A 144,179-nucleotide genomic window follows, 5' to 3' on the forward strand; every position below is an offset into this window, starting at 1 on the left:
CCAACACACATCTTGACATATCTCCCACATTGATCGCAGTGTCTCCAGGAACGGCATTCAGCGAGCCAGGAACTTTTCTCCCTACACTGTCCCTTGAGTTGTCCTCAAAACCAATATACATCGTGCTATATCTCCCACATGGAAAATGCCAGGAGGGAAAAGTGGGGATTAGCTTAGACTTTCTCGGAACTGCTTCAAATCAACTAGATATCTTTGTGCTGTAAATCTCCCAATAGCCAAACGCAAAAGCAGCGAACATCTCGCTGTATGTCCCACATTGAAAGTGCCAAGAGAGTAATATAGAGCTTGCTCTCCCTGTCTTTGAGTACTGTTTTCACTGTCCCGCTTACCTCTTTGCTAACATTCTCTTCAGAGCTGCAGTGAAACCAGGAACCACGTGGAGAAGGCACCCACACTGAAAGTGCCTGCAGGCAACATTGGGGCTTCTTCTCAGTGTCTCTGACATAGGGTTTCACTGTCCCGGGAAAGTCTCTGCTAACACTCTGCAGAGCGCTGTGCCCAATATACAGAAACGTCTTGCGGTATCTCCTACAGGGAAAGTGCCAGGAGGGAATTGTCGATCTTGTTCTCAGTGTCTCTGAGAATTGCTCTGATTCTCCGTGTGACCTCTTTGCTAAGACTCTCCAGAGAGCCGTCCTCAAAACCAACACACATCTTGACATATCTCCCACATTGATCGCAGGGTCTCCAGGAACGGCATTCAGCGAGCCAGGAGCTTTTCTCCCTACACTGTCCATTGAGTTGTCCTCAAAACCAATATACATCGTGCTATATCTCCCACATGGAAAATGCCAGGAGGGAAAAGTGGGGATTAGCTTAGACTTTCTCGGAACTGCTTCAAATCAACTAGATATCTTTGTGCTGTAAATCTCCCAATAGCCAAACGCAAAAGCAGCAAACATCTCGCTGTATGTCCCACATTGAAAGTGCCAAGAGAGTAATATAGAGCTTGCTCTCCCTGTCTTTGAGTACCGTTTTCACTGTCCCGGTTACCTCTTTGCTAACATTCTCTTCAGAGCTGCAGTGAAACCAGGAACCACGTGGAGAAGGCACCCACACTGAAAGTGCCTGCAGGCAACATTGGGGCTTCTTCTCAGTGTCTCTGACATAGGGTTTCACTGTCCCGGGAAAGTCTCTGCTAACACCCTGCAGAGCGCTGTGCCCAATATACAGAAACGTCTTGCGGTATCTCCTACAGGGAAAGTGCCAGGAGGGAATTGTCGATCTTGTTCTCAGTGTCTCTGAGAATTGCTCTGATTCTCCGTGTGACCTCTTTGCTAAGACTCTCCAGAGAGCCGTCCTCAAAACCAACACACATCTTGACATATCTCCCACATTGATCGCAGTGTCTCCAGGAACCGCATTCAGCGAGCCAGGAGCTTTTCTCCCTACACTGTCCATAGAGTTGTCCTCAAAACCAATATACATCGTGCTATATCTCCCACATGGAAAGTGCCAGGAGGGAAAAGTGGGGATTAGCTTAGACTTTCTCGGAACTGCTTCAAATCAACTAGATATCTTTGTGCTGTAAATCTCTCAATAGCCAAACGCAAAAGCAGCAAACATCTCGCTGTATGTCCCACATTGAAAGTGCCAAGAGAGTAATATAGAGCTTGCTCTCCCTGTCTTTGAGTACTGTTTTCACTGTCCCGCTTACCTCTTTGCTAACATTCTCTTCAGAGCTGCAGTGAAACCAGGAACCACGTGGAGAAGGCACCCACACTGAAAGTGCCTGCAGGCAACATTGGGGCTTCTTCTCAGTGTCTCTGACATAGGGTTTCACTGTCCCGGGAAAGTCTCTGCTAACAGCCTGCAGAGCGCTGTGCCCAATATACAGAAACGTCTTGCGGTATCTCCTACAGGGAAAGTGCCAGGAGGGAATTGTCGATCTTGTTCTCAGTGTCTCTGAGAATTGCTCTGATTCTCTGTGTGACCTCTTTGCTAAGACTCTCCAGAGAGCCGTCCTCAAAACCAACACACATCTTGACATATCTCCCACATTGATCGCAGTGTCTCCAGGAACCGCATTCAGCGAGCCAGGAGCTTTTCTCCCTACACTGTCCATTGAGTTGTCCTCAAAACCAATATACATCGTGCTATATCTCCCACATGGAAAGTGCCAGGAGGGAAAAGTGGGGATTAGCTTAGACTTTCTCGGAACTGCTTCAAATCAACTAGATATCTTTGTGCTGTAAATCTCTCAATAGCCAAACGCAAAAGCAGCAAACATCTCGCTGTATGTCCCACATTGAAAGTGCCAAGAGAGTAATATAGAGCTTGCTCTCCCTGTCTTTGAGTACTGTTTTCACTGTCCTGGTTACCTCTTTGCTAACATTCTCTTCAGAGCTGCAGTGAAACCAGGAACCACGTGGAGAAGGCACCCACACTGAAAGTGCCTGCAGGCAACATTGGGGCTTCTTCTCAGTGTCTCTGACATAGGGTTTCACTGTCCCGGGAAAGTCTCTGCTAACAGCCTGCAGAGCGCTGTGCCCAATATACAGAAACGTCTTGCGGTATCTCCTACAGGGAAAGTGCCAGGAGGGAATTGTCGATCTTGTTCTCAGTGTCTCTGAGAATTGCTCTGATTCTCCGTGTGACCTCTTTGCTAAGACTCTCCAGAGAGCCGTCCTCAAAACCAACACACATCTTGACATATCTCCCACATTGATCGCAGTGTCTCCAGGAACCGCATTCAGCGAGCCAGGAGCTTTTCTCCCTACACTGTCCATTGAGTTGTCCTCAAAACCAATATACATCGTGCTATATCTCCCACATGGAAAATGCCAGGAGGGAAAAGTGGGGATTAGGTTAGACTTTCTTGGAACTGCTTCAAATCAACTAGATATCTTTGTGCTGTAAATCTCCCAATAGCCAAACGCAAAAGCAGCGAACATCTCGCTGTATGTCCCACATTGAAAGTGCCAAGAGAGTAATATAGAGCTTGCTCTCCCTGTCTTTGAGTACTGTTTTCACTGTCCCGCTTACCTCTTTGCTAACATTCTCTTCAGAGCTGCAGTGAAACCAGGAACCACGTGGAGAAGGCACCCACACTGAAAGTGCCTGCAGGCAACATTGGGGCTTCTTCTCAGTGTCTCTGACATAGGGTTTCACTGTCCCGGGAAAGTCTCTGCTAACAGCCTGCAGAGCGCTGTGCCCAATATACAGAAACGTCTTGCGGTATCTCCTACAGGGAAAGTGCCAGGAGGGAATTGTCGATCTTGTTCTCAGTGTCTCTGAGAATTGCTCTGATTCTCCGTGTGACCTCTTTGCTAAGACTCTCCAGAGAGCCGTCCTCAAAACCAACACACATCTTGACATATCTCCCACATTGATCGCAGTGTCTCCAGGAACGGCATTCAGCGAGCCAGGAGCTTTTCTCCCTACACTGTCCCTTGAGTTGTCCTCAAAACCAATATACATCGTGCTATATCTCCCACATGGAAAATGCCAGGAGGGAAAAGTGGGGATTAGCTTAGACTTTCTCGGAACTGCTTCAAATCAACTAGATATCTTTGTGCTGTAAATCTCCCAATAGCCAAACGCAAAAGCAGCGAACATCTCGCTGTATGTCCCACATTGAAAGTGCCAAGAGAGTAATATAGAGCTTGCTCTCCCTGTCTTTGAGTACTGTTTTCACTGTCCCGGTTACCTCTTTGCTAACATTCTCTTCAGAGCTGCAGTGAAACCAGGAACCACGTGGAGAAGGCACCCACACTGAAAGTGCCTGCAGGCAACATTGGGGCTTCTTCTCAGTGTCTCTGACATAGGGTTTCACTGTCCCGGGAAAGTCTCTGCTAACACCCTGCAGAGCGCTGTGCCCAATATACAGAAACGTCTTGCGGTATCTCCTACAGGGAAAGTGCCAGGAGGGAATTGTCGATCTTGTTCTCAGTGTCTCTGAGAATTGCTCTGATTCTCCGTGTGACCTCTTTGCTAAGACTCTCCAGAGAGCCGTCCTCAAAACCAACACACATCTTGACTTATCTCCCACATTGATCGCAGTGTCTCCAGGAACCGCATTCAGCGAGCCAGGAGCTTTTCTCCCTACACTGTCCATAGAGTTGTCCTCAAAACCAATATACATCGTGCTATATCTCCCACATGGAAAGTGCCAGGAGGGAAAAGTGGGGATTAGCTTAGACTTTCTCGGAACTGCTTCAAATCAACTAGATATCTTTGTGCTGTAAATCTCTCAATAGCCAAACGCAAAAGCAGCAAACATCTCGCTGTATGTCCCACATTGAAAGTGCCAAGAGAGTAATATAGAGCTTGCTCTCCCTGTCTTTGAGTACTGTTTTCACTGTCCCGGTTACCTCTTTGCTAACATTCTCTTCAGAGCTGCAGTGAAACCAGGAACCACGTGGAGAAGGCACCCACACTGAAAGTGCCTGCAGGCAACATTGGGGCTTCTTCTCAGTGTCTCTGACATAGGGTTTCACTGTCCCGGGAAAGTCTCTGCTAACAGCCTGCAGAGCGCTGTGCCCAATATACAGAAACATCTTGCGGTATCTCCTACAGGGAAAGTGCCAGGAGGGAATTGTCGATCTTGTTCTCAGTGTCTCTGAGAATTGCTCTGATTCTCCGTGTGACCTCTTTGCTAAGACTCTCCAGAGAGCCGTCCTCAAAACCAACACACATCTTGACATATCTCCCACATTGATCGCAGTGTCTCCAGGAACCGCATTCAGCGAGCCAGGAGCTTTTCTCCCTACACTGTCCCTTGAGTTGTCCTCAAAACCAATATACATCGTGCTATATCTCCCACATGGAAAGTGCCAGGAGGGAAAAGTGGGGATTAGCTTAGACTTTCTCGGAACTGCTTCAAATCAACTAGATATCTTTGTGCTGTAAATCTCCCAATAGCCAAACGCAAAAGCAGCAAACATCTCGCTCTATGTCCCACATTGAAAGTGCCAAGAGAGTAATATAGAGCTTGCTCTCCCTGTCTTTGAGTACCGTTTTCACTGTCCCGGTTACCTCTTTGCTAACATTCTCTTCAGAGCTGCAGTGAAACCAGGAACCACGTGGAGAAGGCACCCACACTGAAAGTGCCTGCAGGCAACATTGGGGCTTCTTCTCAGTGTCTCTGACATAGGGTTTCACTGTCCCGGGAAAGTCTCTGCTAACAGCCTGCAGAGCGCTGTGCCCAATATACAGAAACGTCTTGCGGTATCTCCTACAGGGAAAGTGCCAGGAGGGAATTGTCGATCTTGTTCTCAGTGTCTCTGAGAATTGCTCTGATTCTCCGTGTGACCTCTTTGCTAAGACTCTCCAGAGAGCCGTCCTCAAAACCAACACACATCTTGACATATCTCCCACATTGATCGCAGTGTCTCCAGGAACCGCATTCAGCGAGCCAGGAGCTTTTCTCCCTACACTGTCCATTGAGTTGTCCTCAAAACCAATATACATCGTGCTATATCTCCCACATGGAAAGTGCCAGGAGGGAAAAGTGGGGATTAGCTTAGACTTTCTCGGAACTGCTTCAAATCAACTAGATATCTTTGTGCTGTAAATCTCCCAATAGCCAAACGCAAAAGCAGCGAACATCTCGCTCTATGTCCCACATTGAAAGTGCCAAGAGAGTAATATAGAGCTTGCTCTCCCTGTCTTTGAGTACTGTTTTCACTGTCCCGGTTACCTCTTTGCTAACATTCTCTTCAGAGCTGCAGTGAAACCAGGAACCACGTGGAGAAGGCACCCACACTGAAAGTGCCTGCAGGCAACATTGGGGCTTCTTCTCAGTGTCTCTGACATAGGGTTTCACTGTCCCGGGAAAGTCTCTGCTAACAGCCTGCAGAGCGCTGTGCCCAATATACAGAAACGTCTTGCGGTATCTCCTACAGGGAAAGTGCCAGGAGGCAATTGTCGATCTTGTTCTCAGTGTCTCTGAGAATTGCTCTGATTCTCCGTGTGACCTCTTTGCTAAGACTCTCCAGAGAGCCGTCCTCAAAACCAACACACATCTTGACATATCTCCCACATTGATCGCAGTGTCTCCAGGAACCGCATTCAGCGAGCCAGGAGCTTTTCTCCCTACACTGTCCCTTGAGTTGTCCTCAAAACCAATATACATCGTGCTATATCTCCCACATGGAAAGTGCCAGGAGGGAAAAGTGGGGATTAGCTTAGACTTTCTCGGAACTGCTTCAAATCAACTAGATATCTTTGTGCTGTAAATCTCCCAATAGCCAAACGCAAAAGCAGCAAACATCTCGCTCTATGTCCCACATTGAAAGTGCCAAGAGAGTAATATAGAGCTTGCTCTCCCTGTCTTTGAGTACTGTTTTCACTGTCCCGGTTACCTCTTTGCTAACATTCTCTTCAGAGCTGCAGTGAAACCAGGAACCACGTGGAGAAGGCACCCACACTGAAAGTGCCTGCAGGCAACATTGGGGCTTCTTCTCAGTGTCTCTGACATAGGGTTTCACTGTCCCGGGAAAGTCTCTGCTAACACCCTGCAGAGCGCTGTGCCCAATATACAGAAACGTCTTGCGGTATCTCCTACAGGGAAAGTGCCAGGAGGCAATTGTCGATCTTGTTCTCAGTGTCTCTGAGAATTGCTCTGATTCTCCGTGTGACCTCTTTGCTAAGACTCTCCAGAGAGCCGTCCTCAAAACCAACACACATCTTGACATATCTCCCACATTGATCGCAGTGTCTCCAGGAACCGCATTCAGCGAGCCAGGAGCTTTTCTCCCTACACTGTCCCTTGAGTTGTCCTCAAAACCAATATACATCGTGCTATATCTCCCACATGGAAAGTGCCAGGAGGGAAAAGTGGGGATTAGCTTAGACTTTCTCGGAACTGCTTCAAATCAACTAGATATCTTTGTGCTGTAAATCTCCCAATAGCCAAACGCAAAAGCAGCAAACATCTCGCTGTATGTCCCACATTGAAAGTGCCAAGAGAGTAATATAGAGCCTGCTCTCCCTGTCTTTGAGTACTGTTTTCACTGTCCCGGTTACCTCTTTGCTAACATTCTCTTCAGAGCTGCAGTGAAACCAGGAACCACGTGGAGAAGGCACCCACACTGAAAGTGCCTGCAGGCAACATTGGGGCTTCTTCTCAGTGTCTCTGACATAGGGTTTCACTGTGCCGGGAAAGTCTCTGCTAACAGCCTGCAGAGCGCTGTGCCCAATATACAGAAACGTCTTGCGGTATCTCCTACAGGGAAAGTGCCAGGAGGGAATTGTCGATCTTGTTCTCAGTGTCTCTGAGAATTGCTCTGATTCTCCGTGTGACCTCTTTGCTAAGACTCTCCAGAGAGCCGTCCTCAAAACCAACACACATCTTGACATATCTCCCACATTGATCGCAGTGTCTCCAGGAACGGCGTTCAGTGAGCCAGGAGCTTTTCTCCATACACTGCCCATTGAGTTGTCCTCAAAACCAATATACATCGTGCTATATCTCCCACATGGAAAATGCCAGGAGGGAAAAGTGGGGATTAGCTTAGACTTTCTCGGAACTGCTTCAAATCAACTAGATATCTTTGTGCTGTAAATCTCCCAATAGCCAAACGCAAAAGCAGCGAACATCTCGCTGTATGTCCCACATTGAAAGTGCCAAGAGAGTAATATAGAGCTTGCTCTCCCTGTCTTTGAGTACTGTTTTCACTGTCCCGGTTACCTCTTTGCTAACATTCTCTTCAGAGCTGCAGTGAAACCAGGAACCACGTGGAGAAGGCACCCACACTGAAAGTGCCTGCAGGCAACATTGGGGCTTCTTCTCAGTGTCTCTGACATAGGGTTTCACTGTCCCGGGAAAGTCTCTGCTAACACCCTGCAGAGCGCTGTGCCCAATATACAGAAACGTCTTGCGGTATCTCCTACAGGGAAAGTGCCAGGAGGGAATTGTCGATCTTGTTCTCAGTGTCTCTGAGAATTGCTCTGATTCTCCGTGTGACCTCTTTGCTAAGACTCTCCAGAGAGCCGTCCTCAAAACCAACACACATCTTGACATATCTCCTACATTGATCGCAGTGTCTCCAGGAACCGCATTCAGCGAGCCAGGAACTTTTCTCCCTACACTGTCCCTTGAGTTGTCCTCAAAACCAATATACATCGTGCTATATCTCCCACATGGAAAATGCCAGGAGGGAAAAGTGGGGATTAGCTTAGACTTTCTCGGAACTGCTTCAAATCAACTAGATATCTTTGTGCTGTAAATCTCCCAATAGCCAAACGCAAAAGCAGAGAACATCTCGCTGTATGTCCCACATTGAAAGTGCCAAGAGAGCAATATAGAGCTTGCTCTCCCTGTCTTTGAGTACTGTTTTCACTGTCCTGGTTACCTCTTTGCTAACATTCTCTTCAGAGCTGCAGTGAAACCAGGAACCATGTGGAGAAGGCACCCACACTGAAAGTGCCTGCAGGCAACATTGGGGCTTCTTCTCAGTGTCTCTGACATAGGGTTTCACTGTCCCGGGAAAGTCTCTGCTAACAGCCTGCAGAGCGCTGTGCCCAATATACAGAAACGTCTTGCGGTATCTCCTACAGGGAAAGTGCCAGGAGGGAATTGTCGATCTTGTTCTCAGTGTCTCTGAGAATTGCTCTGATTCTCCGTGTGACCTCTTTGCTAAGACTCTCCAGAGAGCCGTCCTCAAAACCAACACACATCTTGACATATCTCCCACATTGATCGCAGTGTCTCCAGGAACCGCATTCAGCGAGCCAGGAGCTTTTCTCCCTACACTGTCCATTGAGTTGTCCTCAAAACCAATATACATCGTGCTATATCTCCCACATGGAAAGTGCCAGGAGGGAAAAGTGGGGATTAGCTTAGACTTTCTCGGAACTGCTTCAAATCAACTAGATATCTTTGTGCTGTAAATCTCCCAATAGCCAAACGCAAAAGCAGCAAACATCTCGCTGTATGTCCCACATTGAAAGTGCCAAGAGAGTAATATAGAGCTTGCTCTCCCTGTCTTTGAGTACTGTTTTCACTGTCCCGGTTACCTCTTTGCTAACATTCTCTTCAGAGCTGCAGTGAAACCAGGAACCACGTGGAGAAGGCACCCACACTGAAAGTGCCTGCAGGCAACATTGGGGCTTCTTCTCAGTGTCTCTGACATAGGGTTTCACTGTCCCGGGAAAGTCTCTGCTAACACCCTGCAGAGCGCTGTGCCCAATATACAGAAACGTCTTGCGGTATCTCCTACAGGGAAAGTGCCAGGAGGGAATTGTCGATCTTGTTCTCAGTGTCTCTGAGAATTGCTCTGATTCTCCGTGTGACCTCTTTGCTAAGACTCTCCAGAGAGCCGTCCTCAAAACCAACACACATCTTGACATATCTCCCACATTGATCGCAGGGTCTCCAGGAACGGCGTTCAGTGAGCCAGGAGCTTTTCTCCATACACTGCCCATTGAGTTGTCCTCAAAACCAATATACATCGTGCTATATCTCCCACATGGAAAATGCCAGGAGGGAAAAGTGGGGATTAGCTTAGACTTTCTCGGAACTGCTTCAAATCAACTAGATATCTTTGTGCTGTAAATCTCCCAATAGCCAAACGCAAAAGCAGCAAACATCTCGCTGTATGTCCCACATTGAAAGTGCCAAGAGAGTAATATAGAGCTTGCTCTCCCTGTCTTTGAGTACTGTTTTCACTGTCCCGGTTACCTCTTTGCTAACATTCTCTTCAGAGCTGCAGTGAAACCAGGAACCACGTGGAGAAGGCACCCACACTGAAAGTGCCTGCAGGCAACATTGGGGCTTCTTCTCAGTGTCTCTGACATAGGGTTTCACTGTCCCGGGAAAGTCTCTGCTAACACCCTGCAGAGCGCTGTGCCCAATATACAGAAACGTCTTGCGGTATCTCCTACAGGGAAAGTGCCAGGAGGGAATTGTCGATCTTGTTCTCAGTGTCTCTGAGAATTGCTCTGATTCTCCGTGTGACCTCTTTGCTAAGACTCTCCAGAGAGCCGTCCTCAAAACCAACACACATCTTGACATATCTCCCACATTGATCGCAGGGTCTCCAGGAACGGCGTTCAGTGAGCCAGGAGCTTTTCTCCATACACTGTCCATTGAGTTGTCCTCAAAACCAATATACATCGTGCTATATCTCCCACATGGAAAATGCCAGGAGGGAAAAGTGGGGATTAGCTTAGACTTTCTCGGAACTGCTTCAAATCAACTAGATATCTTTGTGCTGTAAATCTCCCAATAGCCAAACGCAAAAGCAGCGAACATCTCGCTGTATGTCCCACATTGAAAGTGCCAAGAGAGTAATATAGAGCTTGCTCTCCCTGTCTTTGAGTACTGTTTTCACTGTCCCGGTTACCTCTTTGCTAACATTCTCTTCAGAGCTGCAGTGAAACCAGGAACCACGTGGAGAAGGCACCCACACTGAAAGTGCCTGCAGGCAACATTGGGGCTTCTTCTCAGTGTCTCTGACATAGGGTTTCACTGTCCCGGGAAAGTCTCTGCTAACAGCCTGCAGAGCGCTGTGCCCAATATACAGAAACGTCTTGCGGTATCTCCTACAGGGAAAGTGCCAGGAGGGAATTGTCGATCTTGTTCTCAGTGTCTCTGAGAATTGCTCTGATTCTCCGTGTGACCTCTTTGCTAAGACTCTCCAGAGAGCCGTCCTCAAAACCAACACACATCTTGACATATCTCCCACATTGATCGCAGTGTCTCCAGGAACGGCGTTCAGTGAGCCAGGAGCTTTTCTCCATACACTGCCCATTGAGTTGTCCTCAAAACCAATATACATCGTGCTATATCTCCCACATGGAAAATGCCAGGAGGGAAAAGTGGGGATTAGCTTAGACTTTCTCGGAACTGCTTCAAATCAACTAGATATCTTTGTGCTGTAAATCTCCCAATAGCCAAACGCAAAAGCAGCGAACATCTCGCTGTATGTCCCACATTGAAAGTGCCAAGAGAGTAATATAGAGCTTGCTCTCCCTGTCTTTGAGTACTGTTTTCACTGTCCCGGTTACCTCTTTGCTAACATTCTCTTCAGAGCTGCAGTGAAACCAGGAACCACGTGGAGAAGGCACCCACACTGAAAGTGCCTGCAGGCAACATTGGGGCTTCTTCTCAGTGTCTCTGACATAGGGTTTCACTGTCCCGGGAAAGTCTCTGCTAACACCCTGCAGAGCGCTGTGCCCAATATACAGAAACGTCTTGCGGTATCTCCTACAGGGAAAGTGCCAGGAGGGAATTGTCGATCTTGTTCTCAGTGTCTCTGAGAATTGCTCTGATTCTCCGTGTGACCTCTTTGCTAAGACTCTCCAGAGAGCCGTCCTCAAAACCAACACACATCTTGACATATCTCCCACATTGATCGCAGGGTCTCCAGGAACGGCGTTCAGTGAGCCAGGAGCTTTTCTCCATACACTGCCCATTGAGTTGTCCTCAAAACCAATATACATCGTGCTATATCTCCCACATGGAAAATGCCAGGAGGGAAAAGTGGGGATTAGCTTAGACTTTCTCGGAACTGCTTCAAATCAACTAGATATCTTTGTGCTGTAAATCTCCCAATAGCCAAACGCAAAAGCAGCGAACATCTCGCTGTATGTCCCACATTGAAAGTGCCAAGAGAGTAATATAGAGCTTGCTCTCCCTGTCTTTGAGTACTGTTTTCACTGTCCCGGTTACCTCTTTGCTAACATTCTCTTCAGAGCTGCAGTGAAACCAGGAACCACGTGGAGAAGGCACCCACACTGAAAGTGCCTGCAGGCAACATTGGGGCTTCTTCTCAGTGTCTCTGACATAGGGTTTCACTGTCCCGGGAAAGTCTCTGCTAACACCCTGCAGAGCGCTGTGCCCAATATACAGAAACGTCTTGCGGTATCTCCTACAGGGAAAGTGCCAGGAGGGAATTGTCGATCTTGTTCTCAGTGTCTCTGAGAATTGCTCTGATTCTCCGTGTGACCTCTTTGCTAAGACTCTCCAGAGAGCCGTCCTCAAAACCAACACACATCTTGACATATCTCCCACATTGATCGCAGTGTCTCCAGGAACCGCATTCAGCGAGCCAGGAACTTTTCTCCCTACACTGTCCCTTGAGTTGTCCTCAAAACCAATATACATCGTGCTATATCTCCCACATGGAAAATGCCAGGAGGGAAAAGTGGGGATTAGCTTAGACTTTCTCGGAACTGCTTCAAATCAACTAGATATCTTTGTGCTGTAAATCTCCCAATAGCCAAACGCAAAAGCAGCGAACATCTCGCTGTATGTCCCACATTGAAAGTGCCAAGAGAGTAATATAGAGCTTGCTCTCCCTGTCTTTGAGTCCTGTTTTCACTGTCCCGGTTACCTCTTTGCTAACATTCTCTTCAGAGCTGCAGTGAAACCAGGAACCACGTGGAGAAGGCACCCACACTGAAAGTGCCTGCAGGCAACATTGGGGCTTCTTCTCAGTGTCTCTGACATAGGGTTTCACTGTCCCGGGAAAGTCTCTGCTAACAGCCTGCAGAGCGCTGTGCCCAATATACAGAAACGTCTTGCGGTATCTCCTACAGGGAAAGTGCCAGGAGGGAATTGTCGATCTTGTTCTCAGTGTCTCTGAGAATTGCTCTGATTCTCCGTGTGACCTCTTTGCTAAGACTCTCCAGAGAGCCGTCATCAAAACCAACACACATCTTGACATATCTCCCACATTGATCGCAGTGTCTCCAGGAACCGCATTCAGCGAGCCAGGAACTTTTCTCCCTACACTGTCCATTGAGTTGTCCTCAAAACCAATATACATCGTGCTATATCTCCCACATGGAAAATGCCAGGAGGGAAAAGTGGGGATTAGCTTAGACTTTCTCGGAACTGCTTCAAATCAACTAGATATCTTTGTGCTGTAAATCTCCCAATAGCCAAACGCAAAAGCAGCAAACATCTCGCTGTATGTCCCACATTGAAAGTGCCAAGAGAGTAATATAGAGCTTGCTCTCCCTGTCTTTGAGTACTGTTTTCACTGTCCCGGTTACCTCTTTGCTAACATTCTCTTCAGAGCTGCAGTGAAACCAGGAACCACGTGGAGAAGGCACCCACACTGAAAGTGCCTGCAGGCAACATTGGGGCTTCTTCTCAGTGTCTCTGACATAGGGTTTCACTGTCCCGGGAAAGTCTCTGCTAACACCCTGCAGAGCGCTGTGCCCAATATACAGAAACGTCTTGCGGTATCTCCTACAGGGAAAGTGCCAGGAGGGAATTGTCGATCTTGTTCTCAGTGTCTCTGAGAATTGCTCTGATTCTCCGTGTGACCTCTTTGCTAAGACTCTCCAGAGAGCCGTCCTCAAAACCAACACACATCTTGACATATCTCCCACATTGATCGCAGGGTCTCCAGGAACGGCGTTCAGTGAGCCAGGAGCTTTTCTCCATACACTGCCCATTGAGTTGTCCTCAAAACCAATATACATCGTGCTATATCTCCCACATGGAAAATGCCAGGAGGGAAAAGTGGGGATTAGCTTAGACTTTCTCGGAACTGCTTCAAATCAACTAGATATCTTTGTGCTGTAAATCTCCCAATAGCCAAACGCAAAAGCAGCGAACATCTCGCTGTATGTCCCACATTGAAAGTGCCAAGAGAGTAATATAGAGCTTGCTCTCCCTGTCTTTGAGTACTGTTTTCACTGTCCTGGTTACCTCTTTGCTAACATTCTCTTCAGAGCTGCAGTGAAACCAGGAACCATGTGGAGAAGGCACCCACACTGAAAGTGCCTGCAGGCAACATTGGGGCTTCTTCTCAGTGTCTCTGACATAGGGTTTCACTGTCCCGGGAAAGTCTCTGCTAACAGCCTGCAGAGCGCTGTGCCCAATATACAGAAACGTCTTGCGGTATCTCCTACAGGGAAAGTGCCAGGAGGGAATTGTCGATCTTGTTCTCAGTGTCTCTGAGAATTGCTCTGATTCTCCGTGTGACCTCTTTGCTAAGACTCTCCAGAGAGCCGTCCTCAAAACCAACACACATCTTGACATATCTCCCACATTGATCGCAGTGTCTCCAGGAACCGCATTCAGCGAGCCAGGAGCTTTTCTCCCTACACTGTCCCTTGAGTTGTCCTCAAAACCAATATACATCGTGCTATATCTCCCACATGGAAAGTGCCAGGAGGGAAAAGTGGGGATTAGCTTAGACTTTCTCGGAACTGCTTCAAATCAACTAGATATCTTTGTGCTGTAAATCTCCCAATAGCCAAACGCAAAAGCAGCAAACATCTCGCTGTATGTCCCACATTGAAAGTGCCAAGAGAGTAATATAGAGCTTGCTCTCCCTGTCTTTGAGTACTGTTTTCACTGTCCCGGTTACCTCTTTGCTAACATTCTCTTCAGAGCTGCAGTGAAACCAGGAACCACGTGGAGAAGGCACCCACACTGAAAGTGCCTGCAGGCAACATTGGGGCTTCTTCTCAGTGTCTCTGACATAGGGTTTCACTGTCCCGGGAAAGTCTCTGCTAACAGCCTGCAGAGCGCTGTGCCCAATATACAGAAACGTCTTGCGGTATCTCCTACAGGGAAAGTGCCAGGAGGGAATTGTCGATCTTGTTCTCAGTGTCTCTGAGAATTGCTCTGATTCTCCGTGTGACCTCTTTGCTAAGACTCTCCAGAGAGCCGTCCTCAAAACCAACACACATCTTGACATATCTCCCACATTGATCGCAGTGTCTCCAGGAACCGCATTCAGCGAGCCAGGAACTTTTCTCCCTACACTGTCCATTGAGTTGTCCTCAAAACCAATATACATCGTGCTATATCTCCCACATGGAAAATGCCAGGAGGGAAAAGTGGGGATTAGCTTAGACTTTCTCGGAACTGCTTCAAATCAACTAGATATCTTTGTGCTGTAAATCTCCCAATAGCCAAACGCAAAAGCAGCGAACATCTCGCTGTATGTCCCACATTGAAAGTGCCAAGAGAGTAATATAGAGCTTGCTCTCCCTGTCTTTGAGTACTGTTTTCACTGTCCCGGTTACCTCTTTGCTAACATTCTCTTCAGAGCTGCAGTGAAACCAGGAACCACGTGGAGAAGGCACCCACACTGAAAGTGCCTGCAGGCAACATTGGGGCTTCTTCTCAGTGTCTCTGACATAGGGTTTCACTGTCCCGGGAAAGTCTCTGCTAACAGCCTGCAGAGCGCTGTGCCCAATATACAGAAACGTCTTGCGGTATCTCCTACAGGGAAAGTGCCAGGAGGGAATTGTCGATCTTGTTCTCAGTGTCTCTGAGAATTGCTCTGATTCTCCGTGTGACCTCTTTGCTAAGACTCTCCAGAGAGCCGTCCTCAAAACCAACACACATCTTGACATATCTCCCACATTGATCGCAGTGTCTCCAGGAACCGCATTCAGCGAGCCAGGAACTTTTCTCCCTACACTGTCCATTGAGTTGTCCTCAAAACCAATATACATCGTGCTATATCTCCCACATGGAAAATGCCAGGAGGGAAAAGTGGGGATTAGCTTAGACTTTCTCGGAACTGCTTCAAATCAACTAGATATCTTTGTGCTGTAAATCTCCCAATAGCCAAACGCAAAAGCAGCGAACATCTCGCTGTATGTCCCACATTGAAAGTGCCAAGAGAGTAATATAGAGCTTGCTCTCCCTGTCTTTGAGTACTGTTTTCACTGTCCCGGTTACCTCTTTGCTAACATTCTCTTCAGAGCTGCAGTGAAACCAGGAACCATGTGGAGAAGGCACCCACACTGAAAATGCCTGGAGGGAACATTGGGCCTTCTTCTCAGTGTCTCTGACATAGGGTTTCACTGTCCCGGGAAAGTCTCTGCTAACAGCCTGCAGAGCGCTGTGCCCAATATACAGAAACGTCTTGCGGTATCTCCTACAGGGAAAGTGCCAGGAGGGAATTGTCGATCTTGTTCTCAGTGTCTCTGAGAATTGCTCTGATTCTCCGTGTGACCTCTTTGCTAAGACTCTCCAGAGAGCCGTCCTCAAAACCAACACACATCTTGACATATCTCCCACATTGATCGCAGTGTCTCCAGGAACGGCATTCAGCGAGCCAGGAGCTTTTCTCCCTACACTGTCCCTTGAGTTGTCCTCAAAACCAATATACATCGTGCTATATCTCCCACATGGAAAGTGCCAGGAGGGAAAAGTGGGGATTAGCTTAGACTTTCTCGGAACTGCTTCAAATCAACTAGATATCTTTGTGCTGTAAATCTCCCAATAGCCAAACGCAAAAGCAGCAAACATCTCGCTGTATGTCCCACATTGAAAGTGCCAAGAGAGTAATATAGAGCTTGCTCTCCCTGTCTTTGAGTCCTGTTTTCACTGTCCCGGTTACCTCTTTGCTAACATTCTCTTCAGAGCTGCAGTGAAACCAGGAACCACGTGGAGAAGGCACCCACACTGAAAGTGCCTGCAGGCAACATTGGGGCTTCTTCTCAGTGTCTCTGACATAGGGTTTCACTGTCCCGGGAAAGTCTCTGCTAACAGCCTGCAGAGCGCTGTGCCCAATATACAGAAACGTCTTGCGGTATCTCCTACAGGGAAAGTGCCAGGAGGGAATTGTCGATCTTGTTCTCAGTGTCTCTGAGAATTGCTCTGATTCTCCGTGTGACCTCTTTGCTAAGACTCTCCAGAGAGCCATCCTCAAAACCAACACACATCTTGACATATCTCCCACATTGATCGCAGGGTCTCCAGGAACGGCGTTCAGTGAGCCAGGAGCTTTTCTCCATACACTGCCCATTGAGTTGTCCTCAAAACCAATATACATCGTGCTATATCTCCCACATGGAAAGTGCCAGGAGGGAAAAGTGGGGATTAGCTTAGACTTTCTCGGAACTGCTTCAAATCAACTAGATATCTTTGTGCTGTAAATCTCCCAATAGCCAAACGCAAAAGCAGCAAACATCTCGCTGTATGTCCCACATTGAAAGTGCCAAGAGAGTAATATAGAGCTTGCTCTCCCTGTCTTTGAGTACTGTTTTCACTGTCCCGCTTACCTCTTTGCTAACATTCTCTTCAGAGCTGCAGTGAAACCAGGAACCACGTGGAGAAGGCACCCACACTGAAAATGCCTGGAGGGAACATTGGGCCTTCTTCTCAGTGTCTCTGACATAGGGTTTCACTGTCCCGGGAAAGTCTCTGCTAACACCCTGCAGAGCGCTGTGCCCAATATACAGAAACGTCTTGCGGTATCTCCTACAGGGAAAGTGTCAGGAGGGAATTGTCGATCTTGTTCTCAGTGTCTCTGAGAATTGCTCTGATTCTCCGTGTGACCTCTTTGCTAAGACTCTCCAGAGAGCCGTCCTCAAAACCAACACACATCTTGACATATCTCCCACATTGATCGCAGTGTCTCCAGGAACCGCATTCAGCGAGCCAGGAGCTTTTCTCCCTACACTGTCCATTGAGTTGTCCTCAAAACCAATATACATCGTGCTATATCTCCCACATGGAAAATGCCAGGAGGGAAAAGTGGGGATTAGCTTAGACTTTCTCGGAACTGCTTCAAATCAACTAGATATCTTTGTGCTGTAAATCTCCCAATAGCCAAACGCAAAAGCAGCAAACATCTCGCTGTATGTCCCACATTGAAAGTGCCAAGAGAGTAATATAGAGCTTGCTCTCCCTGTCTTTGAGTACTGTTTTCACTGTCCCGCTTACCTCTTTGCTAACATTCTCTTCAGAGCTGCAGTGAAACCAGGAACCACGTGGAGAAGGCACCCACACTGAAAGTGCCTGCAGGCAACATTGGGGCTTCTTCTCAGTGTCTCTGACATAGGGTTTCACTGTCCCGGGAAAGTCTCTGCTAACACCCTGCAGAGCGCTGTGCCCAATATACAGAAACGTCTTGCGGTATCTCCTACAGGGAAAGTGCCAGGAGGGAATTGTCGATCTTGTTCTCAGTGTCTCTGAGAATTGCTCTGATTCTCCGTGTGACCTCTTTGCTAAGACTCTCCAGAGAGCCGTCCTCAAAACCAACACACATCTTGACATATCTCCCACATTGATCGCAGGGTCTCCAGGAACGGCGTTCAGTGAGCCAGGAACTTTTCTCCCTACACTGTCCATTGAGTTGTCCTCAAAACCAATATACATCGTGCTATATCTCCCACATGGAAAGTGCCAGGAGGGAAAAGTGGGGATTAGCTTAGACTTTCTCGGAACTGCTTCAAATCAACTAGATATCTTTGTGCTGTAAATCTCCCAATAGCCAAACGCAAAAGCAGCAAACATCTCGCTGTATGTCCCACATTGAAAGTGCCAAGAGAGTAATATAGAGCTTGCTCTCCCTGTCTTTGAGTACTGTTTTCACTGTCCCGGTTACCTCTTTGCTAACATTCTCTTCAGAGCTGCAGTGAAACCAGGAACCACGTGGAGAAGGCACCCACACTGAAAATGCCTGGAGGGAACATTGGGCCTTCTTCTCAGTGTCTCTGACATAGGGTTTCACTGTCCCGGGAAAGTCTCTGCTAACACCCTGCAGAGCGCTGTGCCCAATATACAGAAACGTCTTGCGGTATCTCCTACAGGGAAAGTGTCAGGAGGGAATTGTCGATCTTGTTCTCAGTGTCTCTGAGAATTGCTCTGATTCTCCGTGTGACCTCTTTGCTAAGACTCTCCAGAGAGCCGTCCTCAAAACCAACACACATCTTGACATATCTCCCACATTGATCGCAGTGTCTCCAGGAACCGCATTCAGCGAGCCAGGAACTTTTCTCCCTACACTGTCCATTGAGTTGTCCTCAAAACCAATATACATCGTGCTATATCTCCCACATGGAAAATGCCAGGAGGGAAAAGTGGGGATTAGCTTAGACTTTCTCGGAACTGCTTCAAATCAACTAGATATCTTTGTGCTGTAAATCTCCCAATAGCCAAACGCAAAAGCAGCAAACATCTCGCTGTATGTCCCACATTGAAAGTGCCAAGAGAGTAATATAGAGCTTGCTCTCCCTGTCTTTGAGTACTGTTTTCACTGTCCCGCTTACCTCTTTGCTAACATTCTCTTCAGAGCTGCAGTGAAACCAGGAACCACGTGGAGAAGGCACCCACACTGAAAGTGCCTGCAGGCAACATTGGGGCTTCTTCTCAGTGTCTCTGACATAGGGTTTCACTGTCCCGGGAAAGTCTCTGCTAACACCCTGCAGAGCGCTGTGCCCAATATACAGAAACGTCTTGCGGTATCTCCTACAGGGAAAGTGCCAGGAGGGAATTGTCGATCTTGTTCTCAGTGTCTCTGAGAATTGCTCTGATTCTCCGTGTGACCTCTTTGCTAAGACTCTCCAGAGAGCCGTCCTCAAAACCAACACACATCTTGACATATCTCCCACATTGATCGCAGGGTCTCCAGGAACGGCGTTCAGTGAGCCAGGAACTTTTCTCCCTACACTGTCCATTGAGTTGTCCTCAAAACCAATATACATCGTGCTATATCTCCCACATGGAAAGTGCCAGGAGGGAAAAGTGGGGATTAGCTTAGACTTTCTCGGAACTGCTTCAAATCAACTAGATATCTTTGTGCTGTAAATCTCCCAATAGCCAAACGCAAAAGCAGCAAACATCTCGCTGTATGTCCCACATTGAAAGTGCCAAGAGAGTAATATAGAGCTTGCTCTCCCTGTCTTTGAGTACTGTTTTCACTGTCCCGGTTACCTCTTTGCTAACATTCTCTTCAGAGCTGCAGTGAAACCAGGAACCACGTGGAGAAGGCACCCACACTGAAAATGCCTGGAGGGAACATTGGGGCTTCTTCTCAGTGTCTCTGACATAGGGTTTCACTGTCCCGGGAAAGTCTCTGCTAACACCCTGCAGAGCGCTGTGCCCAATATACAGAAACGTCTTGCGGTATCTCCTACAGGGAAAGTGCCAGGAGGGAATTGTCGATCTTGTTCTCAGTGTCTCTGAGAATTGCTCTGATTCTCCGTGTGACCTCTTTGCTAAGACTCTCCAGAGAGCCGTCATCAAAACCAACACACATCTTGACATATCTCCCACATTGATCGCAGTGTCTCCAGGAACCGCATTCAGCGAGCCAGGAACTTTTCTCCCTACACTGTCCATTGAGTTGTCCTCAAAACCAATATACATCGTGCTATATCTCCCACATGGAAAATGCCAGGAGGGAAAAGTGGGGATTAGCTTAGACTTTCTCGGAACTGCTTCAAATCAACTAGATATCTTTGTGCTGTAAATCTCCCAATAGCCAAACGCAAAAGCAGCAAACATCTCGCTGTATGTCCCACATTGAAAGTGCCAAGAGAGTAATATAGAGCTTGCTCTCCCTGTCTTTGAGTACTGTTTTCACTGTCCTGGTTACCTCTTTGCTAACATTCTCTTCAGAGCTGCAGTGAAACCAGGAACCATGTGGAGAAGGCACCCACACTGAAAGTGCCTGCAGGCAACATTGGGGCTTCTTCTCAGTGTCTCTGACATAGGGTTTCACTGTCCCGGGAAAGTCTCTGCTAACAGCCTGCAGAGCGCTGTGCCCAATATACAGAAACGTCTTGCGGTATCTCCTACAGGGAAAGTGCCAGGAGGGAATTGTCGATCTTGTTCTCAGTGTCTCTGAGAATTGCTCTGATTCTCCGTGTGACCTCTTTGCTAAGACTCTCCAGAGAGCCGTCCTCAAAACCAACACACATCTTGACATATCTCCCACATTGATCGCAGTGTCTCCAGGAACCGCATTCAGCGAGCCAGGAACTTTTCTCCCTACACTGTCCATTGAGTTGTCCTCAAAACCAATATACATCGTGCTATATCTCCCACATGGAAAATGCCAGGAGGGAAAAGTGGGGATTAGCTTAGACTTTCTCGGAACTGCTTCAAATCAACTAGATATCTTTGTGCTGTAAATCTCCCAATAGCCAAACGCAAAAGCAGCGAACATCTCGCTGTATGTCCCACATTGAAAGTGCCAAGAGAGTAATATAGAGCTTGCTCTCCCTGTCTTTGAGTACTGTTTTCACTGTCCCGGTTACCTCTTTGCTAACATTCTCTTCAGAGCTGCAGTGAAACCAGGAACCATGTGGAGAAGGCACCCACACTGAAAATGCCTGGAGGGAACATTGGGCCTTCTTCTCAGTGTCTCTGACATAGGGTTTCACTGTCCCGGGAAAGTCTCTGCTAACACCCTGCAGAGCGCTGTGCCCAATATACAGAAACGTCTTGCGGTATCTCCTACAGGGAAAGTGCCAGGAGGGAATTGTCGATCTTGTTCTCAGTGTCTCTGAGAATTGCTCTGATTCTCCGTGTGACCTCTTTGCTAAGACTCTCCAGAGAGCCGTCCTCAAAACCAACACACATCTTGACATATCTCCCACATTGATCGCAGGGTCTCCAGGAACGGCATTCAGCGAGCCAGGAGCTTTTCTCCCTACACTGTCCCTTGAGTTGTCCTCAAAACCAATATACATCGTGCTATATCTCCCACATGGAAAGTGCCAGGAGGGAAAAGTGGGGATTAGCTTAGACTTTCTCGGAACTGCTTCAAATCAACTAGATATCTTTGTGCTGTAAATCTCCCAATAGCCAAACGCAAAAGCAGCAAACATCTCGCTGTATGTCCCACATTGAAAGTGCCAAGAGAGTAATATAGAGCTTGCTCTCCCTGTCTTTGAGTACTGTTTTCACTGTCCTGGTTACCTCTTTGCTAACATTCTCTTCAGAGCTGCAGTGAAACCAGGAACCATGTGGAGAAGGCACCCACACTGAAAGTGCCTGCAGGCAACATTGGGGCTTCTTCTCAGTGTCTCTGACATAGGGTTTCACTGTCCCGGGAAAGTCTCTGCTAACAGCCTGCAGAGCGCTGTGCCCAATATACAGAAACGTCTTGCGGTATCTCCTACAGGGAAAGTGCCAGGAGGGAATTGTCGATCTTGTTCTCAGTGTCTCTGAGAATTGCTCTGATTCTCCGTGTGACCTCTTTGCTAAGACTCTCCAGAGAGCCGTCCTCAAAACCAACACACATCTTGACATATCTCCCACATTGATCGCAGTGTCTCCAGGAACCGCATTCAGCGAGCCAGGAGCTTTTCTCCCTACACTGTCCCTTGAGTTGTCCTCAAAACCAATATACATCGTGCTATATCTCCCACATGGAAAGTGCCAGGAGGGAAAAGTGGGGATTAGCTTAGACTTTCTCGGAACTGCTTCAAATCAACTAGATATCTTTGTGCTGTAAATCTCCCAATAGCCAAACGCAAAAGCAGCAAACATCTCGCTGTATGTCCCACATTGAAAGTGCCAAGAGAGTAATATAGAGCTTGCTCTCCCTGTCTTTGAGTACTGTTTTCACTGTCCCGGTTACCTCTTTGCTAACATTCTCTTCAGAGCTGCAGTGAAACCAGGAACCACGTGGAGAAGGCACCCACACTGAAAGTGCCTGCAGGCAACATTGGGGCTTCTTCTCAGTGTCTCTGACATAGGGTTTCACTGTCCCGGGAAAGTCTCTGCTAACAGCCTGCAGAGCGCTGTGCACAATATACAGAAACGTCTTGCGGTATCTCCTACAGGGAAAGTGCCAGGAGGGAATTGTCGATCTTGTTCTCAGTGTCTCTGAGAATTGCTCTGATTCTCCGTGTGACCTCTTTGCTAAGACTCTCCAGAGAGCCGTCCTCAAAACCAACACACATCTTGACATATCTCCCACATTGATCGCAGTGTCTCCAGGAACCGCATTCAGCGAGCCAGGAACTTTTCTCCCTACACTGTCCATTGAGTTGTCCTCAAAACCAATATACATCGTGCTATATCTCCCACATGGAAAATGCCAGGAGGGAAAAGTGGGGATTAGCTTAGACTTTCTCGGAACTGCTTCAAATCAACTAGATATCTTTGTGCTGTAAATCTCCCAATAGCCAAACGCAAAAGCAGCAAACATCTCGCTGTATGTCCCACATTGAAAGTGCCAAGAGAGTAATATAGAGCTTGCTCTCCCTGTCTTTGAGTACTGTTTTCACTGTCCCGGTTACCTCTTTGCTAACATTCTCTTCAGAGCTGCAGTGAAACCAGGAACCATGTGGAGAAGGCACCCACACTGAAAATGCCTGGAGGGAACATTGGGCCTTCTTCTCAGTGTCTCTGACATAGGGTTTCACTGTCCCGGGAAAGTCTCTGCTAACACCCTGCAGAGCGCTGTGCCCAATATACAGAAACGTCTTGCGGTATCTCCTACAGGGAAAGTGCCAGGAGGGAATTGTCGACCTTGTTCTCAGTGTCTCTGAGAATTGCTCTGATTCTCCGTGTGACCTCTTTGCTAAGACTCTCCAGAGAGCCGTCCTCAAAACCAACACACATCTTGACATATCTCCCACATTGATCGCAGTGTCTCCAGGAACGGCATTCAGCGAGCCAGGAGCTTTTCTCCCTACACTGTCCCTTGAGTTGTCCTCAAAACCAATATACATCGTGCTATATCTCCCACATGGAAAGTGCCAGGAGGGAAAAGTGGGGATTAGCTTAGACTTTCTCGGAACTGCTTCAAATCAACTAGATATCTTTGTGCTGTAAATCTCCCAATAGCCAAACGCAAAAGCAGCAAACATCTCGCTGTATGTCCCACATTGAAAGTGCCAAGAGAGTAATATAGAGCTTGCTCTCCCTGTCTTTGAGTACTGTTTTCACTGTCCCGCTTACCTCTTTGCTAACATTCTCTTCAGAGCTGCAGTGAAACCAGGAACCACGTGGAGAAGGCACCCACACTGAAAATGCCTGGAGGGAACATTGGGCCTTCTTCTCAGTGTCTCTGACATAGGGTTTCACTGTCCCGGGAAAGTCTCTGCTAACACCCTGCAGAGCGCTGTGCCCAATATACAGAAACGTCTTGCGGTATCTCCTACAGGGAAAGTGTCAGGAGGGAATTGTCGACCTTGTTCTCAGTGTCTCTGAGAATTGCTCTGATTCTCCGTGTGACCTCTTTGCTAAGACTCTCCAGAGAGCCGTCCTCAAAACCAACACACATCTTGACATATCTCCCACATTGATCGCAGTGTCTCCAGGAACCGCATTCAGCGAGCCAGGAACTTTTCTCCCTACACTGTCCCTTGAGTTGTCCTCAAAACCAATATACATCGTGCTATATCTCCCACATGGAAAATGCCAGGAGGGAAAAGTGGGGATTAGCTTAGACTTTCTCGGAACTGCTTCAAATCAACTAGATATCTTTGTGCTGTAAATCTCCCAATAGCCAAACGCAAAAGCAGCAAACATCTCGCTGTATGTCCCACATTGAAAGTGCCAAGAGAGTAATATAGAGCTTGCTCTCCCTGTCTTTGAGTACTGTTTTCACTGTCGCGGTTACCTCTTTGCTAACATTCTCTTCAGAGCTGCAGTGAAACCAGGAACCACGTGGAGAAGGCACCCACACTGAAAATGCCTGGAGGGAACATTGGGGGTTCTTCTCAGTGTCTCTGACATAGGGTTTCACTGTCCCGGGAAAGTCTCTGCTAACACCCTGCAGAGCGCTGTGCCCAATATACAGAAACGTCTTGCGGTATCTCCTACAGGGAAAGTGCCAGGAGGGAATTGTCGATCTTGTTCTCAGTGTCTCTGAGAATTGCTCTGATTCTCCGTGTGACCTCTTTGCTAAGACTCTCCAGAGAGCCGTCCTCAAAACCAACACACATCTTGACATATCTCCCACATTGATCGCAGTGTCTCCAGGAACCGCATTCAGCGAGCCAGGAGCTTTTCTCCCTACACTGTCCCTTGAGTTGTCCTCAAAACCAATATACATCGTGCTATATCTCCCACATGGAAAATGCCAGGAGGGAAAAGTGGGGATTAGCTTAGACTTTCTCGGAACTGCTTCAAATCAACTAGATATCTTTGTGCTGTAAATCTCCCAATAGCCAAACGCAAAAGCAGCGAACATCTCGCTGTAGGTCCCACATTGAAAGTGCCAAGAGAATAATATAGAGCTTGCTCTCCCTGTCTTTGAGTACTGTTTCCACTGTCCCGCTTACCTCTTTGCTAACATTCTCTTCAGAGCTGCAGTGAAACCAGGAACCACGTGGAGAAGGCACCCACACTGAAAGTGCCTGCAGGCAACATTGGGGCTTCTTCTCAGTGTCTCTGACATAGGGTTTCACTGTCCCGGGAAAGTCTCTGCTAACAGCCTGCAGAGCGCTGTGCCCAATATACAGAAACGTCTTGCGGTATCTCCTACAGGGAAAGTGCCAGGAGGGAATTGTCGATCTTGTTCTCAGTGTCTCTGAGAATTGCTCTGATTCTCCGTGTGACCTCTTTGCTAAGACTCTCCAGAGAGCCGTCCTCAAAACCAACACACATCTTGACATATCTCCCACATTGATCGCAGTGTCTCCAGGAACGGCATTCAGCGAGCCAGGAGCTTTTCTCCCTACACTGTCCATTGAGTTGTCCTCAAAACCAATATACATCGTGCTATATCTCCCACATGGAAAATGCCAGGAGGGAAAAGTGGGGATTAGCTTAGACTTTCTCGGAACTGCTTCAAATCAACTAGATATCTTTGTGCTGTAAATCTCCCAATAGCCAAACGCAAAAGCAGCAAACATCTCGCTGTATGTCCCACATTGAAAGTGCCAAGAGAGTAATATAGAGCTTGCTCTCCCTGTCTTTGAGTACTGTTTTCACTGTCCCGGTTACCTCTTTGCTAACATTCTCTTCAGAGCTGCAGTGAAACCAGGAACCATGTGGAGAAGGCACCCACACTGAAAATGCCTGGAGGGAACATTGGGCCTTCTTCTCAGTGTCTCTGACATAGGGTTTCACTGTCCCGGGAAAGTCTCTGCTAACACCCTGCAGAGCGCTGTGCCCAATATACAGAAACGTCTTGCGGTATCTCCTACAGGGAAAGTGCCAGGAGGGAATTGTCGACCTTGTTCTCAGTGTCTCTGAGAATTGCTCTGATTCTCCGTGTGACCTCTTTGCTAAGACTCTCCAGAGAGCCGTCCTCAAAACCAACACACATCTTGACATATCTCCCACATTGATCGCAGTGTCTCCAGGAACGGCATTCAGCGAGCCAGGAGCTTTTCTCCCTACACTGTCCCTTGAGTTGTCCTCAAAACCAATATACATCGTGCTATATCTCCCACATGGAAAGTGCCAGGAGGGAAAAGTGGGGATTAGCTTAGACTTTCTCGGAACTGCTTCAAATCAACTAGATATCTTTGTGCTGTAAATCTCCCAATAGCCAAACGCAAAAGCAGCAAACATCTCGCTGTATGTCCCACATTGAAAGTGCCAAGAGAGTAATATAGAGCTTGCTCTCCCTGTCTTTGAGTACTGTTTTCACTGTCCCGCTTACCTCTTTGCTAACATTCTCTTCAGAGCTGCAGTGAAACCAGGAACCACGTGGAGAAGGCACCCACACTGAAAATGCCTGGAGGGAACATTGGGCCTTCTTCTCAGTGTCTCTGACATAGGGTTTCACTGTCCCGGGAAAGTCTCTGCTAACACCCTGCAGAGCGCTGTGCCCAATATACAGAAACGTCTTGCGGTATCTCCTACAGGGAAAGTGTCAGGAGGGAATTGTCGACCTTGTTCTCAGTGTCTCTGAGAATTGCTCTGATTCTCCGTGTGACCTCTTTGCTAAGACTCTCCAGAGAGCCGTCCTCAAAACCAACACACATCTTGACATATCTCCCACATTGATCGCAGTGTCTCCAGGAACCGCATTCAGCGAGCCAGGAACTTTTCTCCCTACACTGTCCCTTGAGTTGTCCTCAAAACCAATATACATCGTGCTATATCTCCCACATGGAAAATGCCAGGAGGGAAAAGTGGGGATTAGCTTAGACTTTCTCGGAACTGCTTCAAATCAACTAGATATCTTTGTGCTGTAAATCTCCCAATAGCCAAACGCAAAAGCAGCAAACATCTCGCTGTATGTCCCACATTGAAAGTGCCAAGAGAGTAATATAGAGCTTGCTCTCCCTGTCTTTGAGTACTGTTTTCACTGTCGCGGTTACCTCTTTGCTAACATTCTCTTCAGAGCTGCAGTGAAACCAGGAACCACGTGGAGAAGGCACCCACACTGAAAATGCCTGGAGGGAACATTGGGGGTTCTTCTCAGTGTCTCTGACATAGGGTTTCACTGTCCCGGGAAAGTCTCTGCTAACACCCTGCAGAGCGCTGTGCCCAATATACAGAAACGTCTTGCGGTATCTCCTACAGGGAAAGTGCCAGGAGGGAATTGTCGATCTTGTTCTCAGTGTCTCTGAGAATTGCTCTGATTCTCCGTGTGACCTCTTTGCTAAGACTCTCCAGAGAGCCGTCCTCAAAACCAACACACATCTTGACATATCTCCCACATTGATCGCAGTGTCTCCAGGAACCGCATTCAGCGAGCCAGGAGCTTTTCTCCCTACACTGTCCCTTGAGTTGTCCTCAAAACCAATATACATCGTGCTATATCTCCCACATGGAAAATGCCAGGAGGGAAAAGTGGGGATTAGCTTAGACTTTCTCGGAACTGCTTCAAATCAACTAGATATCTTTGTGCTGTAAATCTCCCAATAGCCAAACGCAAAAGCAGCGAACATCTCGCTGTAGGTCCCACATTGAAAGTGCCAAGAGAATAATATAGAGCTTGCTCTCCCTGTCTTTGAGTACTGTTTCCACTGTCCCGCTTACCTCTTTGCTAACATTCTCTTCAGAGCTGCAGTGAAACCAGGAACCACGTGGAGAAGGCACCCACACTGAAAGTGCCTGCAGGCAACATTGGGGCTTCTTCTCAGTGTCTCTGACATAGGGTTTCACTGTCCCGGGAAAGTCTCTGCTAACAGCCTGCAGAGCGCTGTGCCCAATATACAGAAACGTCTTGCGGTATCTCCTACAGGGAAAGTGCCAGGAGGGAATTGTCGATCTTGTTCTCAGTGTCTCTGAGAATTGCTCTGATTCTCCGTGTGACCTCTTTGCTAAGACTCTCCAGAGAGCCGTCCTCAAAACCAACACACATCTTGACATATCTCCCACATTGATCGCAGTGTCTCCAGGAACGGCATTCAGTGAGCCAGGAATTTTTCTCCCTACACTGTCCATTGAGTTGTCCTCAAAACCAATATACATCGTGCTATATCTCCCACATGGAAAATGCCAGGAGGGAAAAGTGGGGATTAGCTTAGACTTTCTCGGAACTGCTTCAAATCAACTAGATATCTTTGTGCTGTAAATCTCCCAATAGCCAAACGCAAAAGCAGCGAACATCTCGCTCTATGTCCCACATTGAAAGTGCCAAGAGAGTAATATAGAGCTTGCTCTCCCTGTCTTTGAGTACTGTTTTCACTGTCCCGGTTACCTCTTTGCTAACATTCTCTTCAGAGCTGCAGTGAAACCAGGAACCATGTGGAGAAGGCACCCACACTGAAAGTGCCTGCAGGCAACATTGGGGCTTCTTCTCAGTGTCTCTGACATAGGGTTTCACTGTCCCGGGAAAGTCTCTGCTAACAGCCTGCAGAGCGCTGTGCCCAATATACAGAAACATCTTGCGGTATCTCCTACAGGGAAAGTGCCAGGAGGGAATTGTCGATCTTGTTCTCAGTGTCTCTGAGAATTGCTCTGATTCTCCGTGTGACCTCTTTGCTAAGACTCTCCAGAGAGCCGTCCTCAAAACCAACACACATCTTGACATATCTCCCACATTGATCGCAGTGTCTCCAGGAACGGCATTCAGTGAGCCAGGAATTTTTCTCCCTACACTGTCCATTGAGTTGTCCTCAAAACCAATATACATCGTGCTATATCTCCCACATGGAAAATGCCAGGAGGGAAAAGTGGGGATTAGCTTAGACTTTCTCGGAACTGCTTCAAATCAACTAGATATCTTTGTGCTGTAAATCTCCCAATAGCCAAACGCAAAAGCAGCGAACATCTCGCTCTATGTCCCACATTGAAAGTGCCAAGAGAGTAATATAGAGCTTGCTCTCCCTGTCTTTGAGTACTGTTTTCACTGTCCCGCTTACCTCTTTGCTAACATTCTCTTCAGAGCTGCAGTGAAACCAGGAACCACGTGGAGAAGGCACCCACACTGAAAATGCCTGCAGGCAACATTGGGCCTTCTTCTCAGTGTCTCTGACATAGGGTTTCACTGTCCCGGGAAAGTCTCTGCTAACACCCTGCAGAGCGCTGTGCCCAATATACAGAAACGTCTTGCGGTATCTCCTACAGGGAAAGTGCCAGGAGGGAATTGTCGATCTTGTTCTCAGTGTCTCTGAGAATTGCTCTGATTCTCCGTGTGACCTCTTTGCTAAGACTCTCCAGAGAGCCGTCCTCAAAACCAACACACATCTTGACATATCTCCCACATTGATCGCAGTGTCTCCAGGAACCGCATTCAGCGAGCCAGGAGCTTTTCTCCCTACACTGTCCATTGAGTTGTCCTCAAAACCAATATACATCGTGCTATATCTCCCACATGGAAAGTGCCAGGAGGGAAAAGTGGGGATTAGCTTAGACTTTCTCGGAACTGCTTCAAATCAACTAGATATCTTTGTGCTGTAAATCTCCCAATAGCCAAACGCAAAAGCAGCGAACATCTCGCTCTATGTCCCACATTGAAAGTGCCAAGAGAGTAATATAGAGCTTGCTCTCCCTGTCTTTGAGTACTGTTTTCACTGTCGCGGTTACCTCTTTGCTAACATTCTCTTCAGAGCTGCAGTGAAACCAGGAACCACGTGGAGAAGGCACCCACACTGAAAATGCCTGGAGGGAACATTGGGGGTTCTTCTCAGTGTCTCTGACATAGGGTTTCACTGTCCCGGGAAAGTCTCTGCTAACACCCTGCAGAGCGCTGTGCCCAATATACAGAAACGTCTTGCGGTATCTCCTACAGGGAAAGTGCCAGGAGGGAATTGTCGATCTTGTTCTCAGTGTCTCTGAGAATTGCTCTGATTCTCCGTGTGACCTCTTTGCTAAGACTCTCCAGAGAGCCGTCCTCAAAACCAACACACATCTTGACATATCTCCCACATTGATCGCAGTGTCTCCAGGAACCGCATTCAGCGAGCCAGGAGCTTTTCTCCCTACACTGTCCCTTGAGTTGTCCTCAAAACCAATATACATCGTGCTATATCTCCCACATGGAAAATGCCAGGAGGGAAAAGTGGGGATTAGCTTAGACTTTCTCGGAACTGCTTCAAATCAACTAGATATCTTTGTGCTGTAAATCTCCCAATAGCCAAACGCAAAAGCAGCGAACATCTCGCTGTAGGTCCCACATTGAAAGTGCCAAGAGAGTAATATAGAGCTTGCTCTCCCTGTCTTTGAGTACTGTTTCCACTGTCCCGCTTACCTCTTTGCTAACATTCTCTTCAGAGCTGCAGTGAAACCAGGAACCACGTGGAGAAGGCACCCACACTGAAAGTGCCTGCAGGCAACATTGGGGCTTCTTCTCAGTGTCTCTGACATAGGGTTTCACTGTCCCGGGAAAGTCTCTGCTAACAGCCTGCAGAGCGCTGTGCCCAATATACAGAAACGTCTTGCGGTATCTCCTACAGGGAAAGTGCCAGGAGGGAATTGTCGATCTTGTTCTCAGTGTCTCTGAGAATTGCTCTGATTCTCCGTGTGACCTCTTTGCTAAGACTCTCCAGAGAGCCGTCCTCAAAACCAACACACATCTTGACATATCTCCCACATTGATCGCAGTGTCTCCAGGAACGGCATTCAGTGAGCCAGGAATTTTTCTCCCTACACTGTCCATTGAGTTGTCCTCAAAACCAATATACATCGTGCTATATCTCCCACATGGAAAATGCCAGGAGGGAAAAGTGGGGATTAGCTTAGACTTTCTCGGAACTGCTTCAAATCAACTAGATATCTTTGTGCTGTAAATCTCCCAATAGCCAAACGCAAAAGCAGCGAACATCTCGCTCTATGTCCCACATTGAAAGTGCCAAGAGAGTAATATAGAGCTTGCTCTCCCTGTCTTTGAGTACTGTTTTCACTGTCCCGGTTACCTCTTTGCTAACATTCTCTTCAGAGCTGCAGTGAAACCAGGAACCATGTGGAGAAGGCACCCACACTGAAAGTGCCTGCAGGCAACATTGGGGCTTCTTCTCAGTGTCTCTGACATAGGGTTTCACTGTCCCGGGAAAGTCTCTGCTAACAGCCTGCAGAGCGCTGTGCCCAATATACAGAAACATCTTGCGGTATCTCCTACAGGGAAAGTGCCAGGAGGGAATTGTCGATCTTGTTCTCAGTGTCTCTGAGAATTGCTCTGATTCTCCGTGTGACCTCTTTGCTAAGACTCTCCAGAGAGCCGTCCTCAAAACCAACACACATCTTGACATATCTCCCACATTGATCGCAGTGTCTCCAGGAACGGCATTCAGTGAGCCAGGAATTTTTCTCCCTACACTGTCCATTGAGTTGTCCTCAAAACCAATATACATCGTGCTATATCTCCCACATGGAAAATGCCAGGAGGGAAAAGTGGGGATTAGCTTAGACTTTCTCGGAACTGCTTCAAATCAACTAGATATCTTTGTGCTGTAAATCTCCCAATAGCCAAACGCAAAAGCAGCGAACATCTCGCTCTATGTCCCACATTGAAAGTGCCAAGAGAGTAATATAGAGCTTGCTCTCCCTGTCTTTGAGTACTGTTTTCACTGTCCCGGTTACCTCTTTGCTAACATTCTCTTCAGAGCTGCAGTGAAACCAGGAACCATGTGGAGAAGGCACCCACACTGAAAGTGCCTGCAGGCAACATTGGGGCTTCTTCTCAGTGTCTCTGACATAGGGTTTCACTGTCCCGGGAAAGTCTCTGCTAACAGCCTGCAGAGCGCTGTGCCCAATATACAGAAACATCTTGCGGTATCTCCTACAGGGAAAGTGCCAGGAGGGAATTGTCGATCTTGTTCTCAGTGTCTCTGAGAATTGCTCTGATTCTCCGTGTGACCTCTTTGCTAAGACTCTCCAGAGAGCCGTCCTCAAAACCAACACACATCTTGACATATCTCCCACATTGATCGCAGTGTCTCCAGGAACGGCATTCAGTGAGCCAGGAATTTTTCTCCCTACACTGTCCCTTGAGTTGTCCTCAAAACCAATATACATCGTGCTATATCTCCCACATGGAAAATGCCAGGAGGGAAAAGTGGGGATTAGCTTAGACTTTCTCGGAACTGCTTCAAATCAACTAGATATCTTTGTGCTGTAAATCTCCCAATAGCCAAACGCAAAAGCAGCGAACATCTCGCTGTAGGTCCCACATTGAAAGTGCCAAGAGAGTAATATAGAGCTTGCTCTCCCTGTCTTTGAGTACTGTTTCCACTGTCCCGCTTACCTCTTTGCTAACATTCTCTTCAGAGCTGCAGTGAAACCAGGAACCACGTGGAGAAGGCACCCACACTGAAAGTGCCTGCAGGCAACATTGGGGCTTCTTCTCAGTGTCTCTGACATAGGGTTTCACTGTCCCGGGAAAGTCTCTGCTAACAGCCTGCAGAGCGCTGTGCCCAATATACAGAAACGTCTTGCGGTATCTCCTACAGGGAAAGTGCCAGGAGGGAATTGTCGATCTTGTTCTCAGTGTCTCTGAGAATTGCTCTGATTCTCCGTGTGACCTCTTTGCTAAGACTCTCCAGAGAGCCGTCCTCAAAACCAACACACATCTTGACATATCTCCCACATTGATCGCAGTGTCTCCAGGAACGGCATTCAGTGAGCCAGGAATTTTTCTCCCTACACTGTCCATTGAGTTGTCCTCAAAACCAATATACATCGTGCTATATCTCCCACATGGAAAATGCCAGGAGGGAAAAGTGGGGATTAGCTTAGACTTTCTCGGAACTGCTTCAAATCAACTAGATATCTTTGTGCTGTAAATCTCCCAATAGCCAAACGCAAAAGCAGCGAACATCTCGCTCTATGTCCCACATTGAAAGTGCCAAGAGAGTAATATAGAGCTTGCTCTCCCTGTCTTTGAGTACTGTTTTCACTGTCCCGGTTACCTCTTTGCTAACATTCTCTTCAGAGCTGCAGTGAAACCAGGAACCATGTGGAGAAGGCACCCACACTGAAAGTGCCTGCAGGCAACATTGGGGCTTCTTCTCAGTGTCTCTGACATAGGGTTTCACTGTCCCGGGAAAGTCTCTGCTAACAGCCTGCAGAGCGCTGTGCCCAATATACAGAAACATCTTGCGGTATCTCCTACAGGGAAAGTGCCAGGAGGGAATTGTCGATCTTGTTCTCAGTGTCTCTGAGAATTGCTCTGATTCTCCGTGTGACCTCTTTGCTAAGACTCTCCAGAGAGCCGTCCTCAAAACCAACACACATCTTGACATATCTCCCACATTGATCGCAGTGTCTCCAGGAACGGCATTCAGTGAGCCAGGAATTTTTCTCCCTACACTGTCCCTTGAGTTGTCCTCAAAACCAATATACATCGTGCTATATCTCCCACATGGAAAATGCCAGGAGGGAAAAGTGGGGATTAGCTTAGACTTTCTCGGAACTGCTTCAAATCAACTAGATATCTTTGTGCTGTAAATCTCCCAATAGCCAAACGCAAAAGCAGCGAACATCTCGCTGTATGTCCCACATTGAAAGTGCCAAGAGAGTAATATAGAGCTTGCTCTCCCTGTCTTTGAGTACTGTTTTCACTGTCCCGGTTACCTCTTTGCTAACATTCTCTTCAGAGCTGCAGTGAAACCAGGAACCACGTGGAGAAGGCACCCACACTGAAAATGCCTGGAGGGAACATTGGGCCTTCTTCTCAGTGTCTCTGACATAGGGTTTCACTGTCCCGAGAAAGTCTCTGCTAACACCCTGCAGAGCGCTGTGCCCAATATACAGAAACGTCTTGCGGTATCTCCTACAGGGAAAGTGCCAGGAGGGAATTGTCGATCTTGTTCTCAGTGTCTCTGAGAATTGCTCTGATTCTCCGTGTGACCTCTTTGCTAAGACTCTCCAGAGAGCCGTCCTCAAAACCAACACACATCTTGACATATCTCCCACATTGATCGCAGTGTCTCCAGGAACGGCATTCAGTGAGCCAGGAATTTTTCTCCCTACACTGTCCATTGAGTTGTCCTCAAAACCAATATACATCGTGCTATATCTCCCACATGGAAAATGCCAGGAGGGAAAAGTGGGGATTAGCTTAGACTTTCTCGGAACTGCTTCAAATCAACTAGATATCTTTGTGCTGTAAATCTCCCAATAGCCAAACGCAAAAGCAGCGAACATCTCGCTCTATGTCCCACATTGAAAGTGCCAAGAGAGTAATATAGAGCTTGCTCTCCCTGTCTTTGAGTACTGTTTTCACTGTCCCAGTTACCTCTTTGCTAACATTCTCTTCAGAGCTGCAGTGAAACCAGGAACCATGTGGAGAAGGCACCCACACTGAAAGTGCCTGCAGGCAACATTGGGGCTTCTTCTCAGTGTCTCTGACATAGGGTTTCACTGTCCCGGGAAAGTCTCTGCTAACAGCCTGCAGAGCGCTGTGCCCAATATACAGAAACATCTTGCGGTATCTCCTACAGGGAAAGTGCCAGGAGGGAATTGTCGATCTTGTTCTCAGTGTCTCTGAGAATTGCTCTGATTCTCCGTGTGACCTCTTTGCTAAGACTCTCCAGAGAGCCGTCCTCAAAACCAACACACATCTTGACATATCTCCCACATTGATCGCAGGGTCTCCAGGAACGGCATTCAGTGAGCCAGGAATTTTTCTCCCTACACTGTCCATTGAGTTGTCCTCAAAACCAATATACATCGTGCTATATCTCCCACATGGAAAATGCCAGGAGGGAAAAGTGGGGATTAGCTTAGACTTTCTCGGAACTGCTTCAAATCAACTAGATATCTTTGTGCTGTAAATCTCCCAATAGCCAAACGCAAAAGCAGCGAACATCTCGCTGTATGTCCCACATTGAAAGTGCCAAGAGAGTAATATAGAGCTTGCTCTCCCTGTCTTTGAGTACTGTTTTCACTGTCCCGGTTACCTCTTTGCTAACATTCTCTTCAGAGCTGCAGTGAAACCAGGAACCACGTGGAGAAGGCACCCACACTGAAAATGCCTGGAGGGAACATTGGGCCTTCTTCTCAGTGTCTCTGACATAGGGTTTCACTGTCCCGAGAAAGTCTCTGCTAACACCCTGCAGAGCGCTGTGCCCAATATACAGAAACGTCTTGCGGTATCTCCTACAGGGAAAGTGCCAGGAGGGAATTGTCGATCTTGTTCTCAGTGTCTCTGAGAATTGCTCTGATTCTCCGTGTGACCTCTTTGCTAAGACTCTCCAGAGAGCCGTCCTCAAAACCAACACACATCTTGACATATCTCCCACATTGATCGCAGTGTCTCCAGGAACCGCATTCAGCGAGCCAGGAACTTTTCTCCCTACACTGTCCCTTGAGTTGTCCTCAAAACCAATATACATCGTGCTATATCTCCCACATGGAAAGTGCCAGGAGGGAAAAGTGGGGATTAGCTTAGACTTTCTCGGAACTGCTTCAAATCAACTAGATATCTTTGTGCTGTAAATCTCCCAATAGCCAAACGCAAAAGCAGCGAACATCTCGCTGTATGTCCCACATTGAAAGTGCCAAGAGAGTAATATAGAGCTTGCTCTCCCTGTCTTTGAGTACTGTTTTCACTGTCCCGCTTACCTCTTTGCTAACATTCTCTTCAGAGCTGCAGTGAAACCAGGAACCATGTGGAGAAGGCACCCACACTGAAAGTGCCTGCAGGCAACATTGGGGCTTCTTCTCAGTGTCTCTGACATAGGGTTTCACTGTCCCGGGAAAGTCTCTGCTAACACCCTGCAGAGCGCTGTGCCCAATATACAGAAACATCTTGCGGTATCTCCTACAGGGAAAGTGCCAGGAGGGAATTGTTGATCTTGTTCTCAGTGTCTCTGAGAATTGCTCTGATTCTCCGTGTGACCTCTTTGCTAAGACTCTCCAGAGAGCCGTCCTCAAAACCAACACACATCTTGACATATCTCCCACATTGATCGCAGTGTCTCCAGGAACCGCATTCAGCGAGCCAGGAGCTTTTCTCCCTACACTGTCCCTTGAGTTGTCCTCAAAACCAATATACATCGTGCTATATCTCCCACATGGAAAATGCCAGGAGGGAAAAGTGGGGATTAGCTTAGACTTTCTCGGAACTGCTTCAAATCAACTAGATATCTTTGTGCTGTAAATCTCCCAATAGCCAAACGCAAAAGCAGCAAACATCTCGCTCTATGTCCCACATTGAAAGTGCCAAGAGAGTAATATAGAGCTTGCTCTCCCTGTCTTTGAGTACTGTTTTCACTGTCCCGGTTACCTCTTTGCTAACATTCTCTTCAGAGCTGCAGTGAAACCAGGAACCATGTGGAGAAGGCACCCACACTGAAAGTGCCTGCAGGCAACATTGGGGCTTCTTCTCAGTGTCTCTGACATAGGGTTTCACTGTCCCGGGAAAGTCTCTGCTAACAGCCTGCAGAGCGCTGTGCCCAATATACAGAAACGTCTTGCGGTATCTCCTACAGGGAAAGTGCCAGGAGGGAATTGTCGATCTTGTTCTCAGTGTCTCTGAGAATTGCTCTGATTCTCCGTGTGACCTCTTTGCTAAGACTCTCCAGAGAGCCGTCCTCAAAACCAACACACATCTTGACATATCTCCCACATTGATCGCAGTGTCTCCAGGAACGGCATTCAGCGAGCCAGGAGCTTTTCTCCCTACACTGTCCCTTGAGTTGTCCTCAAAACCAATATACATCGTGCAATATCTCCCACATGGAAAGTGCCAGGAGGGAAAAGTGGGGATTAGCTTAGACTTTCTCGGAACTGCTTCAAATCAACTAGATATCTTTGTGCTGTAAATCTCCCAATAGCCAAACGCAAAAGCAGCGAACATCTCGCTGTATGTCCCACATTGAAAGTGCCAAGAGAGTAATATAGAGCTTGCTCTCCCTGTCTTTGAGTACTGTTTTCACTGTCCCGGTTACCTCTTTGCTAACATTCTCTTCAGAGCTGCAGTGAAACCAGGAACCACGTGGAGAAGGCACCCACACTGAAAGTGCCTGCAGGCAACATTGGGGCTTCTTCTCAGTGTCTCTGACATAGGGTTTCACTGTCCCGGGAAAGTCTCTGCTAACACCCTGCAGAGCGCTGTGCCCAATATATAGAAACGTCTTGCGGTATCTCCTACAGGGAAAGTGCCAGGAGGGAATTGTCGATCTTGTTCTCAGTGTCTCTGAGAATTGCTCTGATTCTCCGTGTGACCTCTTTGCTAAGACTCTCCAGAGAGCCGTCCTCAAAACCAACACACATCTTGACATATCTCCCACATTGATCGCAGTGTCTCCAGGAACGGCATTCAGCGAGCCAGGAACTTTTCTCCCTACACTGTCCATTGAGTTGTCCTCAAAACCAATATACATCGTGCTATATCTCCCACATGGAAAATGCCAGGAGGGAAAAGTGGGGATTAGCTTAGACTTTCTCGGAACTGCTTCAAATCAACTAGATATCTTTGTGCTGTAAATCTCCCAATAGCCAAACGCAAAAGCAGCAAACATCTCGCTGTATGTCCCACATTGAAAGTGCCAAGAGAGTAATATAGAGCTTGCTCTCCCTGTCTTTGAGTACTGTTTTCACTGTCCCGGTTACCTCTTTGCTAACATTCTCTTCAGAGCTGCAGTGAAACCAGGAACCACGTGGAGAAGGCACCCACACTGAAAGTGCCTGCAGGCAACATTGGGCCTTCTTCTCAGTGTCTCTGACATAGGGTTTCACTGTCCCGGGAAAGTCTCTGCTAACAGCCTGCAGAGCGCTGTGCCCAATATACAGAAACGTCTTGCGGTATCTCCTACAGGGAAAGTGCCAGGAGGGAATTGTCGATCTTGTTCTCAGTGTCTCTGAGAATTGCTCTGATTCTCCGTGTGACCTCTTTGCTAAGACTCTCCAGAGAGCCGTCCTCAAAACCAACACACATCTTGACATATCTCCCACATTGATCGCAGTGTCTCCAGGAACGGCATTCAGCGAGCCAGGAGCTTTTCTCCCTACACTGTCCCTTGAGTTGTCCTCAAAACCAATATACATCGTGCTATATCTCCCACATGGAAAATGCCAGGAGGGAAAAGTGGGGATTAGTTTAGACTTTCTCGGAACTGCTTCTAATCAACTAGATATCTTTGTGCTGTAAATCTCCCAATAGCCAAACGCAAAAGCAGCAAACATCTCGCTGTATGTCCCACATTGAAAGTGCCAAGAGAGTAATATAGAGCTTGCTCTCCCTGTCTTTGAGTACCGTTTTCACTGTCCCGGTTACCTCTTTGCTAACATTCTCTTCAGAGCTGCAGTGAAACCAGGAACCACGTGGAGAAGGCACCCACACTGAAAGTGCCTGCAGGCAACATTGGGGCTTCTTCTCAGTGTCTCTGACATAGGGTTTCACTGTCCCGGGAAAGTCTCTGCTAACAGCCTGCAGAGCGCTGTGCCCAATATACAGAAACATCTTGCGGTATCTCCTACAGGGAAAGTGCCAGGAGGGAATTGTCGATCTTGTTCTCAGTGTCTCTGAGAATTGCTCTGATTCTCCGTGTGACCTCTTTGCTAAGACTCTCCAGAGAGCCGTCCTCAAAACCAACACACATCTTGACATATCTCCCACATTGATCGCAGTGTCTCCAGGAACGGCATTCAGTGAGCCAGGAATTTTTCTCCCTACACTGTCCCTTGAGTTGTCCTCAAAACCAATATACATCGTGCTATATCTCCCACATGGAAAATGCCAGGAGGGAAAAGTGGGGATTAGCTTAGACTTTCTCGGAACTGCTTCAAATCAACTAGATATCTTTGTGCTGTAAATCTCCCAATAGCCAAACGCAAAAGCAGCGAACATCTCGCTGTATGTCCCACATTGAAAGTGCCAAGAGAGTAATATAGAGCTTGCTCTCCCTGTCTTTGAGTACTGTTTTCACTGTCCCGGTTACCTCTTTGCTAACATTCTCTTCAGAGCTGCAGTGAAACCAGGAACCACGTGGAGAAGGCACCCACACTGAAAATGCCTGGAGGGAACATTGGGCCTTCTTCTCAGTGTCTCTGACATAGGGTTTCACTGTCCCGAGAAAGTCTCTGCTAACACCCTGCAGAGCGCTGTGCCCAATATACAGAAACGTCTTGCGGTATCTCCTACAGGGAAAGTGCCAGGAGGGAATTGTCGATCTTGTTCTCAGTGTCTCTGAGAATTGCTCTGATTCTCCGTGTGACCTCTTTGCTAAGACTCTCCAGAGAGCCGTCCTCAAAACCAACACACATCTTGACATATCTCCCACATTGATCGCAGTGTCTCCAGGAACGGCATTCAGTGAGCCAGGAATTTTTCTCCCTACACTGTCCATTGAGTTGTCCTCAAAACCAATATACATCGTGCTATATCTCCCACATGGAAAATGCCAGGAGGGAAAAGTGGGGATTAGCTTAGACTTTCTCGGAACTGCTTCAAATCAACTAGATATCTTTGTGCTGTAAATCTCCCAATAGCCAAACGCAAAAGCAGCGAACATCTCGCTGTATGTCCCACATTGAAAGTGCCAAGAGAGTAATATAGAGCTTGCTCTCCCTGTCTTTGAGTACTGTTTTCACTGTCCCGGTTACCTCTTTGCTAACATTCTCTTCAGAGCTGCAGTGAAACCAGGAACCACGTGGAGAAGGCACCCACACTGAAAATGCCTGGAGGGAACATTGGGCCTTCTTCTCAGTGTCTCTGACATAGGGTTTCACTGTCCCGAGAAAGTCTCTGCTAACACCCTGCAGAGCGCTGTGCCCAATATACAGAAACGTCTTGCGGTATCTCCTACAGGGAAAGTGCCAGGAGGGAATTGTCGATCTTGTTCTCAGTGTCTCTGAGAATTGCTCTGATTCTCCGTGTGACCTCTTTGCTAAGACTCTCCAGAGAGCCGTCCTCAAAACCAACACACATCTTGACATATCTCCCACATTGATCGCAGTGTCTCCAGGAACCGCATTCAGCGAGCCAGGAACTTTTCTCCCTACACTGTCCCTTGAGTTGTCCTCAAAACCAATATACATCGTGCTATATCTCCCACATGGAAAGTGCCAGGAGGGAAAAGTGGGGATTAGCTTAGACTTTCTCGGAACTGCTTCAAATCAACTAGATATCTTTGTGCTGTAAATCTCCCAATAGCCAAACGCAAAAGCAGCGAACATCTCGCTGTATGTCCCACATTGAAAGTGCCAAGAGAGTAATATAGAGCTTGCTCTCCCTGTCTTTGAGTACTGTTTTCACTGTCCCGCTTACCTCTTTGCTAACATTCTCTTCAGAGCTGCAGTGAAACCAGGAACCATGTGGAGAAGGCACCCACACTGAAAGTGCCTGCAGGCAACATTGGGGCTTCTTCTCAGTGTCTCTGACATAGGGTTTCACTGTCCCGGGAAAGTCTCTGCTAACACCCTGCAGAGCGCTGTGCCCAATATACAGAAACATCTTGCGGTATCTCCTACAGGGAAAGTGCCAGGAGGGAATTGTTGATCTTGTTCTCAGTGTCTCTGAGAATTGCTCTGATTCTCCGTGTGACCTCTTTGCTAAGACTCTCCAGAGAGCCGTCCTCAAAACCAACACACATCTTGACATATCTCCCACATTGATCGCAGTGTCTCCAGGAACCGCATTCAGCGAGCCAGGAGCTTTTCTCCCTACACTGTCCCTTGAGTTGTCCTCAAAACCAATATACATCGTGCTATATCTCCCACATGGAAAATGCCAGGAGGGAAAAGTGGGGATTAGCTTAGACTTTCTCGGAACTGCTTCAAATCAACTAGATATCTTTGTGCTGTAAATCTCCCAATAGCCAAACGCAAAAGCAGCAAACATCTCGCTCTATGTCCCACATTGAAAGTGCCAAGAGAGTAATATAGAGCTTGCTCTCCCTGTCTTTGAGTACTGTTTTCACTGTCCCGGTTACCTCTTTGCTAACATTCTCTTCAGAGCTGCAGTGAAACCAGGAACCATGTGGAGAAGGCACCCACACTGAAAGTGCCTGCAGGCAACATTGGGGCTTCTTCTCAGTGTCTCTGACATAGGGTTTCACTGTCCCGGGAAAGTCTCTGCTAACAGCCTGCAGAGCGCTGTGCCCAATATACAGAAACGTCTTGCGGTATCTCCTACAGGGAAAGTGCCAGGAGGGAATTGTCGATCTTGTTCTCAGTGTCTCTGAGAATTGCTCTGATTCTCCGTGTGACCTCTTTGCTAAGACTCTCCAGAGAGCCGTCCTCAAAACCAACACACATCTTGACATATCTCCCACATTGATCGCAGTGTCTCCAGGAACGGCATTCAGCGAGCCAGGAGCTTTTCTCCCTACACTGTCCCTTGAGTTGTCCTCAAAACCAATATACATCGTGCAATATCTCCCACATGGAAAGTGCCAGGAGGGAAAAGTGGGGATTAGCTTAGACTTTCTCGGAACTGCTTCAAATCAACTAGATATCTTTGTGCTGTAAATCTCCCAATAGCCAAACGCAAAAGCAGCGAACATCTCGCTGTATGTCCCACATTGAAAGTGCCAAGAGAGTAATATAGAGCTTGCTCTCCCTGTCTTTGAGTACTGTTTTCACTGTCCCGGTTACCTCTTTGCTAACATTCTCTTCAGAGCTGCAGTGAAACCAGGAACCACGTGGAGAAGGCACCCACACTGAAAGTGCCTGCAGGCAACATTGGGGCTTCTTCTCAGTGTCTCTGACATAGGGTTTCACTGTCCCGGGAAAGTCTCTGCTAACACCCTGCAGAGCGCTGTGCCCAATATACAGAAACGTCTTGCGGTATCTCCTACAGGGAAAGTGCCAGGAGGGAATTGTCGATCTTGTTCTCAGTGTCTCTGAGAATTGCTCTGATTCTCCGTGTGACCTCTTTGCTAAGACTCTCCAGAGAGCCGTCCTCAAAACCAACACACATCTTGACATATCTCCCACATTGATCGCAGTGTCTCCAGGAACGGCATTCAGCGAGCCAGGAACTTTTCTCCCTACACTGTCCATTGAGTTGTCCTCAAAACCAATATACATCGTGCTATATCTCCCACATGGAAAATGCCAGGAGGGAAAAGTGGGGATTAGCTTAGACTTTCTCGGAACTGCTTCAAATCAACTAGATATCTTTGTGCTGTAAATCTCCCAATAGCCAAACGCAAAAGCAGCAAACATCTCGCTGTATGTCCCACATTGAAAGTGCCAAGAGAGTAATATAGAGCTTGCTCTCCCTGTCTTTGAGTACTGTTTTCACTGTCCCGGTTACCTCTTTGCTAACATTCTCTTCAGAGCTGCAGTGAAACCAGGAACCACGTGGAGAAGGCACCCACACTGAAAGTGCCTGCAGGCAACATTGGGCCTTCTTCTCAGTGTCTCTGACATAGGGTTTCACTGTCCCGGGAAAGTCTCTGCTAACAGCCTGCAGAGCGCTGTGCCCAATATACAGAAACGTCTTGCGGTATCTCCTACAGGGAAAGTGCCAGGAGGGAATTGTCGATCTTGTTCTCAGTGTCTCTGAGAATTGCTCTGATTCTCCGTGTGACCTCTTTGCTAAGACTCTCCAGAGAGCCGTCCTCAAAACCAACACACATCTTGACATATCTCCCACATTGATCGCAGTGTCTCCAGGAACGGCATTCAGCGAGCCAGGAGCTTTTCTCCCTACACTGTCCCTTGAGTTGTCCTCAAAACCAATATACATCGTGCTATATCTCCCACATGGAAAATGCCAGGAGGGAAAAGTGGGGATTAGTTTAGACTTTCTCGGAACTGCTTCTAATCAACTAGATATCTTTGTGCTGTAAATCTCCCAATAGCCAAACGCAAAAGCAGCAAACATCTCGCTGTATGTCCCACATTGAAAGTGCCAAGAGAGTAATATAGAGCTTGCTCTCCCTGTCTTTGAGTACCGTTTTCACTGTCCCGGTTACCTCTTTGCTAACATTCTCTTCAGAGCTGCAGTGAAACCAGGAACCACGTGGAGAAGGCACCCACACTGAAAGTGCCTGCAGGCAACATTGGGGCTTCTTCTCAGTGTCTCTGACATAGGGTTTCACTGTGCCGGGAAAGTCTCTGCTAACAGCCTGCAGAGCGCTGTGCCCAATATACAGAAACGTCTTGCGGTATCTCCTACAGGGAAAGTGCCAGGAGGGAATTGTCGATCTTGTTCTCAGTGTCTCTGAGAATTGCTCTGATTCTCCGTGTGACCTCTTTGCTAAGACTCTCCAGAGAGCCGTCCTCAAAACCAACACACATCTTGACATATCTCCCACATTGATCGCAGTGTCTCCAGGAACGGCATTCAGCGAGCCAGGAACTTTTCTCCCTACACTGTCCATTGAGTTGTCCTCAAAACCAATATACATCGTGCTATATCTCCCACATGGAAAGTGCCAGGAGGGAAAAGTGGGGATTAGCTTAGACTTTCTCGGAACTGCTTCAAATCAACTAGATATCTTTGTGCTGTAAATCTCCCAATAGCCAAACGCAAAAGCAGCAAACATCTCGCTGTATGTCCCACATTGAAAGTGCCAAGAGAGTAATATAGAGCTTGCTCTCCCTGTCTTTGAGTACTGTTTTCACTGTCCCGGTTACCTCTTTGCTAACATTCTCTTCAGAGCTGCAGTGAAACCAGGAACCACGTGGAGAAGGCACCCACACTGAAAGTGCCTGCAGGCAACATTGGGGCTTCTTCTCAGTGTCTCTGACATAGGGTTTCACTGTCCCGGGAAAGTCTCTGCTAACAGCCTGCAGAGCGCTGTGCCCAATATACAGAAACGTCTTGCGGTATCTCCTACAGGGAAAGTGCCAGGAGGGAATTGTCGATCTTGTTCTCAGTGTCTCTGAGAATTGCTCTGATTCTCCGTGTGACCTCTTTGCTAAGACTCTCCAGAGAGCCGTCCTCAAAACCAACACACATCTTGACATATCTCCCACATTGATCGCAGGGTCTCCAGGAACGGCATTCAGTGAGCCAGGAATTTTTCTCCCTACACTGTCCCTTGAGTTGTCCTCAAAACCAATATACATCGTGCTATATCTCCCACATGGAAAATGCCAGGAGGGAAAAGTGGGGATTAGCTTAGACTTTCTCGGAACTGCTTCAAATCAACTAGATATCTTTGTGCTGTAAATCTCCCAATAGCCAAACGCAAAAGCAGCGAACATCTCGCTGTATGTCCCACATTGAAAGTGCCAAGAGAGTAATATAGAGCTTGCTCTCCCTGTCTTTGAGTACTGTTTTCACTGTCCCGGTTACCTCTTTGCTAACATTCTCTTCAGAGCTGCAGTGAAACCAGGAACCATGTGGAGAAGGCACCCACACTGAAAGTGCCTGCAGGCAACATTGGGGCTTCTTCTCAGTGTCTCTGACATAGGGTTTCACTGTCCCGGGAAAGTCTCTGCTAACACCCTGCAGAGCGCTGTGCCCAATATACAGAAACGTCTTGCAGTATCTCCTACAGGGAAAGTGCCAGGAGGGAATTGTCGATCTTGTTCTCAGTGTCTCTGAGAATTGCTCTGATTCTCCGTGTGACCTCTTTGCTAAGACTCTCCAGAGAGCCGTCCTCAAAACCAACACACATCTTGACATATCTCCCACATTGATCGCAGTGTCTCCAGGAACCGCATTCAGCGAGCCAGGAGCTTTTCTCCCTACACTGTCCCTTGAGTTGTCCTCAAAACCAATATACATCGTGCAATATCTCCCACATGGAAAGTGCCAGGAGGGAAAAGTGGGGATTAGCTTAGACTTTCTCGGAACTGCTTCAAATCAACTAGATATCTTTGTGCTGTAAATCTCCCAATAGCCAAACGCAAAAGCAGCGAACATCTCGCTGTATGTCCCACATTGAAAGTGCCAAGAGAGTAATATAGAGCTTGCTCTCCCTGTCTTTGAGTACTGTTTTCACTGTCCCGGTTACCTCTTTGCTAACATTCTCTTCAGAGCTGCAGTGAAACCAGGAACCATGTGGAGAAGGCACCCACACTGAAAGTGCCTGCAGGCAACATTGGGGCTTCTTCTCAGTGTCTCTGACATAGGGTTTCACTGTCCCGGGAAAGTCTCTGCTAACACCCTGCAGAGCGCTGTGCCCAATATACAGAAACGTCTTGCGGTATCTCCTACAGGGAAAGTGCCAGGAGGGAATTGTCGATCTTGTTCTCAGTGTCTCTGAGAATTGCTCTGATTCTCCGTGTGACCTCTTTGCTAAGACTCTCCAGAGAGCCGTCCTCAAAACCAACACACATCTTGACATATCTCCCACATTGATCGCAGTGTCTCCAGGAACCGCATTCAGCGAGCCAGGAGCTTTTCTCCCTACACTGTCCCTTGAGTTGTCCTCAAAACCAATATACATCGTGCAATATCTCCCACATGGAAAGTGCCAGGAGGGAAAAGTGGGGATTAGCTTAGACTTTCTCGGAACTGCTTCAAATCAACTAGATATCTTTGTGCTGTAAATCTCCCAATAGCCAAACGCAAAAGCAGCAAACATCTCGCTGTATGTCCCACATTGAAAGTGCCAAGAGAGTAACATAGAGCTTGCACTCCCTGTCTTTGAGTACCGTTTTCACTGTCCCGCTTACCTCTTTGCTAACATTCTCTTCAGAGCTGCAGTGAAACCAGGAACCACGTGGAGAAGGCACCCACACTGAAAGTGCCTGCAGGCAACATTGGGGCTTCTTCTCAGTGTCTCTGACATAGGGTTTCACTGTCCCGGGAAAGTCTCTGCTAACAGCCTGCAGAGCGCTGTGCCCAATATACAGAAACGTCTTGCGGTATCTCCTACAGGGAAAGTGCCAGGAGGGAATTGTCGATCTTGTTCTCAGTGTCTCTGAGAATTGCTCTGATTCTCCGTGTGACCTCTTTGCTAAGACTCTCCAGAGAGCCGTCCTCAAAACCAACACACATCTTGACATATCTCCCACATTGATCGCAGTGTCTCCAGGAACGGCATTCAGCGAGCCAGGAACTTTTCTCCCTACACTGTCCATTGAGTTGTCCTCAAAACCAATATACATCGTGCTATATCTCCCACATGGAAAATGCCAGGAGGGAAAAGTGGGGATTAGCTTAGACTTTCTCGGAACTGCTTCAAATCAACTAGATATCTTTGTGCTGTAAATCTCCCAATAGCCAAACGCAAAAGCAGCGAACATCTCGCTGTATGTCCCACATTGAAAGTGCCAAGAGAGTAATATAGAGCTTGCTCTCCCTGTCTTTGAGTACTGTTTTCACTGTCCCGCTTACCTCTTTGCTAACATTCTCTTCAGAGCTGCAGTGAAACCAGGAACCACGTGGAGAAGGCACCCACACTGAAAGTGCCTGCAGGCAACATTGGGCCTTCTTCTCAGTGTCTCTGACATAGGGTTTCACTGTCCCGGGAAAGTCTCTGCTAACACCCTGCAGAGCGCTGTGCCCAATATACAGAAACGTCTTGCGGTATCTCCTACAGGGAAAGTGCCAGGAGGGAATTGTCGATCTTGTTCTCAGTGTCTCTGAGAATTGCTCTGATTCTCCGTGTGACCTCTTTGCTAAGACTCTCCAGAGAGCCGTCCTCAAAACCAACACACATCTTGACATATCTCCCACATTGATCGCAGTGTCTCCAGGAACCGCATTCAGCGAGCCAGGAGCTTTTCTCCCTACACTGTCCCTTGAGTTGTCCTCAAAACCAATATACATCGTGCAATATCTCCCACATGGAAAGTGCCAGGAGGGAAAAGTGGGGATTAGCTTAGACTTTCTCGGAACTGCTTCAAATCAACTAGATATCTTTGTGCTGTAAATCTCCCAATAGCCAAACGCAAAAGCAGCAAACATCTCGCTGTATGTCCCACATTGAAAGTGCCAAGAGAGTAATATAGAGCTTGCTCTCCCTGTCTTTGAGTACTGTTTTCACTGTCCCGGTTACCTCTTTGCTAACATTCTCTTCAGAGCTGCAGTGAAACCAGGAACCACGTGGAGAAGGCACCCACACTGAAAGTGCCTGCAGGCAACATTGGGGCTTCTTCTCAGTGTCTCTGACATAGGGTTTCACTGTCCCGGGAAAGTCTCTGCTAACACCCTGCAGAGCGCTGTGCCCAATATACAGAAACGTCTTGCGGTATCTCCTACAGGGAAAGTGCCAGGAGGGAATTGTCGATCTTGTTCTCAGTGTCTCTGAGAATTGCTCTGATTCTCCGTGTGACCTCTTTGCTAAGACTCTCCAGAGAGCCGTCCTCAAAACCAACACACATCTTGACATATCTCCCACATTGATCGCAGTGTCTCCAGGAACGGCATTCAGCGAGCCAGGAACTTTTCTCCCTACACTGTCCATTGAGTTGTCCTCAAAACCAATATACATCGTGCTATATCTCCCACATGGAAAATGCCAGGAGGGAAAAGTGGGGATTAGCTTAGACTTTCTCGGAACTGCTTCAAATCAACTAGATATCTTTGTGCTGTAAATCTCCCAATAGCCAAACGCAAAAGCAGCAAACATCTCGCTGTATGTCCCACATTGAAAGTGCCAAGAGAGTAATATAGAGCTTGCTCTCCCTGTCTTTGAGTACCGTTTTCACTGTCCCGGTTACCTCTTTGCTAACATTCTCTTCAGAGCTGCAGTGAAACCAGGAACCACGTGGAGAAGGCACCCACACTGAAAATGCCTGGAGGGAACATTGGGCCTTCTTCTCAGTGTCTCTGACATAGGGTTTCACTGTCCCGGGAAAGTCTCTGCTAACACCCTGCAGAGCGCTGTGCCCAATATACAGAAACGTCTTGCGGTATCTCCTACAGGGAAAGTGCCAGGAGGGAATTGTCGATCTTGTTCTCAGTGTCTCTGAGAATTGCTCTGATTCTCCGTGTGACCTCTTTGCTAAGACTCTCCAGAGAGCCGTCCTCAAAACCAACACACATCTTGACATATCTCCCACATTGATCGCAGTGTCTCCAGGAACGGCATTCAGCGAGCCAGGAGCTTTTCTCCCTACACTGTCCATTGAGTTGTCCTCAAAACCAATATACATCGTGCTATATCTCCCACATGGAAAGTGCCAGGAGGGAAAAGTGGGGATTAGTTTAGACTTTCTCGGAACTGCTTCTAATCAACTAGATATCTTTGTGCTGTAAATCTCCCAATAGCCAAACGCAAAAGCAGCAAACATCTCGCTGTATGTCCCACATTGAAAGTGCCAAGAGAGTAATATAGAGCTTGCTCTCCCTGTCTTTGAGTACCGTTTTCACTGTCCCGGTTACCTCTTTGCTAACATTCTCTTCAGAGCTGCAGTGAAACCAGGAACCACGTGGAGAAGGCACCCACACTGAAAGTGCCTGCAGGCAACATTGGGCCTTCTTCTCAGTGTCTCTGACATAGGGTTTCACTGTCCCGGGAAAGTCTCTGCTAACAGCCTGCAGAGCGCTGTGCCCAATATACAGAAACGTCTTGCGGTATCTCCTACAGGGAAAGTGCCAGGAGGGAATTGTCGATCTTGTTCTCAGTGTCTCTGAGAATTGCTCTGATTCTCCGTGTGACCTCTTTGCTAAGACTCTCCAGAGAGCCGTCCTCAAAACCAACACACATCTTGACATATCTCCCACATTGATCGCAGTGTCTCCAGGAACGGCATTCAGCGAGCCAGGAGCTTTTCTCCCTACACTGTCCATTGAGTTGTCCTCAAAACCAATATACATCGTGCTATATCTCCCACATGGAAAGTGCCAGGAGGGAAAAGTGGGGATTAGTTTAGACTTTCTCGGAACTGCTTCTAATCAACTAGATATCTTTGTGCTGTAAATCTCCCAATAGCCAAACGCAAAAGCAGCAAACATCTCGCTGTATGTCCCACATTGAAAGTGCCAAGAGAGTAATATAGAGCTTGCTCTCCCTGTCTTTGAGTACCGTTTTCACTGTCCCGGTTACCTCTTTGCTAACATTCTCTTCAGAGCTGCAGTGAAACCAGGAACCACGTGGAGAAGGCACCCACACTGAAAGTGCCTGCAGGCAACATTGGGGCTTCTTCTCAGTGTCTCTGACATAGGGTTTCACTGTCCCGGGAAAGTCTCTGCTAACAGCCTGCAGAGCGCTGTGCCCAATATACAGAAACGTCTTGCGGTATCTCCTACAGGGAAAGTGCCAGGAGGGAATTGTCGATCTTGTTCTCAGTGTCTCTGAGAATTGCTCTGATTCTCCGTGTGACCTCTTTGCTAAGACTCTCCAGAGAGCCGTCCTCAAAACCAACACACATCTTGACATATCTCCCACATTGATCGCAGTGTCTCCAGGAACGGCATTCAGCGAGCCAGGAGCTTTTCTCCCTACACTGTCCATTGAGTTGTCCTCAAAACCAATATACATCGTGCTATATCTCCCACATGGAAAATGCCAGGAGGGAAAAGTGGGGATTAGTTTAGACTTTCTCGGAACTGCTTCTAATCAACTAGATATCTTTGTGCTGTAAATCTCCCAATAGCCAAACGCAAAAGCAGCAAACATCTCGCTGTATGTCCCACATTGAAAGTGCCAAGAGAGTAATATAGAGCTTGCTCTCCCTGTCTTTGAGTCCTGTTTTCACTGTCCCGGTTACCTCTTTGCTAACATTCTCTTCAGAGCTGCAGTGAAACCAGGAACCACGTGGAGAAGGCACCCACACTGAAAATGCCTGGAGGGAACATTGGGCCTTCTTCTCAGTGTCTCTGACATAGGGTTTCACTGTCCCGGGAAAGTCTCTGCTAACACCCTGCAGAGCGCTGTGCCCAATATACAGAAACGTCTTGCGGTATCTCCTACAGGGAAAGTGCCAGGAGGGAATTGTCGATCTTGTTCTCAGTGTCTCTGAGAATTGCTCTGATTCTCCGTGTGACCTCTTTGCTAAGACTCTCCAGAGAGCCGTCCTCAAAACCAACACACATCTTGACATATCTCCCACATTGATCGCAGTGTCTCCAGGAACGGCATTCAGCGAGCCAGGAGCTTTTCTCCCTACACTGTCCATTGAGTTGTCCTCAAAACCAATATACATCGTGCTATATCTCCCACATGGAAAATGCCAGGAGGGAAAAGTGGGGATTAGTTTAGACTTTCTCGGAACTGCTTCAAATCAACTAGATATCTTTGTGCTGTAAATCTCCCAATAGCCAAACGCAAAAGCAGCAAACATCTCGCTGTATGTCCCACATTGAAAGTGCCAAGAGAGTAATATAGAGCTTGCTCTCCCTGTCTTTGAGTACCGTTTTCACTGTCCCGGTTACCTCTTTGCTAACATTCTCTTCAGAGCTGCAGTGAAACCAGGAACCACGTGGAGAAGGCACCCACACTGAAAGTGCCTGCAGGCAACATTGGGCCTTCTTCTCAGTGTCTCTGACATAGGGTTTCACTGTCCCGGGAAAGTCTCTGCTAACAGCCTGCAGAGCGCTGTGCCCAATATACAGAAACGTCTTGCGGTATCTCCTACAGGGAAAGTGCCAGGAGGGAATTGTCGATCTTGTTCTCAGTGTCTCTGAGAATTGCTCTGATTCTCCGTGTGACCTCTTTGCTAAGACTCTCCAGAGAGCCGTCCTCAAAACCAACACACATCTTGACATATCTCCCACATTGATCGCAGTGTCTCCAGGAACGGCATTCAGCGAGCCAGGAGCTTTTCTCCCTACACTGTCCATTGAGTTGTCCTCAAAACCAATATACATCGTGCTATATCTCCCACATGGAAAGTGCCAGGAGGGAAAAGTGGGGATTAGTTTAGACTTTCTCGGAACTGCTTCTAATCAACTAGATATCTTTGTGCTGTAAATCTCCCAATAGCCAAACGCAAAAGCAGCAAACATCTCGCTGTATGTCCCACATTGAAAGTGCCAAGAGAGTAATATAGAGCTTGCTCTCCCTGTCTTTGAGTACCGTTTTCACTGTCCCGGTTACCTCTTTGCTAACATTCTCTTCAGAGCTGCAGTGAAACCAGGAACCACGTGGAGAAGGCACCCACACTGAAAGTGCCTGCAGGCAACATTGGGGCTTCTTCTCAGTGTCTCTGACATAGGGTTTCACTGTCCCGGGAAAGTCTCTGCTAACAGCCTGCAGAGCGCTGTGCCCAATATACAGAAACGTCTTGCGGTATCTCCTACAGGGAAAGTGCCAGGAGGGAATTGTCGATCTTGTTCTCAGTGTCTCTGAGAATTGCTCTGATTCTCCGTGTGACCTCTTTGCTAAGACTCTCCAGAGAGCCGTCCTCAAAACCAACACACATCTTGACATATCTCCCACATTGATCGCAGTGTCTCCAGGAACGGCATTCAGCGAGCCAGGAGCTTTTCTCCCTACACTGTCCATTGAGTTGTCCTCAAAACCAATATACATCGTGCTATATCTCCCACATGGAAAATGCCAGGAGGGAAAAGTGGGGATTAGTTTAGACTTTCTCGGAACTGCTTCTAATCAACTAGATATCTTTGTGCTGTAAATCTCCCAATAGCCAAACGCAAAAGCAGCAAACATCTCGCTGTATGTCCCACATTGAAAGTGCCAAGAGAGTAATATAGAGCTTGCTCTCCCTGTCTTTGAGTCCTGTTTTCACTGTCCCGGTTACCTCTTTGCTAACATTCTCTTCAGAGCTGCAGTGAAACCAGGAACCACGTGGAGAAGGCACCCACACTGAAAATGCCTGGAGGGAACATTGGGCCTTCTTCTCAGTGTCTCTGACATAGGGTTTCACTGTCCCGGGAAAGTCTCTGCTAACACCCTGCAGAGCGCTGTGCCCAATATACAGAAACGTCTTGCGGTATCTCCTACAGGGAAAGTGCCAGGAGGGAATTGTCGATCTTGTTCTCAGTGTCTCTGAGAATTGCTCTGATTCTCCGTGTGACCTCTTTGCTAAGACTCTCCAGAGAGCCGTCCTCAAAACCAACACACATCTTGACATATCTCCCACATTGATCGCAGTGTCTCCAGGAACGGCATTCAGCGAGCCAGGAGCTTTTCTCCCTACACTGTCCATTGAGTTGTCCTCAAAACCAATATACATCGTGCTATATCTCCCACATGGAAAGTGCCAGGAGGGAAAAGTGGGGATTAGTTTAGACTTTCTCGGAACTGCTTCTAATCAACTAGATATCTTTGTGCTGTAAATCTCCCAATAGCCAAACGCAAAAGCAGCAAACATCTCGCTGTATGTCCCACATTGAAAGTGCCAAGAGAGTAATATAGAGCTTGCTCTCCCTGTCTTTGAGTACCGTTTTCACTGTCCCGGTTACCTCTTTGCTAACATTCTCTTCAGAGCTGCAGTGAAACCAGGAACCACGTGGAGAAGGCACCCACACTGAAAGTGCCTGCAGGCAACATTGGGGCTTCTTCTCAGTGTCTCTGACATAGGGTTTCACTGTCCCGGGAAAGTCTCTGCTAACAGCCTGCAGAGCGCTGTGCCCAATATACAGAAACGTCTTGCGGTATCTCCTACAGGGAAAGTGCCAGGAGGGAATTGTCGATCTTGTTCTCAGTGTCTCTGAGAATTGCTCTGATTCTCCGTGTGACCTCTTTGCTAAGACTCTCCAGAGAGCCGTCCTCAAAACCAACACACATCTTGACATATCTCCCACATTGATCGCAGTGTCTCCAGGAACGGCATTCAGCGAGCCAGGAACTTTTCTCCCTACACTGTCCATTGAGTTGTCCTCAAAACCAATATACATCGTGCTATATCTCCCACATGGAAAATGCCAGGAGGGAAAAGTGGGGATTAGCTTAGACTTTCTCGGAACTGCTTCAAATCAACTAGATATCTTTGTGCTGTAAATCTCCCAATAGCCAAACGCAAAAGCAGCAAACATCTCGCTGTATGTCCCACATTGAAAGTGCCAAGAGAGTAATATAGAGCTTGCTCTCCCTGTCTTTGAGTACTGTTTTCACTGTCCCGGTTACCTCTTTGCTAACATTCTCTTCAGAGCTGCAGTGAAACCAGGAACCACGTGGAGAAGGCACCCACACTGAAAGTGCCTGCAGGCAACATTGGGGCTTCTTCTCAGTGTCTCTGACATAGGGTTTCACTGTCCCGGGAAAGTCTCTGCTAACAGCCTGCAGAGCGCTGTGCCCAATATACAGAAACGTCTTGCGGTATCTCCTACAGGGAAAGTGCCAGGAGGGAATTGTCGATCTTGTTCTCAGTGTCTCTGAGAATTGCTCTGATTCTCCGTGTGACCTCTTTGCTAAGACTCTCCAGAGAGCCGTCCTCAAAACCAACACACATCTTGACATATCTCCCACATTGATCGCAGTGTCTCCAGGAACGGCATTCAGCGAGCCAGGAGCTTTTCTCCCTACACTGTCCATTGAGTTGTCCTCAAAACCAATATACATCGTGCTATATCTCCCACATGGAAAATGCCAGGAGGGAAAAGTGGGGATTAGTTTAGACTTTCTCGGAACTGCTTCTAATCAACTAGATATCTTTGTGCTGTAAATCTCCCAATAGCCAAACGCAAAAGCAGCAAACATCTCGCTGTATGTCCCACATTGAAAGTGCCAAGAGAGTAATATAGAGCTTGCTCTCCCTGTCTTTGAGTACCGTTTTCACTGTCCCGGTTACCTCTTTGCTAACATTCTCTTCAGAGCTGCAGTGAAACCAGGAACCACGTGGAGAAGGCACCCACACTGAAAATGCCTGGAGGGAACATTGGGCCTTCTTCTCAGTGTCTCTGACATAGGGTTTCACTGTCCCGGGAAAGTCTCTGCTAACACCCTGCAGAGCGCTGTGCCCAATATACAGAAACGTCTTGCGGTATCTCCTACAGGGAAAGTGCCAGGAGGGAATTGTCGATCTTGTTCTCAGTGTCTCTGAGAATTGCTCTGATTCTCCGTGTGACCTCTTTGCTAAGACTCTCCAGAGAGCCGTCCTCAAAACCAACACACATCTTGACATATCTCCCACATTGATCGCAGTGTCTCCAGGAACCGCATTCAGCGAGCCAGGAGCTTTTCTCCCTACACTGTCCCTTGAGTTGTCCTCAAAACCAATATACATCGTGCTATATCTCCCACATGGAAAATGCCATGAGGGAAAAGTGGGGATTAGCTTAGACTTTCTCGGAACTGCTTCAAATCAACTAGATATCTTTGTGCTGTAAATCTCCCAATAGCCAAACGCAAAAGCAGCAAACATCTCGCTGTATGTCCCACATTGAAAGTGCCAAGAGAGTAATATAGAGCTTGCTCTCCCTGTCTTTGAGTACCGTTTTCACTGTCCCGCTTACCTCTTTGCTAACATTCTCTTCAGAGCTGCAGTGAAACCAGGAACCACGTGGAGAAGGCACCCACACTGAAAATGCCTGGAGGGAACATTGGGCCTTCTTCTCAGTGTCTCTGACATAGGGTTTCACTGTCCCGAGAAAGTCTCTGCTAACACCCTGCAGAGCGCTGTGCCCAATATACAGAAACGTCTTGCGGTATCTCCTACAGGGAAAGTGCCAGGAGGGAATTGTCGATCTTGTTCTCAGTGTCTCTGAGAATTGCTCTGATTCTCCGTGTGACCTCTTTGCTAAGACTCTCCAGAGAGCCGTCCTCAAAACCAACACACATCTTGACATATCTCCCACATTGATCGCAGTGTCTCCAGGAACCGCATTCAGCGAGCCAGGAACTTTTCTCCCTACACTGTCCCTTGAGTTGTCCTCAAAACCAATATACATCGTGCTATATCTCCCACATGGAAAATGCCAGGAGGGAAAAGTGGGGATTAGCTTAGACTTTCTCGGAACTGCTTCAAATCAACTAGATATCTTTGTGCTGTAAATCTCCCAATAGCCAAACGCAAAAGCAGCAAACATCTCGCTCTATGTCCCACATTGAAAGTGCCAAGAGAGTAATATAGAGCTTGCTCTCCCTGTCTTTGAGTACTGTTTTCACTGTCCCGGTTACCTCTTTGCTAACATTCTCTTCAGAGCTGCAGTGAAACCAGGAACCATGTGGAGAAGGCACCCACACTGAAAGTGCCTGCAGGCAACATTGGGGCTTCTTCTCAGTGTCTCTGACATAGGGTTTCACTGTTCCGGGAAAGTCTCTGCTAACAGCCTGCAGAGCGCTGTGCCCAATATACAGAAACGTCTTGCGGTATCTCCTACAGGGAAAGTGCCAGGAGGGAATTGTCGATCTTGTTCTCAGTGTCTCTGAGAATTGCTCTGATTCTCCGTGTGACCTCTTTGCTAAGACTCTCCAGAGAGCCGTCCTCAAAACCAACACACATCTTGACATATCTCCCACATTGATCGCAGTGTCTCCAGGAACGGCATTCAGCGAGCCAGGAGCTTTTCTCCCTACACTGTCCCTTGAGTTGTCCTCAAAACCAATATACATCGTGCAATATCTCCCACATGGAAAGTGCCAGGAGGGAAAAGTGGGGATTAGCTTAGACTTTCTCGGAACTGCTTCAAATCAACTAGATATCTTTGTGCTGTAAATCTCCCAATAGCCAAACGCAAAAGCAGCGAACATCTCGCTGTATGTCCCACATTGAAAGTGCCAAGAGAGTAATATAGAGCTTGCTCTCCCTGTCTTTGAGTACCGTTTTCACTGTCCCGGTTACCTCTTTGCTAACATTCTCTTCAGAGCTGCAGTGAAACCAGGAACCACGTGGAGAAGGCACCCACACTGAAAGTGCCTGCAGGCAACATTGGGGCTTCTTCTCAGTGTCTCTGACATAGGGTTTCACTGTCCCGGGAAAGTCTCTGCTAACACCCTGCAGAGCGCTGTGCCCAATATATAGAAACGTCTTGCGGTATCTCCTACAGGGAAAGTGCCAGGAGGGAATTGTCGATCTTGTTCTCAGTGTCTCTGAGAATTGCTCTGATTCTCCGTGTGACCTCTTTGCTAAGACTCTCCAGAGAGCCGTCCTCAAAACCAACACACATCTTGACATATCTCCCACATTGATCGCAGTGTCTCCAGGAACGGCATTCAGCGAGCCAGGAGCTTTTCTCCCTACACTGTCCATTGAGTTGTCCTCAAAACCAATATACATCGTGCTATATCTCCCACATGGAAAGTGCCAGGAGGGAAAAGTGGGGATTAGTTTAGACTTTCTCGGAACTGCTTCTAATCAACTAGATATCTTTGTGCTGTAAATCTCCCAATAGCCAAACGCAAAAGCAGCAAACATCTCGCTGTATGTCCCACATTGAAAGTGCCAAGAGAGTAATATAGAGCTTGCTCTCCCTGTCTTTGAGTACCGTTTTCACTGTCCCGGTTACCTCTTTGCTAACATTCTCTTCAGAGCTGCAGTGAAACCAGGAACCACGTGGAGAAGGCACCCACACTGAAAGTGCCTGCAGGCAACATTGGGGCTTCTTCTCAGTGTCTCTGACATAGGGTTTCACTGTCCCGGGAAAGTCTCTGCTAACAGCCTGCAGAGCGCTGTGCCCAATATACAGAAACGTCTTGCGGTATCTCCTACAGGGAAAGTGCCAGGAGGGAATTGTCGATCTTGTTCTCAGTGTCTCTGAGAATTGCTCTGATTCTCCGTGTGACCTCTTTGCTAAGACTCTCCAGAGAGCCGTCCTCAAAACCAACACACATCTTGACATATCTCCCACATTGATCGCAGTGTCTCCAGGAACGGCATTCAGCGAGCCAGGAGCTTTTCTCCCTACACTGTCCATTGAGTTGTCCTCAAAACCAATATACATCGTGCTATATCTCCCACATGGAAAATGCCAGGAGGGAAAAGTGGGGATTAGTTTAGACTTTCTCGGAACTGCTTCTAATCAACTAGATATCTTTGTGCTGTAAATCTCCCAATAGCCAAACGCAAAAGCAGCGAACATCTCGCTGTATGTCCCACATTGAAAGCGCCAAGAGAGTAATATAGAGCTTGCTCTCCCTGTCTTTGAGTACCGTTTTCACTGTCCCGGTTACCTCTTTGCTAACATTCTCTTCAGAGCTGCAGTGAAACCAGGAACCACGTGGAGAAGGCACCCACACTGAAAATGCCTGGAGGGAACATTGGGCCTTCTTCTCAGTGTCTCTGACATAGGGTTTCACTGTCCCGGGAAAGTCTCTGCTAACACCCTGCAGAGCGCTGTGCCCAATATACAGAAACGTCTTGCGGTATCTCCTACAGGGAAAGTGCCAGGAGGGAATTGTCGATCTTGTTCTCAGTGTCTCTGAGAATTGCTCTGATTCTCCGTGTGACCTCTTTGCTAAGACTCTCCAGAGAGCCGTCCTCAAAACCAACACACATCTTGACATATCTCCCACATTGATCGCAGGGTCTCCAGGAACCGCATTCAGCGAGCCAGGAGCTTTTCTCCCTACACTGTCCCTTGAGTTGTCCTCAAAACCAATATACATCGTGCTATATCTCCCACATGGAAAATGCCATGAGGGAAAAGTGGGGATTAGCTTAGACTTTCTCGGAACTGCTTCAAATCAACTAGATATCTTTGTGCTGTAAATCTCCCAATAGCCAAACGCAAAAGCAGCAAACATCTCGCTGTATGTCCCACATTGAAAGTGCCAAGAGAGTAATATAGAGCTTGCTCTCCCTGTCTTTGAGTACCGTTTTCACTGTCCCGCTTACCTCTTTGCTAACATTCTCTTCAGAGCTGCAGTGAAACCAGGAACCACGTGGAGAAGGCACCCACACTGAAAATGCCTGGAGGGAACATTGGGCCTTCTTCTCAGTGTCTCTGACATAGGGTTTCACTGTCCCGAGAAAGTCTCTGCTAACACCCTGCAGAGCGCTGTGCCCAATATACAGAAACGTCTTGCGGTATCTCCTACAGGGAAAGTGCCAGGAGGGAATTGTCGATCTTGTTCTCAGTGTCTCTGAGAATTGCTCTGATTCTCCGTGTGACCTCTTTGCTAAGACTCTCCAGAGAGCCGTCCTCAAAACCAACACACATCTTGACATATCTCCCACATTGATCGCAGTGTCTCCAGGAACCGCATTCAGCGAGCCAGGAACTTTTCTCCCTACACTGTCCCTTGAGTTGTCCTCAAAACCAATATACATCGTGCTATATCTCCCACATGGAAAGTGCCAGGAGGGAAAAGTGGGGATTAGCTTAGACTTTCTCGGAACTGCTTCAAATCAACTAGATATCTTTGTGCTGTAAATCTCCCAATAGCCAAACGCAAAAGCAGCGAACATCTCGCTGTATGTCCCACATTGAAAGTGCCAAGAGAGTAATATAGAGCTTGCTCTCCCTGTCTTTGAGTACTGTTTTCACTGTCCCGCTTACCTCTTTGCTAACATTCTCTTCAGAGCTGCAGTGAAACCAGGAACCATGTGGAGAAGGCACCCACACTGAAAGTGCCTGCAGGCAACATTGGGGCTTCTTCTCAGTGTCTCTGACATAGGGTTTCACTGTCCCGGGAAAGTCTCTGCTAACACCCTGCAGAGCGCTGTGCCCAATATACAGAAACATCTTGCGGTATCTCCTACAGGGAAAGTGCCAGGAGGGAATTGTTGATCTTGTTCTCAGTGTCTCTGAGAATTGCTCTGATTCTCCGTGTGACCTCTTTGCTAAGACTCTCCAGAGAGCCGTCCTCAAAACCAACACACATCTTGACATATCTCCCACATTGATCGCAGTGTCTCCAGGAACCGCATTCAGCGAGCCAGGAGCTTTTCTCCCTACACTGTCCCTTGAGTTGTCCTCAAAACCAATATACATCGTGCTATATCTCCCACATGGAAAATGCCAGGAGGGAAAAGTGGGGATTAGCTTAGACTTTCTCGGAACTGCTTCAAATCAACTAGATATCTTTGTGCTGTAAATCTCCCAATAGCCAAACGCAAAAGCAGCAAACATCTCGCTCTATGTCCCACATTGAAAGTGCCAAGAGAGTAATATAGAGCTTGCTCTCCCTGTCTTTGAGTACTGTTTTCACTGTCCCGGTTACCTCTTTGCTAACATTCTCTTCAGAGCTGCAGTGAAACCAGGAACCATGTGGAGAAGGCACCCACACTGAAAGTGCCTGCAGGCAACATTGGGGCTTCTTCTCAGTGTCTCTGACATAGGGTTTCACTGTCCCGGGAAAGTCTCTGCTAACAGCCTGCAGAGCGCTGTGCCCAATATACAGAAACGTCTTGCGGTATCTCCTACAGGGAAAGTGCCAGGAGGGAATTGTCGATCTTGTTCTCAGTGTCTCTGAGAATTGCTCTGATTCTCCGTGTGACCTCTTTGCTAAGACTCTCCAGAGAGCCGTCCTCAAAACCAACACACATCTTGACATATCTCCCACATTGATCGCAGTGTCTCCAGGAACGGCATTCAGCGAGCCAGGAGCTTTTCTCCCTACACTGTCCCTTGAGTTGTCCTCAAAACCAATATACATCGTGCAATATCTCCCACATGGAAAGTGCCAGGAGGGAAAAGTGGGGATTAGCTTAGACTTTCTCGGAACTGCTTCAAATCAACTAGATATCTTTGTGCTGTAAATCTCCCAATAGCCAAACGCAAAAGCAGCGAACATCTCGCTGTATGTCCCACATTGAAAGTGCCAAGAGAGTAATATAGAGCTTGCTCTCCCTGTCTTTGAGTACCGTTTTCACTGTCCCGGTTACCTCTTTGCTAACATTCTCTTCAGAGCTGCAGTGAAACCAGGAACCACGTGGAGAAGGCACCCACACTGAAAGTGCCTGCAGGCAACATTGGGGCTTCTTCTCAGTGTCTCTGACATAGGGTTTCACTGTCCCGGGAAAGTCTCTGCTAACAGCCTGCAGAGCGCTGTGCCCAATATACAGAAACGTCTTGCGGTATCTCCTACAGGGAAAGTGCCAGGAGGGAATTGTCGATCTTGTTCTCAGTGTCTCTGAGAATTGCTCTGATTCTCCGTGTGACCTCTTTGCTAAGACTCTCCAGAGAGCCGTCCTCAAAACCAACACACATCTTGACATATCTCCCACATTGATCGCAGTGTCTCCAGGAACGGCATTCAGCGAGCCAGGAGCTTTTCTCCCTACACTGTCCCTTGAGTTGTCCTCAAAACCAATATACATCGTGCTATATCTCCCACATGGAAAATGCCAGGAGGGAAAAGTGGGGATTAGTTTAGACTTTCTCGGAACTGCTTCAAATCAACTAGATATCTTTGTGCTGTAAATCTCCCAATAGCCAAACGCAAAAGCAGCAAACATCTCGCTGTATGTCCCACATTGAAAGTGCCAAGAGAGTAATATAGAGCTTGCTCTCCCTGTCTTTGAGTACTGTTTTCACTGTCCCGGTTACCTCTTTGCTAACATTCTCTTCAGAGCTGCAGTGAAACCAGGAACCACGTGGAGAAGGCACCCACACTGAAAGTGCCTGCAGGCAACATTGGGGCTTCTTCTCAGTGTCTCTGACATAGGGTTTCACTGTCCCGGGAAAGTCTCTGCTAACAGCCTGCAGAGCGCTGTGCCCAATATACAGAAACGTCTTGCGGTATCTCCTACAGGGAAAGTGCCAGGAGGGAATTGTCGATCTTGTTCTCAGTGTCTCTGAGAATTGCTCTGATTCTCCGTGTGACCTCTTTGCTAAGACTCTCCAGAGAGCCGTCCTCAAAACCAACACACATCTTGACATATCTCCCACATTGATCGCAGGGTCTCCAGGAACGGCATTCAGCGAGCCAGGAGCTTTTCTCCCTACACTGTCCCTTGAGTTGTCCTCAAAACCAATATACATCGTGCTATATCTCCCACATGGAAAGTGCCAGGAGGGAAAAGTGGGGATTAGTTTAGACTTTCTCGGAACTGCTTCAAATCAACTAGATATCTTTGTGCTGTAAATCTCCCAATAGCCAAACGCAAAAGCAGCAAACATCTCGCTGTATGTCCCACATTGAAAGTGCCAAGAGAGTAATATAGAGCTTGCTCTCCCTGTCTTTGAGTACTGTTTTCACTGTCCCGGTTACCTCTTTGCTAACATTCTCTTCAGAGCTGCAGTGAAACCAGGAACCACGTGGAGAAGGCACCCACACTGAAAGTGCCTGCAGGCAACATTGGGGCTTCTTCTCAGTGTCTCTGACATAGGGTTTCACTGTCCCGGGAAAGTCTCTGCTAACACCCTGCAGAGCGCTGTGCCCAATATACAGAAACGTCTTGCGGTATCTCCTACAGGGAAAGTGCCAGGAGGGAATTGTCGATCTTGTTCTCAGTGTCTCTGAGAATTGCTCTGATTCTCCGTGTGACCTCTTTGCTAAGACTCTCCAGAGAGCCGTCCTCAAAACCAACACACATCTTGACATATCTCCCACATTGATCGCAGGGTCTCCAGGAACGGCATTCAGTGAGCCAGGAATTTTTCTCCCTACACTGTCCCTTGAGTTGTCCTCAAAACCAATATACATCGTGCTATATCTCCCACATGGAAAGTGCCAGGAGGGAAAAGTGGGGATTAGCTTAGACTTTCTCGGAACTGCTTCAAATCAACTAGATATCTTTGTGCTGTAAATCTCCCAATAGCCAAACGCAAAAGCAGCGAACATCTCGCTGTATGTCCCACATTGAAAGTGCCAAGAGAGTAATATAGAGCTTGCTCTCCCTGTCTTTGAGTACTGTTTTCACTGTCCCGGTTACCTCTTTGCTAACATTCTCTTCAGAGCTGCAGTGAAACCAGGAACCATGTGGAGAAGGCACCCACACTGAAAGTGCCTGCAGGCAACATTGGGGCTTCTTCTCAGTGTCTCTGACATAGGGTTTCACTGTCCCGGGAAAGTCTCTGCTAACACCCTGCAGAGCGCTGTGCCCAATATACAGAAACGTCTTGCGGTATCTCCTACAGGGAAAGTGCCAGGAGGGAATTGTCGATCTTGTTCTCAGTGTCTCTGAGAATTGCTCTGATTCTCCGTGTGACCTCTTTGCTAAGACTCTCCAGAGAGCCGTCCTCAAAACCAACACACATCTTGACATATCTCCCACATTGATCGCAGGGTCTCCAGGAACGGCATTCAGTGAGCCAGGAATTTTTCTCCCTACACTGTCCCTTGAGTTGTCCTCAAAACCAATATACATCGTGCTATATCTCCCACATGGAAAATGCCAGGAGGGAAAAGTGGGGATTAGCTTAGACTTTCTCGGAACTGCTTCAAATCAACTAGATATCTTTGTGCTGTAAATCTCCCAATAGCCAAACGCAAAAGCAGCGAACATCTCGCTGTATGTCCCACATTGAAAGTGCCAAGAGAGTAATATAGAGCTTGCTCTCCCTGTCTTTGAGTACTGTTTTCACTGTCCCGGTTACCTCTTTGCTAACATTCTCTTCAGAGCTGCAGTGAAACCAGGAACCATGTGGAGAAGGCACCCACACTGAAAGTGCCTGCAGGCAACATTGGGGCTTCTTCTCAGTGTCTCTGACATAGGGTTTCACTGTCCCGGGAAAGTCTCTGCTAACACCCTGCAGAGCGCTGTGCCCAATATACAGAAACGTCTTGCGGTATCTCCTACAGGGAAAGTGCCAGGAGGGAATTGTCGATCTTGTTCTCAGTGTCTCTGAGAATTGCTCTGATTCTCCGTGTGACCTCTTTGCTAAGACTCTCCAGAGAGCCGTCCTCAAAACCAACACACATCTTGACATATCTCCCACATTGATCGCAGTGTCTCCAGGAACCGCATTCAGCGAGCCAGGAGCTTTTCTCCCTACACTGTCCCTTGAGTTGTCCTCAAAACCAATATACATCGTGCAATATCTCCCACATGGAAAGTGCCAGGAGGGAAAAGTGGGGATTAGCTTAGACTTTCTCGGAACTGCTTCAAATCAACTAGATATCTTTGTGCTGTAAATCTCCCAATAGCCAAACGCAAAAGCAGCAAACATCTCGCTGTATGTCCCACATTGAAAGTGCCAAGAGAGTAATATAGAGCTTGCTCTCCCTGTCTTTGAGTACTGTTTTCACTGTCCCGGTTACCTCTTTGCTAACATTCTCTTCAGAGCTGCAGTGAAACCAGGAACCATGTGGAGAAGGCACCCACACTGAAAGTGCCTGCAGGCAACATTGGGGCTTCTTCTCAGTGTCTCTGACATAGGGTTTCACTGTCCCGGGAAAGTCTCTGCTAACACCCTGCAGAGCGCTGTGCCCAATATACAGAAACGTCTTGCGGTATCTCCTACAGGGAAAGTGCCAGGAGGGAATTGTCGATCTTGTTCTCAGTGTCTCTGAGAATTGCTCTGATTCTCCGTGTGACCTCTTTGCTAAGACTCTCCAGAGAGCCGTCCTCAAAACCAACACACATCTTGACATATCTCCCACATTGATCGCAGTGTCTCCAGGAACGGCATTCAGCGAGCCAGGAACTTTTCTCCCTACACTGTCCATTGAGTTGTCCTCAAAACCAATATACATCGTGCTATATCTCCCACATGGAAAATGCCAGGAGGGAAAAGTGGGGATTAGCTTAGACTTTCTCGGAACTGCTTCAAATCAACTAGATATCTTTGTGCTGTAAATCTCCCAATAGCCAAACGCAAAAGCAGCGAACATCTCGCTGTATGTCCCACATTGAAAGTGCCAAGAGAGTAATATAGAGCTTGCTCTCCCTGTCTTTGAGTACTGTTTTCACTGTCCCGGTTACCTCTTTGCTAACATTCTCTTCAGAGCTGCAGTGAAACCAGGAACCACGTGGAGAAGGCACCCACACTGAAAGTGCCTGCAGGCAACATTGGGGCTTCTTCTCAGTGTCTCTGACATAGGGTTTCACTGTCCCGGGAAAGTCTCTGCTAACAGCCTGCAGAGCGCTGTGCCCAATATACAGAAACGTCTTGCGGTATCTCCTACAGGGAAAGTGCCAGGAGGGAATTGTCGATCTTGTTCTCAGTGTCTCTGAGAATTGCTCTGATTCTCCGTGTGACCTCTTTGCTAAGACTCTCCAGAGAGCCGTCCTCAAAACCAACACACATCTTGACATATCTCCCACATTGATCGCAGTGTCTCCAGGAACGGCATTCAGCGAGCCAGGAGCTTTTCTCCCTACACTGTCCATTGAGTTGTCCTCAAAACCAATATACATCGTGCAATATCTCCCACATGGAAAATGCCAGAAGGGAAAAGTGGGGATTAGCTTAGACTTTCTCGGAACTGCTTCAAATCAACTAGATATCTTTGTGCTGTAAATCTCCCAATAGCCAAACGCAAAAGCAGCAAACATCTCGCTGTATGTCCCACATTGAAAGTGCCAAGAGAGTAATATAGAGCTTGCTCTCCCTGTCTTTGAGTACCGTTTTCACTGTCCCGGTTACCTCTTTGCTAACATTCTCTTCAGAGCTGCAGTGAAACCAGGAACCACGTGGAGAAGGCACCCACACTGAAAATGCCTGGAGGGAACATTGGGCCTTCTTCTCAGTGTCTCTGACATAGGGTTTCACTGTCCCGGGAAAGTCTCTGCTAACAGCCTGCAGAGCGCTGTGCCCAATATACAGAAACGTCTTGCGGTATCTCCTACAGGGAAAGTGCCAGGAGGGAATTGTCGATCTTGTTCTCAGTGTCTCTGAGAATTGCTCTGATTCTCCGTGTGACCTCTTTGCTAAGACTCTCCAGAGAGCCGTCCTCAAAACCAACACACATCTTGACATATCTCCCACATTGATCGCAGTGTCTCCAGGAACGGCATTCAGCGAGCCAGGAGCTTTTCTCCCTACACTGTCCATTGAGTTGTCCTCAAAACCAATATACATCGTGCTATATCTCCCACATGGAAAATGCCAGGAGGGAAAAGTGGGGATTAGCTTAGACTTTCTCGGAACTGCTTCAAATCAACTAGATATCTTTGTGCTGTAAATCTCCCAATAGCCAAACGCAAAAGCAGCAAACATCTCGCTGTATGTCCCACATTGAAAGTGCCAGGAGAGTAATATAGAGCTTGCTCTCCCTGTCTTTGAGTACTGTTTTCACTGTCCCGGTTACCTCTTTGCTAACATTCTCTTCAGAGCTGCAGTGAAACCAGGAACCACGTGGAGAAGGCACCCACACTGAAAGTGCCTGCAGGCAACATTGGGCCTTCTTCTCAGTGTCTCTGACATAGGGTTTCACTGTCCCGGGAAAGTCTCTGCTAACAGCCTGCAGAGCGCTGTGCCCAATATACAGAAACGTCTTGCGGTATCTCCTACAGGGAAAGTGCCAGGAGGGAATTGTCGATCTTGTTCTCAGTGTCTCTGAGAATTGCTCTGATTCTCCGTGTGACCTCTTTGCTAAGACTCTCCAGAGAGCCGTCCTCAAAACCAACACACATCTTGACATATCTCCCACATTGATCGCAGTGTCTCCAGGAACGGCATTCAGCGAGCCAGGAGCTTTTCTCCCTACACTGTCCCTTGAGTTGTCCTCAAAACCAATATACATCGTGCTATATCTCCCACATGGAAAATGCCAGGAGGGAAAAGTGGGGATTAGTTTAGACTTTCTCGGAACTGCTTCAAATCAACTAGATATCTTTGTGCTGTAAATCTCCCAATAGCCAAACGCAAAAGCAGCAAACATCTCGCTGTATGTCCCACATTGAAAGTGCCAAGAGAGTAATATAGAGCTTGCTCTCCCTGTCTTTGAGTACTGTTTTCACTGTCCCGGTTACCTCTTTGCTAACATTCTCTTCAGAGCTGCAGTGAAACCAGGAACCACGTGGAGAAGGCACCCACACTGAAAGTGCCTGCAGGCAACATTGGGGCTTCTTCTCAGTGTCTCTGACATAGGGTTTCACTGTCCCGGGAAAGTCTCTGCTAACAGCCTGCAGAGCGCTGTGCCCAATATACAGAAACGTCTTGCGGTATCTCCTACAGGGAAAGTGCCAGGAGGGAATTGTCGATCTTGTTCTCAGTGTCTCTGAGAATTGCTCTGATTCTCCGTGTGACCTCTTTGCTAAGACTCTCCAGAGAGCCGTCCTCAAAACCAACACACATCTTGACATATCTCCCACATTGATCGCAGGGTCTCCAGGAACGGCATTCAGCGAGCCAGGAGCTTTTCTCCCTACACTGTCCCTTGAGTTGTCCTCAAAACCAATATACATCGTGCTATATCTCCCACATGGAAAGTGCCAGGAGGGAAAAGTGGGGATTAGTTTAGACTTTCTCGGAACTGCTTCAAATCAACTAGATATCTTTGTGCTGTAAATCTCCCAATAGCCAAACGCAAAAGCAGCAAACATCTCGCTGTATGTCCCACATTGAAAGTGCCAAGAGAGTAATATAGAGCTTGCTCTCCCTGTCTTTGAGTACTGTTTTCACTGTCCCGGTTACCTCTTTGCTAACATTCTCTTCAGAGCTGCAGTGAAACCAGGAACCACGTGGAGAAGGCACCCACACTGAAAGTGCCTGCAGGCAACATTGGGGCTTCTTCTCAGTGTCTCTGACATAGGGTTTCACTGTCCCGGGAAAGTCTCTGCTAACACCCTGCAGAGCGCTGTGCCCAATATACAGAAACGTCTTGCGGTATCTCCTACAGGGAAAGTGCCAGGAGGGAATTGTCGATCTTGTTCTCAGTGTCTCTGAGAATTGCTCTGATTCTCCGTGTGACCTCTTTGCTAAGACTCTCCAGAGAGCCGTCCTCAAAACCAACACACATCTTGACATATCTCCCACATTGATCGCAGGGTCTCCAGGAACGGCATTCAGTGAGCCAGGAATTTTTCTCCCTACACTGTCCCTTGAGTTGTCCTCAAAACCAATATACATCGTGCTATATCTCCCACATGGAAAATGCCAGGAGGGAAAAGTGGGGATTAGCTTAGACTTTCTCGGAACTGCTTCAAATCAACTAGATATCTTTGTGCTGTAAATCTCCCAATAGCCAAACGCAAAAGCAGCGAACATCTCGCTGTATGTCCCACATTGAAAGTGCCAAGAGAGTAATATAGAGCTTGCTCTCCCTGTCTTTGAGTACTGTTTTCACTGTCCCGGTTACCTCTTTGCTAACATTCTCTTCAGAGCTGCAGTGAAACCAGGAACCATGTGGAGAAGGCACCCACACTGAAAGTGCCTGCAGGCAACATTGGGGCTTCTTCTCAGTGTCTCTGACATAGGGTTTCACTGTCCCGGGAAAGTCTCTGCTAACACCCTGCAGAGCGCTGTGCCCAATATACAGAAACGTCTTGCGGTATCTCCTACAGGGAAAGTGCCAGGAGGGAATTGTCGATCTTGTTCTCAGTGTCTCTGAGAATTGCTCTGATTCTCCGTGTGACCTCTTTGCTAAGACTCTCCAGAGAGCCGTCCTCAAAACCAACACACATCTTGACATATCTCCCACATTGATCGCAGGGTCTCCAGGAACGGCATTCAGTGAGCCAGGAATTTTTCTCCCTACACTGTCCCTTGAGTTGTCCTCAAAACCAATATACATCGTGCTATATCTCCCACATGGAAAATGCCAGGAGGGAAAAGTGGGGATTAGCTTAGACTTTCTCGGAACTGCTTCAAATCAACTAGATATCTTTGTGCTGTAAATCTCCCAATAGCCAAACGCAAAAGCAGCGAACATCTCGCTGTATGTCCCACATTGAAAGTGCCAAGAGAGTAATATAGAGCTTGCTCTCCCTGTCTTTGAGTACTGTTTTCACTGTCCCGGTTACCTCTTTGCTAACATTCTCTTCAGAGCTGCAGTGAAACCAGGAACCATGTGGAGAAGGCACCCACACTGAAAGTGCCTGCAGGCAACATTGGGGCTTCTTCTCAGTGTCTCTGACATAGGGTTTCACTGTCCCGGGAAAGTCTCTGCTAACACCCTGCAGAGCGCTGTGCCCAATATACAGAAACGTCTTGCGGTATCTCCTACAGGGAAAGTGCCAGGAGGGAATTGTCGATCTTGTTCTCAGTGTCTCTGAGAATTGCTCTGATTCTCCGTGTGACCTCTTTGCTAAGACTCTCCAGAGAGCCGTCCTCAAAACCAACACACATCTTGACATATCTCCCACATTGATCGCAGTGTCTCCAGGAACCGCATTCAGCGAGCCAGGAGCTTTTCTCCCTACACTGTCCCTTGAGTTGTCCTCAAAACCAATATACATCGTGCAATATCTCCCACATGGAAAGTGCCAGGAGGGAAAAGTGGGGATTAGCTTAGACTTTCTCGGAACTGCTTCAAATCAACTAGATATCTTTGTGCTGTAAATCTCCCAATAGCCAAACGCAAAAGCAGCAAACATCTCGCTGTATGTCCCACATTGAAAGTGCCAAGAGAGTAATATAGAGCTTGCTCTCCCTGTCTTTGAGTACTGTTTTCACTGTCCCGGTTACCTCTTTGCTAACATTCTCTTCAGAGCTGCAGTGAAACCAGGAACCATGTGGAGAAGGCACCCACACTGAAAGTGCCTGCAGGCAACATTGGGGCTTCTTCTCAGTGTCTCTGACATAGGGTTTCACTGTCCCGGGAAAGTCTCTGCTAACACCCTGCAGAGCGCTGTGCCCAATATACAGAAACGTCTTGCGGTATCTCCTACAGGGAAAGTGCCAGGAGGGAATTGTCGATCTTGTTCTCAGTGTCTCTGAGAATTGCTCTGATTCTCCGTGTGACCTCTTTGCTAAGACTCTCCAGAGAGCCGTCCTCAAAACCAACACACATCTTGACATATCTCCCACATTGATCGCAGTGTCTCCAGGAACGGCATTCAGCGAGCCAGGAACTTTTCTCCCTACACTGTCCATTGAGTTGTCCTCAAAACCAATATACATCGTGCTATATCTCCCACATGGAAAATGCCAGGAGGGAAAAGTGGGGATTAGCTTAGACTTTCTCGGAACTGCTTCAAATCAACTAGATATCTTTGTGCTGTAAATCTCCCAATAGCCAAACGCAAAAGCAGCGAACATCTCGCTGTATGTCCCACATTGAAAGTGCCAAGAGAGTAATATAGAGCTTGCTCTCCCTGTCTTTGAGTACTGTTTTCACTGTCCCGGTTACCTCTTTGCTAACATTCTCTTCAGAGCTGCAGTGAAACCAGGAACCACGTGGAGAAGGCACCCACACTGAAAGTGCCTGCAGGCAACATTGGGGCTTCTTCTCAGTGTCTCTGACATAGGGTTTCACTGTCCCGGGAAAGTCTCTGCTAACAGCCTGCAGAGCGCTGTGCCCAATATACAGAAACGTCTTGCGGTATCTCCTACAGGGAAAGTGCCAGGAGGGAATTGTCGATCTTGTTCTCAGTGTCTCTGAGAATTGCTCTGATTCTCCGTGTGACCTCTTTGCTAAGACTCTCCAGAGAGCCGTCCTCAAAACCAACACACATCTTGACATATCTCCCACATTGATCGCAGTGTCTCCAGGAACGGCATTCAGCGAGCCAGGAGCTTTTCTCCCTACACTGTCCATTGAGTTGTCCTCAAAACCAATATACATCGTGCAATATCTCCCACATGGAAAATGCCAGAAGGGAAAAGTGGGGATTAGCTTAGACTTTCTCGGAACTGCTTCAAATCAACTAGATATCTTTGTGCTGTAAATCTCCCAATAGCCAAACGCAAAAGCAGCAAACATCTCGCTGTATGTCCCACATTGAAAGTGCCAAGAGAGTAATATAGAGCTTGCTCTCCCTGTCTTTGAGTACCGTTTTCACTGTCCCGCTTACCTCTTTGCTAACATTCTCTTCAGAGCTGCAGTGAAACCAGGAACCACGTGGAGAAGGCACCCACACTGAAAATGCCTGGAGGGAACATTGGGCCTTCTTCTCAGTGTCTCTGACATAGGGTTTCACTGTCCCGGGAAAGTCTCTGCTAACAGCCTGCAGAGCGCTGTGCCCAATATACAGAAACGTCTTGCGGTATCTCCTACAGGGAAAGTGCCAGGAGGGAATTGTCGATCTTGTTCTCAGTGTCTCTGAGAATTGCTCTGATTCTCCGTGTGACCTCTTTGCTAAGACTCTCCAGAGAGCCGTCCTCAAAACCAACACACATCTTGACATATCTCCCACATTGATCGCAGTGTCTCCAGGAACGGCATTCAGCGAGCCAGGAGCTTTTCTCCCTACACTGTCCATTGAGTTGTCCTCAAAACCAATATACATCGTGCTATATCTCCCACATGGAAAATGCCAGGAGGGAAAAGTGGGGATTAGCTTAGACTTTCTCGGAACTGCTTCAAATCAACTAGATATCTTTGTGCTGTAAATCTCCCAATAGCCAAACGCAAAAGCAGCAAACATCTCGCTGTATGTCCCACATTGAAAGTGCCAAGAGAGTAATATAGAGCTTGCTCTCCCTGTCTTTGAGTACTGTTTTCACTGTCCCGGTTACCTCTTTGCTAACATTCTCTTCAGAGCTGCAGTGAAACCAGGAACCACGTGGAGAAGGCACCCACACTGAAAGTGCCTGCAGGCAACATTGGGGCTTCTTCTCAGTGTCTCTGACATAGGGTTTCACTGTCCCGGGAAAGTCTCTGCTAACAGCCTGCAGAGCGCTGTGCCCAATATACAGAAACGTCTTGCGGTATCTCCTACAGGGAAAGTGCCAGGAGGGAATTGTCAATCTTGTTCTCAGTGTCTCTGAGAATTGCTCTGATTCTCCGTGTGACCTCTTTGCTAAGACTCTCCAGAGAGCCGTCCTCAAAACCAACACACATCTTGACATATCTCCCACATTGATCGCAGTGTCTCCAGGAACGGCATTCAGCGAGCCAGGAACTTTTCTCCCTACACTGTCCCTTGAGTTGTCCTCAAAACCAATATACATCGTGCTATATCTCCCACATGGAAAATGCCAGGAGGGAAAAGTGGGGATTAGTTTAGACTTTCTCGGAACTGCTTCAAATCAACTAGATATCTTTGTGCTGTAAATCTCCCAATAGCCAAACGCAAAAGCAGCAAACATCTCGCTGTATGTCCCACATTGAAAGTGCCAAGAGAGTAATATAGAGCTTGCTCTCCCTGTCTTTGAGTACTGTTTTCACTGTCCCGGTTACCTCTTTGCTAACATTCTCTTCAGAGCTGCAGTGAAACCAGGAACCACGTGGAGAAGGCACCCACACTGAAAGTGCCTGCAGGCAACATTGGGGCTTCTTCTCAGTGTCTCTGACATAGGGTTTCACTGTCCCGGGAAAGTCTCTGCTAACAGCCTGCAGAGCGCTGTGCCCAATATACAGAAACGTCTTGCGGTATCTCCTACAGGGAAAGTGCCAGGAGGGAATTGTCGATCTTGTTCTCAGTGTCTCTGAGAATTGCTCTGATTCTCCGTGTGACCTCTTTGCTAAGACTCTCCAGAGAGCCGTCCTCAAAACCAACACACATCTTGACATATCTCCCACATTGATCGCAGTGTCTCCAGGAACGGCATTCAGCGAGCCAGGAACTTTTCTCCCTACACTGTCCATTGAGTTGTCCTCAAAACCAATATACATCGTGCTATATCTCCCACATGGAAAATGCCAGGAGGGAAAAGTGGGGATTAGCTTAGACTTTCTCGGAACTGCTTCAAATCAACTAGATATCTTTGTGCTGTAAATCTCCCAATAGCCAAACGCAAAAGCAGCGAACATCTCGCTGTATGTCCCACATTGAAAGTGCCAAGAGAGTAATATAGAGCTTGCTCTCCCTGTCTTTGAGTACTGTTTTCACTGTCCCGCTTACCTCTTTGCTAACATTCTCTTCAGAGCTGCAGTGAAACCAGGAACCACGTGGAGAAGGCACCCACACTGAAAGTGCCTGCAGGCAACATTGGGGCTTCTTCTCAGTGTCTCTGACATAGGGTTTCACTGTCCCGGGAAAGTCTCTGCTAACAGCCTGCAGAGCGCTGTGCCCAATATACAGAAACGTCTTGCGGTATCTCCTACAGGGAAAGTGCCAGGAGGGAATTGTCGATCTTGTTCTCAGTGTCTCTGAGAATTGCTCTGATTCTCCGTGTGACCTCTTTGCTAAGACTCTCCAGAGAGCCGTCCTCAAAACCAACACACATCTTGACATATCTCCCACATTGATCGCAGTGTCTCCAGGAACGGCATTCAGCGAGCCAGGAGCTTTTCTCCCTACACTGTCCATTGAGTTGTCCTCAAAACCAATATACATCGTGCTATATCTCCCACATGGAAAGTGCCAGGAGGGAAAAGTGGGGATTAGTTTAGACTTTCTCGGAACTGCTTCTAATCAACTAGATATCTTTGTGCTGTAAATCTCCCAATAGCCAAACGCAAAAGCAGCAAACATCTCGCTGTATGTCCCACATTGAAAGTGCCAAGAGAGTAATATAGAGCTTGCTCTCCCTGTCTTTGAGTACCGTTTTCACTGTCCCGGTTACCTCTTTGCTAACATTCTCTTCAGAGCTGCAGTGAAACCAGGAACCACGTGGAGAAGGCACCCACACTGAAAGTGCCTGCAGGCAACATTGGGGCTTCTTCTCAGTGTCTCTGACATAGGGTTTCACTGTCCCGGGAAAGTCTCTGCTAACAGCCTGCAGAGCGCTGTGCCCAATATACAGAAACGTCTTGCGGTATCTCCTACAGGGAAAGTGCCAGGAGGGAATTGTCGATCTTGTTCTCAGTGTCTCTGAGAATTGCTCTGATTCTCCGTGTGACCTCTTTGCTAAGACTCTCCAGAGAGCCGTCCTCAAAACCAACACACATCTTGACATATCTCCCACATTGATCGCAGTGTCTCCAGGAACGGCATTCAGCGAGCCAGGAACTTTTCTCCCTACACTGTCCCTTGAGTTGTCCTCAAAACCAATATACATCGTGCTATATCTCCCACATGGAAAATGCCAGGAGGGAAAAGTGGGGATTAGTTTAGACTTTCTCGGAACTGCTTCAAATCAACTAGATATCTTTGTGCTGTAAATCTCCCAATAGCCAAACGCAAAAGCAGCAAACATCTCGCTGTATGTCCCACATTGAAAGTGCCAAGAGAGTAATATAGAGCTTGCTCTCCCTGTCTTTGAGTACTGTTTTCACTGTCCCGGTTACCTCTTTGCTAACATTCTCTTCAGAGCTGCAGTGAAACCAGGAACCACGTGGAGAAGGCACCCACACTGAAAGTGCCTGCAGGCAACATTGGGGCTTCTTCTCAGTGTCTCTGACATAGGGTTTCACTGTCCCGGGAAAGTCTCTGCTAACAGCCTGCAGAGCGCTGTGCCCAATATACAGAAACGTCTTGCGGTATCTCCTACAGGGAAAGTGCCAGGAGGGAATTGTCGATCTTGTTCTCAGTGTCTCTGAGAATTGCTCTGATTCTCCGTGTGACCTCTTTGCTAAGACTCTCCAGAGAGCCGTCCTCAAAACCAACACACATCTTGACATATCTCCCACATTGATCGCAGTGTCTCCAGGAACGGCATTCAGCGAGCCAGGAACTTTTCTCCCTACACTGTCCATTGAGTTGTCCTCAAAACCAATATACATCGTGCTATATCTCCCACATGGAAAATGCCAGGAGGGAAAAGTGGGGATTAGCTTAGACTTTCTCGGAACTGCTTCAAATCAACTAGATATCTTTGTGCTGTAAATCTCCCAATAGCCAAACGCAAAAGCAGCGAACATCTCGCTGTATGTCCCACATTGAAAGTGCCAAGAGAGTAATATAGAGCTTGCTCTCCCTGTCTTTGAGTACTGTTTTCACTGTCCCGCTTACCTCTTTGCTAACATTCTCTTCAGAGCTGCAGTGAAACCAGGAACCACGTGGAGAAGGCACCCACACTGAAAGTGCCTGCAGGCAACATTGGGGCTTCTTCTCAGTGTCTCTGACATAGGGTTTCACTGTCCCGGGAAAGTCTCTGCTAACACCCTGCAGAGCGCTGTGCCCAATATACAGAAACGTCTTGCGGTATCTCCTACAGGGAAAGTGCCAGGAGGGAATTGTCGATCTTGTTCTCAGTGTCTCTGAGAATTGCTCTGATTCTCCGTGTGACCTCTTTGCTAAGACTCTCCAGAGAGCCGTCCTCAAAACCAACACACATCTTGACATATCTCCCACATTGATCGCAGTGTCTCCAGGAACGGCATTCAGCGAGCCAGGAGCTTTTCTCCCTACACTGTCCATTGAGTTGTCCTCAAAACCAATATACATCGTGCTATATCTCCCACATGGAAAGTGCCAGGAGGGAAAAGTGGGGATTAGTTTAGACTTTCTCGGAACTGCTTCTAATCAACTAGATATCTTTGTGCTGTAAATCTCCCAATAGCCAAACGCAAAAGCAGCAAACATCTCGCTGTATGTCCCACATTGAAAGTGCCAAGAGAGTAATATAGAGCTTGCTCTCCCTGTCTTTGAGTACCGTTTTCACTGTCCCGGTTACCTCTTTGCTAACATTCTCTTCAGAGCTGCAGTGAAACCAGGAACCACGTGGAGAAGGCACCCACACTGAAAGTGCCTGCAGGCAACATTGGGGCTTCTTCTCAGTGTCTCTGACATAGGGTTTCACTGTCCCGGGAAAGTCTCTGCTAACAGCCTGCAGAGCGCTGTGCCCAATATACAGAAACGTCTTGCGGTATCTCCTACAGGGAAAGTGCCAGGAGGGAATTGTCGATCTTGTTCTCAGTGTCTCTGAGAATTGCTCTGATTCTCCGTGTGACCTCTTTGCTAAGACTCTCCAGAGAGCCGTCCTCAAAACCAACACACATCTTGACATATCTCCCACATTGATCGCAGTGTCTCCAGGAACGGCATTCAGCGAGCCAGGAGCTTTTCTCCCTACACTGTCCATTGAGTTGTCCTCAAAACCAATATACATCGTGCTATATCTCCCACATGGAAAATGCCAGGAGGGAAAAGTGGGGATTAGCTTAGACTTTCTCGGAACTGCTTCAAATCAACTAGATATCTTTGTGCTGTAAATCTCCCAATAGCCAAACGCAAAAGCAGCAAACATCTCGCTGTATGTCCCACATTGAAAGTGCCAAGAGAGTAATATAGAGCTTGCTCTCCCTGTCTTTGAGTACTGTTTTCACTGTCCCGGTTACCTCTTTGCTAACATTCTCTTCAGAGCTGCAGTGAAACCAGGAACCACGTGGAGAAGGCACCCACACTGAAAGTGCCTGCAGGCAACATTGGGGCTTCTTCTCAGTGTCTCTGACATAGGGTTTCACTGTCCCGGGAAAGTCTCTGCTAACAGCCTGCAGAGCGCTGTGCCCAATATACAGAAACGTCTTGCGGTATCTCCTACAGGGAAAGTGCCAGGAGGGAATTGTCGATCTTGTTCTCAGTGTCTCTGAGAATTGCTCTGATTCTCCGTGTGACCTCTTTGCTAAGACTCTCCAGAGAGCCGTCCTCAAAACCAACACACATCTTGACATATCTCCCACATTGATCGCAGTGTCTCCAGGAACGGCATTCAGCGAGCCAGGAACTTTTCTCCCTACACTGTCCCTTGAGTTGTCCTCAAAACCAATATACATCGTGCTATATCTCCCACATGGAAAATGCCAGGAGGGAAAAGTGGGGATTAGTTTAGACTTTCTCGGAACTGCTTCAAATCAACTAGATATCTTTGTGCTGTAAATCTCCCAATAGCCAAACGCAAAAGCAGCAAACATCTCGCTGTATGTCCCACATTGAAAGTGCCAAGAGAGTAATATAGAGCTTGCTCTCCCTGTCTTTGAGTACCGTTTTCACTGTCCCGCTTACCTCTTTGCTAACATTCTCTTCAGAGCTGCAGTGAAACCAGGAACCACGTGGAGAAGGCACCCACACTGAAAGTGCCTGCAGGCAACATTGGGCCTTCTTCTCAGTGTCTCTGACATAGGGTTTCACTGTCCCGGGAAAGTCTCTGCTAACACCCTGCAGAGCGCTGTGCCCAATATACAGAAACGTCTTGCGGTATCTCCTACAGGGAAAGTGCCAGGAGGGAATTGTCGATCTTGTTCTCAGTGTCTCTGAGAATTGCTCTGATTCTCCGTGTGACCTCTTTGCTAAGACTCTCCAGAGAGCCGTCCTCAAAACCAACACACATCTTGACATATCTCCCACATTGATCGCAGTGTCTCCAGGAACGGCATTCAGCGAGCCAGGAGCTTTTCTCCCTACACTGTCCATTGAGTTGTCCTCAAAACCAATATACATCGTGCAATATCTCCCACATGGAAAATGCCAGAAGGGAAAAGTGGGGATTAGCTTAGACTTTCTCGGAACTGCTTCAAATCAACTAGATATCTTTGTGCTGTAAATCTCCCAATAGCCAAACGCAAAAGCAGCAAACATCTCGCTGTATGTCCCACATTGAAAGTGCCAAGAGAGTAATATAGAGCTTGCTCTCCCTGTCTTTGAGTACTGTTTTCACTGTCCCGGTTACCTCTTTGCTAACATTCTCTTCAGAGCTGCAGTGAAACCAGGAACCACGTGGAGAAGGCACCCACACTGAAAATGCCTGGAGGGAACATTGGGCCTTCTTCTCAGTGTCTCTGACATAGGGTTTCACTGTCCCGGGAAAGTCTCTGCTAACAGCCTGCAGAGCGCTGTGCCCAATATACAGAAACGTCTTGCGGTATCTCCTACAGGGAAAGTGCCAGGAGGGAATTGTCGATCTTGTTCTCAGTGTCTCTGAGAATTGCTCTGATTCTCCGTGTGACCTCTTTGCTAAGACTCTCCAGAGAGCCGTCCTCAAAACCAACACACATCTTGACATATCTCCCACATTGATCGCAGTGTCTCCAGGAACGGCATTCAGCGAGCCAGGAGCTTTTCTCCCTACACTGTCCATTGAGTTGTCCTCAAAACCAATATACATCGTGCTATATCTCCCACATGGAAAATGCCAGGAGGGAAAAGTGGGGATTAGCTTAGACTTTCTCGGAACTGCTTCAAATCAACTAGATATCTTTGTGCTGTAAATCTCCCAATAGCCAAACGCAAAAGCAGCAAACATCTCGCTGTATGTCCCACATTGAAAGTGCCAAGAGAGTAATATAGAGCTTGCTCTCCCTGTCTTTGAGTACTGTTTTCACTGTCCCGGTTACCTCTTTGCTAACATTCTCTTCAGAGCTGCAGTGAAACCAGGAACCACGTGGAGAAGGCACCCACACTGAAAGTGCCTGCAGGCAACATTGGGGCTTCTTCTCAGTGTCTCTGACATAGGGTTTCACTGTCCCGGGAAAGTCTCTGCTAACACCCTGCAGAGCGCTGTGCCCAATATACAGAAACGTCTTGCGGTATCTCCTACAGGGAAAGTGCCAGGAGGGAATTGTCAATCTTGTTCTCAGTGTCTCTGAGAATTGCTCTGATTCTCCGTGTGACCTCTTTGCTAAGACTCTCCAGAGAGCCGTCCTCAAAACCAACACACATCTTGACATATCTCCCACATTGATCGCAGTGTCTCCAGGAACGGCATTCAGCGAGCCAGGAACTTTTCTCCCTACACTGTCCCTTGAGTTGTCCTCAAAACCAATATACATCGTGCTATATCTCCCACATGGAAAATGCCAGGAGGGAAAAGTGGGGATTAGTTTAGACTTTCTCGGAACTGCTTCAAATCAACTAGATATCTTTGTGCTGTAAATCTCCCAATAGCCAAACGCAAAAGCAGCAAACATCTCGCTGTATGTCCCACATTGAAAGTGCCAAGAGAGTAATATAGAGCTTGCTCTCCCTGTCTTTGAGTACCGTTTTCACTGTCCCGCTTACCTCTTTGCTAACATTCTCTTCAGAGCTGCAGTGAAACCAGGAACCACGTGGAGAAGGCACCCACACTGAAAGTGCCTGCAGGCAACATTGGGCCTTCTTCTCAGTGTCTCTGACATAGGGTTTCACTGTCCCGGGAAAGTCTCTGCTAACAGCCTGCAGAGCGCTGTGCCCAATATACAGAAACGTCTTGCGGTATCTCCTACAGGGAAAGTGCCAGGAGGGAATTGTCGATCTTGTTCTCAGTGTCTCTGAGAATTGCTCTGATTCTCCGTGTGACCTCTTTGCTAAGACTCTCCAGAGAGCCGTCCTCAAAACCAACACACATCTTGACATATCTCCCACATTGATCGCAGTGTCTCCAGGAACGGCATTCAGCGAGCCAGGAGCTTTTCTCCCTACACTGTCCATTGAGTTGTCCTCAAAACCAATATACATCGTGCTATATCTCCCACATGGAAAGTGCCAGGAGGGAAAAGTGGGGATTAGTTTAGACTTTCTCGGAACTGCTTCTAATCAACTAGATATCTTTGTGCTGTAAATCTCCCAATAGCCAAACGCAAAAGCAGCAAACATCTCGCTGTATGTCCCACATTGAAAGTGCCAAGAGAGTAATATAGAGCTTGCTCTCCCTGTCTTTGAGTACTGTTTTCACTGTCCCGGTTACCTCTTTGCTAACATTCTCTTCAGAGCTGCAGTGAAACCAGGAACCACGTGGAGAAGGCACCCACACTGAAAGTGCCTGCAGGCAACATTGGGGCTTCTTCTCAGTGTCTCTGACATAGGGTTTCACTGTCCCGGGAAAGTCTCTGCTAACACCCTGCAGAGCGCTGTGCCCAATATACAGAAACGTCTTGCGGTATCTCCTACAGGGAAAGTGCCAGGAGGGAATTGTCAATCTTGTTCTCAGTGTCTCTGAGAATTGCTCTGATTCTCCGTGTGACCTCTTTGCTAAGACTCTCCAGAGAGCCGTCCTCAAAACCAACACACATCTTGACATATCTCCCACATTGATCGCAGTGTCTCCAGGAACGGCATTCAGCGAGCCAGGAACTTTTCTCCCTACACTGTCCCTTGAGTTGTCCTCAAAACCAATATACATCGTGCTATATCTCCCACATGGAAAATGCCAGGAGGGAAAAGTGGGGATTAGTTTAGACTTTCTCGGAACTGCTTCAAATCAACTAGATATCTTTGTGCTGTAAATCTCCCAATAGCCAAACGCAAAAGCAGCAAACATCTCGCTGTATGTCCCACATTGAAAGTGCCAAGAGAGTAATATAGAGCTTGCTCTCCCTGTCTTTGAGTACCGTTTTCACTGTCCCGCTTACCTCTTTGCTAACATTCTCTTCAGAGCTGCAGTGAAACCAGGAACCACGTGGAGAAGGCACCCACACTGAAAGTGCCTGCAGGCAACATTGGGCCTTCTTCTCAGTGTCTCTGACATAGGGTTTCACTGTCCCGGGAAAGTCTCTGCTAACAGCCTGCAGAGCGCTGTGCCCAATATACAGAAACGTCTTGCGGTATCTCCTACAGGGAAAGTGCCAGGAGGGAATTGTCGATCTTGTTCTCAGTGTCTCTGAGAATTGCTCTGATTCTCCGTGTGACCTCTTTGCTAAGACTCTCCAGAGAGCCGTCCTCAAAACCAACACACATCTTGACATATCTCCCACATTGATCGCAGTGTCTCCAGGAACGGCATTCAGCGAGCCAGGAGCTTTTCTCCCTACACTGTCCATTGAGTTGTCCTCAAAACCAATATACATCGTGCTATATCTCCCACATGGAAAGTGCCAGGAGGGAAAAGTGGGGATTAGTTTAGACTTTCTCGGAACTGCTTCTAATCAACTAGATATCTTTGTGCTGTAAATCTCCCAATAGCCAAACGCAAAAGCAGCAAACATCTCGCTGTATGTCCCACATTGAAAGTGCCAAGAGAGTAATATAGAGCTTGCTCTCCCTGTCTTTGAGTACCGTTTTCACTGTCCCGGTTACCTCTTTGCTAACATTCTCTTCAGAGCTGCAGTGAAACCAGGAACCACGTGGAGAAGGCACCCACACTGAAAATGCCTGGAGGGAACATTGGGCCTTCTTCTCAGTGTCTCTGACATAGGGTTTCACTGTCCCGGGAAAGTCTCTGCTAACACCCTGCAGAGCGCTGTGCCCAATATACAGAAACGTCTTGCGGTATCTCCTACAGGGAAAGTGCCAGGAGGGAATTGTCGATCTTGTTCTCAGTGTCTCTGAGAATTGCTCTGATTCTCCGTGTGACCTCTTTGCTAAGACTCTCCAGAGAGCCGTCCTCAAAACCAACACACATCTTGACATATCTCCCACATTGATCGCAGTGTCTCCAGGAACGGCATTCAGCGAGCCAGGAGCTTTTCTCCCTACACTGTCCATTGAGTTGTCCTCAAAACCAATATACATCGTGCTATATCTCCCACATGGAAAGTGCCAGGAGGGAAAAGTGGGGATTAGTTTAGACTTTCTCGGAACTGCTTCAAATCAACTAGATATCTTTGTGCTGTAAATCTCCCAATAGCCAAACGCAAAAGCAGCAAACATCTCGCTGTATGTCCCACATTGAAAGTGCCAAGAGAGTAATATAGAGCTTGCTCTCCCTGTCTTTGAGTACCGTTTTCACTGTCCCGCTTACCTCTTTGCTAACATTCTCTTCAGAGCTGCAGTGAAACCAGGAACCACGTGGAGAAGGCACCCACACTGAAAGTGCCTGCAGGCAACATTGGGGCTTCTTCTCAGTGTCTCTGACATAGGGTTTCACTGTCCCGGGAAAGTCTCTGCTAACAGCCTGCAGAGCGCTGTGCCCAATATACAGAAACGTCTTGCGGTATCTCCTACAGGGAAAGTGCCAGGAGGGAATTGTCGATCTTGTTCTCAGTGTCTCTGAGAATTGCTCTGATTCTCCGTGTGACCTCTTTGCTAAGACTCTCCAGAGAGCCGTCCTCAAAACCAACACACATCTTGACATATCTCCCACATTGATCGCAGTGTCTCCAGGAACGGCATTCAGCGAGCCAGGAACTTTTCTCCCTACACTGTCCATTGAGTTGTCCTCAAAACCAATATACATCGTGCTATATCTCCCACATGGAAAATGCCAGGAGGGAAAAGTGGGGATTAGCTTAGACTTTCTCGGAACTGCTTCAAATCAACTAGATATCTTTGTGCTGTAAATCTCCCAATAGCCAAACGCAAAAGCAGCAAACATCTCGCTGTATGTCCCACATTGAAAGTGCCAAGAGAGTAATATAGAGCTTGCTCTCCCTGTCTTTGAGTACTGTTTTCACTGTCCCGGTTACCTCTTTGCTAACATTCTCTTCAGAGCTGCAGTGAAACCAGGAACCACGTGGAGAAGGCACCCACACTGAAAGTGCCTGCAGGCAACATTGGGCCTTCTTCTCAGTGTCTCTGACATAGGGTTTCACTGTCCCGGGAAAGTCTCTGCTAACAGCCTGCAGAGCGCTGTGCCCAATATACAGAAACGTCTTGCGGTATCTCCTACAGGGAAAGTGCCAGGAGGGAATTGTCGATCTTGTTCTCAGTGTCTCTGAGAATTGCTCTGATTCTCCGTGTGACCTCTTTGCTAAGACTCTCCAGAGAGCCGTCCTCAAAACCAACACACATCTTGACATATCTCCCACATTGATCGCAGTGTCTCCAGGAACGGCATTCAGCGAGCCAGGAGCTTTTCTCCCTACACTGTCCATTGAGTTGTCCTCAAAACCAATATACATCGTGCTATATCTCCCACATGGAAAATGCCAGGAGGGAAAAGTGGGGATTAGTTTAGACTTTCTCGGAACTGCTTCAAATCAACTAGATATCTTTGTGCTGTAAATCTCCCAATAGCCAAACGCAAAAGCAGCAAACATCTCGCTGTATGTCCCACATTGAAAGTGCCAAGAGAGTAATATAGAGCTTGCTCTCCCTGTCTTTGAGTACCGTTTTCACTGTCCCGGTTACCTCTTTGCTAACATTCTCTTCAGAGCTGCAGTGAAACCAGGAACCACGTGGAGAAGGCACCCACACTGAAAATGCCTGGAGGGAACATTGGGCCTTCTTCTCAGTGTCTCTGACATAGGGTTTCACTGTCCCGGGAAAGTCTCTGCTAACACCCTGCAGAGCGCTGTGCCCAATATACAGAAACGTCTTGCGGTATCTCCTACAGGGAAAGTGCCAGGAGGGAATTGTCGATCTTGTTCTCAGTGTCTCTGAGAATTGCTCTGATTCTCCGTGTGACCTCTTTGCTAAGACTCTCCAGAGAGCCGTCCTCAAAACCAACACACATCTTGACATATCTCCCACATTGATCGCAGTGTCTCCAGGAACCGCATTCAGCGAGCCAGGAGCTTTTCTCCCTACACTGTCCCTTGAGTTGTCCTCAAAACCAATATACATCGTGCTATATCTCCCACATGGAAAATGCCATGAGGGAAAAGTGGGGATTAGCTTAGACTTTCTCGGAACTGCTTCAAATCAACTAGATATCTTTGTGCTGTAAATCTCCCAATAGCCAAACGCAAAAGCAGCAAACATCTCGCTGTATGTCCCACATTGAAAGTGCCAAGAGAGTAATATAGAGCTTGCTCTCCCTGTCTTTGAGTACTGTTTTCACTGTCCCGGTTACCTCTTTGCTAACATTCTCTTCAGAGCTGCAGTGAAACCAGGAACCACGTGGAGAAGGCACCCACACTGAAAGTGCCTGCAGGCAACATTGGGGCTTCTTCTCAGTGTCTCTGACATAGGGTTTCACTGTCCCGGGAAAGTCTCTGCTAACAGCCTGCAGAGCGCTGTGCCCAATATACAGAAACGTCTTGCGGTATCTCCTACAGGGAAAGTGCCAGGAGGGAATTGTCGATCTTGTTCTCAGTGTCTCTGAGAATTGCTCTGATTCTCCGTGTGACCTCTTTGCTAAGACTCTCCAGAGAGCCGTCCTCAAAACCAACACACATCTTGACATATCTCCCACATTGATCGCAGTGTCTCCAGGAACGGCATTCAGCGAGCCAGGAGCTTTTCTCCCTACACTGTCCATTGAGTTGTCCTCAAAACCAATATACATCGTGCTATATCTCCCACATGGAAAATGCCAGGAGGGAAAAGTGGGGATTAGTTTAGACTTTCTCGGAACTGCTTCTAATCAACTAGATATCTTTGTGCTGTAAATCTCCCAATAGCCAAACGCAAAAGCAGCAAACATCTCGCTGTATGTCCCATATTGAAAGTGCCAAGAGAGTAATATAGAGCTTGCTCTCCCTGTCTTTGAGTACCGTTTTCACTGTCCCGGTTACCTCTTTGCTAACATTCTCTTCAGAGCTGCAGTGAAACCAGGAACCACGTGGAGAAGGCACCCACACTGAAAATGCCTGGAGGGAACATTGGGCCTTCTTCTCAGTGTCTCTGACATAGGGTTTCACTGTCCCGGGAAAGTCTCTGCTAACACCCTGCAGAGCGCTGTGCCCAATATACAGAAACGTCTTGCGGTATCTCCTACAGGGAAAGTGCCAGGAGGGAATTGTCGATCTTGTTCTCAGTGTCTCTGAGAATTGCTCTGATTCTCCGTGTGACCTCTTTGCTAAGACTCTCCAGAGAGCCGTCCTCAAAACCAACACACATCTTGACATATCTCCCACATTGATCGCAGTGTCTCCAGGAACCGCATTCAGCGAGCCAGGAGCTTTTCTCCCTACACTGTCCATTGAGTTGTCCTCAAAACCAATATACATCGTGCTATATCTCCCACATGGAAAGTGCCAGGAGGGAAAAGTGGGGATTAGTTTAGACTTTCTCGGAACTGCTTCTAATCAACTAGATATCTTTGTGCTGTAAATCTCCCAATAGCCAAACGCAAAAGCAGCAAACATCTCGCTGTATGTCCCACATTGAAAGTGCCAAGAGAGTAATATAGAGCTTGCTCTCCCTGTCTTTGAGTACCGTTTTCACTGTCCCGGTTACCTCTTTGCTAACATTCTCTTCAGAGCTGCAGTGAAACCAGGAACCACGTGGAGAAGGCACCCACACTGAAAGTGCCTGCAGGCAACATTGGGGCTTCTTCTCAGTGTCTCTGACATAGGGTTTCACTGTCCCGGGAAAGTCTCTGCTAACACCCTGCAGAGCGCTGTGCCCAATATACAGAAACGTCTTGCGGTATCTCCTACAGGGAAAGTGCCAGGAGGGAATTGTCGATCTTGTTCTCAGTGTCTCTGAGAATTGCTCTGATTCTCCGTGTGACCTCTTTGCTAAGACTCTCCAGAGAGCCGTCCTCAAAACCAACACACATCTTGACATATCTCCCACATTGATCGCAGTGTCTCCAGGAACGGCATTCAGCGAGCCAGGAACTTTTCTCCCTACACTGTCCATTGAGTTGTCCTCAAAACCAATATACATCGTGCTATATCTCCCACATGGAAAATGCCAGGAGGGAAAAGTGGGGATTAGCTTAGACTTTCTCGGAACTGCTTCAAATCAACTAGATATCTTTGTGCTGTAAATCTCCCAATAGCCAAACGCAAAAGCAGCAAACATCTCGCTGTATGTCCCACATTGAAAGTGCCAAGAGAGTAATATAGAGCTTGCTCTCCCTGTCTTTGAGTACCGTTTTCACTGTCCCGCTTACCTCTTTGCTAACATTCTCTTCAGAGCTGCAGTGAAACCAGGAACCACGTGGAGAAGGCACCCACACTGAAAGTGCCTGCAGGCAACATTGGGGCTTCTTCTCAGTGTCTCTGACATAGGGTTTCACTGTCCCGGGAAAGTCTCTGCTAACACCCTGCAGAGCGCTGTGCCCAATATACAGAAACGTCTTGCGGTATCTCCTACAGGGAAAGTGCCAGGAGGGAATTGTCGACCTTGTTCTCAGTGTCTCTGAGAATTGCTCTGATTCTCCGTGTGACCTCTTTGCTAAGACTCTCCAGAGAGCCGTCCTCAAAACCAACACACATCTTGACATATCTCCCACATTGATCGCAGTGTCTCCAGGAACGGCATTCAGCGAGCCAGGAGCTTTTCTCCCTACACTGTCCATTGAGTTGTCCTCAAAACCAATATACATCGTGCTATATCTCCCACATGGAAAGTGCCAGGAGGGAAAAGTGGGGATTAGTTTAGACTTTCTCGGAACTGCTTCTAATCAACTAGATATCTTTGTGCTGTAAATCTCCCAATAGCCAAACGCAAAAGCAGCAAACATCTCGCTGTATGTCCCACATTGAAAGTGCCAAGAGAGTAATATAGAGCTTGCTCTCCCTGTCTTTGAGTACTGTTTTCACTGTCCCGGTTACCTCTTTGCTAACATTCTCTTCAGAGCTGCAGTGAAACCAGGAACCACGTGGAGAAGGCACCCACACTGAAAGTGCCTGCAGGCAACATTGGGGCTTCTTCTCAGTGTCTCTGACATAGGGTTTCACTGTCCCGGGAAAGTCTCTGCTAACAGCCTGCAGAGCGCTGTGCCCAATATACAGAAACGTCTTGCGGTATCTCCTACAGGGAAAGTGCCAGGAGGGAATTGTCGATCTTGTTCTCAGTGTCTCTGAGAATTGCTCTGATTCTCCGTGTGACCTCTTTGCTAAGACTCTCCAGAGAGCCGTCCTCAAAACCAACACACATCTTGACATATCTCCCACATTGATCGCAGTGTCTCCAGGAACGGCATTCAGCGAGCCAGGAGCTTTTCTCCCTACACTGTCCATTGAGTTGTCCTCAAAACCAATATACATCGTGCTATATCTCCCACATGGAAAATGCCAGGAGGGAAAAGTGGGGATTAGTTTAGACTTTCTCGGAACTGCTTCTAATCAACTAGATATCTTTGTGCTGTAAATCTCCCAATAGCCAAACGCAAAAGCAGCAAACATCTCGCTGTATGTCCCATATTGAAAGTGCCAAGAGAGTAATATAGAGCTTGCTCTCCCTGTCTTTGAGTACCGTTTTCACTGTCCCGCTTACCTCTTTGCTAACATTCTCTTCAGAGCTGCAGTGAAACCAGGAACCACGTGGAGAAGGCACCCACACTGAAAATGCCTGGAGGGAACATTGGGCCTTCTTCTCAGTGTCTCTGACATAGGGTTTCACTGTCCCGGGAAAGTCTCTGCTAACACCCTGCAGAGCGCTGTGCCCAATATACAGAAACGTCTTGCGGTATCTCCTACAGGGAAAGTGCCAGGAGGGAATTGTCGATCTTGTTCTCAGTGTCTCTGAGAATTGCTCTGATTCTCCGTGTGACCTCTTTGCTAAGACTCTCCAGAGAGCCGTCCTCAAAACCAACACACATCTTGACATATCTCCCACATTGATCGCAGTGTCTCCAGGAACGGCATTCAGCGAGCCAGGAGCTTTTCTCCCTACACTGTCCATTGAGTTGTCCTCAAAACCAATATACATCGTGCTATATCTCCCACATGGAAAGTGCCAGGAGGGAAAAGTGGGGATTAGTTTAGACTTTCTCGGAACTGCTTCTAATCAACTAGATATCTTTGTGCTGTAAATCTCCCAATAGCCAAACGCAAAAGCAGCAAACATCTCGCTGTATGTCCCACATTGAAAGTGCCAAGAGAGTAATATAGAGCTTGCTCTCCCTGTCTTTGAGTACCGTTTTCACTGTCCCGGTTACCTCTTTGCTAACATTCTCTTCAGAGCTGCAGTGAAACCAGGAACCACGTGGAGAAGGCACCCACACTGAAAGTGCCTGCAGGCAACATTGGGGCTTCTTCTCAGTGTCTCTGACATAGGGTTTCACTGTCCCGGGAAAGTCTCTGCTAACACCCTGCAGAGCGCTGTGCCCAATATACAGAAACGTCTTGCGGTATCTCCTACAGGGAAAGTGCCAGGAGGGAATTGTCGATCTTGTTCTCAGTGTCTCTGAGAATTGCTCTGATTCTCCGTGTGACCTCTTTGCTAAGACTCTCCAGAGAGCCGTCCTCAAAACCAACACACATCTTGACATATCTCCCACATTGATCGCAGTGTCTCCAGGAACGGCATTCAGCGAGCCAGGAACTTTTCTCCCTACACTGTCCATTGAGTTGTCCTCAAAACCAATATACATCGTGCTATATCTCCCACATGGAAAATGCCAGGAGGGAAAAGTGGGGATTAGCTTAGACTTTCTCGGAACTGCTTCAAATCAACTAGATATCTTTGTGCTGTAAATCTCCCAATAGCCAAACGCAAAAGCAGCAAACATCTCGCTGTATGTCCCACATTGAAAGTGCCAAGAGAGTAATATAGAGCTTGCTCTCCCTGTCTTTGAGTACCGTTTTCACTGTCCCGGTTACCTCTTTGCTAACATTCTCTTCAGAGCTGCAGTGAAACCAGGAACCACGTGGAGAAGGCACCCACACTGAAAGTGCCTGCAGGCAACATTGGGGCTTCTTCTCAGTGTCTCTGACATAGGGTTTCACTGTCCCGGGAAAGTCTCTGCTAACAGCCTGCAGAGCGCTGTGCCCAATATACAGAAACATCTTGCGGTATCTCCTACAGGGAAAGTGCCAGGAGGGAATTGTCGATCTTGTTCTCAGTGTCTCTGAGAATTGCTCTGATTCTCCGTGTGACCTCTTTGCTAAGACTCTCCAGAGAGCCGTCCTCAAAACCAACACACATCTTGACATATCTCCCACATTGATTGCAGTGTCTCCAGGAACGGCATTCAGCGAGCCAGGAGCTTTTCTCCCTACACTGTCCATTGAGTTGTCCTCAAAACCAATATACATCGTGCTATATCTCCCACATGGAAAATGCCAGGAGGGAAAAGTGGGGATTAGTTTAGACTTTCTCGGAACTGCTTCTAATCAACTAGATATCTTTGTGCTGTAAATCTCCCAATAGCCAAACGCAAAAGCAGCAAACATCTCGCTGTATGTCCCACATTGAAAGTGCCAAGAGAGTAATATAGAGCTTGCTCTCCCTGTCTTTGAGTACCGTTTTCACTGTCCCGGTTACCTCTTTGCTAACATTCTCTTCAGAGCTGCAGTGAAACCAGGAACCACGTGGAGAAGGCACCCACACTGAAAATGCCTGGAGGGAACATTGGGCCTTCTTCTCAGTGTCTCTGACATAGGGTTTCACTGTCCCGGGAAAGTCTCTGCTAACAGCCTGCAGAGCGCTGTGCCCAATATACAGAAACGTCTTGCGGTATCTCCTACAGGGAAAGTGCCAGGAGGGAATTGTCGATCTTGTTCTCAGTGTCTCTGAGAATTGCTCTGATTCTCCGTGTGACCTCTTTGCTAAGACTCTCCAGAGAGCCGTCCTCAAAACCAACACACATCTTGACATATCTCCCACATTGATCGCAGTGTCTCCAGGAACCGCATTCAGCGAGCCAGGAGCTTTTCTCCCTACACTGTCCCTTGAGTTGTCCTCAAAACCAATATACATCGTGCTATATCTCCCACATGGAAAATGCCATGAGGGAAAAGTGGGGATTAGCTTAGACTTTCTCGGAACTGCTTCAAATCAACTAGATATCTTTGTGCTGTAAATCTCCCAATAGCCAAACGCAAAAGCAGCAAACATCTCGCTGTATGTCCCACATTGAAAGTGCCAAGAGAGTAATATAGAGCTTGCTCTCCCTGTCTTTGAGTACCGTTTTCACTGTCCCGCTTACCTCTTTGCTAACATTCTCTTCAGAGCTGCAGTGAAACCAGGAACCACGTGGAGAAGGCACCCACACTGAAAGTGCCTGCAGGCAACATTGGGGCTTCTTCTCAGTGTCTCTGACATAGGGTTTCACTGTCCCGGGAAAGTCTCTGCTAACACCCTGCAGAGCGCTGTGCCCAATATACAGAAACGTCTTGCGGTATCTCCTACAGGGAAAGTGCCAGGAGGGAATTGTCGACCTTGTTCTCAGTGTCTCTGAGAATTGCTCTGATTCTCCGTGTGACCTCTTTGCTAAGACTCTCCAGAGAGCCGTCCTCAAAACCAACACACATCTTGACATATCTCCCACATTGATCGCAGTGTCTCCAGGAACCGCATTCAGCGAGCCAGGAGCTTTTCTCCCTACACTGTCCATTGAGTTGTCCTCAAAACCAATATACATCGTGCTATATCTCCCACATGGAAAGTGCCAGGAGGGAAAAGTGGGGATTAGTTTAGACTTTCTCGGAACTGCTTCTAATCAACTAGATATCTTTGTGCTGTAAATCTCCCAATAGCCAAACGCAAAAGCAGCAAACATCTCGCTGTATGTCCCACATTGAAAGTGCCAAGAGAGTAATATAGAGCTTGCTCTCCCTGTCTTTGAGTACTGTTTTCACTGTCCCGGTTACCTCTTTGCTAACATTCTCTTCAGAGCTGCAGTGAAACCAGGAACCACGTGGAGAAGGCACCCACACTGAAAGTGCCTGCAGGCAACATTGGGGCTTCTTCTCAGTGTCTCTGACATAGGGTTTCACTGTCCCGGGAAAGTCTCTGCTAACACCCTGCAGAGCGCTGTGCCCAATATACAGAAACGTCTTGCGGTATCTCCTACAGGGAAAGTGCCAGGAGGGAATTGTCGATCTTGTTCTCAGTGTCTCTGAGAATTGCTCTGATTCTCCGTGTGACCTCTTTGCTAAGACTCTCCAGAGAGCCGTCCTCAAAACCAACACACATCTTGACATATCTCCCACATTGATCGCAGTGTCTCCAGGAACGGCATTCAGCGAGCCAGGAACTTTTCTCCCTACACTGTCCATTGAGTTGTCCTCAAAACCAATATACATCGTGCTATATCTCCCACATGGAAAATGCCAGGAGGGAAAAGTGGGGATTAGCTTAGACTTTCTCGGAACTGCTTCAAATCAACTAGATATCTTTGTGCTGTAAATCTCCCAATAGCCAAACGCAAAAGCAGCAAACATCTCGCTGTATGTCCCACATTGAAAGTGCCAAGAGAGTAATATAGAGCTTGCTCTCCCTGTCTTTGAGTACTGTTTTCACTGTCCCGGTTACCTCTTTGCTAACATTCTCTTCAGAGCTGCAGTGAAACCAGGAACCACGTGGAGAAGGCACCCACACTGAAAGTGCCTGCAGGCAACATTGGGGCTTCTTCTCAGTGTCTCTGACATAGGGTTTCACTGTCCCGGGAAAGTCTCTGCTAACACCCTGCAGAGCGCTGTGCCCAATATACAGAAACGTCTTGCGGTATCTCCTACAGGGAAAGTGCCAGGAGGGAATTGTCGATCTTGTTCTCAGTGTCTCTGAGAATTGCTCTGATTCTCCGTGTGACCTCTTTGCTAAGACTCTCCAGAGAGCCGTCCTCAAAACCAACACACATCTTGACATATCTCCCACATTGATCGCAGTGTCTCCAGGAACCGCATTCAGCGAGCCAGGAACTTTTGTCCCTACACTGTCCCTTGAGTTGTCCTCAAAACCAATATACATCGTGCTATATCTCCCACATGGAAAATGCCAGGAGGGAAAAGTGGGGATTAGCTTAGACTTTCTCGGAACTGCTTCAAATCAACTAGATATCTTTGTGCTGTAAATCTCCCAATAGCCAAACGCAAAAGCAGCAAACATCTCGCTGTATGTCCCACATTGAAAGTGCCAAGAGAGTAATATAGAGCTTGCTCTCCCTGTCTTTGAGTACCGTTTTCACTGTCCCGCTTACCTCTTTGCTAACATTCTCTTCAGAGCTGCAGTGAAACCAGGAACCATGCGGAGAAGGCACCCACACTGAAAATGCCTGCAGGCAACATTGGGGCTTCTTCTCAGTGTCTCTGACATAGGGTTTCACTGTCCCGGGAAAGTCTCTGCTAACACCCTGCAGAGCGCTGTGCCCAATATACAGAAACGTCTTGCGGTATCTCCTACAGGGAAAGTGCCAGGAGGGAATTGTCGACCTTGTTCTCAGTGTCTCTGAGAATTGCTCTGATTCTCCGTGTGACCTCTTTGCTAAGACTCTCCAGAGAGCCGTCCTCAAAACCAACACACATCTTGACATATCTCCCACATTGATCGCAGGGTCTCCAGGAACGGCATTCAGCGAGCCAGGAGCTTTTCTCCCTACACTGTCCATTGAGTTGTCCTCAAAACCAATATACATCGTGCTATATCTCCCACATGGAAAATGCCAGGAGGGAAAAGTGGGGATTAGTTTAGACTTTCTCGGAACTGCTTCTAATCAACTAGATATCTTTGTGCTGTAAATCTCCGAATAGCCAAACGCAAAAGCAGCAAACATCTCGCTGTATGTCCCACATTGAAAGTGCCAAGAGAGTAATATAGAGCTTGCTCTCCCTGTCTTTGAGTACCGTTTTCACTGTCCCGGTTACCTCTTTGCTAACATTCTCTTCAGAGCTGCAGTGAAACCAGGAACCACGTGGAGAAGGCACCCACACTGAAAATGCCTGCAGGCAACATTGGGGCTTCTTCTCAGTGTCTCTGACATAGGGTTTCACTGTCCCGGGAAAGTCTCTGCTAACACCCTGCAGAGCGCTGTGCCCAATATACAGAAACGTCTTGCGGTATCTCCTACAGGGAAAGTGCCAGGAGGGAATTGTCGATCTTGTTCTCAGTGTCTCTGAGAATTGCTCTGATTCTCCGTGTGACCTCTTTGCTAAGACTCTCCAGAGAGCCGTCCTCAAAACCAACACACATCTTGACATATCTCCCACATTGATCGCAGTGTCTCCAGGAACGGCATTCAGCGAGCCAGGAACTTTTCTCCCTACACTGTCCATTGAGTTGTCCTCAAAACCAATATACATCGTGCTATATCTCCCACATGGAAAGTGCCAGGAGGGAAAAGTGGGGATTAGTTTAGACTTTCTCGGAACTTCTTCTAATCAACTAGATATCTTTGTGCTGTAAATCTCCCAATAGCCAAACGCAAAAGCAGCAAACATCTCGCTCTATGTCCCACATTGAAAGTGCCAAGAGAGTAATATAGAGCTTGCTCTCCCTGTCTTTGAGTACCGTTTTCACTGTCCCGGTTACCTCTTTGCTAACATTCTCTTCAGAGCTGCAGTGAAACCAGGAACCACGTGGAGAAGGCACCCACACTGAAAGTGCCTGCAGGCAACATTGGGGCTTCTTCTCAGTGTCTCTGACATAGGGTTTCACTGTCCCGGGAAAGTCTCTGCTAACAGCCTGCAGAGCGCTGTGCCCAATATACAGAAACGTCTTGCGGTATCTCCTACAGGGAAAGTGCCAGGAGGGAATTGTCGATCTTGTTCTCAGTGTCTCTGAGAATTGCTCTGATTCTCCGTGTGACCTCTTTGCTAAGACTCTCCAGAGAGCCGTCCTCAAAACCAACACACATCTTGACATATCTCCCACATTGATCGCAGTGTCTCCAGGAACGGCATTCAGCGAGCCAGGAGCTTTTCTCCCTACACTGTCCATTGAGTTGTCCTCAAAACCAATATACATCGTGCTATATCTCCCACATGGAAAATGCCAGGAGGGAAAAGTGGGGATTAGTTTAGACTTTCTCGGAACTGCTTCTAATCAACTAGATATCTTTGTGCTGTAAATCTCCCAATAGCCAAACGCAAAAGCAGCAAACATCTCGCTGTATGTCCCACATTGAAAGTGCCAAGAGAGTAATATAGAGCTTGCTCTCCCTGTCTTTGAGTACCGTTTTCACTGTCCCGCTTACCTCTTTGCTAACATTCTCTTCAGAGCTGCAGTGAAACCAGGAACCACGTGGAGAAGGCACCCACACTGAAAATGCCTGGAGGGAACATTGGGCCTTCTTCTCAGTGTCTCTGACATAGGGTTTCACTGTCCCGGGAAAGTCTCTGCTAACAGCCTGCAGAGCGCTGTGCCCAATATACAGAAACGTCTTGCGGTATCTCCTACAGGGAAAGTGCCAGGAGGGAATTGTCGATCTTGTTCTCAGTGTCTCTGAGAATTGCTCTGATTCTCCGTGTGACCTCTTTGCTAAGACTCTCCAGAGAGCCGTCCTCAAAACCAACACACATCTTGACATATCTCCCACATTGATCGCAGTGTCTCCAGGAACCGCATTCAGCGAGCCAGGAACTTTTGTCCCTACACTGTCCCTTGAGTTGTCCTCAAAACCAATATACATCGTGCTATATCTCCCACATGGAAAATGCCAGGAGGGAAAAGTGGGGATTAGCTTAGACTTTCTCGGAACTGCTTCAAATCAACTAGATATCTTTGTGCTGTAAATCTCCCAATAGCCAAACGCAAAAGCAGCAAACATCTCGCTGTATGTCCCACATTGAAAGTGCCAAGAGAGTAATATAGAGCTTGCTCTCCCTGTCTTTGAGTACCGTTTTCACTGTCCCGCTTACCTCTTTGCTAACATTCTCTTCAGAGCTGCAGTGAAACCAGGAACCATGTGGAGAAGGCACCCACACTGAAAATGCCTGCAGGCAACATTGGGGCTTCTTCTCAGTGTCTCTGACATAGGGTTTCACTGTCCCGGGAAAGTCTCTGCTAACACCCTGCAGAGCGCTGTGCCCAATATACAGAAACGTCTTGCGGTATCTCCTACAGGGAAAGTGCCAGGAGGGAATTGTCGACCTTGTTCTCAGTGTCTCTGAGAATTGCTCTGATTCTCCGTGTGACCTCTTTGCTAAGACTCTCCAGAGAGCCGTCCTCAAAACCAACACACATCTTGACATATCTCCCACATTGATCGCAGGGTCTCCAGGAACGGCATTCAGCGAGCCAGGAGCTTTTCTCCCTACACTGTCCATTGAGTTGTCCTCAAAACCAATATACATCGTGCTATATCTCCCACATGGAAAATGCCAGGAGGGAAAAGTGGGGATTAGTTTAGACTTTCTCGGAACTGCTTCTAATCAACTAGATATCTTTGTGCTGTAAATCTCCCAATAGCCAAACGCAAAAGCAGCAAACATCTCGCTGTATGTCCCACATTGAAAGTGCCAAGAGAGTAATATAGAGCTTGCTCTCCCTGTCTTTGAGTACCGTTTTCACTGTCCCGCTTACCTCTTTGCTAACATTCTCTTCAGAGCTGCAGTGAAACCAGGAACCACGTGGAGAAGGCACCCACACTGAAAGTGCCTGCAGGCAACATTGGGGCTTCTTCTCAGTGTCTCTGACATAGGGTTTCACTGTCCCGGGAAAGTCTCTGCTAACACCCTGCAGAGCGCTGTGCCCAATATACAGAAACGTCTTGCGGTATCTCCTACAGGGAAAGTGCCAGGAGGGAATTGTCGATCTTGTTCTCAGTGTCTCTGAGAATTGCTCTGATTCTCCGTGTGACCTCTTTGCTAAGACTCTCCAGAGAGCCGTCCTCAAAACCAACACACATCTTGACATATCTCCCACATTGATCGCAGTGTCTCCAGGAACGGCATTCAGCGAGCCAGGAGCTTTTCTCCCTACACTGTCCATTGAGTTGTCCTCAAAACCAATATACATCGTGCTATATCTCCCACATGGAAAATGCCAGGAGGGAAAAGTGGGGATTAGTTTAGACTTTCTCGGAACTGCTTCTAATCAACTAGATATCTTTGTGCTGTAAATCTCCCAATAGCCAAACGCAAAAGCAGCAAACATCTCGCTGTATGTCCCACATTGAAAGTGCCAAGAGAGTAATATAGAGCTTGCTCTCCCTGTCTTTGAGTACCGTTTTCACTGTCCCGGTTACCTCTTTGCTAACATTCTCTTCAGAGCTGCAGTGAAACCAGGAACCACGTGGAGAAGGCACCCACACTGAAAATGCCTGGAGGGAACATTGGGCCTTCTTCTCAGTGTCTCTGACATAGGGTTTCACTGTCCCGGGAAAGTCTCTGCTAACACCCTGCAGAGCGCTGTGCCCAATATACAGAAACGTCTTGCGGTATCTCCTACAGGGAAAGTGCCAGGAGGGAATTGTCGATCTTGTTCTCAGTGTCTCTGAGAATTGCTCTGATTCTCCGTGTGACCTCTTTGCTAAGACTCTCCAGAGAGCCGTCCTCAAAACCAACACACATCTTGACATATCTCCCACATTGATCGCAGTGTCTCCAGGAACCGCATTCAGCGAGCCAGGAGCTTTTCTCCCTACACTGTCCCTTGAGTTGTCCTCAAAACCAATATACATCGTGCTATATCTCCCACATGGAAAATGCCATGAGGGAAAAGTGGGGATTAGCTTAGACTTTCTCGGAACTGCTTCAAATCAACTAGATATCTTTGTGCTGTAAATCTCCCAATAGCCAAACGCAAAAGCAGCAAACATCTCGCTGTATGTCCCACATTGAAAGTGCCAAGAGAGTAATATAGAGCTTGCTCTCCCTGTCTTTGAGTACCGTTTTCACTGTCCCGCTTACCTCTTTGCTAACATTCTCTTCAGAGCTGCAGTGAAACCAGGAACCACGTGGAGAAGGCACCCACACTGAAAGTGCCTGCAGGCAACATTGGGGCTTCTTCTCAGTGTCTCTGACATAGGGTTTCACTGTCCCGGGAAAGTCTCTGCTAACACCCTGCAGAGCGCTGTGCCCAATATACAGAAACGTCTTGCGGTATCTCCTACAGGGAAAGTGCCAGGAGGGAATTGTCGATCTTGTTCTCAGTGTCTCTGAGAATTGCTCTGATTCTCCGTGTGACCTCTTTGCTAAGACTCTCCAGAGAGCCGTCCTCAAAACCAACACACATCTTGACATATCTCCCACATTGATCGCAGTGTCTCCAGGAACGGCATTCAGCGAGCCAGGAACTTTTCTCCCTACACTGTCCATTGAGTTGTCCTCAAAACCAATATACATCGTGCTATATCTCCCACATGGAAAATGCCAGGAGGGAAAAGTGGGGATTAGCTTAGACTTTCTCGGAACTGCTTCAAATCAACTAGATATCTTTGTGCTGTAAATCTCCCAATAGCCAAACGCAAAAGCAGCGAACATCTCGCTGTATGTCCCACATTGAAAGTGCCAAGAGAGTAATATAGAGCTTGCTCTCCCTGTCTTTGAGTACTGTTTTCACTGTCCCGGTTACCTCTTTGCTAACATTCTCTTCAGAGCTGCAGTGAAACCAGGAACCACGTGGAGAAGGCACCCACACTGAAAGTGCCTGCAGGCAACATTGGGCCTTCTTCTCAGTGTCTCTGACATAGGGTTTCACTGTCCCGGGAAAGTCTCTGCTAACACCCTGCAGAGCGCTGTGCCCAATATACAGAAACGTCTTGCGGTATCTCCTACAGGGAAAGTGCCAGGAGGGAATTGTCGATCTTGTTCTCAGTGTCTCTGAGAATTGCTCTGATTCTCCGTGTGACCTCTTTGCTAAGACTCTCCAGAGAGCCGTCCTCAAAACCAACACACATCTTGACATATCTCCCACATTGATCGCAGTGTCTCCAGGAACCGCATTCAGCGAGCCAGGAACTTTTCTCCCTACACTGTCCCTTGAGTTGTCCTCAAAACCAATATACATCGTGCTATATCTCCCACATGGAAAATGCCAGGAGGGAAAAGTGGGGATTAGCTTAGACTTTCTCGGAACTGCTTCTAATCAACTAGATATCTTTGTGCTGTAAATCTCCCAATAGCCAAACGCAAAAGCAGCAAACATCTCGCTGTATGTCCCACATTGAAAGTGCCAAGAGAGTAATATAGAGCTTGCTCTCCCTGTCTTTGAGTACTGTTTTCACTGTCCCGCTTACCTCTTTGCTAACATTCTCTTCAGAGCTGCAGTGAAACCAGGAACCACGTGGAGAAGGCACCCACACTGAAAATGCCTGGAGGGAACATTGGGCCTTCTTCTCAGTGTCTCTGACATAGGGTTTCACTGTCCCGGGAAAGTCTCTGCTAACACCCTGCAGAGCGCTGTGCCCAATATACAGAAACGTCTTGCGGTATCTCCTACAGGGAAAGTGCCAGGAGGGAATTGTCGATCTTGTTCTCAGTGTCTCTGAGAATTGCTCTGATTCTCCGTGTGACCTCTTTGCTAAGACTCTCCAGAGAGCCGTCCTCAAAACCAACACACATCTTGACATATCTCCCACATTGATCGCAGTGTCTCCAGGAACCGCATTCAGCGAGCCAGGAACTTTTCTCCCTACACTGTCCATAGAGTTGTCCTCAAAACCAATATACATCGTGCTATATCTCCCACATGGAAAATGCCAGGAGGGAAAAGTGGGGATTAGCTTAGACTTTCTCGGAACTGCTTCAAATCAACTAGATATCTTTGTGCTGTAAATCTCCCAATAGCCAAACGCAAAAGCAGCAAACATCTCGCTGTATGTCCCACATTGAAAGTGCCAAGAGAGTAATATAGAGCTTGCTCTCCCTGTCTTTGAGTACTGTTTTCACTGTCCCGGTTACCTCTTTGCTAACATTCTCTTCAGAGCTGCAGTGAAACCAGGAACCACGTGGAGAAGGCACCCACACTGAAAATGCCTGGAGGGAACATTGGGCCTTCTTCTCAGTGTCTCTGACATAGGGTTTCACTGTCCCGGGAAAGTCTCTGCTAACACCCTGCAGAGCGCTGTGCCCAATATACAGAAACGTCTTGCGGTATCTCCTACAGGGAAAGTGCCAGGAGGGAATTGTCGATCTTGTTCTCAGTGTCTCTGAGAATTGCTCTGATTCTCCGTGTGACCTCTTTGCTAAGACTCTCCAGAGAGCCGTCCTCAAAACCAACACACATCTTGACATATCTCCCACATTGATCGCAGTGTCTCCAGGAACCGCATTCAGCGAGCCAGGAACTTTTCTCCCTACACTGTCCCTTGAGTTGTCCTCAAAACCAATATACATCGTGCTATATCTCCCACATGGAAAATGCCATGAGGGAAAAGTGGGGATTAGCTTAGACTTTCTCGGAACTGCTTCAAATCAACTAGATATCTTTGTGCTGTAAATCTCCCAATAGCCAAACGCAAAAGCAGCAAACATCTCGCTGTATGTCCCACATTGAAAGTGCCAAGAGAGTAATATAGAGCTTGCTCTCCCTGTCTTTGAGTACCGTTTTCACTGTCCCGGTTACCTCTTTGCTAACATTCTCTTCAGAGCTGCAGTGAAACCAGGAACCACGTGGAGAAGGCACCCACACTGAAAGTGCCTGCAGGCAACATTGGGGCTTCTTCTCAGTGTCTCTGACATAGGGTTTCACTGTCCCGGGAAAGTCTCTGCTAACACCCTGCAGAGCGCTGTGCCCAATATACAGAAACGTCTTGCGGTATCTCCTACAGGGAAAGTGCCAGGAGGGAATTGTCGATCTTGTTCTCAGTGTCTCTGAGAATTGCTCTGATTCTCCGTGTGACCTCTTTGCTAAGACTCTCCAGAGAGCCGTCCTCAAAACCAACACACATCTTGACATATCTCCCACATTGATCGCAGTGTCTCCAGGAACGGCATTCAGCGAGCCAGGAACTTTTCTCCCTACACTGTCCATTGAGTTGTCCTCAAAACCAATATACATCGTGCTATATCTCCCACATGGAAAATGCCAGGAGGGAAAAGTGGGGATTAGCTTAGACTTTCTCGGAACTGCTTCAAATCAACTAGATATCTTTGTGCTGTAAATCTCCCAATAGCCAAACGCAAAAGCAGCAAACATCTCGCTGTATGTCCCACATTGAAAGTGCCAAGAGAGTAATATAGAGCTTGCTCTCCCTGTCTTTGAGTACCGTTTTCACTGTCCCGGTTACCTCTTTGCTAACATTCTCTTCAGAGCTGCAGTGAAACCAGGAACCACGTGGAGAAGGCACCCACACTGAAAGTGCCTGCAGGCAACATTGGGGCTTCTTCTCAGTGTCTCTGACATAGGGTTTCACTGTGCCGGGAAAGTCTCTGCTAACACCCTGCAGAGCGCTGTGCCCAATATACAGAAACGTCTTGCGGTATCTCCTACAGGGAAAGTGCCAGGAGGGAATTGTCGATCTTGTTCTCAGTGTCTCTGAGAATTGCTCTGATTCTCCGTGTGACCTCTTTGCTAAGACTCTCCAGAGAGCCGTCCTCAAAACCAACACACATCTTGACATATCTCCCACATTGATCGCAGTGTCTCCAGGAACGGCATTCAGCGAGCCAGGAACTTTTCTCCCTACACTGTCCCTTGAGTTGTCCTCAAAACCAATATACATCGTGCTATATCTCCCACATGGAAAGTGCCAGGAGGGAAAAGTGGGGATTAGCTTAGACTTTCTCGGAACTGCTTCAAATCAACTAGATATCTTTGTGCTGTAAATCTCCCAATAGCCAAACGCAAAAGCAGCAAACATCTCGCTGTATGTCCCACATTGAAAGTGCCAAGAGAGTAATATAGAGCTTGCTCTCCCTGTCTTTGAGTACTGTTTTCACTGTCCCGGTTACCTCTTTGCTAACATTCTCTTCAGAGCTGCAGTGAAACCAGGAACCACGTGGAGAAGGCACCCACACTGAAAGTGCCTGCAGGCAACATTGGGGCTTCTTCTCAGTGTCTCTGACATAGGGTTTCACTGTCCCGGGAAAGTCTCTGCTAACACCCTGCAGAGCGCTGTGCCCAATATACAGAAACGTCTTGCGGTATCTCCTACAGGGAAAGTGCCAGGAGGGAATTGTCGATCTTGTTCTCAGTGTCTCTGAGAATTGCTCTGATTCTCCGTGTGACCTCTTTGCTAAGACTCTCCAGAGAGCCGTCCTCAAAACCAACACACATCTTGACATATCTCCCACATTGATCGCAGTGTCTCCAGGAACCGCATTCAGCGAGCCAGGAACTTTTCTCCCTACACTGTCCCTTGAGTTGTCCTCAAAACCAATATACATCGTGCTATATCTCCCACATGGAAAGTGCCAGGAGGGAAAAGTGGGGATTAGCTTAGACTTTCTCGGAACTGCTTCAAATCAACTAGATATCTTTGTGCTGTAAATCTCCCAATAGCCAAACGCAAAAGCAGCAAACATCTCGCTGTATGTCCCACATTGAAAGTGCCAAGAGAGTAATATAGAGCTTGCTCTCCCTGTCTTTGAGTACTGTTTTCACTGTCCCGGTTACCTCTTTGCTAACATTCTCTTCAGAGCTGCAGTGAAACCAGGAACCACGTGGAGAAGGCACCCACACTGAAAGTGCCTGCAGGCAACATTGGGGCTTCTTCTCAGTGTCTCTGACATAGGGTTTCACTGTCCCGGGAAAGTCTCTGCTAACACCCTGCAGAGCGCTGTGCCCAATATACAGAAACGTCTTGCGGTATCTCCTACAGGGAAAGTGCCAGGAGGGAATTGTCGATCTTGTTCTCAGTGTCTCTGAGAATTGCTCTGATTCTCCGTGTGACCTCTTTGCTAAGACTCTCCAGAGAGCCGTCCTCAAAACCAACACACATCTTGACATATCTCCCACATTGATCGCAGGGTCTCCAGGAACGGCATTCAGTGAGCCAGGAATTTTTCTCCCTACACTGTCCCTTGAGTTGTCCTCAAAACCAATATACATCGTGCTATATCTCCCACATGGAAAATGCCAGGAGGGAAAAGTGGGGATTAGCTTAGACTTTCTCGGAACTGCTTCAAATCAACTAGATATCTTTGTGCTGTAAATCTCCCAATAGCCAAACGCAAAAGCAGCGAACATCTCGCTGTATGTCCCACATTGAAAGTGCCAAGAGAGTAATATAGAGCTTGCTCTCCCTGTCTTTGAGTACTGTTTTCACTGTCCCGGTTACCTCTTTGCTAACATTCTCTTCAGAGCTGCAGTGAAACCAGGAACCACGTGGAGAAGGCACCCACACTGAAAGTGCCTGCAGGCAACATTGGGGCTTCTTCTCAGTGTCTCTGACATAGGGTTTCACTGTCCCGGGAAAGTCTCTGCTAACACCCTGCAGAGCGCTGTGCCCAATATACAGAAACGTCTTGCTGTATCTCCTACAGGGAAAGTGCCAGGAGGGAATTGTCGATCTTGTTCTCAGTGTCTCTGAGAATTGCTCTGATTCTCCGTGTGACCTCTTTGCTAAGACTCTCCAGAGAGCCGTCCTCAAAACCAACACACATCTTGACATATCTCCCACATTGATCGCAGTGTCTCCAGGAACGGCATTCAGCGAGCCAGGAACTTTTCTCCCTACACTGTCCATTGAGTTGTCCTCAAAACCAATATACATCGTGCTATATCTCCCACATGGAAAGTGCCAGGAGGGAAAAGTGGGGATTAGCTTAGACTTTCTCGGAACTGCTTCAAATCAACTAGATATCTTTGTGCTGTAAATCTCCCAATAGCCAAACGCAAAAGCAGCAAACATCTCGCTGTATGTCCCACATTGAAAGTGCCAAGAGAGTAATATAGAGCTTGCTCTCCCTGTCTTTGAGTACTGTTTTCACTGTCCCGCTTACCTCTTTGCTAACATTCTCTTCAGAGCTGCAGTGAAACCAGGAACCACGTGGAGAAGGCACCCACACTGAAAGTGCCTGCAGGCAACATTGGGGCTTCTTCTCAGTGTCTCTGACATAGGGTTTCACTGTCCCGGGAAAGTCTCTGCTAACACCCTGCAGAGCGCTGTGCCCAATATACAGAAACGTCTTGCGGTATCTCCTACAGGGAAAGTGCCAGGAGGGAATTGTCGATCTTGTTCTCAGTGTCTCTGAGAATTGCTCTGATTCTCCGTGTGACCTCTTTGCTAAGACTCTCCAGAGAGCCGTCCTCAAAACCAACACACATCTTGACATATCTCCCACATTGATCGCAGGGTCTCCAGGAACGGCATTCAGCGAGCCAGGAGCTTTTCTCCCTACACTGTCCCTTGAGTTGTCCTCAAAACCAATATACATCGTGCTATATCTCCCACATGGAAAGTGCCAGGAGGGAAAAGTGGGGATTAGCTTAGACTTTCTCGGAACTGCTTCAAATCAACTAGATATCTTTGTGCTGTAAATCTCCCAATAGCCAAACGCAAAAGCAGCAAACATCTCGCTGTATGTCCCACATTGAAAGTGCCAAGAGAGTAATATAGAGCTTGCTCTCCCTGTCTTTGAGTACTGTTTTCACTGTCCCGCTTACCTCTTTGCTAACATTCTCTTCAGAGCTGCAGTGAAACCAGGAACCACGTGGAGAAGGCACCCACACTGAAAGTGCCTGCAGGCAACATTGGGGCTTCTTCTCAGTGTCTCTGACATAGGGTTTCACTGTCCCGGGAAAGTCTCTGCTAACACCCTGCAGAGCGCTGTGCCCAATATACAGAAACGTCTTGCGGTATCTCCTACAGGGAAAGTGCCAGGAGGGAATTGTCGATCTTGTTCTCAGTGTCTCTGAGAATTGCTCTGATTCTCCGTGTGACCTCTTTGCTAAGACTCTCCAGAGAGCCGTCCTCAAAACCAACACACATCTTGACATATCTCCCACATTGATCGCAGTGTCTCCAGGAACGGTATTCAGCGAGCCAGGAACTTTTCTCCCTACACTGTCCCTTGAGTTGTCCTCAAAACCAATATACATCGTGCTATATCTCCCACATGGAAAATGCCAGGAGGGAAAAGTGGGGATTAGCTTAGACTTTCTCGGAACTGCTTCAAATCAACTAGATATCTTTGTGCTGTAAATCTCCCAATAGCCAAACGCAAAAGCAGCAAACATCTCGCTGTATGTCCCACATTGAAAGTGCCAAGAGAGCAATATAGAGCTTGCTCTCCCTGTCTTTGAGTACTGTTTTCACTGTCCCGGTTACCTCTTTGCTAACATTCTCTTCAGAGCTGCAGTGAAACCAGGAACCATGTGGAGAAGGCACCCACACTGAAAGTGCCTGCAGGCAACATTGGGGCTTCTTCTCAGTGTCTCTGACATAGGGTTTCACTGTCCCGGGAAAGTCTCTGCTAACACCCTGCAGAGCGCTGTGCCCAATATACAGAAACGTCTTGCGGTATCTCCTACAGGGAAAGTGCCAGGAGGGAATTGTCGATCTTGTTCTCAGTGTCTCTGAGAATTGCTCTGATTCTCCGTGTGACCTCTTTGCTAAGACTCTCCAGAGAGCCGTCCTCAAAACCAACACACATCTTGACATATCTCCCACATTGATCGCAGTGTCTCCAGGAACCGCATTCAGCGAGCCAGGAACTTTTCTCCCTACACTGTCCCTTGAGTTGTCCTCAAAACCAATATACATCGTGCTATATCTCCCACATGGAAAGTGCCAGGAGGGAAAAGTGGGGATTAGCTTAGACTTTCTCGGAACTGCTTCAAATCAACTAGATATCTTTGTGCTGTAAATCTCCCAATAGCCAAACGCAAAAGCAGCAAACATCTCGCTGTATGTCCCACATTGAAAGTGCCAAGAGAGTAATATAGAGCTTGCTCTCCCTGTCTTTGAGTACTGTTTTCACTGTCCCGGTTACCTCTTTGCTAACATTCTCTTCAGAGCTGCAGTGAAACCAGGAACCACGTGGAGAAGGCACCCACACTGAAAGTGCCTGCAGGCAACATTGGGGCTTCTTCTCAGTGTCTCTGACATAGGGTTTCACTGTCCCGGGAAAGTCTCTGCTAACACCCTGCAGAGCGCTGTGCCCAATATACAGAAACGTCTTGCGGTATCTCCTACAGGGAAAGTGCCAGGAGGGAATTGTCGATCTTGTTCTCAGTGTCTCTGAGAATTGCTCTGATTCTCCGTGTGACCTCTTTGCTAAGACTCTCCAGAGAGCCGTCCTCAAAACCAACACACATCTTGACATATCTCCCACATTGATCGCAGGGTCTCCAGGAACGGCATTCAGTGAGCCAGGAATTTTTCTCCCTACACTGTCCCTTGAGTTGTCCTCAAAACCAATATACATCGTGCTATATCTCCCACATGGAAAATGCCAGGAGGGAAAAGTGGGGATTAGCTTAGACTTTCTCGGAACTGCTTCAAATCAACTAGATATCTTTGTGCTGTAAATCTCCCAATAGCCAAACGCAAAAGCAGCGAACATCTCGCTGTATGTCCCACATTGAAAGTGCCAAGAGAGTAATATAGAGCTTGCTCTCCCTGTCTTTGAGTACTGTTTTCACTGTCCCGGTTACCTCTTTGCTAACATTCTCTTCAGAGCTGCAGTGAAACCAGGAACCACGTGGAGAAGGCACCCACACTGAAAGTGCCTGCAGGCAACATTGGGGCTTCTTCTCAGTGTCTCTGACATAGGGTTTCACTGTCCCGGGAAAGTCTCTGCTAACACCCTGCAGAGCGCTGTGCCCAATATACAGAAACGTCTTGCTGTATCTCCTACAGGGAAAGTGCCAGGAGGGAATTGTCGATCTTGTTCTCAGTGTCTCTGAGAATTGCTCTGATTCTCCGTGTGACCTCTTTGCTAAGACTCTCCAGAGAGCCGTCCTCAAAACCAACACACATCTTGACATATCTCCCACATTGATCGCAGTGTCTCCAGGAACGGCATTCAGCGAGCCAGGAACTTTTCTCCCTACACTGTCCATTGAGTTGTCCTCAAAACCAATATACATCGTGCTATATCTCCCACATGGAAAGTGCCAGGAGGGAAAAGTGGGGATTAGCTTAGACTTTCTCGGAACTGCTTCAAATCAACTAGATATCTTTGTGCTGTAAATCTCCCAATAGCCAAACGCAAAAGCAGCAAACATCTCGCTGTATGTCCCACATTGAAAGTGCCAAGAGAGTAATATAGAGCTTGCTCTCCCTGTCTTTGAGTACTGTTTTCACTGTCCCGCTTACCTCTTTGCTAACATTCTCTTCAGAGCTGCAGTGAAACCAGGAACCACGTGGAGAAGGCACCCACACTGAAAGTGCCTGCAGGCAACATTGGGGCTTCTTCTCAGTGTCTCTGACATAGGGTTTCACTGTCCCGGGAAAGTCTCTGCTAACACCCTGCAGAGCGCTGTGCCCAATATACAGAAACGTCTTGCGGTATCTCCTACAGGGAAAGTGCCAGGAGGGAATTGTCGATCTTGTTCTCAGTGTCTCTGAGAATTGCTCTGATTCTCCGTGTGACCTCTTTGCTAAGACTCTCCAGAGAGCCGTCCTCAAAACCAACACACATCTTGACATATCTCCCACATTGATCGCAGGGTCTCCAGGAACGGCATTCAGCGAGCCAGGAGCTTTTCTCCCTACACTGTCCCTTGAGTTGTCCTCAAAACCAATATACATCGTGCTATATCTCCCACATGGAAAGTGCCAGGAGGGAAAAGTGGGGATTAGCTTAGACTTTCTCGGAACTGCTTCAAATCAACTAGATATCTTTGTGCTGTAAATCTCCCAATAGCCAAACGCAAAAGCAGCAAACATCTCGCTGTATGTCCCACATTGAAAGTGCCAAGAGAGTAATATAGAGCTTGCTCTCCCTGTCTTTGAGTACTGTTTTCACTGTCCCGCTTACCTCTTTGCTAACATTCTCTTCAGAGCTGCAGTGAAACCAGGAACCACGTGGAGAAGGCACCCACACTGAAAGTGCCTGCAGGCAACATTGGGGCTTCTTCTCAGTGTCTCTGACATAGGGTTTCACTGTCCCGGGAAAGTCTCTGCTAACACCCTGCAGAGCGCTGTGCCCAATATACAGAAACGTCTTGCGGTATCTCCTACAGGGAAAGTGCCAGGAGGGAATTGTCGATCTTGTTCTCAGTGTCTCTGAGAATTGCTCTGATTCTCCGTGTGACCTCTTTGCTAAGACTCTCCAGAGAGCCGTCCTCAAAACCAACACACATCTTGACATATCTCCCACATTGATCGCAGTGTCTCCAGGAACGGTATTCAGCGAGCCAGGAACTTTTCTCCCTACACTGTCCCTTGAGTTGTCCTCAAAACCAATATACATCGTGCTATATCTCCCACATGGAAAATGCCAGGAGGGAAAAGTGGGGATTAGCTTAGACTTTCTCGGAACTGCTTCAAATCAACTAGATATCTTTGTGCTGTAAATCTCCCAATAGCCAAACGCAAAAGCAGCAAACATCTCGCTGTATGTCCCACATTGAAAGTGCCAAGAGAGCAATATAGAGCTTGCTCTCCCTGTCTTTGAGTACTGTTTTCACTGTCCCGGTTACCTCTTTGCTAACATTCTCTTCAGAGCTGCAGTGAAACCAGGAACCATGTGGAGAAGGCACCCACACTGAAAGTGCCTGCAGGCAACATTGGGGCTTCTTCTCAGTGTCTCTGACATAGGGTTTCACTGTCCCGGGAAAGTCTCTGCTAACACCCTGCAGAGCGCTGTGCCCAATATACAGAAACGTCTTGCGGTATCTCCTACAGGGAAAGTGCCAGGAGGGAATTGTCGATCTTGTTCTCAGTGTCTCTGAGAATTGCTCTGATTCTCCGTGTGACCTCTTTGCTAAGACTCTCCAGAGAGCCGTCCTCAAAACCAACACACATCTTGACATATCTCCCACATTGATCGCAGGGTCTCCAGGAACGGTATTCAGCGAGCCAGGAACTTTTCTCCCTACACTGTCCCTTGAGTTGTCCTCAAAACCAATATACATCGTGCTATATCTCCCACATGGAAAATGCCCGGAGGGAAAAGTGGGGATTAGCTTAGACTTTCTCGGAACTGCTTCAAATCAACTAGATATCTTTGTGCTGTAAATCTCCCAATAGCCAAACGCAAAAGCAGCAAACATCTCGCTGTATGTCCCACATTGAAAGTGCCAAGAGAGCAATATAGAGCTTGCTCTCCCTGTCTTTGAGTACTGTTTTCACTGTCCCGGTTACCTCTTTGCTAACATTCTCTTCAGAGCTGCAGTGAAACCAGGAACCATGTGGAGAAGGCACCCACACTGAAAGTGCCTGCAGGCAACATTGGGGCTTCTTCTCAGTGTCTCTGACATAGGGTTTCACTGTCCCGGGAAAGTCTCTGCTAACAGCCTGCAGAGCGCTGTGCCCAATATACAGAAACGTCTTGCGGTATCTCCTACAGGGAAAGTGCCAGGAGGGAATTGTCGATCTTGTTCTCAGTGTCTCTGAGAATTGCTCTGATTCTCCGTGTGACCTCTTTGCTAAGACTCTCCAGAGAGCCGTCCTCAAAACCAACACACATCTTGACATATCTCCCACATTGATCGCAGTGTCTCCAGGAACCGCATTCAGCGAGCCAGGAACTTTTCTCCCTACACTGTCCATTGAGTTGTCCTCAAAACCAATATACATCGTGCTATATCTCCCACATGGAAAATGCCAGGAGGGAAAAGTGGGGATTAGCTTAGACTTTCTCGGAACTGCTTCAAATCAACTAGATATCTTTGTGCTGTAAATCTCCCAATAGCCAAACGCAAAAGCAGCAAACATCTCGCTGTATGTCCCACATTGAAAGTGCCAAGAGAGTAATATAGAGCTTGCTCTCCCTGTCTTTGAGTACCGTTTTCACTGTCCCGCTTACCTCTTTGCTAACATTCTCTTCAGAGCTGCAGTGAAACCAGGAACCACGTGGAGAAGGCACCCACACTGAAAGTGCCTGCAGGCAACATTGGGGCTTCTTCTCAGTGTCTCTGACATAGGGTTTCACTGTCCCGGGAAAGTCTCTGCTAACACCCTGCAGAGCGCTGTGCCCAATATACAGAAACGTCTTGCGGTATCTCCTACAGGGAAAGTGCCAGGAGGGAATTGTCGATCTTGTTCTCAGTGTCTCTGAGAATTGCTCTGATTCTCCGTGTGACCTCTTTGCTAAGACTCTCCAGAGAGCCGTCCTCAAAACCAACACACATCTTGACATATCTCCCACATTGATCGCAGTGTCTCCAGGAACGGCATTCAGCGAGCCAGGAACTTTTCTCCCTACACTGTCCCTTGAGTTGTCCTCAAAACCAATATACATCGTGCTATATCTCCCACATGGAAAGTGCCAGGAGGGAAAAGTGGGGATTAGCTTAGACTTTCTCGGAACTGCTTCAAATCAACTAGATATCTTTGTGCTGTAAATCTCCCAATAGCCAAACGCAAAAGCAGCAAACATCTCGCTGTATGTCCCACATTGAAAGTGCCAAGAGAGTAATATAGAGCTTGCTCTCCCTGTCTTTGAGTACTGTTTTCACTGTCCCGGTTACCTCTTTGCTAACATTCTCTTCAGAGCTGCAGTGAAACCAGGAACCACGTGGAGAAGGCACCCACACTGAAAGTGCCTGCAGGCAACATTGGGGCTTCTTCTCAGTGTCTCTGACATAGGGTTTCACTGTCCCGGGAAAGTCTCTGCTAACAGCCTGCAGAGCGCTGTGCCCAATATACAGAAACGTCTTGCGGTATCTCCTACAGGGAAAGTGCCAGGAGGGAATTGTCGATCTTGTTCTCAGTGTCTCTGAGAATTGCTCTGATTCTCCGTGTGACCTCTTTGCTAAGACTCTCCAGAGAGCCGTCCTCAAAACCAACACACATCTTGACATATCTCCCACATTGATCGCAGTGTCTCCAGGAACCGCATTCAGCGAGCCAGGAACTTTTCTCCCTACACTGTCCCTTGAGTTGTCCTCAAAACCAATATACATCGTGCTATATCTCCCACATGGAAAGTGCCAGGAGGGAAAAGTGGGGATTAGCTTAGACTTTCTCGGAACTGCTTCAAATCAACTAGATATCTTTGTGCTGTAAATCTCCCAATAGCCAAACGCAAAAGCAGCAAACATCTCGCTGTATGTCCCACATTGAAAGTGCCAAGAGAGTAATATAGAGCTTGCTCTCCCTGTCTTTGAGTACTGTTTTCACTGTCCCGGTTACCTCTTTGCTAACATTCTCTTCAGAGCTGCAGTGAAACCAGGAACCACGTGGAGAAGGCACCCACACTGAAAGTGCCTGCAGGCAACATTGGGGCTTCTTCTCAGTGTCTCTGACATAGGGTTTCACTGTCCCGGGAAAGTCTCTGCTAACACCCTGCAGAGCGCTGTGCCCAATATACAGAAACGTCTTGCGGTATCTCCTACAGGGAAAGTGCCAGGAGGGAATTGTCGATCTTGTTCTCAGTGTCTCTGAGAATTGCTCTGATTCTCCGTGTGACCTCTTTGCTAAGACTCTCCAGAGAGCCGTCCTCAAAACCAACACACATCTTGACATATCTCCCACATTGATCGCAGGGTCTCCAGGAACGGCATTCAGTGAGCCAGGAATTTTTCTCCCTACACTGTCCCTTGAGTTGTCCTCAAAACCAATATACATCGTGCTATATCTCCCACATGGAAAATGCCAGGAGGGAAAAGTGGGGATTAGCTTAGACTTTCTCGGAACTGCTTCAAATCAACTAGATATCTTTGTGCTGTAAATCTCCCAATAGCCAAACGCAAAAGCAGCGAACATCTCGCTGTATGTCCCACATTGAAAGTGCCAAGAGAGTAATATAGAGCTTGCTCTCCCTGTCTTTGAGTACTGTTTTCACTGTCCCGGTTACCTCTTTGCTAACATTCTCTTCAGAGCTGCAGTGAAACCAGGAACCACGTGGAGAAGGCACCCACACTGAAAGTGCCTGCAGGCAACATTGGGGCTTCTTCTCAGTGTCTCTGACATAGGGTTTCACTGTCCCGGGAAAGTCTCTGCTAACACCCTGCAGAGCGCTGTGCCCAATATACAGAAACGTCTTGCTGTATCTCCTACAGGGAAAGTGCCAGGAGGGAATTGTCGATCTTGTTCTCAGTGTCTCTGAGAATTGCTCTGATTCTCCGTGTGACCTCTTTGCTAAGACTCTCCAGAGAGCCGTCCTCAAAACCAACACACATCTTGACATATCTCCCACATTGATCGCAGTGTCTCCAGGAACGGCATTCAGCGAGCCAGGAACTTTTCTCCCTACACTGTCCATTGAGTTGTCCTCAAAACCAATATACATCGTGCTATATCTCCCACATGGAAAGTGCCAGGAGGGAAAAGTGGGGATTAGCTTAGACTTTCTCGGAACTGCTTCAAATCAACTAGATATCTTTGTGCTGTAAATCTCCCAATAGCCAAACGCAAAAGCAGCAAACATCTCGCTGTATGTCCCACATTGAAAGTGCCAAGAGAGTAATATAGAGCTTGCTCTCCCTGTCTTTGAGTACTGTTTTCACTGTCCCGCTTACCTCTTTGCTAACATTCTCTTCAGAGCTGCAGTGAAACCAGGAACCACGTGGAGAAGGCACCCACACTGAAAGTGCCTGCAGGCAACATTGGGGCTTCTTCTCAGTGTCTCTGACATAGGGTTTCACTGTCCCGGGAAAGTCTCTGCTAACACCCTGCAGAGCGCTGTGCCCAATATACAGAAACGTCTTGCGGTATCTCCTACAGGGAAAGTGCCAGGAGGGAATTGTCGATCTTGTTCTCAGTGTCTCTGAGAATTGCTCTGATTCTCCGTGTGACCTCTTTGCTAAGACTCTCCAGAGAGCCGTCCTCAAAACCAACACACATCTTGACATATCTCCCACATTGATCGCAGGGTCTCCAGGAACGGCATTCAGCGAGCCAGGAGCTTTTCTCCCTACACTGTCCCTTGAGTTGTCCTCAAAACCAATATACATCGTGCTATATCTCCCACATGGAAAGTGCCAGGAGGGAAAAGTGGGGATTAGCTTAGACTTTCTCGGAACTGCTTCAAATCAACTAGATATCTTTGTGCTGTAAATCTCCCAATAGCCAAACGCAAAAGCAGCAAACATCTCGCTGTATGTCCCACATTGAAAGTGCCAAGAGAGTAATATAGAGCTTGCTCTCCCTGTCTTTGAGTACTGTTTTCACTGTCCCGCTTACCTCTTTGCTAACATTCTCTTCAGAGCTGCAGTGAAACCAGGAACCACGTGGAGAAGGCACCCACACTGAAAGTGCCTGCAGGCAACATTGGGGCTTCTTCTCAGTGTCTCTGACATAGGGTTTCACTGTCCCGGGAAAGTCTCTGCTAACACCCTGCAGAGCGCTGTGCCCAATATACAGAAACGTCTTGCGGTATCTCCTACAGGGAAAGTGCCAGGAGGGAATTGTCGATCTTGTTCTCAGTGTCTCTGAGAATTGCTCTGATTCTCCGTGTGACCTCTTTGCTAAGACTCTCCAGAGAGCCGTCCTCAAAACCAACACACATCTTGACATATCTCCCACATTGATCGCAGTGTCTCCAGGAACGGTATTCAGCGAGCCAGGAACTTTTCTCCCTACACTGTCCCTTGAGTTGTCCTCAAAACCAATATACATCGTGCTATATCTCCCACATGGAAAATGCCAGGAGGGAAAAGTGGGGATTAGCTTAGACTTTCTCGGAACTGCTTCAAATCAACTAGATATCTTTGTGCTGTAAATCTCCCAATAGCCAAACGCAAAAGCAGCGAACATCTCGCTGTATGTCCCACATTGAAAGTGCCAAGAGAGTAATATAGAGCTTGCTCTCCCTGTCTTTGAGTACTGTTTTCACTGTCCCGGTTACCTCTTTGCTAACATTCTCTTCAGAGCTGCAGTGAAACCAGGAACCATGTGGAGAAGGCACCCACACTGAAAGTGCCTGCAGGCAACATTGGGGCTTCTTCTCAGTGTCTCTGACATAGGGTTTCACTGTCCCGGGAAAGTCTCTGCTAACACCCTGCAGAGCGCTGTGCCCAATATACAGAAACGTCTTGCGGTATCTCCTACAGGGAAAGTGCCAGGAGGGAATTGTCGATCTTGTTCTCAGTGTCTCTGAGAATTGCTCTGATTCTCCGTGTGACCTCTTTGCTAAGACTCTCCAGAGAGCCGTCCTCAAAACCAACACACATCTTGACATATCTCCCACATTGATCGCAGGGTCTCCAGGAACGGTATTCAGCGAGCCAGGAACTTTTCTCCCTACACTGTCCCTTGAGTTGTCCTCAAAACCAATATACATCGTGCTATATCTCCCACATGGAAAATGCCCAGAGGGAAAAGTGGGGATTAGCTTAGACTTTCTCGGAACTGCTTCAAATCAACTAGATATCTTTGTGCTGTAAATCTCCCAATAGCCAAACGCAAAAGCAGCAAACATCTCGCTGTATGTCCCACATTGAAAGTGCCAAGAGAGCAATATAGAGCTTGCTCTCCCTGTCTTTGAGTACTGTTTTCACTGTCCCGGTTACCTCTTTGCTAACATTCTCTTCAGAGCTGCAGTGAAACCAGGAACCATGTGGAGAAGGCACCCACACTGAAAGTGCCTGCAGGCAACATTGGGGCTTCTTCTCAGTGTCTCTGACATAGGGTTTCACTGTCCCGGGAAAGTCTCTGCTAACAGCCTGCAGAGCGCTGTGCCCAATATACAGAAACGTCTTGCGGTATCTCCTACAGGGAAAGTGCCAGGAGGGAATTGTCGATCTTGTTCTCAGTGTCTCTGAGAATTGCTCTGATTCTCCGTGTGACCTCTTTGCTAAGACTCTCCAGAGAGCCGTCCTCAAAACCAACACACATCTTGACATATCTCCCACATTGATCGCAGGGTCTCCAGGAACGGCATTCAGTGAGCCAGGAATTTTTCTCCCTACACTGTCCCTTGAGTTGTCCTCAAAACCAATATACATCGTGCTATATCTCCCACATGGAAAATGCCAGGAGGGAAAAGTGGGGATTAGCTTAGACTTTCTCGGAACTGCTTCAAATCAACTAGATATCTTTGTGCTGTAAATCTCCCAATAGCCAAACGCAAAAGCAGCAAACATCTCGCTGTATGTCCCACATTGAAAGTGCCAAGAGAGTAATATAGAGCTTGCTCTCCCTGTCTTTGAGTACTGTTTTCACTGTCCCGGTTACCTCTTTGCTAACATTCTCTTCAGAGCTGCAGTGAAACCAGGAACCATGTGGAGAAGGCACCCACACTGAAAGTGCCTGCAGGCAACATTGGGGCTTCTTCTCAGTGTCTCTGACATAGGGTTTCACTGTCCCGGGAAAGTCTCTGCTAACACCCTGCAGAGCGCTGTGCCCAATATACAGAAACGTCTTGCGGTATCTCCTACAGGGAAAGTGCCAGGAGGGAATTGTCGATCTTGTTCTCAGTGTCTCTGAGAATTGCTCTGATTCTCCGTGTGACCTCTTTGCTAAGACTCTCCAGAGAGCCGTCCTCAAAACCAACACACATCTTGACATATCTCCCACATTGATCGCAGTGTCTCCAGGAACCGCATTCAGCGAGCCAGGAGCTTTTCTCCCTACACTGTCCCTTGAGTTGTCCTCAAAACCAATATACATCGTGCAATATCTCCCACATGGAAAGTGCCAGGAGGGAAAAGTGGGGATTAGCTTAGACTTTCTCGGAACTGCTTCAAATCAACTAGATATCTTTGTGCTGTAAATCTCCCAATAGCCAAACGCAAAAGCAGCAAACATCTCGCTGTATGTCCCACATTGAAAGTGCCAAGAGAGTAACATAGAGCTTGCACTCCCTGTCTTTGAGTACCGTTTTCACTGTCCCGCTTACCTCTTTGCTAACATTCTCTTCAGAGCTGCAGTGAAACCAGGAACCACGTGGAGAAGGCACCCACACTGAAAGTGCCTGCAGGCAACATTGGGGCTTCTTCTCAGTGTCTCTGTCATAGGGTTTCACTGTCCCGGGAAAGTCTCTGCTAACAGCCTGCAGAGCGCTGTGCCCAATATACAGAAACGTCTTGCGGTATCTCCTACAGGGAAAGTGCCAGGAGGGAATTGTCGATCTTGTTCTCAGTGTCTCTGAGAATTGCTCTGATTCTCTGTGTGACCTCTTTGCTAAGACTCTCCAGAGAGCCGTCCTCAAAACCAACACACATCTTGACATATCTCCCACATTGATCGCAGTGTCTCCAGGAACGGCATTCAGCGAGCCAGGAGCTTTTCTCCCTACACTGTCCATTGAGTTGTCCTCAAAACCAATATACATCGTGCTATATCTCCCACATGGAAAGTGCCAGGAGGGAAAAGTGGGGATTAGTTTAGACTTTCTCGGAACTGCTTCTAATCAACTAGATATCTTTGTGCTGTAAATCTCCCAATAGCCAAACGCAAAAGCAGCAAACATCTCGCTGTATGTCCCACATTGAAAGTGCCAAGAGAGTAATATAGAGCTTGCTCTCCCTGTCTTTGAGTACCGTTTTCACTGTCCCGGTTACCTCTTTGCTAACATTCTCTTCAGAGCTGCAGTGAAACCAGGAACCACGTGGAGAAGGCACCCACACTGAAAGTGCCTGCAGGCAACATTGGGGCTTCTTCTCAGTGTCTCTGACATAGGGTTTCACTGTCCCGGGAAAGTCTCTGCTAACACCCTGCAGAGCGCTGTGCCCAATATACAGAAACGTCTTGCGGTATCTCCTACAGGGAAAGTGCCAGGAGGGAATTGTCGATCTTGTTCTCAGTGTCTCTGAGAATTGCTCTGATTCTCCGTGTGACCTCTTTGCTAAGACTCTCCAGAGAGCCGTCCTCAAAACCAACACACATCTTGACATATCTCCCACATTGATCGCAGTGTCTCCAGGAACGGCATTCAGCGAGCCAGGAACTTTTCTCCCTACACTGTCCATTGAGTTGTCCTCAAAACCAATATACATCGTGCTATATCTCCCACATGGAAAGTGCCAGGAGGGAAAAGTGGGGATTAGCTTAGACTTTCTCGGAACTGCTTCAAATCAACTAGATATCTTTGTGCTGTAAATCTCCCAATAGCCAAACGCAAAAGCAGCAAACATCTCGCTGTATGTCCCACATTGAAAGTGCCAAGAGAGTAATATAGAGCTTGCTCTCCCTGTCTTTGAGTACCGTTTTCACTGTCCCGGTTACCTCTTTGCTAACATTCTCTTCAGAGCTGCAGTGAAACCAGGAACCACGTGGAGAAGGCACCCACACTGAAAATGCCTGCAGGCAACATTGGGCCTTCTTCTCAGTGTCTCTGACATAGGGTTTCACTGTCCCGGGAAAGTCTCTGCTAACACCCTGCAGAGCGCTGTGCCCAATATACAGAAACGTCTTGCGGTATCTCCTACAGGGAAAGTGCCAGGAGGGAATTGTCGATCTTGTTCTCAGTGTCTCTGAGAATTGCTCTGATTCTCCGTGTGACCTCTTTGCTAAGACTCTCCAGAGAGCCGTCCTCAAAACCAACACACATCTTGACATATCTCCCACATTGATCGCAGTGTCTCCAGGAACGGCATTCAGTGAGCCAGGAGCTTTTCTCCCTACACTGTCCATTGAGTTGTCCTCAAAACCAATATACATCGTGCTATATCTCCCACATGGAAAGTGCCAGGAGGGAAAAGTGGGGATTAGTTTAGACTTTCTCGGAACTGCTTCAAATCAACTAGATATCTTTGTGCTGTAAATCTCCCAATAGCCAAACGCAAAAGCAGCAAACATCTCGCTGTATGTCCCACATTGAAAGTGCCAAGAGAGTAATATAGAGCTTGCTCTCCCTGTCTTTGAGTACTGTTTTCACTGTCCCGGTTACCTCTTTGCTAACATTCTCTTCAGAGCTGCAGTGAAACCAGGAACCACGTGGAGAAGGCACCCACACTGAAAGTGCCTGCAGGCAACATTGGGGCTTCTTCTCAGTGTCTCTGACATAGGGTTTCACTGTCCCGGGAAAGTCTCTGCTAACAGCCTGCAGAGCGCTGTGCCCAATATACAGAAACGTCTTGCGGTATCTCCTACAGGGAAAGTGCCAGGAGGGAATTGTCGATCTTGTTCTCAGTGTCTCTGAGAATTGCTCTGATTCTCCGTGTGACCTCTTTGCTAAGACTCTCCAGAGAGCCGTCCTCAAAACCAACACACATCTTGACATATCTCCCACATTGATCGCAGTGTCTCCAGGAACGGCATTCAGCGAGCCAGGAGCTTTTCTCCCTACACTGTCCATTGAGTTGTCCTCAAAACCAATATACATCGTGCTATATCTCCCACATGGAAAATGCCAGGAGGGAAAAGTGGGGATTAGTTTAGACTTTCTCGGAACTGCTTCTAATCAACTAGATATCTTTGTGCTGTAAATCTCCCAATAGCCAAACGCAAAAGCAGCAAACATCTCGCTGTATGTCCCACATTGAAAGTGCCAAGAGAGTAATATAGAGCTTGCTCTCCCTGTCTTTGAGTACCGTTTTCACTGTCCCGGTTACCTCTTTGCTAACATTCTCTTCAGAGCTGCAGTGAAACCAGGAACCACGTGGAGAAGGCACCCACACTGAAAATGCCTGGAGGGAACATTGGGCCTTCTTCTCAGTGTCTCTGACATAGGGTTTCACTGTCCCGGGAAAGTCTCTGCTAACAGCCTGCAGAGCGCTGTGCCCAATATACAGAAACGTCTTGCGGTATCTCCTACAGGGAAAGTGCCAGGAGGGAATTGTCGATCTTGTTCTCAGTGTCTCTGAGAATTGCTCTGATTCTCCGTGTGACCTCTTTGCTAAGACTCTCCAGAGAGCCGTCCTCAAAACCAACACACATCTTGACATATCTCCCACATTGATCGCAGTGTCTCCAGGAACGGCATTCAGCGAGCCAGGAGCTTTTCTCCCTACACTGTCCCTTGAGTTGTCCTCAAAACCAATATACATCGTGCTATATCTCCCACATGGAAAATGCCAGGAGGGAAAAGTGGGGATTAGCTTAGACTTTCTCGGAACTGCTTCAAATCAACTAGATATCTTTGTGCTGTAAATCTCCCAATAGCCAAACGCAAAAGCAGCAAACATCTCGCTGTATGTCCCACATTGAAAGTGCCAAGAGAGTAATATAGAGCTTGCTCTCCCTGTCTTTGAGTACCGTTTTCACTGTCCCGGTTACCTCTTTGCTAACATTCTCTTCAGAGCTGCAGTGAAACCAGGAACCACGTGGAGAAGGCACCCACACTGAAAATGCCTGCAGGCAACATTGGGGCTTCTTCTCAGTGTCTCTGACATAGGGTTTCACTGTCCCGGGAAAGTCTCTGCTAACACCCTGCAGAGCGCTGTGCCCAATATACAGAAACGTCTTGCGGTATCTCCTACAGGGAAAGTTCCAGGAGGGAATTGTCGACCTTGTTCTCAGTGTCTCTGAGAATTGCTCTGATTCTCCGTGTGACCTCTTTGCTAAGACTCTCCAGAGAGCCGTCCTCAAAACCAACACACATCTTGACATATCTCCCACATTGATCGCAGTGTCTCCAGGAACGGCATTCAGCGAGCCAGGAGCTTTTCTCCCTACACTGTCCATTGAGTTGTCCTCAAAACCAATATACATCGTGCTATATCTCCCACATGGAAAGTGCCAGGAGGGAAAAGTGGGGATTAGCTTAGACTTTCTCGGAACTGCTTCTAATCAACTAGATATCTTTGTGCTGTAAATCTCCCAATAGCCAAACGCAAAAGCAGCAAACATCTCGCTGTATGTCCCACATTGAAAGTGCCAAGAGAGTAATATAGAGCTTGCTCTCCCTGTCTTTGAGTACCGTTTTCACTGTCCCGGTTACCTCTTTGCTAACATTCTCTTCAGAGCTGCAGTGAAACCAGGAACCACGTGGAGAAGGCACCCACACTGAAAGTGCCTGCAGGCAACATTGGGGCTTCTTCTCAGTGTCTCTGACATAGGGTTTCACTGTCCCGGGAAAGTCTCTGCTAACACCCTGCAGAGCGCTGTGCCCAATATACAGAAACGTCTTGCGGTATCTCCTACAGGGAAAGTGCCAGGAGGGAATTGTCGATCTTGTTCTCAGTGTCTCTGAGAATTGCTCTGATTCTCCGTGTGACCTCTTTGCTAAGACTCTCCAGAGAGCCGTCCTCAAAACCAACACACATCTTGACATATCTCCCACATTGATCGCAGTGTCTCCAGGAACGGCATTCAGCGAGCCAGGAACTTTTCTCCCTACACTGTCCATTGAGTTGTCCTCAAAACCAATATACATCGTGCTATATCTCCCACATGGAAAATGCCAGGAGGGAAAAGTGGGGATTAGCTTAGACTTTCTCGGAACTGCTTCAAATCAACTAGATATCTTTGTGCTGTAAATCTCCCAATAGCCAAACGCAAAAGCAGCAAACATCTCGCTGTATGTCCCACATTGAAAGTGCCAAGAGAGTAATATAGAGCTTGCTCTCCCTGTCTTTGAGTACCGTTTTCACTGTCCCGGTTACCTCTTTGCTAACATTCTCTTCAGAGCTGCAGTGAAACCAGGAACCACGTGGAGAAGGCACCCACACTGAAAATGCCTGCAGGCAACATTGGGGCTTCTTCTCAGTGTCTCTGACATAGGGTTTCACTGTCCCGGGAAAGTCTCTGCTAACAGCCTGCAGAGCGCTGTGCCCAATATACAGAAACGTCTTGCGGTATCTCCTACAGGGAAAGTGCCAGGAGGGAATTGTCGATCTTGTTCTCAGTGTCTCTGAGAATTGCTCTGATTCTCCGTGTGACCTCTTTGCTAAGACTCTCCAGAGAGCCGTCCTCAAAACCAACACACATCTTGACATATCTCCCACATTGATCGCAGTGTCTCCAGGAACGGCATTCAGCGAGCCAGGAGCTTTTCTCCCTACACTGTCCCTTGAGTTGTCCTCAAAACCAATATACATCGTGCTATATCTCCCACATGGAAAATGCCAGGAGGGAAAAGTGGGGATTAGCTTAGACTTTCTCGGAACTGCTTCAAATCAACTAGATATCTTTGTGCTGTAAATCTCCCAATAGCCAAACGCAAAAGCAGCAAACATCTCGCTGTATGTCCCACATTGAAAGTGCCAAGAGAGTAATATAGAGCTTGCTCTCCCTGTCTTTGAGTACCGTTTTCACTGTCCCGGTTACCTCTTTGCTAACATTCTCTTCAGAGCTGCAGTGAAACCAGGAACCATGTGGAGAAGGCACCCACACTGAAAATGCCTGCAGGCAACATTGGGGCTTCTTCTCAGTGTCTCTGACATAGGGTTTCACTGTCCCGGGAAAGTCTCTGCTAACACCCTGCAGAGCGCTGTGCCCAATATACAGAAACGTCTTGCGGTATCTCCTACAGGGAAAGTTCCAGGAGGGAATTGTCGACCTTGTTCTCAGTGTCTCTGAGAATTGCTCTGATTCTCCGTGTGACCTCTTTGCTAAGACTCTCCAGAGAGCCGTCCTCAAAACCAACACACATCTTGACATATCTCCCACATTGATCGCAGTGTCTCCAGGAACGGCATTCAGCGAGCCAGGAGCTTTTCTCCCTACACTGTCCATTGAGTTGTCCTCAAAACCAATATACATCGTGCTATATCTCCCACATGGAAAGTGCCAGGAGGGAAAAGTGGGGATTAGTTTAGACTTTCTCGGAACTGCTTCTAATCAACTAGATATCTTTGTGCTGTAAATCTCCCAATAGCCAAACGCAAAAGCAGCAAACATCTCGCTGTATGTCCCACATTGAAAGTGCCAAGAGAGTAATATAGAGCTTGCTCTCCCTGTCTTTGAGTACCGTTTTCACTGTCCCGGTTACCTCTTTGCTAACATTCTCTTCAGAGCTGCAGTGAAACCAGGAACCACGTGGAGAAGGCACCCACACTGAAAGTGCCTGCAGGCAACATTGGGGCTTCTTCTCAGTGTCTCTGACATAGGGTTTCACTGTCCCGGGAAAGTCTCTGCTAACACCCTGCAGAGCGCTGTGCCCAATATACAGAAACGTCTTGCGGTATCTCCTACAGGGAAAGTGCCAGGAGGGAATTGTCGATCTTGTTCTCAGTGTCTCTGAGAATTGCTCTGATTCTCCGTGTGACCTCTTTGCTAAGACTCTCCAGAGAGCCGTCCTCAAAACCAACACACATCTTGACATATCTCCCACATTGATCGCAGTGTCTCCAGGAACGGCATTCAGCGAGCCAGGAACTTTTCTCCCTACACTGTCCATTGAGTTGTCCTCAAAACCAATATACATCGTGCTATATCTCCCACATGGAAAATGCCAGGAGGGAAAAGTGGGGATTAGCTTAGACTTTCTCGGAACTGCTTCAAATCAACTAGATATCTTTGTGCTGTAAATCTCCCAATAGCCAAACGCAAAAGCAGCAAACATCTCGCTGTATGTCCCACATTGAAAGTGCCAAGAGAGTAATATAGAGCTTGCTCTCCCTGTCTTTGAGTACCGTTTTCACTGTCCCGGTTACCTCTTTGCTAACATTCTCTTCAGAGCTGCAGTGAAACCAGGAACCACGTGGAGAAGGCACCCACACTGAAAATGCCTGCAGGCAACATTGGGGCTTCTTCTCAGTGTCTCTGACATAGGGTTTCACTGTCCCGGGAAAGTCTCTGCTAACAGCCTGCAGAGCGCTGTGCCCAATATACAGAAACGTCTTGCGGTATCTCCTACAGGGAAAGTGCCAGGAGGGAATTGTCGATCTTGTTCTCAGTGTCTCTGAGAATTGCTCTGATTCTCCGTGTGACCTCTTTGCTAAGACTCTCCAGAGAGCCGTCCTCAAAACCAACACACATCTTGACATATCTCCCACATTGATCGCAGTGTCTCCAGGAACGGCATTCAGCGAGCCAGGAGCTTTTCTCCCTACACTGTCCATTGAGTTGTCCTCAAAACCAATATACATCGTGCTATATCTCCCACATGGAAAATGCCAGGAGGGAAAAGTGGGGATTAGTTTAGACTTTCTCGGAACTGCTTCTAATCAACTAGATATCTTTGTGCTGTAAATCTCCCAATAGCCAAACGCAAAAGCAGCAAACATCTCGCTGTATGTCCCACATTGAAAGTGCCAAGAGAGTAATATAGAGCTTGCTCTCCCTGTCTTTGAGTACCGTTTTCACTGTCCCGGTTACCTCTTTGCTAACATTCTCTTCAGAGCTGCAGTGAAACCAGGAACCACGTGGAGAAGGCACCCACACTGAAAATGCCTGGAGGGAACATTGGGCCTTCTTCTCAGTGTCTCTGACATAGGGTTTCACTGTCCCGGGAAAGTCTCTGCTAACACCCTGCAGAGCGCTGTGCCCAATATACAGAAACGTCTTGCGGTATCTCCTACAGGGAAAGTGCCAGGAGGGAATTGTCGATCTTGTTCTCAGTGTCTCTGAGAATTGCTCTGATTCTCCGTGTGACCTCTTTGCTAAGACTCTCCAGAGAGCCGTCCTCAAAACCAACACACATCTTGACATATCTCCCACATTGATCGCAGTGTCTCCAGGAACCGCATTCAGCGAGCCAGGAACTTTTGTCCCTACACTGTCCCTTGAGTTGTCCTCAAAACCAATATACATCGTGCTATATCTCCCACATGGAAAATGCCAGGAGGGAAAAGTGGGGATTAGCTTAGACTTTCTCGGAACTGCTTCAAATCAACTAGATATCTTTGTGCTGTAAATCTCCCAATAGCCAAACGCAAAAGCAGCAAACATCTCGCTGTATGTCCCACATTGAAAGTGCCAAGAGAGTAATATAGAGCTTGCTCTCCCTGTCTTTGAGTACCGTTTTCACTGTCCCGCTTACCTCTTTGCTAACATTCTCTTCAGAGCTGCAGTGAAACCAGGAACCATGTGGAGAAGGCACCCACACTGAAAATGCCTGCAGGCAACATTGGGGCTTCTTCTCAGTGTCTCTGACATAGGGTTTCACTGTCCCGGGAAAGTCTCTGCTAACACCCTGCAGAGCGCTGTGCCCAATATACAGAAACGTCTTGCGGTATCTCCTACAGGGAAAGTGCCAGGAGGGAATTGTCGACCTTGTTCTCAGTGTCTCTGAGAATTGCTCTGATTCTCCGTGTGACCTCTTTGCTAAGACTCTCCAGAGAGCCGTCCTCAAAACCAACACACATCTTGACATATCTCCCACATTGATCGCAGGGTCTCCAGGAACGGCATTCAGCGAGCCAGGAGCTTTTCTCCCTACACTGTCCATTGAGTTGTCCTCAAAACCAATATACATCGTGCTATATCTCCCACATGGAAAATGCCAGGAGGGAAAAGTGGGGATTAGTTTAGACTTTCTCGGAACTGCTTCTAATCAACTAGATATCTTTGTGCTGTAAATCTCCCAATAGCCAAACGCAAAAGCAGCAAACATCTCGCTGTATGTCCCACATTGAAAGTGCCAAGAGAGTAATATAGAGCTTGCTCTCCCTGTCTTTGAGTACCGTTTTCACTGTCCCGGTTACCTCTTTGCTAACATTCTCTTCAGAGCTGCAGTGAAACCAGGAACCACGTGGAGAAGGCACCCACACTGAAAATGCCTGCAGGCAACATTGGGGCTTCTTCTCAGTGTCTCTGACATAGGGTTTCACTGTCCCGGGAAAGTCTCTGCTAACACCCTGCAGAGCGCTGTGCCCAATATACAGAAACGTCTTGCGGTATCTCCTACAGGGAAAGTGCCAGGAGGGAATTGTCGATCTTGTTCTCAGTGTCTCTGAGAATTGCTCTGATTCTCCGTGTGACCTCTTTGCTAAGACTCTCCAGAGAGCCGTCCTCAAAACCAACACACATCTTGACATATCTCCCACATTGATCGCAGTGTCTCCAGGAACGGCATTCAGCGAGCCAGGAACTTTTCTCCCTACACTGTCCATTGAGTTGTCCTCAAAACCAATATACATCGTGCTATATCTCCCACATGGAAAGTGCCAGGAGGGAAAAGTGGGGATTAGCTTAGACTTTCTCGGAACTGCTTCAAATCAACTAGATATCTTTGTGCTGTAAATCTCCCAATAGCCAAACGCAAAAGCAGCAAACATCTCGCTGTATGTCCCACATTGAAAGTGCCAAGAGAGTAATATAGAGCTTGCTCTCCCTGTCTTTGAGTACCGTTTTCACTGTCCCGGTTACCTCTTTGCTAACATTCTCTTCAGAGCTGCAGTGAAACCAGGAACCACGTGGAGAAGGCACCCACACTGAAAGTGCCTGCAGGCAACATTGGGCCTTCTTCTCAGTGTCTCTGACATAGGGTTTCACTGTCCCGGGAAAGTCTCTGCTAACACCCTGCAGAGCGCTGTGCCCAATATACAGAAACGTCTTGCGGTATCTCCTACAGGGAAAGTGCCAGGAGGGAATTGTCGATCTTGTTCTCAGTGTCTCTGAGAATTGCTCTGATTCTCCGTGTGACCTCTTTGCTAAGACTCTCCAGAGAGCCGTCCTCAAAACCAACACACATCTTGACATATCTCCCACATTGATCGCAGTGTCTCCAGGAACGGCATTCAGCTAGCCAGGAGCTTTTCTCCCTACACTGTCCCTTGAGTTGTCCTCAAAACCAATATACATCGTGCTATATCTCCCACATGGAAAATGCCAGGAGGGAAAAGTGGGGATTAGCTTAGACTTTCTCGGAACTGCTTCAAATCAACTAGATATCTTTGTGCTGTAAATCTCCCAATAGCCAAACGCAAAAGCAGCAAACATCTCGCTGTATGTCCCACATTGAAAGTGCCAAGAGAGTAATATAGAGCTTGCTCTCCCTGTCTTTGAGTACCGTTTTCACTGTCCCGGTTACCTCTTTGCTAACATTCTCTTCAGAGCTGCAGTGAAACCAGGAACCATGTGGAGAAGGCACCCACACTGAAAATGCCTGCAGGCAACATTGGGGCTTCTTCTCAGTGTCTCTGACATAGGGTTTCACTGTCCCGGGAAAGTCTCTGCTAACACCCTGCAGAGCGCTGTGCCCAATATACAGAAACGTCTTGCGGTATCTCCTACAGGGAAAGTTCCAGGAGGGAATTGTCGACCTTGTTCTCAGTGTCTCTGAGAATTGCTCTGATTCTCCGTGTGACCTCTTTGCTAAGACTCTCCAGAGAGCCGTCCTCAAAACCAACACACATCTTGACATATCTCCCACATTGATCGCAGTGTCTCCAGGAACGGCATTCAGCGAGCCAGGAGCTTTTCTCCCTACACTGTCCATTGAGTTGTCCTCAAAACCAATATACATCGTGCTATATCTCCCACATGGAAAATGCCAGGAGGGAAAAGTGGGGATTAGTTTAGACTTTCTCGGAACTGCTTCTAATCAACTAGATATCTTTGTGCTGTAAATCTCCCAATAGCCAAACGCAAAAGCAGCAAACATCTCGCTGTATGTCCCACATTGAAAGTGCCAAGAGAGTAATATAGAGCTTGCTCTCCCTGTCTTTGAGTACCGTTTTCACTGTCCCGGTTACCTCTTTGCTAACATTCTCTTCAGAGCTGCAGTGAAACCAGGAACCACGTGGAGAAGGCACCCACACTGAAAGTGCCTGCAGGCAACATTGGGGCTTCTTCTCAGTGTCTCTGACATAGGGTTTCACTGTCCCGGGAAAGTCTCTGCTAACACCCTGCAGAGCGCTGTGCCCAATATACAGAAACGTCTTGCGGTATCTCCTACAGGGAAAGTGCCAGGAGGGAATTGTCGATCTTGTTCTCAGTGTCTCTGAGAATTGCTCTGATTCTCCGTGTGACCTCTTTGCTAAGACTCTCCAGAGAGCCGTCCTCAAAACCAACACACATCTTGACATATCTCCCACATTGATCGCAGTGTCTCCAGGAACGGCATTCAGCGAGCCAGGAACTTTTCTCCCTACACTGTCCATTGAGTTGTCCTCAAAACCAATATACATCGTGCTATATCTCCCACATGGAAAATGCCAGGAGGGAAAAGTGGGGATTAGCTTAGACTTTCTCGGAACTGCTTCAAATCAACTAGATATCTTTGTGCTGTAAATCTCCCAATAGCCAAACGCAAAAGCAGCAAACATCTCGCTGTATGTCCCACATTGAAAGTGCCAAGAGAGTAATATAGAGCTTGCTCTCCCTGTCTTTGAGTACCGTTTTCACTGTCCCGGTTACCTCTTTGCTAACATTCTCTTCAGAGCTGCAGTGAAACCAGGAACCACGTGGAGAAGGCACCCACACTGAAAATGCCTGCAGGCAACATTGGGGCTTCTTCTCAGTGTCTCTGACATAGGGTTTCACTGTCCCGGGAAAGTCTCTGCTAACAGCCTGCAGAGCGCTGTGCCCAATATACAGAAACGTCTTGCGGTATCTCCTACAGGGAAAGTGCCAGGAGGGAATTGTCGATCTTGTTCTCAGTGTCTCTGAGAATTGCTCTGATTCTCCGTGTGACCTCTTTGCTAAGACTCTCCAGAGAGCCGTCCTCAAAACCAACACACATCTTGACATATCTCCCACATTGATCGCAGTGTCTCCAGGAACGGCATTCAGCGAGCCAGGAGCTTTTCTCCCTACACTGTCCATTGAGTTGTCCTCAAAACCAATATACATCGTGCTATATCTCCCACATGGAAAATGCCAGGAGGGAAAAGTGGGGATTAGTTTAGACTTTCTCGGAACTGCTTCTAATCAACTAGATATCTTTGTGCTGTAAATCTCCCAATAGCCAAACGCAAAAGCAGCAAACATCTCGCTGTATGTCCCACATTGAAAGTGCCAAGAGAGTAATATAGAGCTTGCTCTCCCTGTCTTTGAGTACCGTTTTCACTGTACCGGTTACCTCTTTGCTAACATTCTCTTCAGAGCTGCAGTGAAACCAGGAACCACGTGGAGAAGGCACCCACACTGAAAATGCCTGGAGGGAACATTGGGCCTTCTTCTCAGTGTCTCTGACATAGGGTTTCACTGTCCCGGGAAAGTCTCTGCTAACAGCCTGCAGAGCGCTGTGCCCAATATACAGAAACGTCTTGCGGTATCTCCTACAGGGAAAGTGCCAGGAGGGAATTGTCGATCTTGTTCTCAGTGTCTCTGAGAATTGCTCTGATTCTCCGTGTGACCTCTTTGCTAAGACTCTCCAGAGAGCCGTCCTCAAAACCAACACACATCTTGACATATCTCCCACATTGATCGCAGTGTCTCCAGGAACCGCATTCAGCGAGCCAGGAACTTTTGTCCCTACACTGTCCCTTGAGTTGTCCTCAAAACCAATATACATCGTGCTATATCTCCCACATGGAAAATGCCAGGAGGGAAAAGTGGGGATTAGCTTAGACTTTCTCGGAACTGCTTCAAATCAACTAGATATCTTTGTGCTGTAAATCTCCCAATAGCCAAACGCAAAAGCAGCAAACATCTCGCTGTATGTCCCACATTGAAAGTGCCAAGAGAGTAATATAGAGCTTGCTCTCCCTGTCTTTGAGTACCGTTTTCACTGTCCCGCTTACCTCTTTGCTAACATTCTCTTCAGAGCTGCAGTGAAACCAGGAACCATGTGGAGAAGGCACCCACACTGAAAATGCCTGCAGGCAACATTGGGGCTTCTTCTCAGTGTCTCTGACATAGGGTTTCACTGTCCCGGGAAAGTCTCTGCTAACACCCTGCAGAGCGCTGTGCCCAATATACAGAAACGTCTTGCGGTATCTCCTACAGGGAAAGTGCCAGGAGGGAATTGTCGACCTTGTTCTCAGTGTCTCTGAGAATTGCTCTGATTCTCCGTGTGACCTCTTTGCTAAGACTCTCCAGAGAGCCGTCCTCAAAACCAACACACATCTTGACATATCTCCCACATTGATCGCAGGGTCTCCAGGAACGGCATTCAGCGAGCCAGGAGCTTTTCTCCCTACACTGTCCATTGAGTTGTCCTCAAAACCAATATACATCGTGCTATATCTCCCACATGGAAAATGCCAGGAGGGAAAAGTGGGGATTAGTTTAGACTTTCTCGGAACTGCTTCTAATCAACTAGATATCTTTGTGCTGTAAATCTCCCAATAGCCAAACGCAAAAGCAGCAAACATCTCGCTGTATGTCCCACATTGAAAGTGCCAAGAGAGTAATATAGAGCTTGCTCTCCCTGTCTTTGAGTACCGTTTTCACTGTCCCGGTTACCTCTTTGCTAACATTCTCTTCAGAGCTGCAGTGAAACCAGGAACCACGTGGAGAAGGCACCCACACTGAAAATGCCTGCAGGCAACATTGGGGCTTCTTCTCAGTGTCTCTGACATAGGGTTTCACTGTCCCGGGAAAGTCTCTGCTAACACCCTGCAGAGCGCTGTGCCCAATATACAGAAACGTCTTGCGGTATCTCCTACAGGGAAAGTGCCAGGAGGGAATTGTCGATCTTGTTCTCAGTGTCTCTGAGAATTGCTCTGATTCTCCGTGTGACCTCTTTGCTAAGACTCTCCAGAGAGCCGTCCTCAAAACCAACACACATCTTGACATATCTCCCACATTGATCGCAGTGTCTCCAGGAACGGCATTCAGCGAGCCAGGAACTTTTCTCCCTACACTGTCCATTGAGTTGTCCTCAAAACCAATATACATCGTGCTATATCTCCCACATGGAAAGTGCCAGGAGGGAAAAGTGGGGATTAGCTTAGACTTTCTCGGAACTGCTTCAAATCAACTAGATATCTTTGTGCTGTAAATCTCCCAATAGCCAAACGCAAAAGCAGCAAACATCTCGCTGTATGTCCCACATTGAAAGTGCCAAGAGAGTAATATAGAGCTTGCTCTCCCTGTCTTTGAGTACTGTTTTCACTGTCCCGGTTACCTCTTTGCTAACATTCTCTTCAGAGCTGCAGTGAAACCAGGAACCACGTGGAGAAGGCACCCACACTGAAAGTGCCTGCAGGCAACATTGGGCCTTCTTCTCAGTGTCTCTGACATAGGGTTTCACTGTCCCGGGAAAGTCTCTGCTAACACCCTGCAGAGCGCTGTGCCCAATATACAGAAACGTCTTGCGGTATCTCCTACAGGGAAAGTGCCAGGAGGGAATTGTCGATCTTGTTCTCAGTGTCTCTGAGAATTGCTCTGATTCTCCATGTGACCTCTTTGCTAAGACTCTCCAGAGAGCCGTCCTCAAAACCAACACACATCTTGACATATCTCCCACATTGATCGCAGGGTCTCCAGGAACGGCATTCAGTGAGCCAGGAATTTTTCTCCCTACACTGTCCCTTGAGTTGTCCTCAAAACCAATATACATCGTGCTATATCTCCCACATGGAAAATGCCAGGAGGGAAAAGTGGGGATTAGCTTAGACTTTCTCGGAACTGCTTCTAATCAACTAGATATCTTTGTGCTGTAAATCTCCCAATAGCCAAACGCAAAAGCAGCAAACATCTCGCTGTATGTCCCACATTGAAAGTGCCAAGAGAGTAATATAGAGCTTGCTCTCCCTGTCTTTGAGTACCGTTTTCACTGTCCCGGTTACCTCTTTGCTAACATTCTCTTCAGAGCTGCAGTGAAACCAGGAACCACGTGGAGAAGGCACCCACACTGAAAATGCCTGCAGGCAACATTGGGGCTTCTTCTCAGTGTCTCTGACATAGGGTTTCACTGTCCCGGGAAAGTCTCTGCTAACAGCCTGCAGAGCGCTGTGCCCAATATACAGAAACATCTTGCGGTATCTCCTACAGGGAAAGTGCCAGGAGGGAATTGTCGATCTTGTTCTCAGTGTCTCTGAGAATTGCTCTGATTCTCCGTGTGACCTCTTTGCTAAGACTCTCCAGAGAGCCGTCCTCAAAACCAACACACATCTTGACATATCTCCCACATTGATCGCAGTGTCTCCAGGAACCGCATTCAGCGAGCCAGGAGCTTTTCTCCCTACACTGTCCATTGAGTTGTCCTCAAAACCAATATACATCGTGCTATATCTCCCACATGGAAAGTGCCAGGAGGGAAAAGTGGGGATTAGCTTAGACTTTCTCGGAACTGCTTCAAATCAACTAGATATCTTTGTGCTGTAAATCTCCCAATAGCCAAACGCAAAAGCAGCAAACATCTCGCTGTATGTCCCACATTGAAAGTGCCAAGAGAGTAATATAGAGCTTGCTCTCCCTGTCTTTGAGTACTGTTTTCACTGTCCCGGTTACCTCTTTGCTAACATTCTCTTCAGAGCTGCAGTGAAACCAGGAACCACGTGGAGAAGGCACCCACACTGAAAGTGCCTGCAGGCAACATTGGGGCTTCTTCTCAGTGTCTCTGACATAGGGTTTCACTGTCCCGGGAAAGTCTCTGCTAACACCCTGCAGAGCGCTGTGCCCAATATACAGAAACGTCTTGCGGTATCTCCTACAGGGAAAGTGCCAGGAGGGAATTGTCGATCTTGTTCTCAGTGTCTCTGAGAATTGCTCTGATTCTCCATGTGACCTCTTTGCTAAGACTCTCCAGAGAGCCGTCCTCAAAACCAACACACATCTTGACATATCTCCCACATTGATCGCAGGGTCTCCAGGAACGGCATTCAGTGAGCCAGGAATTTTTCTCCCTACACTGTCCCTTGAGTTGTCCTCAAAACCAATATACATCGTGCTATATCTCCCACATGGAAAATGCCAGGAGGGAAAAGTGGGGATTAGCTTAGACTTTCTCGGAACTGCTTCAAATCAACTAGATATCTTTGTGCTGTAAATCTCCCAATAGCCAAACGCAAAAGCAGCAAACATCTCGCTGTATGTCCCACATTGAAAGTGCCAAGAGAGTAATATAGAGCTTGCTCTCCCTGTCTTTGAGTACCGTTTTCACTGTCCCGGTTACCTCTTTGCTAACATTCTCTTCAGAGCTGCAGTGAAACCAGAAACCACGTGGAGAAGGCACCCACACTGAAAGTGCCTGCAGGCAACATTGGGGCTTCTTCTCAGTGTCTCTGACATAGGGTTTCACTGTCCCGGGAAAGTCTCTGCTAACACCCTGCAGAGCGCTGTGCCCAATATACAGAAACGTCTTGCGGTATCTCCTACAGGGAAAGTGCCAGGAGGGAATTGTCGATCTTGTTCTCAGTGTCTCTGAGAATTGCTCTGATTCTCCGTGTGACCTCTTTGCTAAGACTCTCCAGAGAGCCGTCCTCAAAACCAACACACATCTTGACATATCTCCCACATTGATCGCAGGGTCTCCAGGAACGGCATTCAGTGAGCCAGGAATTTTTCTCCCTACACTGTCCCTTGAGTTGTCCTCAAAACCAATATACATCGTGCTATATCTCCCACATGGAAAATGCCAGGAGGGAAAAGTGGGGATTAGCTTAGACTTTCTCGGAACTGCTTCTAATCAACTAGATATCTTTGTGCTGTAAATCTCCCAATAGCCAAACGCAAAAGCAGCAAACATCTCGCTGTATGTCCCACATTGAAAGTGCCAAGAGAGTAATATAGAGCTTGCTCTCCCTGTCTTTGAGTACCGTTTTCACTGTCCCGGTTACCTCTTTGCTAACATTCTCTTCAGAGCTGCAGTGAAACCAGGAACCACGTGGAGAAGGCACCCACACTGAAAATGCCTGCAGGCAACATTGGGGCTTCTTCTCAGTGTCTCTGACATAGGGTTTCACTGTCCCGGGAAAGTCTCTGCTAACAGCCTGCAGAGCGCTGTGCCCAATATACAGAAACATCTTGCGGTATCTCCTACAGGGAAAGTGCCAGGAGGGAATTGTCGATCTTGTTCTCAGTGTCTCTGAGAATTGCTCTGATTCTCCGTGTGACCTCTTTGCTAAGACTCTCCAGAGAGCCGTCCTCAAAACCAACACACATCTTGACATATCTCCCACATTGATCGCAGTGTCTCCAGGAACCGCATTCAGCGAGCCAGGAGCTTTTCTCCCTACACTGTCCATTGAGTTGTCCTCAAAACCAATATACATCGTGCTATATCTCCCACATGGAAAGTGCCAGGAGGGAAAAGTGGGGATTAGCTTAGACTTTCTCGGAACTGCTTCAAATCAACTAGATATCTTTGTGCTGTAAATCTCCCAATAGCCAAACGCAAAAGCAGCAAACATCTCGCTGTATGTCCCACATTGAAAGTGCCAAGAGAGTAATATAGAGCTTGCTCTCCCTGTCTTTGAGTACTGTTTTCACTGTCCCGGTTACCTCTTTGCTAACATTCTCTTCAGAGCTGCAGTGAAACCAGGAACCACGTGGAGAAGGCACCCACACTGAAAGTGCCTGCAGGCAACATTGGGGCTTCTTCTCAGTGTCTCTGACATAGGGTTTCACTGTCCCGGGAAAGTCTCTGCTAACACCCTGCAGAGCGCTGTGCCCAATATACAGAAACGTCTTGCGGTATCTCCTACAGGGAAAGTGCCAGGAGGGAATTGTCGATCTTGTTCTCAGTGTCTCTGAGAATTGCTCTGATTCTCCATGTGACCTCTTTGCTAAGACTCTCCAGAGAGCCGTCCTCAAAACCAACACACATCTTGACATATCTCCCACATTGATCGCAGGGTCTCCAGGAACGGCATTCAGTGAGCCAGGAATTTTTCTCCCTACACTGTCCCTTGAGTTGTCCTCAAAACCAATATACATCGTGCTATATCTCCCACATGGAAAATGCCAGGAGGGAAAAGTGGGGATTAGCTTAGACTTTCTCGGAACTGCTTCAAATCAACTAGATATCTTTGTGCTGTAAATCTCCCAATAGCCAAACGCAAAAGCAGCAAACATCTCGCTGTATGTCCCACATTGAAAGTGCCAAGAGAGTAATATAGAGCTTGCTCTCCCTGTCTTTGAGTACCGTTTTCACTGTCCCGGTTACCTCTTTGCTAACATTCTCTTCAGAGCTGCAGTGAAACCAGAAACCACGTGGAGAAGGCACCCACACTGAAAGTGCCTGCAGGCAACATTGGGGCTTCTTCTCAGTGTCTCTGACATAGGGTTTCACTGTCCCGGGAAAGTCTCTGCTAACACCCTGCAGAGCGCTGTGCCCAATATACAGAAACGTCTTGCGGTATCTCCTACAGGGAAAGTGCCAGGAGGGAATTGTCGATCTTGTTCTCAGTGTCTCTGAGAATTGCTCTGATTCTCCGTGTGACCTCTTTGCTAAGACTCTCCAGAGAGCCGTCCTCAAAACCAACACACATCTTGACATATCTCCCACATTGATCGCAGTGTCTCCAGGAACCGCATTCAGCGAGCCAGGAACTTTTCTCCCTACACTGTCCCTTGAGTTGTCCTCAAAACCAATATACATCGTGCGATATCTCCCACATGGAAAATGCCAGGAGGGAAAAGTGGGGATTAGCTTAGACTTTCTTGGAACTGCTTCAAATCAACTAGATATCTTTGTGCTGTAAATCTCCCAATAGCCAAACGCAAAAGCAGCGAACATCTCGCTGTATGTCCCACATTGAAAGTGCCAAGAGAGTAATATAGAGCTTGCTCTCCCTGTCTTTGAGTACTGTTTTCACTGTCCCGGTTACCTCTTTGCTAACATTCTCTTCAGAGCTGCAGTGAAACCAGGAACCACGTGGAGAAGGCACCCACACTGAAAGTGCCTGCAGGCAACATTGGGGCTTCTTCTCAGTGTCTCTGACATAGGGTTTCACTGTCCCGGGAAAGTCTCTGCTAACACCCTGCAGAGCGCTGTGCCCAATATACAGAAACGTCTTGCGGTATCTCCTACAGGGAAAGTGCCAGGAGGGAATTGTCGATCTTGTTCTCAGTGTCTCTGAGAATTGCTCTGATTCTCCGTGTGACCTCTTTGCTAAGACTCTCCAGAGAGCCGTCCTCAAAACCAACACACATCTTGACATATCTCCCACATTGATCGCAGTGTCTCCAGGAACGGCATTCAGCGAGCCAGGAACTTTTCTCCCTACACTGTCCCTTGAGTTGTCCTCAAAACCAATATACATCGTGCTATATCTCCCACATGGAAAGTGCCAGGAGGGAAAAGTGGGGATTAGCTTAGACTTTCTCGGAACTGCTTCAAATCAACTAGATATCTTTGTGCTGTAAATCTCCCAATAGCCAAACGCAAAAGCAGCGAACATCTCGCTGTATGTCCCACATTGAAAGTGCCAAGAGAGTAATATAGAGCTTGCTCTCCCTGTCTTTGAGTACTGTTTTCACTGTCCCGGTTACCTCTTTGCTAACATTCTCTTCAGAGCTGCAGTGAAACCAGGAACCACGTGGAGAAGGCACCCACACTGAAAGTGCCTGCAGGCAACATTGGGGCTTCTTCTCAGTGTCTCTGACATAGGGTTTCACTGTCCCGGGAAAGTCTCTGCTAACACCCTGCAGAGCGCTGTGCCCAATATACAGAAACGTCTTGCGGTATCTCCTACAGGGAAAGTGCCAGGAGGGAATTGTCGATCTTGTTCTCAGTGTCTCTGAGAATTGCTCTGATTCTCCGTGTGACCTCTTTGCTAAGACTCTCCAGAGAGCCGTCCTCAAAACCAACACACATCTTGACATATCTCCCACATTGATCGCAGTGTCTCCAGGAACGGCATTCAGCGAGCCAGGAACTTTTCTCCCTACACTGTCCCTTGAGTTGTCCTCAAAACCAATATACATCGTGCTATATCTCCCACATGGAAAGTGCCAGGAGGGAAAAGTGGGGATTAGCTTAGACTTTCTCGGAACTGCTTCAAATCAACTAGATATCTTTGTGCTGTAAATCTCCCAATAGCCAAACGCAAAAGCAGCAAACATCTCGCTGTATGTCCCACATTGAAAGTGCCAAGAGAGTAATATAGAGCTTGCTCTCCCTGTCTTTGAGTACTGTTTTCACTGTCCCGGTTACCTCTTTGCTAACATTCTCTTCAGAGCTGCAGTGAAACCAGGAACCACGTGGAGAAGGCACCCACACTGAAAGTGCCTGCAGGCAACATTGGGCCTTCTTCTCAGTGTCTCTGACATAGGGTTTCACTGTCCCGGGAAAGTCTCTGCTAACACCCTGCAGAGCGCTGTGCCCAATATACAGAAACGTCTTGCGGTATCTCCTACAGGGAAAGTGCCAGGAGGGAATTGTCGATCTTGTTCTCAGTGTCTCTGAGAATTGCTCTGATTCTCCGTGTGACCTCTTTGCTAAGACTCTCCAGAGAGCCGTCCTCAAAACCAACACACATCTTGACATATCTCCCACATTGATCGCAGTGTCTCCAGGAACCGCATTCAGCGAGCCAGGAACTTTTCTCCCTACACTGTCCCTTGAGTTGTCCTCAAAACCAATATACATCGTGCTATATCTCCCACATGGAAAATGCCATGAGGGAAAAGTGGGGATTAGCTTAGACTTTCTCGGAACTGCTTCAAATCAACTAGATATCTTTGTGCTGTAAATCTCCCAATAGCCAAACGCAAAAGCAGCAAACATCTCGCTGTATGTCCCACATTGAAAGTGCCAAGAGAGTAATATAGAGCTTGCTCTCCCTGTATTTGAGTACCGTTTTCACTGTCCCGGTTACCTCTTTGCTAACATTCTCTTCAGAGCTGCAGTGAAACCAGGAACCACGTGGAGAAGGCACCCACACTGAAAGTGCCTGCAGGCAACATTGGGGCTTCTTCTCAGTGTCTCTGACATAGGGTTTCACTGTCCCGGGAAAGTCTCTGCTAACACCCTGCAGAGCGCTGTGCCCAATATACAGAAACGTCTTGCGGTATCTCCTACAGGGAAAGTGCCAGGAGGGAATTGTCGATCTTGTTCTCAGTGTCTCTGAGAATTGCTCTGATTCTCCGTGTGACCTCTTTGCTAAGACTCTCCAGAGAGCCGTCCTCAAAACCAACACACATCTTGACATATCTCCCACATTGATCGCAGTGTCTCCAGGAACCGCATTCAGCGAGCCAGGAACTTTTCTCCCTACACTGTCCATTGAGTTGTCCTCAAAACCAATATACATCGTGCTATATCTCCCACATGGAAAATGCCAGGAGGGAAAAGTGGGGATTAGCTTAGACTTTCTCGGAACTGCTTCTAATCAACTAGATATCTTTGTGCTATAAATCTCCCAATAGCCAAACGCAAAAGCAGCAAACATCTCGCTGTATGTCCCACATTGAAAGTGCCAAGAGAGCAATATAGAGCTTGCTCTCCCTGTCTTTGAGTACTGTTTTCACTGTCCCGGTTACCTCTTTGCTAACATTCTCTTCAGAGCTGCAGTGAAACCAGGAACCACGTGGAGAAGGCACCCACACTGAAAATGCCTGGAGGGAACATTGGGGCTTCTTCTCAGTGTCTCTGACATAGGGTTTCACTGTCCCGGGAAAGTCTCTGCTAACACCCTGCAGAGCGCTGTGCCCAATATACAGAAACGTCTTGCGGTATCTCCTACAGGGAAAGTGCCAGGAGGGAATTGTCGATCTTGTTCTCAGTGTCTCTGAGAATTGCTCTGATTCTCCGTGTGACCTCTTTGCTAAGACTCTCCAGAGAGCCGTCCTCAAAACCAACACACATCTTGACATATCTCCCACATTGATCGCAGTGTCTCCAGGAACCGCATTCAGCGAGCCAGGAACTTTTCTCCCTACACTGTCCCTTGAGTTGTCCTCAAAACCAATATACATCGTGCTATATCTCCCACATGGAAAATGCCAGGAGGGAAAAGTGGGGATTAGCTTAGACTTTCTCGGAACTGCTTCAAATCAACTAGATATCTTTGTGCTGTAAATCTCCCAATAGCCAAACGCAAAAGCAGCAAACATCTCGCTGTATGTCCCACATTGAAAGTGCCAAGAGAGTAATATAGAGCTTGCTCTCCCTGTCTTTGAGTACCGTTTTCACTGTCCCGGTTACCTCTTTGCTAACATTCTCTTCAGAGCTGCAGTGAAACCAGGAACCACGTGGAGAAGGCACCCACACTGAAAGTGCCTGCAGGCAACATTGGGGCTTCTTCTCAGTGTCTCTGACATAGGGTTTCACTGTCCCGGGAAAGTCTCTGCTAACACCCTGCAGAGCGCTGTGCCCAATATACAGAAACGTCTTGCGGTATCTCCTACAGGGAAAGTGCCAGGAGGGAATTGTCGATCTTGTTCTCAGTGTCTCTGAGAATTGCTCTGATTCTCCGTGTGACCTCTTTGCTAAGACTCTCCAGAGAGCCGTCCTCAAAACCAACACACATCTTGACATATCTCCCACATTGATCGCAGGGTCTCCAGGAACGGCATTCAGTGAGCCAGGAATTTTTCTCCCTACACTGTCCCTTGAGTTGTCCTCAAAACCAATATACATCGTGCTATATCTCCCACATGGAAAATGCCAGGAGGGAAAAGTGGGGATTAGCTTAGACTTTCTCGGAACTGCTTCAAATCAACTAGATATCTTTGTGCTGTAAATCTCCCAATAGCCAAACGCAAAAGCAGCAAACATCTCGCTGTATGTCCCACATTGAAAGTGCCAAGAGAGTAATATAGAGCTTGCTCTCCCTGTCTTTGAGTACTGTTTTCACTGTCCCGGTTACCTCTTTGCTAACATTCTCTTCAGAGCTGCAGTGAAACCAGGAACCACGTGGAGAAGGCACCCACACTGAAAGTGCCTGCAGGCAACATTGGGGCTTCTTCTCAGTGTCTCTGACATAGGGTTTCACTGTCCCGGGAAAGTCTCTGCTAACACCCTGCAGAGCGCTGTGCCCAATATACAGAAACGTCTTGCGGTATCTCCTACAGGGAAAGTGCCAGGAGGGAATTGTCGATCTTGTTCTCAGTGTCTCTGAGAATTGCTCTGATTCTCCGTGTGACCTCTTTGCTAAGACTCTCCAGAGAGCCGTCCTCAAAACCAACACACATCTTGACATATCTCCCACATTGATCGCAGTGTCTCCAGGAACCGCATTCAGCGAGCCAGGAACTTTTCTCCCTACACTGTCCCTTGAGTTGTCCTCAAAACCAATATACATCGTGCTATATCTCCCACATGGAAAGTGCCAGGAGGGAAAAGTGGGGATTAGCTTAGACTTTCTCGGAACTGCTTCAAATCAACTAGATATCTTTGTGCTGTAAATCTCCCAATAGCCAAACGCAAAAGCAGCAAACATCTCGCTGTATGTCCCACATTGAAAGTGCCAAGAGAGTAATATAGAGCTTGCTCTCCCTGTCTTTGAGTACTGTTTTCACTGTCCCGGTTACCTCTTTGCTAACATTCTCTTCAGAGCTGCAGTGAAACCAGGAACCACGTGGAGAAGGCACCCACACTGAAAGTGCCTGCAGGCAACATTGGGGCTTCTTCTCAGTGTCTCTGACATAGGGTTTCACTGTCCCGGGAAAGTCTCTGCTAACACCCTGCAGAGCGCTGTGCCCAATATACAGAAACGTCTTGCGGTATCTCCTACAGGGAAAGTGCCAGGAGGGAATTGTCGATCTTGTTCTCAGTGTCTCTGAGAATTGCTCTGATTCTCCGTGTGACCTCTTTGCTAAGACTCTCCAGAGAGCCGTCCTCAAAACCAACACACATCTTGACATATCTCCCACATTGATCGCAGTGTCTCCAGGAACCGCATTCAGCGAGCCAGGAACTTTTCTCCCTACACTGTCCCTTGAGTTGTCCTCAAAACCAATATACATCGTGCTATATCTCCCACATGGAAAGTGCCAGGAGGGAAAAGTGGGGATTAGCTTAGACTTTCTCGGAACTGCTTCAAATCAACTAGATATCTTTGTGCTGTAAATCTCCCAATAGCCAAACGCAAAAGCAGCAAACATCTCGCTGTATGTCCCACATTGAAAGTGCCAAGAGAGTAATATAGAGCTTGCTCTCCCTGTCTTTGAGTACTGTTTTCACTGTCCCGGTTACCTCTTTGCTAACATTCTCTTCAGAGCTGCAGTGAAACCAGGAACCACGTGGAGAAGGCACCCACACTGAAAGTGCCTGCAGGCAACATTGGGGCTTCTTCTCAGTGTCTCTGACATAGGGTTTCACTGTCCCGGGAAAGTCTCTGCTAACAGCCTGCAGAGCGCTGTGCCCAATATACAGAAACGTCTTGCGGTATCTCCTACAGGGAAAGTGCCAGGAGGGAATTGTCGATCTTGTTCTCAGTGTCTCTGAGAATTGCTCTGATTCTCCGTGTGACCTCTTTGCTAAGACTCTCCAGAGAGCCGTCCTCAAAACCAACACACATCTTGACATATCTCCCACATTGATCGCAGTGTCTCCAGGAACCGCATTCAGCGAGCCAGGAACTTTTCTCCCTACACTGTCCCTTGAGTTGTCCTCAAAACCAATATACATCGTGCTATATCTCCCACATGGAAAGTGCCAGGAGGGAAAAGTGGGGATTAGCTTAGACTTTCTCGGAACTGCTTCAAATCAACTAGATATCTTTGTGCTGTAAATCTCCCAATAGCCAAACGCAAAAGCAGCAAACATCTCGCTGTATGTCCCACATTGAAAGTGCCAAGAGAGTAATATAGAGCTTGCTCTCCCTGTCTTTGAGTACTGTTTTCACTGTCCCGGTTACCTCTTTGCTAACATTCTCTTCAGAGCTGCAGTGAAACCAGGAACCACGTGGAGAAGGCACCCACACTGAAAGTGCCTGCAGGCAACATTGGGGCTTCTTCTCAGTGTCTCTGACATAGGGTTTCACTGTCCCGGGAAAGTCTCTGCTAACACCCTGCAGAGCGCTGTGCCCAATATACAGAAACGTCTTGCGGTATCTCCTACAGGGAAAGTGCCAGGAGGGAATTGTCGATCTTGTTCTCAGTGTCTCTGAGAATTGCTCTGATTCTCCGTGTGACCTCTTTGCTAAGACTCTCCAGAGAGCCGTCCTCAAAACCAACACACATCTTGACATATCTCCCACATTGATCGCAGGGTCTCCAGGAACGGCATTCAGTGAGCCAGGAATTTTTCTCCCTACACTGTCCCTTGAGTTGTCCTCAAAACCAATATACATCGTGCTATATCTCCCACATGGAAAATGCCAGGAGGGAAAAGTGGGGATTAGCTTAGACTTTCTCGGAACTGCTTCAAATCAACTAGATATCTTTGTGCTGTAAATCTCCCAATAGCCAAACGCAAAAGCAGCGAACATCTCGCTGTATGTCCCACATTGAAAGTGCCAAGAGAGTAATATAGAGCTTGCTCTCCCTGTCTTTGAGTACTGTTTTCACTGTCCCGGTTACCTCTTTGCTAACATTCTCTTCAGAGCTGCAGTGAAACCAGGAACCACGTGGAGAAGGCACCCACACTGAAAGTGCCTGCAGGCAACATTGGGGCTTCTTCTCAGTGTCTCTGACATAGGGTTTCACTGTCCCGGGAAAGTCTCTGCTAACACCCTGCAGAGCGCTGTGCCCAATATACAGAAACGTCTTGCGGTATCTCCTACAGGGAAAGTGCCAGGAGGGAATTGTCGATCTTGTTCTCAGTGTCTCTGAGAATTGCTCTGATTCTCCGTGTGACCTCTTTGCTAAGACTCTCCAGAGAGCCGTCCTCAAAACCAACACACATCTTGACATATCTCCCACATTGATCGCAGTGTCTCCAGGAACCGCATTCAGCGAGCCAGGAGCTTTTCTCCCTACACTGTCCATTGAGTTGTCCTCAAAACCAATATACATCGTGCTATATCTCCCACATGGAAAGTGCCAGGAGGGAAAAGTGGGGATTAGCTTAGACTTTCTCGGAACTGCTTCAAATCAACTAGATATCTTTGTGCTGTAAATCTCCCAATAGCCAAACGCAAAAGCAGCAAACATCTCGCTGTATGTCCCACATTGAAAGTGCCAAGAGAGTAATATAGAGCTTGCTCTCCCTGTCTTTGAGTACTGTTTTCACTGTCCCGGTTACCTCTTTGCTAACATTCTCTTCAGAGCTGCAGTGAAACCAGGAACCACGTGGAGAAGGCACCCACACTGAAAGTGCCTGCAGGCAACATTGGGGCTTCTTCTCAGTGTCTCTGACATAGGGTTTCACTGTCCCGGGAAAGTCTCTGCTAACACCCTGCAGAGCGCTGTGCCCAATATACAGAAACGTCTTGCGGTATCTCCTACAGGGAAAGTGCCAGGAGGGAATTGTCGATCTTGTTCTCAGTGTCTCTGAGAATTGCTCTGATTCTCCGTGTGACCTCTTTGCTAAGACTCTCCAGAGAGCCGTCCTCAAAACCAACACACATCTTGACATATCTCCCACATTGATCGCAGGGTCTCCAGGAACGGCATTCAGTGAGCCAGGAATTTTTCTCCCTACACTGTCCCTTGAGTTGTCCTCAAAACCAATATACATCGTGCTATATCTCCCACATGGAAAATGCCAGGAGGGAAAAGTGGGGATTAGCTTAGACTTTCTCGGAACTGCTTCAAATCAACTAGATATCTTTGTGCTGTAAATCTCCCAATAGCCAAACGCAAAAGCAGCGAACATCTCGCTGTATGTCCCACATTGAAAGTGCCAAGAGAGTAATATAGAGCTTGCTCTCCCTGTCTTTGAGTACTGTTTTCACTGTCCCGGTTACCTCTTTGCTAACATTCTCTTCAGAGCTGCAGTGAAACCAGGAACCACGTGGAGAAGGCACCCACACTGAAAGTGCCTGCAGGCAACATTGGGGCTTCTTCTCAGTGTCTCTGACATAGGGTTTCACTGTCCCGGGAAAGTCTCTGCTAACACCCTGCAGAGCGCTGTGCCCAATATACAGAAACGTCTTGCGGTATCTCCTACAGGGAAAGTGCCAGGAGGGAATTGTCGATCTTGTTCTCAGTGTCTCTGAGAATTGCTCTGATTCTCCGTGTGACCTCTTTGCTAAGACTCTCCAGAGAGCCGTCCTCAAAACCAACACACATCTTGACATATCTCCCACATTGATCACAGTGTCTCCAGGAACCGCATTCAGCGAGCCAGGAACTTTTCTCCCTACACTGTCCATTGAGTTGTCCTCAAAACCAATATACATCGTGCTATATCTCCCACATGGAAAGTGCCAGGAGGGAAAAGTGGGGATTAGCTTAGACTTTCTCGGAACTGCTTCAAATCAACTAGATATCTTTGTGCTGTAAATCTCCCAATAGCCAAACGCAAAAGCAGCAAACATCTCGCTGTATGTCCCACATTGAAAGTGCCAAGAGAGTAATATAGAGCTTGCTCTCCCTGTCTTTGAGTACTGTTTTCACTGTCCCGCTTACCTCTTTGCTAACATTCTCTTCAGAGCTGCAGTGAAACCAGGAACCACGTGGAGAAGGCACCCACACTGAAAGTGCCTGCAGGCAACATTGGGGCTTCTTCTCAGTGTCTCTGACATAGGGTTTCACTGTCCCGGGAAAGTCTCTGCTAACAGCCTGCAGAGCGCTGTGCCCAATATACAGAAACGTCTTGCGGTATCTCCTACAGGGAAAGTGCCAGGAGGGAATTGTCGATCTTGTTCTCAGTGTCTCTGAGAATTGCTCTGATTCTCCGTGTGACCTCTTTGCTAAGACTCTCCAGAGAGCCGTCCTCAAAACCAACACACATCTTGACATATCTCCCACATTGATCGCAGGGTCTCCAGGAACGGCATTCAGTGAGCCAGGAATTTTTCTCCCTACACTGTCCCTTGAGTTGTCCTCAAAACCAATATACATCGTGCTATATCTCCCACATGGAAAATGCCAGGAGGGAAAAGTGGGGATTAGCTTAGACTTTCTCGGAACTGCTTCAAATCAACTAGATATCTTTGTGCTGTAAATCTCCCAATAGCCAAACGCAAAAGCAGCGAACATCTCGCTGTATGTCCCACATTGAAAGTGCCAAGAGAGTAATATAGAGCTTGCTCTCCCTGTCTTTGAGTACTGTTTTCACTGTCCCGGTTACCTCTTTGCTAACATTCTCTTCAGAGCTGCAGTGAAACCAGGAACCACGTGGAGAAGGCACCCACACTGAAAGTGCCTGCAGGCAACATTGGGGCTTCTTCTCAGTGTCTCTGACATAGGGTTTCACTGTCCCGGGAAAGTCTCTGCTAACACCCTGCAGAGCGCTGTGCCCAATATACAGAAACGTCTTGCGGTATCTCCTACAGGGAAAGTGCCAGGAGGGAATTGTCGATCTTGTTCTCAGTGTCTCTGAGAATTGCTCTGATTCTCCATGTGACCTCTTTGCTAAGACTCTCCAGAGAGCCGTCCTCAAAACCAACACACATCTTGACATATCTCCCACATTGATCGCAGGGTCTCCAGGAACGGCATTCAGTGAGCCAGGAATTTTTCTCCCTACACTGTCCCTTGAGTTGTCCTCAAAACCAATATACATCGTGCTATATCTCCCACATGGAAAATGCCAGGAGGGAAAAGTGGGGATTAGCTTAGACTTTCTCGGAACTGCTTCAAATCAACTAGATATCTTTGTGCTGTAAATCTCCCAATAGCCAAACGCAAAAGCAGCGAACATCTCGCTGTATGTCCCACATTGAAAGTGCCAAGAGAGTAATATAGAGCTTGCTCTCCCTGTCTTTGAGTACTGTTTTCACTGTCCCGGTTACCTCTTTGCTAACATTCTCTTCAGAGCTGCAGTGAAACCAGGAACCACGTGGAGAAGGCACCCACACTGAAAGTGCCTGCAGGCAACATTGGGGCTTCTTCTCAGTGTCTCTGACATAGGGTTTCACTGTCCCGGGAAAGTCTCTGCTAACAGCCTGCAGAGCGCTGTGCCCAATATACAGAAACGTCTTGCGGTATCTCCTACAGGGAAAGTGCCAGGAGGGAATTGTCGATCTTGTTCTCAGTGTCTCTGAGAATTGCTCTGATTCTCCGTGTGACCTCTTTGCTAAGACTCTCCAGAGAGCCGTCCTCAAAACCAACACACATCTTGACATATCTCCCACATTGATCACAGTGTCTCCAGGAACCGCATTCAGCGAGCCAGGAACTTTTCTCCCTACACTGTCCCTTGAGTTGTCCTCAAAACCAATATACATCGTGCTATATCTCCCACATGGAAAGTGCCAGGAGGGAAAAGTGGGGATTAGCTTAGACTTTCTCGGAACTGCTTCAAATCAACTAGATATCTTTGTGCTGTAAATCTCCCAATAGCCAAACGCAAAAGCAGCAAACATCTCGCTGTATGTCCCACATTGAAAGTGCCAAGAGAGTAATATAGAGCTTGCTCTCCCTGTCTTTGAGTACTGTTTTCACTGTCCCGGTTACCTCTTTGCTAACATTCTCTTCAGAGCTGCAGTGAAACCAGGAACCACCTGGAGAAGGCACCCACACTGAAAGTGCCTGCAGGCAACATTGGGGCTTCTTCTCAGTGTCTCTGACATAGGGTTTCACTGTCCCGGGAAAGTCTCTGCTAACAGCCTGCAGAGCGCTGTGCCCAATATACAGAAACATCTTGCGGTATCTCCTACAGGGAAAGTGCCAGGAGGGAATTGTCGATCTTGTTCTCAGTGTCTCTGAGAATTGCTCTGATTCTCCGTGTGACCTCTTTGCTAAGACTCTCCAGAGAGCCGTCCTCAAAACCAACACACATCTTGACATATCTCCCACATTGATCGCAGTGTCTCCAGGAACCGCATTCAGCGAGCCAGGAACTTTTCTCCCTACACTGTCCCTTGAGTTGTCCTCAAAACCAATATACATCGTGCTATATCTCCCACATGGAAAATGCCATGAGGGAAAAGTGGGGATTAGCTTAGACTTTCTCGGAACTGCTTCAAATCAACTAGATATCTTTGTGCTGTAAATCTCCCAATAGCCAAACGCAAAAGCAGCAAACATCTCGCTGTATGTCCCACATTGAAAGTGCCAAGAGAGTAATATAGAGCTTGCTCTCCCTGTCTTTGAGTACCGTTTTCACTGTCCCGGTTACCTCTTTGCTAACATTCTCTTCAGAGCTGCAGTGAAACCAGGAACCACGTGGAGAAGGCACCCACACTGAAAGTGCCTGCAGGCAACATTGGGGCTTCTTCTCAGTGTCTCTGACATAGGGTTTCACTGTCCCGGGAAAGTCTCTGCTAACACCCTGCAGAGCGCTGTGCCCAATATACAGAAACGTCTTGCGGTATCTCCTACAGGGAAAGTGCCAGGAGGGAATTGTCGATCTTGTTCTCAGTGTCTCTGAGAATTGCTCTGATTCTCCGTGTGACCTCTTTGCTAAGACTCTCCAGAGAGCCGTCCTCAAAACCAACACACATCTTGACATATCTCCCACATTGATCGCAGTGTCTCCAGGAACGGCATTCAGCGAGCCAGGAACTTTTCTCCCTACACTGTCCCTTGAGTTGTCCTCAAAACCAATATACATCGTGCTATATCTCCCACATGGAAAATGCCAGGAGGGAAAAGTGGGGATTAGCTTAGACTTTCTCGGAACTGCTTCAAATCAACTAGATATCTTTGTGCTGTAAATCTCCCAATAGCCAAACGCAAAAGCAGCAAACATCTCGCTGTATGTCCCACATTGAAAGTGCCAAGAGAGTAATATAGAGCTTGCTCTCCCTGTCTTTGAGTACTGTTTTCACTGTCCTGCTTACCTCTTTGCTAACATTCTCTTCAGAGCTGCAGTGAAACCAGGAACCACGTGGAGAAGGCACCCACACTGAAAATGCCTGGAGGGAACATTGGGCCTTCTTCTCAGTGTCTCTGACATAGGGTTTCACTGTCCCGGGAAAGTCTCTGCTAACACCCTGCAGAGCGCTGTGCCCAATATACAGAAACGTCTTGCGGTATCTCCTACAGGGAAAGTGCCAGGAGGGAATTGTCGATCTTGTTCTCAGTGTCTCTGAGAATTGCTCTGATTCTCCGTGTGACCTCTTTGCTAAGACTCTCCAGAGAGCCGTCCTCAAAACCAACACACATCTTGACATATCTCCCACATTGATCGCAGTGTCTCCAGGAACCGCATTCAGCGAGCCAGGAACTTTTCTCCCTACACTGTCCATAGAGTTGTCCTCAAAACCAATATACATCGTGCTATATCTCCCACATGGAAAATGCCAGGAGGGAAAAGTGGGGATTAGCTTAGACTTTCTCGGAACTGCTTCAAATCAACTAGATATCTTTGTGCTGTAAATCTCCCAATAGCCAAACGCAAAAGCAGCAAACATCTCGCTGTATGTCCCACATTGAAAGTGCCAAGAGAGTAATATAGAGCTTGCTCTCCCTGTCTTTGAGTACCGTTTTCACTGTCCCGGTTACCTCTTTGCTAACATTCTCTTCAGAGCTGCAGTGAAACCAGGAACCACGTGGAGAAGGCACCCACACTGAAAGTGCCTGCAGGCAACATTGGGGCTTCTTCTCAGTGTCTCTGACATAGGGTTTCACTGTCCCGGGAAAGTCTCTGCTAACACCCTGCAGAGCGCTGTGCCCAATATACAGAAACGTCTTGCGGTATCTCCTACAGGGAAAGTGCCAGGAGGGAATTGTCGATCTTGTTCTCAGTGTCTCTGAGAATTGCTCTGATTCTCCGTGTGACCTCTTTGCTAAGACTCTCCAGAGAGCCGTCCTCAAAACCAACACACATCTTGACATATCTCCCACATTGATCGCAGTGTCTCCAGGAACGGCATTCAGCGAGCCAGGAACTTTTCTCCCTACACTGTC

This window comes from Larus michahellis, chromosome 5, assembly GCF_964199755.1.
Source record: "Larus michahellis chromosome 5, bLarMic1.1, whole genome shotgun sequence".
Lineage (NCBI taxonomy): Eukaryota > Metazoa > Chordata > Aves > Charadriiformes > Laridae > Larus > Larus michahellis.